Below are 144,179 nucleotides of genomic sequence, written 5' to 3'. Positions count from 1 at the left end.
CGTTGACGCACTCTGCTGCTGCCGCGTCTCACCAAGCTGCTGCTGGAGGAGGAAGGCTCGCCAGTTCTACCCCTGCTTCTTGTTCCTAAAATCTGACAAGAACGCCACTGCCCTGCTGGAGTTGCTGTTGAACCGTTAGAACCGCTACTGTTTTGTGGTTACCGTAAGTTACATTGCCGCTGCCGTTACTGGAGGTAGTTGTTGGCCCTGTTTGGAGATTACTGCTACCACTGGAATCCCAAACTGGAAAGGAAAGGAGGCTGTTTAACCTTGTCACTGTCGCTGCCATGGTGGAAACAGGTGCTGAAAACTGCTAACAGAGCAGCTGCATTTAGTGATTTATGCGAGTTTCAACACTGAGGTAGGGGATTTATTTTTAAAGTTAAAACGTTTTTAATTTTAGAATGCCTATAAAGTTATTCGGATTATATCAAATAGTTAATAATGATTAAGGGTTGAGTAATTGACGTGAATTGTTTGAAGTATGTTTGAGAATAGTTAGTTGGAGTGATTATTCTGATTTATTATTAGAATTAGATGTGGTTGTGAATCGTATTTCGAATTATTCATTTTGGCGATGAATTGGCTGAGATTTTGATCCTGAATGAGTTACTTTGAATTGTTTGATATTGAATTAGAAATTCAATATATTGGAATGGCTGTAAAATGGATTTGTGACAGGTTGGAATTGGTTGAAATGTAGTTGTAAATGGTGATTCATTTAATGTTACTTATTAAATTAAAATATGATGAGTTAATTATTGAATGAAATGTATTTGAGAGAAGTTAGTTGTGCTGATTATTCTGAGTTATGTTTGAAGTTGGATGCATATGTGAATTGAATTTGGGTTATGGTTGTGATATTGACTGGCTTCGTTATCGCGGGTAATTAACTGATGAGATTTACTTTGGTTTGAGGCTATGATTGTTATTGGTTTTTTGATTATTTTAGAATTGCTGGAAATTCCGATTTTAGTCGATTATGTCAAGTTGGTTATTATTGTTGATTTAAGTTTAACTAGAGTTGATTTTGAGGACGGTTAAAGGATTGAAGGTTGACTACTGAACTATTTTCTTGAAATAAAATTTTTAAAATAAAATGGTAACTTTGCTAATATCTAAATAACTTTAAAAATAACAAGAAATATGAAGAGTTGATGTTTGGGGTATTTGTTATGAATTCTTGAAGTTGGACTGGTTTACTTTTAAAGAATGGTTTATGGAAACTCTGATTTTAATTAATGTTAGGATGTTGGTTGTTAAACTGTTTTATGATGAGATGATTGTGGAGATTTTGTTGTTGTGATAACTGCTGATAAAAAGATGGAGAATCAATTGAGTTAATTTGAAAGGATTCTATGACTTATGAATTTAGTTATGAATTGATAAGATGAAAATTGGATTATTGGATTATGTGAGAATTGCGAGTTGTGGATTTTCTGATTGCTTGAGAATATTGTATTTGATAATTGTTGAGAAAAGATTGTTGAATTGTTGAGAAAGAGGGAACCCGTAAGGGTGGCTAAGTCCGAGTTTTAGGGGAGGTGCTTGGTGCACGAATTGTGAATCACACTTTTCACACTCGTACCACTAACCAGCAAGTGCATTGGGTCGTCCAAGTAATACCTTACGTGAGTAAGGGTCGAATCCCACGGAAATTGTTGGTTTGAAGCAATCTATGGTTATCTTGCAATTCTTAGTCAAGAATTCAATTATATTTATCAGTTGAATTGCGAATAAACAAGAGAGCATGGATTAAAGGTTACTTGTTATGCAGTAATGGAGAATATGTTGGAGTTTTGGAGATGCTTTGTCTTCAGAATCTCTGCTTTCCTCTGTCTTCTGATTCACGCACGCACGTCCTCCTATGGCAAGCTGTGTGTAGGTGGATCACCGTTGTCAATGGCTACCATCCATCCTTCCAGTGAAAAGGGTCCAGGTGCGCTGTCACCGCACGGCTAATCATCTGCAGGTTCTCAGTCGTACCGGAATAGGATTTACTATCCTTTTGCGTCTGTCACTACGCCCAGCACTCGCGAGTTTGAAGTTCGCAGCCATCCAATCCCAGAATCCTACTCGGAATACCACAGACAAGGTTTAGACCTTCCGGATTCTCATGAATGCCGCCATCAATCTAGCTTATACCACGGAGATTCTGATTAAGGAATCTAAGAGATATTTATTCAATCTGATGTAGAACAGAGTTGATTGTCAGACACACGTTCATGGATTGAGGAAGGTGATGAGTGTCACTGATCATCACCTTCTCCATAGTTAGGCGCGAATGGATATCTTAGGTAGGAACACGCATGTTTGAATGGAAAACATTAATACTTGCATTAATTCATCGAGACACAGCAGAGCTCCTCACCCCCAACAATGGAGTTTAGAGACTCATGCCGTCAAAGAGTATAAAGTTCAGATCTAAAATGTCATGAGGTCCAAAATGAATCTCTAAAAGTTGTTTAAATACTAAACTAGTAGCCTAGGTTTACAGAAAATGAGTAAACTATAACAGATAGTGCAGAAATCTACTTCTGGGGCCCACTTGGTGTGTGCTGGGGCTGAGACTAAAGCTTCTCACGTGCCTGGGGCTGTTTTCGGCGTTCAACGCCAGCTTTGGATCCTTTTCTGGCGTTGAACTCCAACTTGCAACTTGTTTCTGGCGCTGGATGCCAGAATTGGGCAGAGAGCTGGCGTTGAACGCCAGTTTACGTCATCTATCTTTGAGCAAAGAATGGACTATTATATATTTCTGGAAAGCCCTGAATGTCTACTTTCCAACGCAATTAGAATCACGCCATTTGGAGTCCTGTAGCTCCAAAAAATCCATTTTGAGTGCAGGGAGGTCAGAATCCAACAGCATCAGCAGTCCTTTTTCAGCCTGAATCAGATTTTTGCTCAGCTCCCTCAATTTCAGCCAGAAAATACCTGAAATTACAGAAAAACACACAACTCATAGTAAAGTCCAGAAATGTGGATTTTGCCTAGAAACTAATGAAAATAAACTAAAAACCAACTAAAACATACTAAAATCTATGTGAAATTAACCCCAAAAAGCATATAAAATATCCGCTCATCACAACACCAAACTTGAACTGTTGCTTGTCCTCAAGCAACTAGACAAATAAAATAGAAGACTAATAAGTCAAGAAGCAATAATATCTCAGAGTTTTTGGAGTGAAGCTCAGATTCTAATTAGATGAGCGGGACTAGTAGCTTTTTGCTTCCGAACAGTTTTGGCATCTCATTTTATCCATTGAAGCTCAGAGTGATTGGCATCTATAGGAACTTAGAATTCAGATAGTGTTATTGATTCTCCTATTTCAGTATGATGATTCTTGAACACAGCTACTTTATGAGTCTTGGCCGTGGCCCTAAGCATTTTGTTTTCCAGTATTACCACCGGATACATAAATGCCACAGACACATAATTGGGTGACCCCTTTTAGATTGTGACTCAGCTTTGTTAAAGTCCCCAATTAGAGGTGTCCAGGGTTCTTAAGCACACTCTTCTTTTTGCTTTGGACCTTGACTTTAACCGCTCAGTCTCAAGTTTTCACTTGACACCTTCACGCCACAAGCACATGGCTAGGGACAGCTTGGTTTAGCCGCTTAGGCCAGGATTTTATTCCTTTAGGCCCTCCTATCCACTGATGCTCAAAGCCTTGGGATCCTTTTTATTACCCTTGCCTTTTGGTTTTAAGAGCTTTGGCTTTTTCTGCTTGCTTTTTCTTTCTCTCTCTCTTTTTTTTCTGCAAGCTTTGTTCTTTGCTGCTTTTTCTTGCTTCAAGAATCATTTTTATGATTTTTCAGATTATCAATAACATGTCTCATGTTCATCATTCTTTCAAGAGCCAACATATTTAATAGTCTTAAACAACAAATTCAAAAGACATATGCACTGTTCAAGCATTCATTCAGAAGACAGAAAGCATTGCCACCACATGTTACTACTTAGAATTTTTCTTATTAAAAACTCGAATTTTATTGCCTCTTATTCAAAAGATCTACTATTTTATTCATGTTTGCTGATGATGAGAAAAATAGACTATAACTTAATTGGAGGTAAAATCAAAATAGACATTAATTACTACTATATGACTCCTAAGGTAAACTCCTATAACGACAACTATCACAGAGTTAAAGCAGAAATTGGAATTTAACAACCTTTGTTCTGGGAAGTGGATGTTCCTCGGATCTGTGGGGTGCTTGGTCCTTCAAGAGATAACTTCTGGCGCTTCAATTCCCTCAAGTCACGCCCTTGCTCTTCCTGTTCTTTAATCAAATAGCAAAGAATTTGACTTTGTTCCTTCTGTTCCTTTATTATTTGTTCCATAGCTTCTTGCATATTGGTAACTGATGTTTCAAGATACTCCCAGTATTCAGATTGAGGGATTTCTGGGAGAAATTCCTGTGTTTTCTTCTTGATGGGGTCATCCTGTGCTTGTTGTTTTTCCATTGATGCTTTGGTGATTGGTTTCTCAATTGAGATATACTCAGTTATTCCCATCCTTACTCCAGCGTCCTTGCAGAGCAGAGAAATCAAGCTTGGGTAAGCCAACCTGGCCTCTTTAGAATTTTTATTAGCAATTTTGTAGAATTCAGTTGAAATTAGTTGATGAACTTCCACTTCTTTTCCCATCATGATGCAATGGATCATCACTGCTCTTTTAACAGTGACTTCAGAACGGTTGCTAGTGGGCAGCAGAGAATACCCAATGAAGTCCAGCCATCCTCTGGCGACTGGTTTGAGATCTTCCCTTTTGAGTTGATTTGGGACACCCTTCGTGCTAGTGGTCCACCTTGCTCCAGGGATACATATATCCTCTAGAATCTTATCCAGGCCCTTGTCTGTTCTCATCATTCTCCTGTTGAAAGAGTCTGGATCATCTTTCAGCTGAGGTAGCTTTAAGATCTCTCTGATCTTGTCAGGGATGGTATGAACAATCTTTCCTCTGACCACGGTCCGATATTCATAGAAAGCAGTTCCAGATAGTTTTTGCTTGTCTGTCTGCCACATATTAGCATAGAACTCCTGGACCATATTTCTTCCCACTTTCATCTCAGGATTAGCTAGGACCTCCCAGTTCCTGATTCGAATTTGCTCCTGGATCTCCGGATATTCGTCTTCTTTCAGATCGAATCTAACTTCCGGGATCACTGATCTTAGACCCATTATTTTGTAATAATGGTCTGAATGTTCTTTAGATAAGAAATTCCCTTGATTCTAAAGTGGTTTTGGAACGCTCTCTTTCTTGCCTCTTGAAGTGGGTTGTTTTCCCTTAGGAGCCATGATCTTAGTGATCACGGATAAACACACCAAACTTAGAGGTTTTCTTGTCCTCAAGCAAAAGAAAAGAAAGGAGAGGGATAGAAGGAGAGCTAGGTGCAATTGTTGATGGAGGAGGGTGGAGGCTGAACCCATATTTAAAGGGAGGGGTGGGTTCAAAAATTTTGAAAAGATATGATAAAAAAGATTGATTTGGAAAAGATAAGATAGAAGATATGATAAGAGAGGATATAGTTTAAAATTGAAAAGATATGAAAAATTTTTTTGAAAAAGATAAATCTAGATTTTAAAAAAGATAATGTGGAGATTTGAAAAAGATATTAGTTGAAAAGATAGATTTGTTTTGAAAATTTGAAAAAGATTTGAATTGAATTGAAAAAGAGGGTTTGTGCTTATGGATTAAGATACATTTGATATTTTTTTTTTAAGGTAGGGTTTTTAGAAATTAGGGATTTTAGAAATCAGGGTTTTTAACATGTTTATGCAAGAAATCATGAATTGAAGCATGAAAATTAAGATTAAATGAAAAATATGAAGAAAAAATGAATTTACCTCCTCCCCACCATCCTAGCGTTTGAACGCCCAAACGCTGCATGTTTTGGGCGTTCAACGCCCAAATGCTGCCTCTCCTGGGCATTCAACGCCCAGCTGCTGCTTCTTTCTGGCGTTGAACGCCAGGAAGTCCTTTGTTACTGGGCGTTTTTCTGAACGCCCAGAATGCTGTAAATCTGGCGTTAAACGCCCAGAAAGAGCTTCTTTCTGGCGTTTAACGCCCAGATGGCTATCCTCACTGGCGTTCAACGCCCAGTGGATGCTTCTGTTAGGCGTTGAACGCCCAAAACAGATTTTTACTGGCATTTTCTTGCCAGTGAGCTCTTTTTCTCTGTTTTGTGTGCAAAATCCTTCTGTAACCCTATGAACTTATACAATTGACTCTTTACCTTAGGATCAGTGAACTTTATATAAACAAATAAAAATAAAAATAGGGCAAAATGCTTAGAGGATTGATACCCCATGGCTGGGTTGCCTCCCAGCAAGCGCTTCTTTATTGTCTTTAGCTGGACCTTGCTGAGCTTTTAGTCTAGCTTCAGCCTTGAGCACTCTTGCTCAACATTGCCTTCAAGATAGTGCTTGATTCTCTGTCCATTGACAATGAACTTCTTATCAGAATCAATATCTTGAATCCATATGGTGATACACTTGTAATCACATATGGTCCCCTCCACCGGGACTTCAGTTTCCCGGGGAATAACCTGAGCCTGGAGTTGAACAACAGAACCTTTTATCCTGGTTCAAAGATTCTAGATGACAGCTTTCTGTCATGCCACTTTTTTTATTTTTCTTTATAAAGCTTGGCATTTTCGAAAGCAGTGAATCTGAATTCCTCTAGCTCATTTAGCTGGAGCAATCTTTTTTCTCCAGCTAATTTGGCATCAAAGTTCAGGAATCTGGTTGCCCAGTAGGCTTTATGTTCCAGTTCCACGGGCAGGTGACATGCCTTACCATAGACCAGTTGGTATGGAGAGGTCCCTATAGGAGTCTTGAATGCTGTTCTGTATGCCCACAGAGCATCATCCAAGCTTCTTGCCCAATCCTTTCTACGGGTATTTACAGTTCGTTCTAGGATTCTTTTTAGCTCTCTGTTAGAGACTTCAGCTTGTCCATTAGTCTGTGGATGATATGGAGTCGCCACCTTGTGGCGAATCCCATACCATACCATGGCAGAGTAAAGCTGTTTGTTGCAGAAGTGAGTGCCCCCATCACTGATTAGTACTCTAGGGACCCCAAACCTGCTGAAGATATATTTCTGGAGGAACTTTAGCACTGTTTTAGTATCATTGGTGGGTGTGGCAATGGCCTCAACCCATTTTGATACATAGTCAACTGCCACCAGAATATAAGTGTTTGAGAATGATGGTGGGAAAGGTCCCATGAAGTCAATTCCCCATACGTTAAACAACTCAATCTCCAAGATTCCTTGTTGAGGCATGGCGTAACCATGAGGCAGATTACCAGCTCTTTGGCAACTGTCACAGTTACGTACAAACTCTCGGGAATCTTTATAGAGTGTGGGCCAATAGAAGCCACATTGGAGGACCTTGGTGGCTGTTCACTCACCTCCGAAATGGCCTCCATATTGAGATCCATGGCAATGCCATAGGATCCTCTGTGCTTCTTCTCTAGGAACACACCTACGGATTATTCCGTCTGCACATCTCTTAAAGAGATAGGGTTCATCCCACAGGTAGTACTTTGCATCAGTGATTAATTTTTTCTTTTTTTGCCTGCTGTACTCTTTGGGTATGAACCTTGCAGCTTTATAGTTTGCAATATCGGCAAACCATGGTGTTTCCTGAATGGCAAATAAATGCTCATCCGGAAAAGTCTCAGAGATCTCAAGAAAGGGGAGGGACGTCCCTTCTACTGGCTCTATCCGGGACAGATGATCAGCCACTTGGTTCTCTGTCCCTTTTCTGTCTCTTATTTCTATATCAAACTCTTGTAGAAGCAACACCCATCTGATGAGCCTGGGTTTTGAATCCTGCTTTGTGAGTAGATATTTAAGAGCAGCATGGTCAGTATACACAATCACTTTTGATCCTACTAAGTATGATCTGAACTTGTCAATGGCATAAACCACTGCAAGTAATTCTTTTTCTGTGGTTGTGTAATTTTTCTGGGCATCATTTAAAACGCGACTAGCATAATAAATGACGTGCAGAAGCTTGTCATGCCTCTGTCCCAATACTGCACCAATGGCATGATCACTGGCATCACACATTAGCTCAAATGGTAATGTCCAGTCTAGTGCAGAAATGACTGGTGCTGTGACCAGCTTAGCTTTCAGCGTTTCAAACGCCTGCAGGCACTTTGTGTCAAACACAAATGGCGTGTCAGCAGCTAGCAGATTGCTTAGAGGTTTTACGATTTTTGAAAAATCCTTTATAAACCTCCTATAGAATCCTGCATGCCCCAGAAAGCTTCTGATTGCCTTAACATTGGCAGGTGGTGGTAATTTTTCAATTACCTCTATTTTTGCTTGATCCACCTCTATCCCCTTGTTTGAGATTTTATGCCCAAGGACAATCCCTTCAGTCACCATGAAGTGACATTTTTCCCAGTTTAAAACTAGGTTGGTCTCTTGGCATCTCTTCAGAACAAGTTTCAGGTGATCAAGACAGGAGCTGAATGAGTCTCCATATACTGAGAAGTCATCCATGAAGACTTCCAGAAATTTTTCCACCATATCAGAGAAAATAGAGAGCATGCATCTCTGGAAGGTTGCAGGCGCATTACACAGCCCAAATGGCATCCTTCTATAAGCAAACACTCCAGATGGACATGTGAATGCTGTTTTCTCTTGATCCTGGGGATCTACTGCAATCTGGTTATAGCCTGAGTAGCCATCCAGAAAGCAGTAATAACCATGACCTGCCAGTCTTTCTAGCATCTGGTCTATGAATGGTAAAGGAAAATGATCCTTTCTGGTGGCTATACTGAGCCTTCTGTAGTCAATACACATGCGCCACCCTGTAACTGTTCTTGTAGGAACTAGTTCATTTTTTTCATTATGAATCACTGTCATGCCTCCCTTTTTTGGGACAACTTGGACAAGGCTCACCCAGGGGCTGTCAGAAATAGGATAAATAATCCCAGCCTCTCGTAATTTGGTGACCTCTTTCTGCACCACTTCCTTCATGGCTGGATTTAGCCGCCTCTGTGGTTGAACCACTGGTTTAGCATTATCCTCCAATAAGATTTTGTGCATGCATCTAGCTGGGCTTATGTCCTTAAGGTCACCTATGGACCACCCAAGAGCTGTCTTGTGTGTCCTTAGCACTTGAATAAGTGCTTCCTCTTCCTGTGGGTTTAAAGCAGAGCTTATGATCACTGGAAAAGTGTCACCTTCTCCCAGAAATACATATTTCAGGGATGGTGGTAATGGTTTGAGCTCGGGTTTAGGAGGTTTTTCCTCTTCCAGAGAAAATTTCAGAGGCTCTTTAATCTCCTCTGAATCCTCCAAATCAGGCTGAACATCTTTAAAGATGTCTTCCAACTCTGATTCGAGACTCTCAGCCATGTTGATCTCTCTACCAAAGAGTCGATAAGATCAACTTTCATGCAGTCTTTTGGTGTGTTTGGATGCTGCATGGCTCTGACAGCATTCAACTTAAACTCATCATCATTGACTCTCAGGGTTATTTCCCCTTGTTGGACATCAATGAGGGTTCGTCCAGTTGCTAGGAAGGGTCTTCCTAGAATGAGAGTAGCACTCTTCTGCTCTTCCATTTCCAGCACTACAAAGTTAGTGGGAAAGGCGAATGGCCCAACTCTGACAATCATGTCTTCAATCACGCCTGATGGGTATTTAATGGAGTCATCAGCAAGTTGGAGACATATCCGGGTTGGTTTAACTTCTTCAGTTAAGCCAAGCTTTCTGATAGTGGATGCGGGTATTAGGTTGATACTTGCCCCAAGATTGCATAAAGCTGTCTTGGTGCAATTACCTCCTAATATACATGGTATCAGAAAACTCCCAGGGTCTTTAAGCTTTTCAGGAAAGCTTTTTAGAATGACTGCACTGCATTCTTCAGTGAGGAGAACTCTTTCTGTTTCTCTCCAATCCTTTTTATGACTCAAGATCTCTTTCATGAACTTGGCATAAGAAGGTATTTGCTCAAGTGCCTCTGCAAATGGAATCTTTATTTCAAGAGTCCTGAGATAATCTGCAAAGCGAGCAAATTGCTTATCCTGCTCCTCTTTCCGGAGTTTTTGAGGATAAGGTATCTTGGCTTTATATTCCTCAACCTTAGTTGCTGTAGGTTTAATGCCTACAGAAGTGGTTGAAGAAGCCTTTTTAGAGGGGTTGTCATCAGCACTTGTGTGTGTCTGATCCCTCACTGGCAATTGAGTGCCAGAGTTAGAAGCTGGAGTGACGTGAGACACCAACTCCTTGTCTGTTCCTGGCGTCTGAACGCCAGAACTGTGCCTATTTTGGGCGTTCAGCGCCAGATCTTGCCCATTTTGGGCGTTCAACGCCAGATCCTTGCTTGTTTCTGGCGTTGAACGCCAGTCCTTGCTTGTTACTGGCGTTGAACGCCAGTCTTGGGCATGGTCTGGGCGTTCAGCCCCAGCCTTCCACCAGATTGCTGGCGTTTTAACGCCAGAATTACTTTTCCCTGGGCTCTTACTGTCCTCAGGTAAATTTTGGGTGGTTTGCTCATTCCTTAGCTCTTTTCTGCCTTGAGGTAGGGTATTTAATGTTTTTCCACTTCTTAATTGAACTGCTTGGCATTCTTCTGTTATTTGTCTTGACAGCTGCTGCTTTGTTTGCTTCAATTGTTCTTCCATATTTATATTAGTCATCCTTGTTTCTTGTAGTTTATCCTTGAATTCGGCTAACTGCTTTGTTAGAAAGTCCAATTGCTGATTGAATTCAGCAGCTTGTTGTACAGGGCTGAGTTCAGCAGTTACTATTTTAACCTCTTCTTTCATGGAAGGGTCACTGCTTAGGTACAGATGCTGATTCCTGGAAACTATATCAATGAGCTCTTGAGCCTCTTCAATTGTCTTTCTCATGTGGATAGATCCACTAGCTGAGTAATCTAGAGACATCTGAGCTCCTTCTGCAAGCCCATAATAGAAGATGTCTAACTGAACCCACTCTGAAAATATTTCAGAGGGGCATTTTCGTAGCATCTCTCTATATCTCTCCCAGGCATCATAAAGAGATTCCTTATCTCCTTGTTTAAAGCCTTGGATGTCCAGCCTTAGCTGTGTCATCCGTTTTGGGGGAAAGTATTGATTCAGGAATTTTTCTGTCAGCTGTTTCCATGTCCTTATGCTGGCCTTAGGTTGGTTATTTAACCACCTCTTAGCTTGATCTTTTACAGCAAATGGAAACAGTAATAGTCTGTAGACATCCTGATCTATTTCCTTATCATGTACTGTGTCAACAATTTGTAAAAATTGTGCCAGAAACTCTGTAGGTTCTTCCTGTGGAAGACCGGAATACTGACAACTTTGCTGCACCATGATAATGAGCTGAGGATTTAACTCGAAGCTACTGACTCCAATGGAGGGTATGCAGATATTACTCCTATATGAAGCAGTAGAGGGGTTAGCATATGACCCCAGAGTCCTCCTGGACTGTTCATTTCCACTTAGATCCATGATGGAGAAAGGGAGATGATGTAAAATAAAAAAATTTTATTTTTATTTATTTATTTATTTAATTAATTATTTATTTCAAAAATAAAATAAATTAAAATAAAATAAATAAAAATAGGTGAAGATTTTCGAAATAATGAGGGGAGAGAAAGTGGTAAGGAAGTTTTGAAAAAGATATGATTTGAAAAAGATTTTAAATTTTAAAAAAAATCTGAATTTTTTTTTTAAAAATAATTTTTGAAAATTTGTTTTAAAATTAGAGAGAAAAGATATTTTTGAATTTAGTGAGGAAAGAGAAAAACAATAAAATAGCACAAGATTTAAAATTTTTAGATCTAATGCTCCTTGTTTTCGAAAATTTTGGAGGGAAAACACCAAGGAACACCAAACTTAAAATTTTAAGATCAAGACACAAGGAAAACTCAAGAACACTTTGAAGACTCACAAGAACACAAGAACATGAAGAAAGAACACCAAACTTAAAAATTTTTAGAAAACCAAACTAAAATTTTTGAAAAACAAAGGAAAATCAACAAGAAAACACCAAACTTAGAGTTTGGCACAAGATTTATTCAAAGAAAAATTATTTTTGAAAAAGATTTTAAAAATAGGATAGCCAATTACTAAGAACATAAGCACCACGCTCTAACTAATTGAGCTATAAATTTAAAGTGTTTTAACAATGTATAAATAATAAAAGACTCTAAACCAAAAAGAAAATTTTTTCCTAATCTAAGCAACAAAATAAGCCGTCAGTTGTCCAAACTCAAACAATCCCCGGCAATGGCGCCAAAAACTTGGTGCACAAATTGTGAATCACACTTTTCACACTCGTACCACTAACCAGCAAGTGCACTGGGTCGTCCAAGTAATACCTTACGTGAGTAAGGGTCGAATCCCACAGAGATTGTTGGTTTGAAGCAATCTATGGTTATCTTGCAATTCTTAGTCAGGAAGTCAATTATATTTATCAGTTGAATTGCGAATAAACAAGAGAGCATGGATTAAAGGTTACTTGTTATGCAGTAATGGAGAATATGTTGGAGTTTTGGAGATGCTTTGTCTTCAGAATCTCTGCTTTCCTCTGTCTTCTGATTCACGCACGCACGTCGTCCTATGGCAAGCTGCGTGTAGGTGGATCACCATTGTCAATGGCTACCATCCATCCTTCCAGTGAAAAGGGTCCAGGTGCGCTGTCACCGCACGGCTAATCATCTGCAGGTTCTCAGTCGTACCGGAATAGGATTTACTATCCTTTTGCGTCTGTCACTACGCCCAGCACTCGCGAGTTTGAAGTTCGTCACAGCCATCCAATCCCAGAATCCTATTCGGAATACCACAGACAAGGTTTAGACCTTCCGGATTCTCATGAATGCCGCCATCAATCTAGCTTATACCACGGAGATTCTGATTAAGGAATCTAAGAGATATTCATTCAATCTGATGTAGAACGGAGGTGATTGTCAGACACACGTTCATGGATTGAGGAAGGTGATGAGTGTCACTGATCATCACCTTCTCCATAGTTAGGCGCGAATGGATATCTTAGGTAGGAACACACATGTTTGAATGGAAAACAGAAATACTTGCATTAATTCATCGAGACACAGCAGAGCTCCTCACCCCCAACAATGGAGTTTAGAGACTCATGCCATCAAAGAGTATAAAGTTCAGATCTAAAATGTCATGAGGTCCAAAATGAATCTCTTAAAGTTGTTTAAATACTAAACTAGTAGTCTAGGTTTACAGAAAATGAGTAAACTATAACAGATAGTGCAGAAATCCACTTCTGGGGCCCACTTGGTGTGTGCTGGGGCTAAGACTAAAGCTTCTCACGTGCCTGGGGCTGTTTTGGGCGTTCAACGCCAGCTTTGGATCCTTTTCTGGCGTTGAACTCCAACTTGCAACTTGTTTCTGGCGCTGGACGCCAGAATTGGGCAGAGAGCTGGCGTTGAACGCCAGTTTACATCGTCTATCTTTGAGCAAAGTATGGACTATTATATATTGCTGGAAATCCCTGGATGTCTAATTTCCAACGCAATTGGAAGCACGCCATTTGGAGTTCTGTAGCTCCAGAAAATCCATTTTGGGTGCAGGGAGGTCAGAATCCAACAGCATCAGCAGTCCTTTTTCAGCCCGAATCAGATTTTTGCTCAGCTCCCTCAATTTCAGCCAGAAAATACCTGAAATTACAGAAAAATACACAACTCATAGTAAAGTCCAGAAATGTGGATTTTGCCTAGAAACTAATGAAAATAAACTAAAAACCAACTAAAACATACTAAAATCTATATGAAATTAACCCCAAAAAGCGTATAAAATATCCGCTCATCAGTGCTGCCGAAATTTTATAAAAATCTGAGGTTTCATTTGAAAAGTTATTTTAGAAGCTTTGAATTTGGAAAATTATATTACTTGAGCTTTATTTAGTTTAGAAAAGAATTAAAATATTTTGAATTCAATTTACCAAGGAAAGGAATTATGTTTCGAACTTGAATTATTTAATAAAGAAATTATGTTTTGAATTTGATTCAATATAGAAAGAGTTATGTCTTGGGCTTGAAATAAAGGATTACCTTTTTGGAAATTTGGTGAAATAATAATATTTGAATTTGAATAGTAAGAGAGATGATTTTTGAATCTTTGTGGAGTTAGTAAACTTGAGAAAGTTTTATTTGATTATTTCTAAAGAGATGTTATGTTTTGAAAAGTGTTTAATGAATTTAAAATAAATGATTTTCTTGAGTCTTTCGATAGAGAACCAAACTGAAAAATAGTTTTAAAGTTGGCTTGAGTCAAGATTACTAAAGTAGAGATTATGACTGACTTGATGGTTAAGATTTTTTTATGGATAAATACCTGAGAAAGTTAAGAAAGGTTTAAAGAAAAATGTTAAGAACTCAAAGGTAAAGAGAGAATGACGAATTAATATCTGGATTGTTGCGTTTTAGAAAGGATAATGAAAAGTGATAAAAGGCGGAAAAATCCCACAAACTGTTAGTTGTTGAACTACGGGGAAAAGCCCACAAAATGATAATTGGTTAAAATCACGAAGTACCCATGAACTGAAGGAACATTGATCTCAGGGAAACCTATAGATTGTTATTTGTTTTATATGCGGGAAAAACCCACAAACTGATAATCATTGATTACGGGAATAACCCACTAACAGTTATATGTTGATCTCGGGTATATCCCACGAACTGAAGATCGTTGTTTGCTGTGTATTGGTCTCGGGTATAACCCACGAACTGAGGATCATTATTTTGTTTGTGAATTGATCTCGGGAACGCCCACGAACTGAGGATCAATGTTTCCCCTTGTGCGTATATTATGGGGTCGAGCTTTGCGCCGACTGTTGGTAGTCACGAAGGAGTGGTATTATTACCACCGACACATATGCACTAAGGACACAAAGGAAAGCCATATCTGGGACTTGTTCCTAGGTAATGTCGGGCTGCAGGGTGTAAACCGACACGTGATCTCATGGCCTGCTTAGGACAGACCTGCATCATAGTGGTTGTGCATTTGCATTTGGTTGTGTTTGCTTGTATTACTTCTCTGTGATTGTGTTGTTTGTTTTATTGTGATTTGTTTGTGTGTTGAATTGAGTTTTCTTACTTGTGCTAGTAGTCTGTAAAGGTATAGAGATGATTAATAACTGTTTGTTGTGACTGAGAATCAATTATGTGGCTGAAAGATATTTAATGAGACAAATTTTGTGATTGAGATCTGTTTTGGGTTTAGGAATTCAAAGAAATAATTATTGATCTAAAGTAAGATTAAAAAGTATTTCAAAGGGTTTGACAAAGATGATTTATTAAGCAAAGTTAATTATTTGCATGTTAATCATTACTTTTACGGCATTCTCATTCCCTACTGAGAACGTGTGGTTTGTTCTCACCCCAAAATCTTCCACCCTTTCAGTGACACAGGTTCGAAGACTCAGTTTGAAGTTGCGGGCGATTGTTATACTATATTTATAAGTTAAGTTGTTTTCATGGAGTTCCCTCGCTTTTGTAGCTTTAGTTTTTATTTTATGCAGAGGGATAGGAGTTGTACTTGAGTTTTACTTAAATTCTTTTGTATAATATTTATTATTAATAATAATTATGTGATTATTATTACTTGGTGATATTTGCTATATGATTTTGATTAATAAAAACAAATTTTTTCTGGAATTTTCTATAAAACTGAATCGCGATATCGAACTAAAGGCTCAATAGTAAATAGTTAATAAAGGAAAACAAGTTAGTAATGCCTTACTTTCGGTACGATCATGACGTACTGGATGTTGGGTCGTTACATCCTCTCACAATCGGAGCTTTAGTCAGGGCAATCTTCAGCTTATCAAACGCTTGCATGCAATCCTCACTGAACTCGAACTCAATATCTTTCTGCAGCAGTCTGGATAAAGGTAATGCTATCTTACTAAAGTCCTTAATGAATCTCCTGTAAAAACCTGCATGGCCAAGGAACGAACGGACTTTCCTCATGGAGGAAGGGTAATGTAAACTAGAAATGACATCTACCTTTGCTGGATCTACTGAAATACCAGTTTTAGAGACAACATGTCCTAGAACAATCCCTTGTTTTACCATGAAGTGACATTTTTCAAAATTCAATACAAGGTTTGAACTAACACATCTGTCTAATACTCTAGCTAAACTATCCAAGCAAAGGCTGAATGAATCACCATAAATGCTAAAATCATCCATAAATACTTCCATACAGTTCTCAATAAGATCTGAAAAAATACTCATCATGCATCTTTGGAAAGTAGCCGGTGCATTACATAAGCCAAAAGGCATCCTTTTATATGCATACGTTCCAAAGGGACATGTAAAAGTGGTCTTCTTCTGACCTTCAGGACCTATATGAATTTGAAAGTAGCCTGTATAACCATCTAAAAAGCGATAATGGGATTTACCTGACAGGCGATCGAGCATCTGATCAATAAATGGCAAGGGGTAATGATCCTTGCGAGTAGCTTGGTTGAGACGCCTATAGTCAATGCAAACTCTCCATAAATTCTGCACTCTAGTTGTCAGGAGCTCTCCATGCTCATTTTTTACTGTTGTGACTCCAGACTTCTTGGGCACCACTTGTACTGGACTGACCCATTCACTGTCTGAGATGGGGTAAATGGTATCTGCTTCAAGTAGCCTTGTCACTTCTTTCTTGACAACTTCTAAGATGGTGGGATTCAATCTTCTTTGGGGTTGACAGACAGGTTTTGATTCCTCTTTTAAATATATTCTGTGCTCACAAACTTGAGGACTGATGCCTACTATATCCGCCAAGCTCCATCCAATTGCTCTCTTATGTTTTCTCAGCATACTGAGCAGTTGCTCCTCCTGTTGAGAAGTGATTTCCCTTGCAATGATAACTGGAAACTTCTGATTATCCTCAAGGTAAGCATACTTGAGGTGTGGAGGAAGGTGCTTCAATTCTAATTTATGCTCTTGGCTAGGCTCTGGATCATCCAGGACTAGTGATAATGGTAAAGTGTCTTTATTATGTTCAGAGGGTGTCCCCACACTTGGACCTTGCTCCATGTGCTTCTCTTCTAATTCTTCTTGGTGAAGTTCAGCTACAATTTCATCAATGATGTCGCACTGGAAGATAGAATGATCTTCCGGAGGGTGCTTCATAGCTTCATTTAAACTGAAACTCACTGTTCTGCCATCTATCTCAAAGGAGTAAGTTCCTGAGAATGCATCCAGCTTGAATTTTGAAGTTTTCAGGAATGGTCTTGCAAGCAGGATTGATGATGATCTTCCTGAGTCATCAGGGGACATTTCCAGGATATAGAAGTCAATGGGAAATGTGAGCCCCTTAATGCTCACTAATACATCTTCAGCAATTCCAACTACTGTAATATTGCTTTTATCTGCTAACACAAAATGAGCTACTGATCTTTTTAAGGGAGGGAGCCTTAAAGTATCATATATAGACAATGGAATTATACTAACACACGCTCCTAAGTCACACATGCAATCAGAAAATATTACACCTCCAATGGTACAGTTTACCATACATGGACCTGGATCACTACATTTTTCAGGTATACCTCCCATTAAAGTAGATATAGAACTACCTAAAGGAATAGTTTCTAACTCATTAATTTTATCTTTGTGTATGCATAAATCCTTCAGAAACTTTGCATATTTAGGTACTTGCTGAATAACATCAAAAAGGGGAACAGTTACCTCAACCTTTTTGAAAATTTCTACCATTTTGGGATCAAGTTCCATCTGCTTTCTGGACTTCCTTGCAAGATGTGGGAATAGGATAGGGATGGCGCCACTTGTAGCCTCTACATTCTTTGGTGCTCTATTCCTTGGCTGAGCTGTTTCTTCTTCAACCTTGTCTTGTACTTCATCTTCCTCTTCAACATCTTCCACTTCCACTGAGTCTTCAATTTGGGTGTGTTCTATTGGGCTTGGCTCCTCCTGATTCTTCTCTGGTAGTGTGGTTCTGGACCTTAAAGTGATGGTATTGATGCCACCCTTGGGATTAGGTAAGGGTTGAGAAGGAATTCCACTGGAGCTTAAAGGTTGGTTAGTGGAAGTAGGTAATGAATCTATCCGGGCGGCGAGAGCTTGTAAAGTGGCATTCAGACCATTTAGAGTAGAGTTCGGTGTAGTCTGCATGTCTTGTTGTCCTTGTGCAAGAGAACGAAGCATCTCGTCATTTGATGAGGAAGTGGGATAAGTGATCTGAGGTACTTGTTGTTGGTTTAGCTGGGGTCCTTGTGATTGCCTTAAGTGAGGAGCTCTGTAAGGTTGGTTCTGATTCTGCTGTCTGTTATTGTTATTCCACCTCTGGTTTCTTTTGTTGTCTCTGCCTCCTCTGTTATATTTGTCCCTCCAGCCATGGTTGGAATTATCCATCCAACCTTGGTTGGAGTTGTCTTGCCATCCTTGGTTATAGTTCCCACCTTGGTTGTAGTTGCCACCTTGTTGATTGTATCCTTGATTCGAGCGGTCATAGAAGTTATAAGTTGCTGCCACCGTATTGTCTTCTTGTTGGAGTTGCGGGCATTCATCAGTATAATGACTATAATCAGCACATATTCCGCATACTCTTTGGGGAACTAACTGTTGGCTTTGTTGTGGTGGGGAAGGCTGAGCTTGTTGTTGTTGATTCAACTGTAATTGCTTCAGTAAGTTGGTCATTTCACATATACTCTGTGTAAGAGCAGTAGTCTCAGTACTAGAAGAAATTTCTGCAATAGCTTTTGAGTGGCTATTCTGTACCTGTGATTCCTGGTGGACTCAGCTAAGTCGCTAATTAGTTGCCATGCTTCATCTGCAGTCTTATACTTTTTCAGAGAACCATTACTAGCACCATCTAGTGTAGTTTTATCCCGAGGCTTCATGCCTTGAGTGAAATAGCTGATCAATACTAGCCTGTCAATCATGTGATGGGGGCATGCATCCAGAAGGTTCTTAAAATGCTCCCAGTACTCATAGAGAATTTCTGATTCACCTGAACAATGCATGAGATCTCTTTCCTTAGTCTGTCTATAACTTCAGCTGGAAAGTATTTTTCCAGAAATTCTCTTCTGAGCGTATCCCAGTTAGTAACAGTTGCTTCAGGTTGGGAGTAGTACCACTCCCTCGCCTTTCCCTCAAGAGAAAATGGGAAGGCAGTTAATAGAATAGAAGTTTAATTTGCACCCTGACGCCTAACAGTAGAACAGGATGTCTGAAAAATCCCTAAGGTGCTTGATAGGTTCCTGAGTAGGTAAGCCATGAAATTTGGGCATTAAGTTGATTAGTGTAGTCTTCAGCTCAAAATCTGCAGCCAGAGTTGGATGATACACTTGATACGGCTGCATTGTAAAATCTGGGGCTCCAGCTTCCTGGAGAGTAATCCTCCTAGGTGCTGCCATTCTATCTGCACGTGAATTAACTGAATCAGCAGTAAAGGAGCTTGTTTCGCTCTCAGATGGCAGTTCAGATTTGCCCTCAGATGAGACTGGTGAATCGATAACAATCACGTGGTGCGTGGCAGAAGTTAGGCCAATTAAGAGATTATAATATAATAGAACAACGTTGCGAGTATAGCTCTTAACCAGCTAAAATCCGCCTCACCAATTTAGAAGAGTGTCACAAAAATTTAGAATAAAAATACTGGGAGTATGAATCCCAGGTCGTCTCCCAACGAGTTGCGAGAAAGGGTACTAATTTATTAATTAGGAGTTTCCGAGAGAGTTTGAGTTTGGATAATGAGCTATTAAAAATTTATAAATTAAAGCAATAAAAACTAATAATGATTATTAATATTCTAGATAAAAAGCCTTGACTGGGGAATGATTAATTGGAAGTTCTATCCTTGTTGGGGTCTCTTAAGTGTAGTATTAAAAAGGTTGTTGTTTTCACTTAGTTAACCCTTACTAAATAAAGGAAAGTCAAGTGATTGAGCAAACTCTTATTCGCAAATCCTAGTCCTCTCCCTTGGGAAGGTCTAGCGTTAGTAAATACAGAACTAGCCAACAACTTCCAGTTTAATCAGCACTTAAGCCTTCCAACTCAAGTATCTCCTTTTAATCAACTCCCATGTCAAGTATGTAGTCTACTCCATTGACATGAATAAAACACTCATTAAAATATAAGAAGAAGACATAATAATTCAAATAAAATAGGGATTGAAAATTAATTAAAAGTAAAAGTAATCCTTTGCATTAACAATCCATGAAAATAATCCAATTACCACTTTAAATAAGAATTAAGAATATGGAATAAATAAATAAATAAAAGAGTAAGGAAACAAACTAGAATAGTGTCTTCAACGGAGGTAATGACTCTTCAGTATCCGAAAACAAAAGTAATAAACTAGGAATGTAAAAGGAAACTAGAGGGAGAGTGATTCTCTCTAAATTTATATCTAAAACCTAAAAACTATCCTAATGAGAATGTATCTAAAGTTGTGTAAAAAGGTCTTTTTAGTCTCTGCATGTTCCCTAGCTTTATTCTGTGTTTATGGGCCGAAAACTGGGTCAAAACGCGGCCCGAAATTGCCCCCAGCATTTTTTGTCAATTCTGCAGATCGCACAAGTCACGCGTACGCGTCGTCCACGCATACGCGTCAGGCACGCGCACGCGTCGCTGCAATTTTCTCCATTCCGCATGCTCGCGTGAGCCATGCGCGCGCGTCGTACTCGCTGGTCATCTCCTTCGTTTCTTGTGTTCCTTCCATTTTTGCAAGCTTCCTCTCCATTTTCTAAGCCATTCCTGCCCTATAAAGCCTGAAACACTGAACACACAGATCACGGCGTTGAATGGTATACAGGAGAATTAAAATATACTAATTAAAGATCTCTAGGAAGCAAGTTTTCATTCATAAAACAATACTAGGTAGGGATTATAAAATCATGCAAATCATATGAATAAGTGGGTGAAGACTTGATGAAACCACTCAATTAAACACAAGATAAACCATAAAATAGTGGTTTATCAGATAGCATTCGAATATTAATTAAAAAGAAAAGAAAAATATTTTTGTTTTTATTTAATTAATTAAGTTAGAATTCGAAATTTAAGAAAAGAGATAAAATAAAAATTAGAATTTAAAACAATTAGTTAATTAAAAAGAATTTTGAAAAAGGGGGTAGTAGTTTTCGAAAATTAGAGAGAGAGAAAAGTAGTTAGGTGCTTTTGAAAAAGATAAGAAATAGTAAACTTTTTAAAATTAAAACAAACAAGTCAAGTGGTTAATTGAAAAATATTTGAAAATAAATTTTAAAAAGATAAGAAGTTAGAAAAAGATTTTGAATTTAATTTTTGAAAAAGATATGATTGAAATTTATTTTAAAAAAGATTTGAAAAAGAAATTTGAAAAGATTTGATTTTGAAAATCAAAGTTGATGACTTGACTAACAAGAAACTAAAAGATATGATTCTAGAATTTAAAGATTGAACCTTTCTTAACAGGAAAGTAACAAACTTGAAATTTTTGAATCAAAACATTAAATGTTAGCAATAATTTTCGAAGATATGAAATATAATTAAGAAAAATATTTTGACAATTTTATTTAAGAAATTCGAAAATGTTAAAAAGAAAAATGAAAAAGATTTGATTTTTGAAAAAGATTTGAAAAGATAAAGTTTTTAAATTGAAATTTTGACTTGACTAACAAGAAACAACTAAATTTTAAAAAAAATTTGACTAAATCAACCCAAAATTTTGAAATTTATGAGTAAAATAAGGGAAAGATATTATTTTTTATTTTTGAATTAATGAAGAGAGAGAAAAACAACAAAAAGACACAAAACATAAGAAATTAAGATCAAAACAACTAATGCATGCAAGAATACTTTGAATGTCAAGATGAACACCAAGAATAATTTGAAGATCATGATGAACATCAAGAACATATTTTTGAAAATTTTTAAGAAGAAGAAGACATGTAAGACACCAAACTTAAAAATTTTTAATGTTTAGACACTAATAATTCAAAAATGCATGTGAAAAACAAGAAAAGACACAAAACAAGAAAATTACAAGATTAAACAAAGAGAATCATCAAGAACAACTTGAAGATCAAAGAAGAACACAATGCATATATTTTCGAAAATTCAAGAAAAAGTAAAAATATGCAGTTGACACCAAACTTAAAATTTGACATAAGACTCAAACAAGAAACACAAAATTTTTTTGGTTTTATGATTTTATTAAATTTTTTGTATTTTTCGAAAATATTTTGGAAAAAAATAAAGAAATTCAAAATTTTTAATAAGAATTCCAGGATTCGTGCAATGTTAGTCTAAAGCTTTGGTCCAAAAGAATTAGACATGGCCAAATGGCCAGCCAAGCTTTAGCGTAACAATTACAGACATGTCCTTTCTACAATGAAAAGTAGAAACCTCGTTCCAAAAGATTAGACATGGCTTAACAGCCATCCAGGCTTCAATATATCTCATGAAGCTCTAGAATTCATTCTTAAAAATTCTGAAGAACATATTTTTTCAAAATTTTTATGAATTTTTCGAAAACTAAATATTTTTTTTCGAAAATAAAAAATAAAAAGCTTAAACATAAAATAAAATTACCTAATCTAAGCAACAAGATGAACCGTTAGTTGTCCAAACTCGAACAATCCCCGGCAACGGCGCCAAAAACTTGGTGCACGAAATTGTGATCACACTTTTCACAACACTGCACAACTAACCAGCAAGTGCACTAGGTTGTCCAAGTAATACCTTACATGAGTAAGGGTCGATCCCACGGAGATTGTCGGCTTGAAGCAAGCTATGTTCTTCTTGTAAATCTCAGTCAGGCGAATTCAATTGGTTATGAGGTTTAGATAATTAAAAGATAAATAAAACATAAAATAAAATAAAGATACTTATGTAATTCATTGGTGGGAATTTCAGATAAGCGTTTGGAGATGCTTTGTTGCTTTTCAACCTCTGCTTTTCTATTGTCTTCTTCCAATCATGTGTCCTCCTTTCCATGGCAAGCTGTATGATCCTCTCGGATGAAAAATACCAGGTACAGTTTCTGCACGGCTAATCAACTGTCAGATTTCTCGTCTCGGATGAAAAATACCAGGTACAGCTACCACACGGCTAATCATCTGTCAGTTCTCACTAGCGTCGGAATAGGACCCTTATACTTTTGCACACTGTCACTGTGCCCAACATTTGCAAGTTTGAAGCTCGTCACAGTCATCCCTTCCTAGATCCTACTCGGAATACCACAGACAAGGTTTAGACATTTCGGATCTCAGGAATGCTGCCAATTGTTCTAGCCTATACCACGAAGGCTCTAATCACGGATTCGGATGCTCTGTTGTCAGGAGAGATGATGTGAATCGTGGCTTAGAGACCCAAGAGAATATACTCCGGCTGTCATCCAATGACTACGTTGAACATCATGTAGACCGCTTGTGGTTATCAGGCACGCGGATCTTGGCTAAGCGAGTAACGAAGATAGTGGGTGATTGTCATGGGTCACCCCTTCATTCTGACTTAACTGAATTAAGTACGAGAGTATATCTTGGAGAAGAAGTAGGCGTGAATTGAAAAAAAAATAATAGTACTTGCATTAATTCATGAAGAACAGCAGAGCTCCACACCTTAATCTATGAGGTGTAGAAACTCCATCGTAGAAAATACATAAAAGAAAAGAGGTCTAGGCATGGCCATGTGGCCAGCCTCCAATGTGAACAATGGCATAAGCTCATTTTCCAAAACTCATAATCTCATAGTAAAAAGTGCTATTTATACTAAACTAGTTACTAGGGATTACAGAAAATAAGTAACTAAGTGCAGATAGTGCAGAAATCCACTTCCGGGGCCCACTTGGTGTGTGTTTGGGCTGAGCTTTGAAGCTTTCACATGCATAGGCCATTCTTGGCGTTAAACGCCAGCTTGGGTGCCAGTTTGGGCGTTTAACTCCAGTTCTGGTGCCAGTTCTGGTGTTTTACTGCAGAAGAGAGTCTCAGATGGGCGTTTAGACGCCAGTTTGGGCCATCAAATCTAGGGCAAAGTATGGACTATTATACCTTTATGGAAAGCCCAAGATGTCTACTTTCCAACCCAATTGAGAACACGTCAATTGGGCTTCTGTATCTCTAGAAAATCCATTTCGAGTGCAGGAGGGTCAGAATCCAACAGCATCTGTAGTCCTTTCTCAACCTCTGAATCAGATTTTTGCTCAGGTCCCTCAATTTCAGCCAGAAAATATCTGAAATCACAGAAAAATATACAAACTCATAGTAAAGTCCAGAAATGTAATTTTTGCATAAAAACTAATAAAAATATAATAAAAAGTAACTAAAACATACTAAAAACTATGTAAAAACAATGCCAAAAAGGGTATAAATTATCCACTCATCAAATATCCATAGAACCAAGAAGTAGTAAGCAACAAAGACCCAAGGCTCTAAGAATCAACTACTAGGATGGAAGGAAACTCTAAAAAGCTCAAAAGAGTTAGAAATCCTAGTAGATGCTTGTGGTGAAGATGTGTTAAGAAAAGAGACCTGTGCAAGTAAATTCTTGGGGGTGTTTCAACACCTAGTACCCTAAAGCCAACTGGTTTGAGAGTGCTAATTGAAAGCCTAACTAAAGGGTCGTCCTAAGACAAAAACATTTAGAGTCGTGGTCAATAAAAAAGGAGAATTGAAAAAAAAAAGAACAACCAAAAAAAAATGGAATAACTCTTGCTACTTCAAGGTGACAATCAATAAAAAGGGCCCCTGAGGCATATACTTGGAAGGAACCTCAAGGATCTAGGAGTTCATTGTGACATTCAAACAATAATATTCATGCATGTGTTAAACACTTAGCCCTATCCTTGGTAATGTTTACATCCATTCAAGGTCAAGTCTCAATCCATCTAAGAACAATTCACATTGATTTGCTTGGGACAAGCAAAATTTAAGTTTGGTGTTGTGATGACTTCCATCATTTACCCTTTTTTATCTAAAAAAGACCATAAAAGAGCATAATCTCATTTGATCATTGCAATTCATGAATTAATTGATGAATATTATGGTACATTGCTTTGAAATGGGTTTATGCTGAATTTCAGGTGAAAAGAGCAACAAAAAGGGAAGAAAACAACAAAATAAAGCTGGACGTGTGAAGCTGGCGTGCCACTTGGAACAAACGCCATGAAAAATGTGGGCGTGGTACGCCAGTTATGTTTTCCAGAAAGGATCCTCAAAGCTTTTACATGGGCGTGGCACGCTAGGAGCTGGGCATGGCACACCAGTATAGTTTTCCAGAGAGCAATGCTGAAGGCCACAAGAGGGGCGTGGCACGCCAAGTCCATCACACACTATGGGCGTGCCACTTGAACCATTGGGCGTGGCACGCTAGTTCATCAATCCAGAAGGGACAATCACTTAGGCGTGCCACTTGAAGCTCCAAATCATCACTTGGGCGTGCCACTTGAAGACCCAGGCGTGGCACGCCAAGCTTGCAGGAGTCAACTTAAGATGGGTGTGCCACTTGAACGTCAAGGCGTGGCACGCCAGTACAAATTTCCAGAGAAGAAGTTGAAGGTCCAAGCATTTGGGCGTGCCACTTGGTGCCAAAGGCGTGGCACGCCAGCTCTCATCCTCACTTAGGCGTGCCACTTGAAGACCCAGGCGTGGCACGCCAACATTAGAGAAGGTGATTCACTTGAAAACTGTCTCTCAACAATTTCCTATTGGCAAGTGCACCGGATTGTCATCAAGTAAAAATCCACTGTAGAGTGAGGTCGAATCCCACAGGGATTGGTTAGTTGATCAATGTTAATTGGAGAATTGTTCTAGTTGAGCTAAATCAGATTTGAAATTGAGATTGCAGAATGTAAATTTGGCGGAAACTTTAAAGAGCAAAAAATTAAATGACAAAAATTAAATTGCTAAAAATTAAATGACAGAAGCTTAAATTGCAAGAAATTAAATGGGAATGGGGATTAAGCATGAAATTAAAGAGCAGAAAGTAAACAGAATGGGTAGATCAGAAATGGGGATTCATTGGGTTTCAGGAGGTATTGAATTCTCCATATCAAATCATTTTCATCTCTTCCTCAATCAATGCATTCATTGACATTGCTTGGCAATCTTAGATGATTGGATCCCAATATCTTGGCTCACCAATCTCTCTAAGCATGAATAATTACCCAATGTCTTGATTTAATTGCTCATGGGAAGAGTTGATGTTCGATCACTGACTATACCACACAAATTCATAGATCAAAGTATTGGTAGGATTACATGTCACAATATCCATCCAACCCCCAATCTAATCCAATGTGAGAAAGAAATTCTAGCATGAATTCTTCATCCCTCTCTCAAGAATCCAAAGAGTTCCAATTATGGATAGCTTCTCTATCAAGACAACTATCCAATTGAATTAAGATCGAAAGCTTTCTAACAAAAATCAAGAGAAAAGAAAGAAGAAGAAGATGAAAACTACTATTGATCTATTGAATTACAATAGAGCTACCTAACCCAATGAAAGGGGTTAGTTGTTCATAGCTCAATTCAATTTACAGAGAAGAAGAGTGCAGGAAGAATAAAGAAAGTACAAAAGAAACAAAAAAAAAAAAAAGAAAACTACAGAAAAAATTGGAGGGAATTGAACTCTCAAAGCCCCCTCAAGGCCTCCCGAAGAGCTCCCCCTTTTCTTCAACAATTCTTCTATTTATAAAGATCTTCTCATCTTCAATTGGATCAAGTATTTGGATGTGGGCCTTGGCTAAAGCAGTTGGATGAAGAGAGGTGCCAATTGTGCATTCTGGTCTTAAAGTTGGAGTCAATGTTTTTGGTTAAACATTGAGCCAAATGTTCCCTTGAGAAAATCAGTTCTGGTTGCTGTCATCGATGTTTGACTCAACATTGGAGTGCCAACATTCTCGCATTCACACATGCGCATGCCGTACACGTGCGCGTGGTTGGGCTGAAAAAGTATGTCCGCGCGTACGCGTCATTGACGCGTACGCGTCGATGCAAAGTTCCCAACTCCCATTTCTAAAATCTTATCGCGGACATTGGCCTTAGCATTGGACTACAAACGCTTCCTTCAACGTTGGCACATCCACGCGTGCGCGTCACTTACGCGTGCGCGTGGATGCTAAATTCTCAAATTCCAAAACTGAATGTTGCACATCAAGCCTTGGGACGTTACTTTGTCCTCTTGTCAACGTTGCCTCTTTTATGTCCACTATAGACTATTATATATGATTGGAAAGCTCTGAATGTCAGCTTTCTAACCCAACTAGAATCACCTCAATTGGACATCTGCAACTCAAGTTATGCTCCTTTGAAGGGGACAGGATCGTTGGCGTCGGTGTGCAACGTTGGAGGCAACGTTGGCACACCAACATGGTCGAAAACGCCAGATTCTGGAGCTCAAATGCATTGTCCACCCCATACTATTATATATTTTTAGAAATCCCTGAATGTCTACTTTCCAATGCCATTGGGAGCGTGTAGTTTGGAGCTCTACAACTCGAGTTATACTCCATGGAAGATGTCGAGGTCAGCTGGCCTTACTACATGTTGATACTATGTTCATCTTTGCACTTTCGGGGCAAGTTTTCTCCCTCAAATTAAGTACCTATCATGCAGTGCCATATATGCTTGGAAAGCTCTAGATTCATACTTTCCAATGCCTTTAAAATCACTTCATTTGAAGCTCTGTAGCTCAAGTTATTCTTGTTTGAAATATACCCCTTCAGGCTGTGAGGAGCAACGTTTCCAGCAATGTTGGAGCACCAACTTTGGCTCCAACCTTGCTTCTCTTTGCTTCCTTTCATGGCTTTCTTGTTGCTTCTTTTCCTTCCCTTTTCTTAGCTTCTTCTTACCTATCATCAACCAAACAAAATACATCAAAGTATTGCCTTAATCACAAGATAATACATCATTCATAGCATCAAACAATTCTTTGCATAAATCTCATAAAAATGCACAAAATTAACAATGTTTGATTGAATTAAGACAAGCATTAATTTTTCATCCAAATACTTACTTATTGCCTAAGAAATGCATGAAACTACTCTAAAACAAACTAAAAATAGCTTGTGAAACTAGCCAAGATGCCCTAGCATCAGAAGGCCAAGCAAAGCTAGGCGTGCCACTTGAGGTCGAAGGTGTGGCACGCCAACTCTCATTATTCACCTGGGCGTGCCACTTGAATGCTGGGCGTGGCACGCCAGCTACTGGAGCAAGGAAGAATACTGGGTGTGGCACGCCACACACTGGGCATGGCACGCCAGATCTATTTTCCAGAGAAGTAAAGAAGGTTCTCCATGGGCGTGGCACGCCACATGCTGGGCATGGCATGCCAGTGATAAATTCCAGAGAAAAAAGTGAAGAATCACAATGGGTGTGGCACGCCAGACCCTGGGCGTGCCACGCTAGTTCAATTCTCCAGGGAAGAAGAACAAGAAGGGAGAGCCTGGGTGTGCCACTTGAGTTCTGGGCGTGGCACGCCATCAAAGGAACCAAGCACACATAATGGGTGTGGCACGCCAGACCCTGGGCGTGCCACGCTAGTTCAAATGTCCAGAGAGAAGAATGAGAAGGAAAATGCCTGGGCGTGCCACTTGGGCTCGAAGGCGTGGCACGCCAGGCTAACCAAGGCTTAAAAGACCCTGGGCGTGCCACTTGGGTTGGAAGTTGTGGCATGCCAGGACACCAAAACATGAGGCGTGCCACTTGAAGAGCTGGGCGTGGCGCGCTAAGCCAAATTTGAGGCTGGGCGTGGCACGCCACTTCAATGCCAGTCACATGCCAGGCTGGAAGGTCACGTTTATTGAGTTTTCTTTTCCCTCCAAATGTAATTTTCTTTTTATTTTTGTATTTTCTTAATTTTAGTGATAGGAGTAGTATAAATAACCCCTGAAAGTACTGAGAAGGGGTTGTTGAGTAATAATTTTGTTAAAGTATAGTTAGATTTACTTTTCACATTATCTTCTTCCATCTCTTGTACTTTTCTCTTAAGCTATGAGTAGCTAAAAATTTCCTCTCATTGAGAGAGGGAGCTCTGTTGTACTTGATTGATTAATGATAGTGAATTTCTTCTTCTCTTCATCTTCTCTTTGATTTGCTACAAGGAATTTCGTTTTAATGTTAGTGTTCAATCATCTTGGGAAAGAGGTTGAATGCAAAATGGGTTTCATGGAACCTTGGAAAAGGAAACATGAAACCATGCCAGAAATCCCTTCTCACACTTGAGTAGAATCTGGGTCTTGGTGATTGGATATGATGACATATAATCCACCCTCTACTTGGATCTATGCGGATGTGTGGTATAATCAAGGATCAAGCATATCTCTCTTCATGAGTAATTAGACCAAGGAATTGGCTATTGATCAAGATCTGAGAGATTGAATCACCAAGGGATTGGGGTTCAATCAATCATGATTGCCAAGAGGTCAATGAGTTGCATGATTGAAGATGAGATGGGTTAGATTTAATCCAAAGAGAACAACATCTCCTGATCTCAATGATTCCTCTATTCTTATCTTTCACATTCTTTATAGCTTTCTTTACATTCTGTTATTCCCCATTCCCATTTACAATTAAGTCATTTATGTTTCTACACTTTACATTTTTGCCATTTCCTTTCCTGCACTTTATTCCTTCTCTTTACTTTTGAGTCATTTACATTTCTGCTCATTTACAATTCTGCAATCACAATCTATTTTGTTCCGCTTGACTAATTCACCCATTGATTAAAATTACTCAAATCTACCAATCTCTATGGATACAATCCCACTCCTAGTGGGTTATTACTTGATGATATCTTTAGTACGCTTGCCAAAAGAACAAATTCATTATTTTTATATGGGGAGTGAATTATGGTCATCAGTACACCACAAAAATTAGTCATGACTTAAACTAGGTAATATGTTGCTGAAATTTCTCAAGTTTATTGTTTACTTTCTCCCATCATTTTTCCACTGTGACATTGTTTGAGCTTCATAACTCTATCTTACTAAGAATAAGTTACTCAAACCATGACTAGATTTTATTATTGTGACTACTAATTTGAGATATGTAATTTAGTTATGCAATTATTAATTTGTCATCTTTCAAGTTCTATTTATCTCAATCTTTTATTTATCTATAACTTTTGAATCAATGAGTTTGTGTTAATTGTCTGGTCATTTTCATGTTAAATTTCTTGCAATACAGAAATATTTAGTTTTTTAAGAATCCAACCCACTAAAGTTTATAGTGAGTTGTTCTTATTAATGCACTATGTGGATATCTAAGCTCAAAATGACTATCGAAACTGCCTTTTATTGAAAACCTATTTTTGAATCAAGAATAAGTATCACTGCTAGAATGGCATCATATATGAGAATCATTGTATGACTTTGATGGAATCAGTTGATCTTTTAGCTTAGTTTTCTTGAAAGCACTTGGTTTCTTTGAAATGGTGTGTTATATTTATTCAACAAATAATATAATTTGCAGATTGACTAGCTAAACTGTAACTATTTTTGTTTGGATTGTTTGGGTGAATCTATTTTGATGGATGAGATTGATGATTTGATATGTGAATATGCATTGTAACTATTTTTGTTTGGATTGTTTGGGTGAATCTATTTTGATGGATGAGATTGATGATTGGTATTCTTTCACTAGGGCTTTTGGCATAGCATTTGTGATTTTTTTTTTCTATATTTGATGCTCCTTTCTTCTAGCCAATCTTGCTCTGTTACTGGAGTCTTCTCTTTGTCTTTACAATGAGACGCCAAATTATACATATGATAAAGTACAAATATATTCGTTAACATTGGAAATCAAAATTATTGCTTACTGCACTCTATTACTTTTGCAAGTTTTTAAAATGCAATTTATGCATGATTTGAGATACAATGTTGCTAATTAATGATGTGTGATTTTTCCTCAGTGATTCAATCTTTCTTTTTTATTTGTGAATAATATCTTATTTCAACAGATATGATGAGGAGGCAATACTCCTTGATGAAGATATTAGAAATGAAAAACGAAAGCAATTGGAGTCCAAGGCATTGGATGTAAGTCTTTCTGCTACCTTCTATTTGCTTTATTGATTTATTTTTATTCATTTAGAGTAAATTTAAATACTAGCTACTAGTGTTATTTGAATGATTTTGTAATTCAGTATTCTAAAATTTTAAGCTAAACAAATGAATTCAATCATATAAAAGTAACAATGCAGCAATATTCTTTAATCTAAAAAAGTATTATTACGCTTACTCTTTTGTTACTACTTTCTATAATTTAGCATTCTATCTAAACACATGATAATTAGTTTAATTACGTGTTCTTCTTTCAGTTATACTTATCAAATAAAGAAATACATGGAAAATTTTATGAATGAAGCTCATGAGAAGTTGAAGGTTAGTTTATTTGCTTTTGTATTAATAAGTATCTTTTTAAAGGAATAGGTTATATTGGTTAGTGGTTACTTTAGGTGGAGAGGGCTGAGGTGCTAGTATAATTTAAACTTATTATTCTTATTATAGTAGACATTATAATTATGCATTTGGCCTTTTTTTAATTCATATGTTTCTTTACTGATCTATTTGAATTTAATTTTTTTGTTCTATTGATAAGTTTCTTGCGAATTTGCTTTTTTTTTCCTATTGACATTTGATATGGTGAAGTTTTGCACATGGAGTTTCTTGTAAAGCATGTTAATGGAAAGAATAAGAAAAATTCTAAAGAAGAGTGTAGCTACCAATTGAGAAGGAAGAAATTGCATGAGCCGAGAGGGTTCATTGATATCTCGGTTTGTGTTTCTAGGGGGGAAAAGAGCCAATTTCCCATATCAAATGTATTAAATGTTTTAAAGAATAGTTACAATAACCAAATACTACAACTACCCGCACGTATGCGCGAGGACTTCTGCTAATCTATATCTATAGCTTAGTACATGTATGTGATAAAAATCAGTGATGAATTTTGCATTATTGTATTATGTATATGCAGAGTATAATGGAGGATCCTAATAGCTTTCTCCAGTAGTAGGGTATAATTATGTGACCATTTAATAATAAAATTAATCTATGCCGAGGATAAACAAGAAAAACAAATATTAGGTAAGAAAAATTGTACTTTAAAATCATATTCAGTGATCTTTAATTTTTATGAAGTATTTTTTTCAAATGTTTTCTATAACCAAATTTAAACGTGCCATTATCACACCTTTAAGAAGTAGTTGCAAGCTGATGAACGGATATTTTATACGCTTTTTGGCATCATTTTCATATAGTTTTTAGCATGTTTTGTTTAATTTTTATTAAGTTTTCATAGGTTTTAGTGCAAAATTTATATTTTTGGATTCTACTTTGAGTTTGTGTGTTTTTATGCAATTTTAGGTATTTTTTGGCTGAAATTGAGGAGTTGGAGCAAAAGTCTGATTCAGAGGCAGAGAAAGCACTGCAGATGCTGTCCGAATCTGACCTCCTTGCACTTGAAAGAGATTTGCTGGAGCTACAGATATCCAAATAGAGCGTTCTCAACGGCTATGGAAAGCTAACATCTAGAGCTTTCCAGCAATGTATAATAGTCCATACTTTTCTTCCGATTTGAATGCCCAAAACTGGCGTCCAATGCCAGCCTACTGCCCTATTCTGGCGTCCAGCGCCCAAAGGAGAAGAGACCAGCGTCCAACGCCCATAAAGGACCCCCTAGCCAGCGTTCAATGCCCTAGAGGCCTCCTAGCACGTGGATCTCATCAAAGCTCAGCCCAAACACTCACCAAGTGGGCCCCGGAAGTGGATTTTAGCACTAAAAGACTGTTTTACCCTTTTTTATGTAATCCTTAGTCATTAGTTTAGTATTTAAAGATTTTTACACCTCTCATCAAAGGGAGGACGTACACTTTACACCTTTATCATTGTATTTTCTATCAATATGAGTTTCTAAACCTCCTAGGTTGAGGGGAGGAGCCCTGCTGAGTTTTATGGATTAATAAAAGTATTACTGCTCTATTTCAATCCGTGTTTGATTCTCTATTCTAAGATGTGTCTTCGTTCTTCATTCTAAGACCGCGTGCCTAACAACCACTCGTGTTCTTCTTGGGTTCAGAATGAGTCTTTCATTGGACAATGATGAACCACCAGCTTGATTATACATCTCTTAGATGACTAATCCACGACTTCGTTGAGGACTTCTCGAGACACCAGTTCAGCCGAGGTATGGGGAGATTAGAGTCTTTGTGGTAGAGGCTAGAACCCAAGAGCGCAGCATTCTCTGATCCGAAAGATCCGACCTTGTCTGTGGCATTTTGAGTAGGATCATTAAGGAGAATGGACTACAGGAGCTTCACCTTCAATCAGAATGGATCCACACTAACCCTGGGGTTCAGATCTGGAGGAGCATTGGCGACCTCTCAACCAGCGTTGATCACATATAGCCTGCCATAGAAGAAATCATTCACTGTTGAGGAAAAGAGTAAGACCAGAGTTAATCCAGAAGAAATAAACATATCCAAGCCTTAACCACCTTCTTATCATAGTTTACACAACTTCTGAGTTCTGAGTAATGTTTTCTCTTTATTTTCTTTTATGTAATTAAACAACAAACCTACATCTCCTACTCGCCTGACTAAGATCTACAAAATAACCATAGCTTGCATCAAATCACAATCCTTGTGGGATTGACCTTGACTCACTCAGGTATTACTTGGACGACCTAGTGCACTTGCTGGTTCAGTTGTGTGGAAGTGTGGGATTCTGCGCACCATAAGCTCCACAAACATTTAACTAGTTTTGCGTCTTCGTGTGACGTCCATTGACGCTTAGCTTGTTTTGAATTAGGCCGATAATTCTCTTCCATTACTCTTCAAATGGGATTATAAGTTAACAAATACTATATTAAAGATTAAATAAAATTAGATTTCCATTGCTTTTGATTTCTATAATCATGGTAAAACTAACAACTTATCTAATCCACATATGGTAATTAGGTTCATTTAACATAACAGTTCATATATAATTAGGTGGATTAATCTCTAGCATGTTGTTATCTAAACATGAGCCATGAATATATGTAAGACACTAAACTTTGTAAATCAATTCAGTTATGCCATACAAAATACATAACATACAATTCAGTTTTATCTTCAAATTCTAAGTGTAGAAAACTACATCCAATTCAATAACATCTTTACATCAAAAGTAAGTATGTGGTCTTGGCAACATTAAGAATAGAATGGAAGGCAACCAAACAAAAAGTAGCTAATCAAAATTCTAGATTTGTTTTAATATACAATTCAACCAAATAGAAAGCAACTAATCAAAATTGATCCCCTACAATTCAACCACAATCAAAGGCTTTTTTTCTTGTAGTGATAAATTAATACTCATTAATAAATACCATTCTCAATCTGGTCAAAAAACCTTTCACCTGTATCGAAAACTGACGAATACAAGACAAAAGAAACACCTTTAAATTTTACTACTAACTAAACATGTAAAACTTGAAAACATGAAAAGGATTTAGCAACTTAAATAACATCAAATCTAGAATCATCAAATTAATACCAACACTCTACAAAATTGTGCTTTTCTGACTATGATAAATAAATTATTGCATCTATCTTCACAAATCAAATTTCATTAACAATAGTAATAAATAAATCAATACCATAAACTACATCATATGTCATATTTCATTGCTGTCAATAAAAATCATCAACATATATTTGCAAGTAACTTTATAAAAATTAGTCACCATTTTCATCATTTACCAAATATGACAAAATTATTTGACATAATTTTACAAACCTAACACAAACCCTCATGCCAATAACTCACAGCACACAAAGCTTAAAAAAAAACAAAAATATAAAAAAAAGTATCAAAGAAAAATATAGATGAATACCTAGATTTCTACAATAGAGATGTCAAACAATCATAGATACATAAACACTTCATGAAAATACTTGAGGCATCCTTAACCCAAATCCTTACCTAAAGAAGATCTTGTACTTGAAAAAGATGGACAGGGTTGCAGAAGAAAAATTAAACTCTCTTTGATTGTTATTAATGAGACACAAGGAGGGAGAGAGGAAAGGGAGGTGCGGTGACGACACAAGCAGGAAGCACAGCTCGAGAAGACGTGGAGGCGAGAGATGCACAAGTTGCCAGACGTGAGCACACGACGAGAAGGATTCGGCTAGAGGCACGACAATGACAGCAAGCATGCAGTGACGGTGAATCGAGGTGAGCTGTAATGGATGTTGCGAAGCTATGGCGATGAGAACCGGGATGATTGAACACAAAGGCGAACAAAAAAGGATCGAAGTGGATTTTCTTTCTAGAATCAGGTGCACCGTGGTCATGCAAACTCAAAAGGACAGTGAGGTGGCACCGACACTGGCAGAGCCTTCATGAATTTGGAAAAGAGAAAAAGTGCCTCCGCTAGGGTTTAGTTTCAACCTAAAATGAGGAAGACCGAAAAGTGAAAGAGAGAGTTAGGATTAGATTAGGATAGGTAATTTAGTCTTTTTCTTTTATTATATAAATTTCATTCCCATTGAAATTAAAGATAACCAGAAGAAAAGGATTTTTTTAAAAAAAATAAAATAAATATTTTATTTATCAAAATATATAATTTGTAGTTTTTTTTTATCAAAATGTACTTATCCTTCGTCTCATTTACAGTGTAAGTAAAATAAGAATGTACATATCTCGTTTACAGATAAGGCAGAAAACACGAGACATGTTTATTTTATTTATAGTATAAACGAGATACACTACGACAAATTTTCAGCAGCTATAAAGGATGTGCAACCTTTTGTATTTTACACAAATATCTCACTTCTTCTCCCCTTCCATTTTTCTTACGAAAAATAAGCCAAAATATCTAGTGGTGATGGATATGTGATTGTAAGTGTGTATCCTAATTGCCGTATGAGAAATAGTGACACCGAAGTCATATTTGAGTGTGGTAATTCCATTCTGTTGTGTACCCAGTGAGTTAGTTCTTTGTTCGAGTTTAAAAGTCTGATATTAAGTAGCATTGGTGGTAGTAGAAGAAAAGAGATAGGAAGAGTGGATATGTAAACCCCGTAAAATTAGCAAATAATTAGTCAATAAATTAAATTTTAATAAAACAAATTAAAAATGTGAATTTTATATCAAATTAGGATAGAGCTCTGCAAAAAGAGAATTTTGACACCAATTTCAAAAAATTTGGCCCAAAATTGGGCCGAATAGGCCAAACCGGTTGAACCGGGCCGAACCGGACCCATTACTTAAATGAGCTTCAGCTCATCATTTTCCTTCCATTCTTCATTTCGTCCAGCAGCCATGGAAGGAGAAGAAAGGTAATCATCAAAACCTAACTCCCACTTGCAACCACCATAACTTCTCCGTTCGAGCTCCGATTGCCACACCGTTTACGGCCACGCGTCCAGCACGTCGAGCTCTACATTTTCATCGGATCAATTTCACGGGTAAGCCTCAGTTCCATCTCAGATTCTTTACCCCCTTTCTATTTGTGAAATTGAGCCCTTGTAATGAAATCTTGCCAAATTCGGTGTTTAGGTTCGATTTAGCTTCTGGAGCTTATCGGGTTTGAGTTGCTATACGTGTGAGTACGGTAAGGATCACCTAAACCTTAGTCAAATCTTGGATTTATTATGTGAAATCTGAAATTGAAGTGTACATGTGTATTAGGTGTGAATTAAGTATATAATTATGCATTGGAATTGAATTGTGGGCATTTGGAGACTTGGTGGATGATTGGTACTGAGATTTTGGGTGATTCCTCAAGCGTGAGGGGCTGTGTATGTGACTAGTGTGGCTGCCTTGGACTAAATGTAGTGATTGGCCAAGGTATGGTTTAGGTTTCGCGCATTTAATATGTAAAGCTCTATGAAAACTTAGGCTAGGGAACTATAGGATAAGTTAAAATGGTTAAATGCATTAAATGATTAGTTTTGTGATGTTGATGGATAAATTGATGATTGAGCTTGTGTTGGAATTAATAGATATGAGATGTTGGAATTAATGAGAATGAGTTATTGATGTTAATGAATATGTGTTATTGGAATTTATAATGGTGAGTTGATGATGTTGTTGGTATATGTTAATGAAATTTTGTGGTTATGACTTGTTGATTGGTTAATGATGATTTATGGGTTGTTATTGATGAATTGAGGAAGTAAGTTAATGAATTTTAATGTTGTAGCTTGTGATTGGAATGGTGGATTTTGGAGTTATTGTATGAGTTTTATGGGATGGTATGAGCATTAATGTGATAGTGGTTGGTGTTAATGAAAAGGGACTTGTTATGTTGCAAATGTGTAGGTTTTATGAGTAAAAGAATGTTAATTTGGTAAAATGGTGGTTTGGTATTGATGAGCGGATAATTTATACCCTTTTTGCAATTATTTTTACATAGTTTTTAGTATGTTTTAGTTACTTTTTATTATATTTTTAGTAGTTTTTATGCAAAAATCAAATTTTTAGATTTTACTATGAGTTTGTGTGTTTTTCTGTAATTTCAGGTATTTTCTGGTTGAAATTGAGGGACTTGAGCAAAAATCTGATTCAAAGGCTGAGAAAGGACTGCAGATGCTGTTGGATTCTGACCCTCCTGCACGCGAAATAGATTTTCTGAAGCTACAGAAGCACAATTGGCGCGATCTTAATTGCGTTGGAAAGTAGACATCTTGGGCTTTTCAGAAATATATAATAGTCTATACTTTTCCTGAGATTTGATGGCCCAAACTGGCGTCTAAACACCAGCTAGAGACCCTTTTCTGGCGTAAAACGCCAGAACTGGCACCAGAACTGGAGTTAAACGCCCAAACTGGCATCCAAGCTGGCGTTTAACTCCAACAATGGCCTATGCACGTGTAAAGCTTAATGCTCAGCCCAATCACACACCAAGTGGGCCCCGGAAGTGGATTTCTGAACTATCTGCACTTAGTTACTTATTTTCTGTAATCCCTAGTAACTAGTTTAGTATAAATAGCACTTTTTACTATTGTAATCGAATCTTTTTAGTTTTGGAACAATCTTATGCCATTTAGGAGGCTGGCCATTTGGCCATGCCTAGACCTTTTTTTCTTATGTATTTTCTACGGTGGAGTTTCTACACCTCATAGATTAAGGTGCGGAGCTCTGCTGTTCTTCATGAATTAATGCAAGTACTATTATTTTTCTTTCAACTCACGCTTACTTCTTCTCCAAGATATACTCTCGTATTTAATTCAGTTAAGTCAGAATGAAGGGATGACCCGTGACAATCACCCACTATCTTCATTACTCGCTTAGCCAAGATCCGCGTGCCTGACAACCACAAGCGGTCTACATGATGTTCAACATAGTCATTGGACGACAGCTGGAGTATATTCTCTTGGGTCTCTAATTCACGGACCGAGTCCGTGAGATTAGGATCTTCGTGGTATAGGCTAGAACCAATTGGCAGCATTCCTAAGATCCGAAAAGTCTAAACCTTATCTGTGGTATTCCGAGTAGGATCTGGGAAGGGATGACTGTGACGAGCTTCAAACTCGCGAATGTTGGGTGCAGTGATAGTGTGCAAAAGGATAGAGAGATCCTATTCCAATGCTAGTGAGAACCGACAGATGATTAGTCGTGCGGTAGCTATACCTGGTATTTTTCATCCGATATGAGAAATCCGACAGTTAATTAGCCGTGCAGAAACCGTACCTAGTATTTTTCATCCGAGAAGATCATACAACTTGCCATGGAAGGGAGCATGCATGATTGGAAGAAGACAATAGGAAAGCAAAGGTTCAGAAGCAACAAAGCATCTCCAAACGCTTATCTAAAATTCCCACCAATGATTTACATAAGTATCTTTATTTTATTTTATGTTTTATTTATCTGTTAATTATTAAAACCTCATAACCATTTGAATCCGCCTGACTAAGATTTACAAGATGACCATAGCTTGCTTCAAGCCAACAATCTCCGTGGGATCGACCCTTACTCACGTAAGGTATTACTTGGACGACCCAGTGCACTTGCTGGTTAGTTGTACCGGAGTTGTCAAAAGTGTGATCACAATTCCACTACAAGAAAATACATCTATTGCCACGCATTTTGAGCTACCGCCACGTTTTTGAAAGGGTGACCTATGAAAGGGTGGCGGTTGCTCTATCGCCACGCTTTTTTCAATCTATCGCCACGCTTTTTTTGCCACGTTTTTTTACAAATTAGCACTTTTAAAAGCGTGGCGGTAGGTGGGAGATATGGCCACGCTTTTAAAGCGTGGCGATAGGGCAGATCTGGCCACCTTTTATAAGCGTGGCCAAAGGGGAGGTATGGCCACGCTTTTAAAACGTGACGATAGGAAGAGATACGGCCACACTTTTAAAGCGTGGCCATAGTAAGATATACAGCCACGCTTTTAAAATGTGGCGAAATCCTTGTTAAATTAAAAAAAAATCTTTTCGTTACTTGATCTTCATTGCTACACAATATAAATTTTCAATCCATTTTTATTACCAAACCTACAAATATAGTATGCAATTTTTATTACAAGACATATCAAATAATAATTAGTGACATATATAATTTACTATAATTGTTTTATACATTAAAAAATTAATATTCAAATACAAAATAAATCTCGAGTTCAAATTCCAAAACTAAAAACCGAAGAAAAATACAGAAACAATACAAGTTAGAACTGCTCATAATATATCAAAATTACACTAATAGAGATGCTCATCAGCCTAAATACTTAGTAAAAGATCAAAATCAACCTAAAACTTCTCCACTTTGTACATTAAGCGTTCAAGTTATCCATTCCAATACTAGCCTGCAGCAAAATATCAAGAACAATAAAGCAACAGAAACTAAACTATGCTTAATGATTGGTAAATGCAAATCTAAAAGTACAATAACACGAAACTAAACTATGCTCAAAATACCAAATTAAAAGCAACAGACCTTCTGCAAATTTGATTTAACAAATGTTTCCCCAGATGGAGTTTTGTTCACTGATTCTGGAGGGAGATTAAGTTTCCGAACATCTTCAGGAGTCACCTTAAAACAGTAAACAAGAAGTGCTCAAAAGTCAAAACTGTTACCCAAAAAAAAAATCAATGAACCCTAATGAATAAAAATAAATACAACAGGGGATAAAAAAACACTAAGTTGCTCATGGTAGCAGCTAGAAACATGAAGAGTTAAGATTTACCAGGGTACAATAACATAAATTATAGGCCATCATAATAGATGGATATAGTGATGCAAAATCTATTGTAGCAATTGGCTTTTCATAGAACCCAGCTCTTGCCTCCAATACCTGCAAGTTGCAGAAGTTAAAAGAATCATGATCTTGTGCTTGACAAGCAAAAGTTGGATAAATAAACATCCAAACGGAAAATAAGGAAAAGGCTGCCAAGAATATATACACTTAAAATCATGCTTTTACACCTAAAATAAGGAAAAGGTTGCCAAGGTCCTGCATATTAATATATATCAAAATCAGATTAAATCAAACACTATACTTTGAGCTGTTTATATAATTTGGGGGGGAATAGAGGAGACCATTACCAAGAATTGCCATCACAGTTCTGGAATATGGAAGAAGAAAAATGGGAACAGTAAATTAACGCAGATATCATAAAAAGTAGAAAATGGAACAAATGAATAAAGAAAATCCAGATAAATTTAGCTATGCATTCTATCTAATATTGAGCATGAAGATAGAGTTACAGATAGTCCAAAGGATTAGATTCAGCATCTCTTCTGCTAGAATGTACGCATGATCATGCAATTTCAAGCATGAATTAAACTTCAAGATAATAGCTAAGCGAAAAAGGGGGCAATAAGTACACTAACTACACTAAATTGTTCAAAAACACAAACTACACTAACTCTATACAATCAATACACACACAAATTCTACCAAAAATAAAACAGTAAAAACAAATTGAAAATTTGTTTGTCAGGACTTAAATTAGAATTTTGCCTTCCAGTTGAAAAGAACTTATTCAATTTAGGTCATTTCAGTGGATCTACCTACCAATCTGATATTTAATTCAGCAACAAGGTAACAATTTGAGGGAAAATCTTTACGTTCACAATATACCAGCAGAATCAGTGACTTTTGGAGCAGAGAAGACTGACCAGTCATAAACCAGTGCGAAAGAAGTACGGAAGGAACATAGGAGCAAAGCAGCACAGGTTGTTTCTAGTTTCCCCAAAATTATGGAAAATCAATAAGCTATTCCTATAAGATAAATTATGGAAAATGCTTATGCTTGTTACTTCCTATGCAAGCACTTGCTTACAATCTTCGATTGATTATTTACTGAAAACACAGATCTACAAAAAACTACAGCATAATGTTATAATACAATCCTAGTATACTTCATAAAAACCTTTGAAAATTGAGCTGAATAATTAACAGCATCTGTGGATCAATGTATCTCTGGTACTAACATTACTTAATAAACTAAACAAAAAGCTAATTTTCCCCTGATTCAATGCTGGTTGTAACTTCCTTCAGCAGCAGAAATTGAATAAAACCAAGGACAAACAAATATAATATATCCAAGAGTAACGTAAAAGAAACAGATAAATAATTAGAGTAATTGTAAAATTTATCAGCAAACTTTTGAACACGTCAAGAGTATTTATTCTCATTCTACAGCATATTATGTATTCAGCATCCCTGTTAGCATGGAATTAATTTCACGAAAATGAGCAACTGAGAATATGCTCACCATCCATGTTTAAAATAGTATTAAAACATAGAAACTGCAGTACACCTTGAAACTAACCAATAAAATGAGAGCTGTTCGACTTGAAACAAAAAGGTTAATTGCTTTGCCCCCCTCAAAATTTATAAATAAAAATAAGTATTTACAAACTGTTGAGGGCATGGATATAAAACTAAAATTTGCTCTGCCACTATGAATAAACCCTCTATCAAGGTTAGTTATGCCTTTTACTAGTTAATTGCTACTCTATCTTCTTGAACTCAATAACATGAACCATTTATTTAGCAATAGGAATTTACAGAGACACAGTCTATTGAATAATGAGCATAACACTAGAGAAATGCTACACAGCCAGAAACACATAAGCAAACCATATCATAGTTGATTAGTATTTTCCTTATCACAATCCAAATGGTTGAAAAAACAACCTGAAATTCGAGAAGCATAACCTAACATCTCAACAGCACTAGGGAACTTCCTTCAAAGTTCAAAATCGTCTCTTGTTATTTACTTACATGGAACGGAGGTTAAGTTATTAATTAATAAGAGTTAGCCAGCAAAATCAATTGACCTTACCCCGAATATATTGTAGGTAGGTCCTACTGTTTCTCCTCTTATAACATCTCCTTCATACTTCTAACTTCTCAGTACTAAACTTCACGCGTGCTACTATTTACAAAAATGAAAGAAAAAATATTAAAAAAGGGTTTAGCAGTGATTAACTAATAATTAATTAATTAATTCAAGTTCGAAACTGAAATATACAAATAAAATAAAATTTGAAACTAAAAGAAAAACAAAACAAGTTCAGCTACTTGAGGTCCAAAATTTCAAAACTTCCTTTAGCTAGAAACAAAGCAGAAAATGTATTGAAGACTTTGAAAATAGAGTGAACAGTTCAATTTTAACGTTCTAACAACTGCATTACCTTAATCACCATTATCGTTAATTCATCATCAAAAAAGTCAAAATTTCAAAGAAAAAAGAACAATAGTTTTCCGGTACTCCGCCACCATGCGTTTGACCTCATGAAAGTGGCTGCCCTGGAGTGAATCCGCTGCTAGGCCCCAGCTCAGGGGGTCAGAGGAAACACTTTGCTTGCCCACCATCTTCCTTCCTAAACAATTCAGCTTAGTTATGAAATGTTTAAATAGGGAAACATTATTTGGTTGGTGAGTAAGTAGTGACTGCAGGGCACGAGGAGCAAGCTAAAACGAAACGAGTAGGTGGGAGATTACTTTCACAAATTTGCTGTTGAACAAGTCAGATAGAGTTGGAAATTATTCCTCACTCTATATTTGATCATTTAAGTTTTTTTTATAGTTACTCTACCTCAGAGACTAAGTCAATAAACTAGCTTGAAAAAGGTATGTAAATAACCTGAGAGATCATTTTAAAATTTGACAAATCGATAAAGAATAAACTGCAGGATAGCAAACCACAAGTTCTTCGTCATATATTCAGTGGTGTGTCGGGCCAAAGCATGACCAACCTAATTAAGAAGAAAAAACAGACAAATAAGCATAGATATCTTTCAGACGAATTAATAAACCAAGAACCTCCTACAAATCTTAAACTGAAAAAACAATTAGTTAAACAAAGCACAATTATACCTCATGTCTAATTATAGTGGCAATCTCAGCATCACTTTTAAAATGCTCTAAAAATCCGGTGTATACAACAATCTCACCACCAGGTAGCCAAAAGGCATTGACATCCGACTCATTGACAACAAGCACCTCCCAATTCAATCCATCGAGATGTGAGGTAGCTGGCCCTTTCTTTCTACTTTGCTGAACCCAACTGTCATCAAGGATTTCATCTTCCTTGTGCCAACCACTCTCTGCCTTACAATAAGCACTAGCATTAGGTCAAAGATTTCAAGTCCTTGTCTAGTACCAATAATATAATAGCATCAATTTGAAGCAAAATATATTTTAATATAATAAATATCTCAAAAAGACTAAAGATCTTTCTGGCTTCTTGTATTTGTGTCTGATTACAAAGTCCATATTTACAACAAACAAAACCAAAACAGCACAATAAACGAAACCAGCCAGTCCTAAACCAGGCAACTCAGACTATACACTCAACATTAAGAAAGATAAAAACAATCCTAAATCAGGCAGCTCAGAAAATTCTAATCATAACCAAAACCAAAACCAGCCCTTCTTTCGTATCACATATGTACAAGTACAATTTACAACTTCAAGCAGATGAACACGAAGAGTGAGATTCCCACAAAATTTAAAACGATCACAGCAAAACAATACTTAAAATCTCGATTTAAGAAACATAATAAAAATAGTAACAAGTTATCATGGAAATGATCTAACCTTACCTTCAGCTTTGACATCCATATTCGGCATAGCAGGGCTCCCCAACCGGACCATTTCACCACAAAGAAATCACTCATTTAGATTTTTGAAGATTAAAAAAAATGCAAATACTCATTGAAACCAAACCGTACCATCACTCCGATTGTTCACAACAGGTGATTCAGCAGCTAGGGTTCCTGAATTCACCCCATCGGAGGTTTATCTGAACTCTTCATCACACTGCGCTGCGACTCAGTTTCACAAGGTGATTCGCTAGCTCGTTCTTCTCCCTTTGACGCCTTCCCTTGTTGTCCTTGTTCGTTTCCACCTTCGCCGCCTTCTGAATCCTTCTCTTTCGGGAGAAGCTCCGGCGCTCCCTCCATGCTTTCAACTCTCTCATTCCCCCTAAACTTCCACTTGAGGCGCTTTATTTGCAGCACCCTGTCACCGTCGACGGAGAAAGAGAGCTTGGAGGAGGCAGAGTCGTTATCCTTGGAGGAGCCACAGTCGATTTGAATACGTCGGGTCTTTCCGCCGAAAATGGCGGTGGTGGAGTAAACGGTGTCGGCAAAGACATGTTCCTTCTTGAGGAGTAGGGAGTTGGGGTTGTTAGCGTGGAGAGCCTTGGACTTGGAGTAGGCGTCTTTGGGGGAATCGCCGAGGAGGAGAACGATGCGGTTGTGGACGACGAGAGCGAGGTAGAAGGAGGAGTGGGGTTCGGGGGAGAAGGAGGAAGAGAACATGGCCTTGGAGAGGTTCCAAAAGAGTCGCGTGGTGGAAGAGAGGGTTTTGGATCCGTGCTTCTTCCAGAATATGAAGGGCTTTATAAGGAGGAGGGGAATCGACGGGGTTGTGGTTGTGGACGTGGACGTCGAGGGAGCGGCCTAAGATAGAGCGTGACCATGTTAGAGTCACGAGGCCCGTGTCGGTGTGGTACAAGTACGTGGTCAGGTTGGGGATGGAGCGGCCTGGTGGCACCGGTGGTGGAGGACAATTACGGCAGGTGTGGGATGGCCGAAAGCAGGAAAGGAATGGCGATGACATCAAAATGGCACAGCGAGGGCGGGGATCTGAGCTCTCCTCCTCAAATCCTCAAAATGGCGCAAGGAGGGGAGATTGCCATAAATCGATGAGAGTAACGGTGTAAGAGTTGAGAGTGAGAGAGTCTCGATGAGGGGTTATTGGGTTTGGGGCGGGTTACTAGTTTTTTTTTTTTAAAAACCTTTTGGCCACGCTTTTAAAGCGTGCCAAAAGAGCATCAGGATATGGCCACGCTTTAAAAGCGTGGCAAAAGAGCACCAGGATATGGCCACGCTTTATAAATGTTACTGTAGTGAAACCCTGTTGCTACGCTTTCAAAACGTCCCTGTTTTTGTCTATGGCCACGCTTTTGAAGTGTGGCAGAAAAAAAACGTGGCCGTATCTCTATTCAACTGCCACCCTTACAAAAGCGTGGCCATTGACCCTTTTCGCCACGCTTTTGAAGCGTGGCAAAAAAAATGTGGCTGAATCTATATTCAATCGCCACCCTCACAAAAGCGTGGCCATTGACCACTTTTGGCCACGCTTTTAAAGCGTGGCAAAAAAAAGCGTGGCCATAGGCCTTTTTTCTTGTAGTGTTCCATGCACCAAGTTTTTGGCGCCGTTGCCAGGGATTGTTCGAGTTTGGACAACTGACGGTTCATCTTGTTGCTTAGATTGGGTAATTTTATTTTATGTTTAAGCTTTTTATTTTTATTTTCGAAAAAAAAATTACAAAAAATATTTAGTTTTCAAAAAAATTCATAAAAATTTTTAAGAATGAATTCTAGAGTTTCATGAGATATGTTGAAGCCTGGCTGGCTGTTAAGCCATGTCTAATCTTTTGGACTGAGGTTTCCACTTTCCATTGTAGAAAGGACATGTCTGTATTTGTTATGCTAAAGCTTGGCTAGCCATTTGGCCATGTCTAATTCTTTTGGACCGAAACTTTAGACTAACATTACACGAATCCTGGAATTCTTATTAAAAAATTTGAATTTCTTTATTTTCTTTTTCCAAAATATATTTTCTAAAAATATACAAAAAATTAATAAAATCATAAAACCAAAAAAATTTTGTGTTTCTTGTTTGAGTCTTGTGTCAAATTTTAAGTTTGGTGTCAACTGCATGTTTTTTATTTTTCTTAAATTTTCGAAAATATATGCAATGTGTTCTTCTTTGATCCTCAAGTTGTTCTTGATGATTTTCTTTGTTTAATCTTGTGATTTTCTTGTTTTGTGCTTTTTATTATTTTTCATATGCATTTTTGAATTCAGAGTGTCTAAACATTAAAAATTTTTAAGTTTGGTGTCTTGCATGTATTTCTTTTCTTAAAAAATTTTCAAAAATATGTTCTTGATGTTCATCATGATCTTCAAAGTGTTCTTGGTGTTCATCTTGACATTCAAAGTGTTCTTGCATGCCTTATTTGCTTTGATCTTAAATTTTTATGTCTTGTGTCATTTTGTTGTTTTTCTCTTTCTTCATTAATTCAAAAAAATCAAAAATAATATCTTTCCCTTATTCTACTCATAAATTTCGAAATTTTGGGTTGAGTTAGTCAAAAATTTTCAAAATTTAGTTGTTTCTTGTTAGTCAAGTCAAAATTTCAATTTAAAAATTCTATCTTTTCAAATCTTTTTCAAAATCAAATCTTTTTCATTTTTCTTTCATGGTTTACGAAAATTCTTCAAAATAAATTTTTCAAAATCTTTTTCTTAATTTTATTTCATAATTTTCGAAATTATTGCTAACATTTAATGTTTTGATTCAAAAATTTCAAGTTTGTTACTTTCCTGTTAAGAAATGTTCAATCTTTAAATTCTAGAATCATATCTTTTAGTTTCTTGTTAGTCAAGTCATCAACTTTAATTTTTAAAATCAAATCTTTTTAAATTTCTTTTTCAAATCTTTTTCAAAATAAATGTCAATCATATCTTTTTCAAAACTTAATTTCAAAGTCTTTTTCTAACTTCTTATCTTTTCAAAATTTATTTTCAAATCTTTTTCAATTAACCACTTGACTTGTTTGTTTTAATTTAAAAAAAAAGTTTACTATTTCTTATCTTTTTCAAAACCACCTAATTACTTTTCCATTTCTAATTTTCGAAAATCACTAACCACGTTTTCAAAATTCTTTCTAATTAACTAATCGTTTTAATTTCTAATTTTATTTTATTTCTTTTCTTAAATTTCGAATTCTAACTAATAATTAAAATAAAAACAAAAATATTTTTCTTTTATTTTAATTAATATTCGAATATTCTCTCTCTCTCTCATCTCTTTCTATTTATTTTATTTATTTACTAACACTTCTCTTCTACTCATAATTCGAACGCTCTCCTTCTCTCTGTGTTCGAATTCCTCTTATTCCCTTTCTACCTCATTCTTCTATTCTTCCATTCTTCTACTCATATAAAGGAATCTCTATACTGTGACATAGAGGATTTCTCTTCTCTCTCTGTTCTCTTCTTTTTCATATGAGCAAAAACACGAATAAAGACATTCTTGTTGAAGCTGATCCTGAACCTGAATGGACTCTGAAGAGGAAGCTAAGAGAAGCTAAAGCACAACACTCTGGAGAGGACCTTACAGAAACTTTCGAAAAAGAAGAAGACATGGCAGCCGAACCCAACAACAATGGTGGAGATGCTAGGAAGGTGCTTGGTGACTTTACTGCACCAACTTCCGACTTCTATGAAAGAAGCATCTCAATTCCTGCAATTGGAGCAAACAACTTTGAGCTTAAGCCTCAATTAGTTTCTCTAATGCAGTAGAATTGCAAGTTTCATGGACTTTCATTGGAAGATCCTCATCAATTCTTAGCTGAATTCTTGCAAATTTATGACACTGTTAAGACCAATGGATTAATCCCGATGTCTACAGACTTCTGCTTTTCCCTTTTGCTGTAAGAGACAGAGCTAGGATATGGTTGGACTCACAACCTAAAGAAAGCCTGAACTCTTGGGAAAATTTGGTCAATGCTTTCTTGGCCAAATTCTTTCCACCTCAAAAGTTGAGCAAGCTTAGAGTGAAAGTCTAAACCTTCAGACAGAAGGAAGGTGAATCCCTCTATGAAGCTTGGAAAAGATACAAGCAATTGATCAGAAGGTGTCCTTCTGATATGCTTTCAGAATGGAACATCTTATGTATATTCTATGATGGTCTGTTTGAATTGTCCAAGATGTCATTGGACCACTATGCTGGTGGATCTCTTCATCTGAAGAAAACCCCTACAGAAGCCTAGGAACTCATTGAAATGGTTGCAAATAACCAGTTCATGTATACTTCTGAAAAAAAATCCAGTGAATAATGGGATGACTCAGAAGAAAGGAGTTCTTGAGATTGATACTCTGAATGCCATATTGGCTCAGAATAAAATATTGGCTCAGCAAGTCAATATGATTTCTCAGAATCTGACTGGATTGCAAGCTGTATCCGGCAGTACTAAAGAAGCCTCCTCTGAAGGAGAAGCTTATGACCCTGAGAATCCTGCAATGGAAGAGGTGAATTACATGGGAGAATCCTATGAAAACACTGATAAACCACTATTTCATGGTTTATCTTGTGCTCAATTGAGTGATTTTTATCAACTCTTTACCCACTTATTCATACTATTTGCATGTTTTGCGTTTTCCTTCCTGATTTTGTGCTATGATTGAAAACATGCTTCTTTGATCTTATATTTGCTAATAGTAATCCTCTCTTATTACCATTCAATGCCATGATATGTGTGCTAAGTGTTTTCAGAGATTACAGGGCAAGAATGGCTCAGAGGATGGAAAGGAAGCATGCAAAAGTGGAAGGAATACAAGAAGTTGAAGGAACTGCAAAGCTGTCCAGCCTGACCTCTTCGCACTCAAACAGTCATAACTTGAGCTACAGATGTCCAAATGATGCGGTTCCAGTTGCGTTAGAAAGCTAATGTCCGGGGCTTCAATTTGATATATAATTTGCCATAGTGGCCATAGAGATAGGCGATGCGAACGCGTGCTCCACGCGGACGCGTCGCAGTGACGAAAATCAGCGTGTTTGAATTCGCAACCAGCGAATTCTGGGTTGTTTCTAACCCAGTTATCGGCCCAGAAAACACAGATTAGAGGCTATAAAGTGGGAGAATGCATTCAAACAACAGAATCAAGCTCATAATTCATAATTTAGGATTAAATATAGTTTTAGTGAGAGAGGTTCTCTCCTCTCTCTTAGGATTTAGGATTAGGATTTCTCTTAATTTTAGGATTACTTCTCTTCAAGTACAGGTTCATTATTCCTTTAATTTATTTTCTATTTTAATTTTATTACTTTAATTATTATTTATCTTTTCAACTTGACTTATGCTACATTCATATTATGATTTTCTTATTTAATATACATTATTGAGGTATTTCAGATTTAAGATTATTTTATTTATGTTATGAATGCTTTCAATTTATCCAAATTATTTTTATTCAAATAGATTTTCCTCTTTTGGTTGTGGTTAAGTAATTGGTAACACTTGAGTTATCAAACTCAGCTGTTGATTGAAATTGGAATTCTCTACTGGTTAATTTGTACTCCAATAACTCTAGTCTTTCCATAGGAGTTGACTAGGACTTGAGGATTAAATTAATTAGTCCACTTGACTTAACTAAGTGGGGGCAGAATCCAATTCTCATCACACCTGACAAGGATAACTAGGATAGGATTTCTAGTTCTCATACCTTGCCAAGAGTCTTCTTTATAATTATTAATTTATTTTTCTTGCCATTTAATTTATTTGTTTCCTATTTCAAAAACCCAAAAATATACAATTTTCATAACCAATAATAAATCATACTTCTCTACAATTCCTTGAGAAGATGACCCGAGGTTTAAATACTTTGGTTATAAATTTTATTGGGTTTTGTTACTTGTGACAACCAAACTTTTGTACGAAAGGATTCTCTGTTGGTTTAGAAACTATACTTACAACGTGATTATTTTTATAAAAATTCTTTACCAGCGAGAATCCGTTCGTCAAAATGGCGCCGTTGTCGGGGAATTGCAAACGTGTGCCTTATTATTGGTTATTGTAAATATTTACTTTTAAATTGATTTTTTTGAAAAAAAAAATCAGATTTTTATTTTAAAATTTTTTCTTATCTTATCTTAATTTTAATTTTTAAAATTCAAATCTTTTAAAAAAATCATATCTTTTTCAAAATCTTATCTTATCTTATTTCAAATTCAAATTTCAAATTTCAATTAAATTCCAAAATTCAAACCTTTTCAAAAATTAAATCTTTTTCAAATCTTTATCTTATATTGTTGACTTTTTCAAAATTTAAATTTCAAAACGTTTTAAATTAAAAACTTATCTTCCCTTACCTAACTTATCTTATCTTTTCTAATCTTAAAATCCAATCTTTTTCAAACATTTTCTCTTATTTATTTTATTTTATTTTATTTTCCTTTACTTGTTTATTTGTTTTTGTTTTTAATTTTTATTAGCTACTATGAATTCTCACCCCTCTGCTTTCAAGTTTGGTTCCATTGTTGTTGTAAGGAATGGAAACTATAATGAAAATAGGCATCAAGGTTGGAAAAATCAAAGATGGGAGGAGCCACAAGGATTTGATCAACCCTCTTGGCAACAACCCCCTCTAATGCGCTATAACCAACAAGTCCCACCATATGCTTATATACCACGTCCTCAACACAACTCTGGACCACCATACTCACAAGCACCTTACCACCAAACACCCCCATATGACCCTAATCCTTATCCACCACACCAACCACTATATGAACCACACCCAAAACCACCACCTCAATATTCACCATCTCCATTGGATAACAACACACTCATTTCTAATATCATTGGTCTCACCTCTACACTCCAAAATCTTATATCCCGTATGGACCAACCCTCTACCTCCAATATTCAACCCTCAAGCTTCAGTGCGCTTCCTTTTCAACCACATAATAATCTTCCCATCCCATCACCACCCTCCATGGAAGAGCACCCACATCCATCAATCCAAGAGCAAGATTATCCCAATTATGCTATTGATATGGAACAATAAAAAATGAATCATCTTCGCGAATCCATACTTCATAAGAAGCTAGAGGAGGCCCTACAGATGAAGGTAGTAGAAACCTTTGAAGTCGAAGGAGTGGTTGAAGAATTAGTGAAGAAAGACATCAAGGAGGAGTCTGATCTTGTCTTAGAGCAAGAGGAGGCCCAAAAGGTGAAGGTGGAAGAGACCCTTGTAGATGAAGGAATAGTTGAAAGGAGCTGTCATGGAAAGGAAATCATCAAGGATGAGTACGATTTTATACTAAAATAACTGGACAAAGTAGCAATTATTGAAGAAGAAGAAGAAGAGGTTGAAGACTTGGGAGATGCAGAACCTCCATGGGAAAGTCCAGTCATAGAACCTCCTTCCAAGACGTTTGAATTTGATGCCAAAGAGGGTGTACAACCTCCAAGGCATATCATGGCTAAAGACTTTGAAGAGGTTGATCAAGAGATGGAAATTAAAAAAGAAGAAGCACAACCTCTCATGCCCTTGGTAAGTAATGAAGAAGGGATTGAATTGGAAGAAAGCTACCAAGAGGAAGAGGTTAAAATTGAAGAAGTTTGTAAAGAGGTGGAAGTTGTCAAAGAGCACAAGGGCGTGGAGCTTGAAATTACCCTGCCAAAGTTATTGGAGACCTCTCCGCCTAAGTCACCATCATCCTTCACAACATTCAAGTGGGTAAAATTCATATCCCTTAGCTTTCTCATCCCACTTGAATATGGTTTACTTGAGACAGATGGTCAACTTAGAGCTCTTTGTGGCTATAAGAGTAAGAGGGAGATGGTTAGTGGTAAGAATTGTCATGCAAGGTTCAATATGGTTGCATGCTCCAAACTGAAGTATCATGGTTGGAAGAATACTAAATTGTATGGGTCTAGGAAGCTTTTTGGATGCCTCAATGAGAATTCGGATTGCTTACCACCCAGTTGGAACAAAGATGGTCAGCAAGAAGGCGGGTGCAAAAGCAAGGTTTGGGACCCCGAAATTCATTCCAGCAATCAACACTCATGGAGCCTTGTCACTTGCTTTAACTTGCTTGAAGGCTTTATGCAACTAGTTTGGGATCCCGGAGGCCATTGGAATCACAAACATTGGTGGAGATTCCTGGATGAGTTCAAGCACAAGCCACCATAACAAAGGACTCCCCAAATGTCCAACTTAAGGACTTTAACTAAAAGTGCTAGGTGGGAGACAACCCGCCATGGTATGATCGTTATTTTTTTTCAGTCTTAGTTTTATTTTAATTTGTTTATTGCTTATTTTTATTTTATTTTTATTAGTGTTCATTCATAATTCCTGCATATTCATCTGCATTTTGTATTCTGCATACTGCATTAAAAGAACACGCACACGACGCGTAAACGTCGCTGACGCGTCCACGTCACAAGTGCGTCGAGAAGAAAACAAAACTAAACAGAAAGTCACGCGAGAGCATGGCTGGAGGGGTGCCTTAGGCACAAACATGCCCACACGACCGCATCGCTGACGCGGCCGCGTCATTTTTAAAATATGCCTCCCACGTGTCCGCGTCACCCACGCGAACGCGTGGCCCTGCAAAATCGACGTAAAGAGGTGTTTGGCAGTAAGTTATGATGGAGCTGGGCTGGAATGGTGTTGGAAGCACTAGCCCTACCACGTGACCGCATGCCCCATGCAGCCGCGTCGTTTTCCAAAAATGGCCATTCACGCGATCGCGTCACCCACGCGACCGCATCACCTTAAAATTTGGCAAAATGAGTTTCGAACAGAAAGTCGCGTGAACGCGAGGCTGCTCTCGCGCCAATCGCACCAATCAGGTCACGCGACCACGTGACCCACGCATCCGCGTCGCCTGCGTCACACAACTTATCCAGATTAGTGCCAATTATCTTATCTTTTCTTCTCTAATCCTAATTTCTTCTATCCTTTCTTCTTTCTTCTTTCTTTCCTACTTTCTTTTTCTTCATCATGCTTCTTCACTTCCATTCTATTTTACTTACTTATTTGCATACTTTCTTTCATTGCATTTTCATTTTGTGCATATTTTTATTTTTCTCTATATTTATTATTTTACCATTGGTGATATATGTTCTTTTTCAACTGTTGTATCTTTTCTGGTATTATTTTGATACTTAGTGACTTGACTCACAATGTTAGATGATATTATCTTTTTGTCAATGTCAACCTTTTATGATACCTGTATTCCTTTTGCATTGACATGAACTTACACTATCTTTTATTATCTACTGTCTCTTCCCATTGTTGAAAATTTTACACCACTGGTATGCCATGTGCTTCTATTATTTTCTCACGTACATGTTGAAGCTTCCATGTAAATGAGACCCTCATTATTTGGCATTAACCCATCCATATTTTATTTGTTTTTTATCTTTCTTTCTGGGTTACTTTTCTTCTTTTCCTCTACTTTCAGGATGGCCACCGAGAAAGAGAAAGGGAAAGCTTCTAAATGGGGAGACAAACAAGTCCATCAGCACAATCTTTAGAGAAAAGCATTAGTTGAAGTAACCCTTCCACTTGCACATCTTAGCATGCACCGAGGACGGTGCAACCTTTAAGTGTGGGGAGGTCGATACGGATCTCCATGGGTTAGTTATTCTCTTCTCAACACCAATGTCTTATTTTCTTTATTAGTTCATTGTTGCATTGCATAATAGATTGCATGTGTAGTTGATTGTTTGTATTTACGTACTACTTGGTTGAAAAATAATAAGTCTTTCTAGGACCCTATTTTTGAAAATTTTCACTAATTTAAAATCAAAATTTGTGTTAAACTTGTTTGAAGTTGTATTTGGAACATAGTTTTTGAGCCAAAAGAACACACAACCCATAAGATTTTGAGCTTATTTATATGGTTACATCATTTAACCATAAATTTTTATTCTTGTGTGTTTTCTTCCCTATGATTGCAATCTTTGCTTTGTTCCATTCTATATGTCCACTATTTAGTGTATTTACATGCTTGCATATGATTGAGGCCATTACTTGTTTAGCTCACTTATACTAAATAAGCCTACCCTTTAAATTACCTTTGTTAGCCACTTTGAGCCTTTTATCCCATTTGTTCTATATTACATTGGAAAGCTAACGTCCGGAGCTTCGATTTGATATATAATTTTACATAGTGTACGTACATCTAGATGATGCGAACGCGTGCTCCACACGGACGCGTCGTAGTGACAAAAATCAGCGTGTTTGAATTCGCAACCAGCGAATTCTGGGCTGTTTCTGACCCAGTTCTCGACCCAGAAAACACAGATTAGAGACTATAAAGTAGGGGAATGCATCCAAACAATAGAATCAAGCTCATAATTCATAATTTAGGATTAAATGTAGTTTTAGAGAGAGAGGTTCTCTCCTCTCTCTTAGGATTTAGGATTAGGATTTCTCTTAATTTTAGGATTACTTCTCTTCAAGTACAGGTTCATTATTCCTTTAATTTATTTTCTATTTTTATTTTATTACTTTAATTATTATTTATTTTTTCAACTTGACTTATGCTACATTCATGTTATGATTTTCTTATTTAATACACATTATTGAGGTATTTCAGATTTAAGATTGTTTTATTTATGTTATGAATGCTTTCAATTTATCCAAATTATTTTCATTCAAATAGATTTTCCCCTTTTGGCTGTGGTTAAGTAATTGGTAACACTTGAGTTATCAAACTCAGCTGTTGATTGAAATTGAAATTCTCTACTGGTTAATTTGTACTCCAATAACTCTAGTCTTTCCATAGGAGTTGACTAGGAGTTGAGGATTAAATTAATTAGTCCACTTGACTTAACTAAGTGGGGGTAGAATCCAATTCTCATCACACCTGATAAGGATAACTAGGATAGGATTTCCAGTTCTCATACCTTGCCAAGAGTCTTCTTTATAATTATTAATTTATTTTTCTTGCCATTTAATTTATTTGTTCCCTATTTCAAAAACCCAAAAATATACAATTTTCATAACCAATAATAAATCATACTTCCCTGCAATTCCTTGAGAAGATGACCCGAGGTTTAAATACTTCGGTTATAAATTTTATTGGGTTTTGTTACTTGTGACAACCAAACTTTTGTACGAAAGGATTCTCTGTTGGTTTAGAAACTATACTTACAATGCGATTATTTTTATAAAAATTCTTTACCAGCGAGAATCCGTTCGTCAAACACCTATAATCCTTCATGGAGAAATCATCCTAATTTCTCATGGAAGGATCAGCAGAAGCCTAATCAAGGCTTCAATAATAATAATGGTGGGAGAAATAGGTTTGGCAATAGCAAGCCTTTTCCATCATCTTCTGAGCAATAGACAGAGAATTCTAAGCAGAGCCTCTCTGACTTAACAACCATAGTCTCTGATATATCTAAGACCACTCTTAGTTTCATGACTGAAACAAGGTCCTCCATCAGGAATTTGGAGGCACAAGTGGGTCAGCTAAGTAAAAGAGTTACTAAAACTCCTCCTAGTACTCTCCCAAGCAATACAAAAGAGAATCCCAAAAGAGAGTGCAAGGCCATAACTATAACCAAAGTGGCCGAACCTGGAGAGAGTAAAAAGGCAGTGATTTCCAATAAGGGAGACCTTGTTGGACGTCCACTAACCATTAAGGAGTTCCTTATTGAAGAACCAAAGGAATCTGAGGCTCATACAGAGACCATAGAGATTCCACTGAACTTATTGTTGCCATTCATGAGCTCTGATGAGTATTCTTCCTCTGAAGAAGATGAAGATATTGTTGAAGAGCAAGTTGCTTAGTATCTAGGAGCAATCATGAAGCTGAACGCCAAGTTGTTTGGTAATGAGACTTAAGAGGATAAACCTTCATTGCTCATCAATGAACTGAATGCCTTGGTTCAGCAGATATTACCTCAGAAGAAATCGGATCCCGAAAAGTTCTTAATACCCTGTACCATAGGCACCATGACCTTTGAGAAGGATCTGTGTGACTTGGGGTTAGGTATAAACCTCATGCCACTCTCTGTAATGGAGAAACTAGGGATCTTTGAGGTACAAGCTGCAAGAATCTCATTAGAGATGGCAGACAAATTAATAAAACAGACTTATGGACTTGTAGAGGATGTCTTAGTAAAGGTTGAAGGCCGGTACATCCCTGCTGACTTCATAATCCTAGACACTGGGAAGGATGAAGATGAATCCATTATCCTTGGAAGACCCTTCCTAGCCACAGCAAGGGCTGTGATTAATGTGGACAAAGGAGAGTTACTTCTTCAATTGAATGAGGACTACCTTGTGTTTAAAGCTCAAGGATCTTCTTCTGTAACCATGGAGAGGAAGCATGAAAAGCTTCTCTCAATACAGAGTCAAACAGAGCCCCCACACTAAACTTCTAAGTTTGGTGTTGGGAGGCCACCATTAAGCTCTGAGTCTCTGTGAAGCTCTTTAAGAGCTCACTGTCAAGCTATTGACATTAAAGAAGTGCTTATTGGGAGGCAACCCAATGTTATTTAATTATATTTATTATAGACAATTGTTTTTCATTGTCATGTTACATTTCCTTTAGGTAGATGATCATGTGAAGTCACAAAAATAGCTGCAGAATTAAAGCAGAATCAAAAATAGCATAAAAACATCACACCTTGGAGGACAGGCTTACTGTCGTTTAAACACCAGTAAGGATAGCAGAATGGGCGTTTAACGCCCAGTCTGGCAGTATTATGGGCGTTAAATGCCAGAATTGGCAGACAGACTGGCGTTTAATGCCAGAAAAGGGTGTCTGGTGTCTGGCTGGCGCTAAACGCCAGAATTGGCAGACAGACTGGCATTTAACGCCAGAAAAGAGTGTCTGGTGGGCGTTAAACGCCAGAAAAGGGCATCAGCCTGGTGTTTACCGCCTGGAAAGGTAGCAGAGCTGGCGTTAAACGCCAGAAATGGCACACAGAGGGCGTTTAAATGCCAGAAAGGTGCAGGGAGCAGAATTCCTTGACACCTCAGGATCTGTAGACCCCACAGGATCCCCACCTACCCCAACTCACTCTCTCTCCTCTTCACACCTCTCTATAACACTCTTCCCCAAATACCATTCACCTATCAAGTCCTACCCTCTTCCCCATAATCTCTTCACCACTCACATCCATCCATCATAAAACGCCACCTACCTCACCATTCAAATTTAAAACATTTCCCTCCCAAACCCAACCCCCCTTACACGAATTCCCTCTCCCTCTTACCCTATAAATACTCCTCCTTACCACCTTCAATTTCACACATCATAAACACTTAAACCCCCCTTACCGAATTTAAAACACCCCTCTATCTCCTCCATTTCTTCTTCTTCTACTCCTTTCTTTCTTCTTTTGCTCGAGGACGAGCAAACCTTTTAAGTTTACTATGGAAAAAAGCTCTGCTTTTTGTTTTTCCATAACCATTAATGGCACCTAAGGCCGGAGAAACCTCTAGAAAGAGGAAAGGGAAGGTAATTGCTTCTACCTCTGAGTCATGGGAGATGGAGAGATTCATCTCAAAAGTCCATCAAGACCACTTCTATGAAGTTGTGGCCAAGAAAATGGTGATCCCTGAAGTCCCCTTCATGCTCAAAAAGAGTGAATATCTGAAGATCCGACGTGAGGTTCGAAGAAGAGGTTGGGAAGCTCTCACCAACCCCATCCAACAAGTCAGAATCTTAATGGTTCAAGAGTTCTATGCTAATGCATGGATCACTAAGAACCATGATCAAAGTGTGAACCCGAACCCAAAGAATTGGCTCACAATGGTTTGGGGGAAATACTTGAATTTTAGTCCGGAAACCATGAGGTTAGCATTCAACTTGCCAATGATACAAGGAGATCCTCATCCTTTCACTAGAAGGGAAAGGTTGGACCAAGTCCTCATGGACATCTCCGTGGAAGGAGCTCAATGGAAGAGAGACTCAAAAGGCAAGCTGGTTCAATTGAGAAAGCTTGACCTCAAACCCGTGGCTAGGGGATGGTTGGAGTTCATCCAACGCTCTATCATTCCTACTAGCAACCGGTCTGAAGTTACAATAGACCGGGCTATCATGATCCATAGTATCATGAAAGGAGAGGAAGTAGAAGTTCATGAGATCATACCTCTAGAACTATACAAGGTGGCGGACAAGCCCTCCACTTTGGCAAGGTTAGCCTTCCCTCATCTCATCTGTAACCTATGCAATTCAGCTGGAATTGTCATAGAGGAAGACATCCTCATTGAAGAGGACAAACCCATCACTAAAAAGAGAATGGAGCAAACAAGAGAGCCCACTCATGGACCTCAACAAGATCATGAGGAGATTCCTCATCAAGAGATATGCCTCAAGGGATGCATTTTCCTCCACACAACTATTGGGAGCAACTCAACACCTCTTTAGGAGATTTGAGTTCTAACATGGAGCAACTAAGGATAGAGCACCAAGAGCACTCCATTATCCTCCATGAAATCAGAGAGGACCAAAGAGCCATGAGGGAGGAGCAACAAAGGCAAGGAAGAGACATAGAGGAGCTCAAGCACTCCATAGGATCTTCAAGAGGAAGAACTAGCCGCCGTCACTAAAGTGGACCCGTTCTTTAATTTCCTTGTTCTTATTTTTCTATTTTTCGAATTCTATGCTTTATGTTTTGTCTATGTTTGTGTCTTTATTACATGATCATTAGTGTCTAGTGTCTATGTCTTAAAGCTATGAATGATTCCATGAATCCTTCACCTTTCTTAAATAAAAAATGTTTTCTGAAAAAGAAAAAGAAGTACATGAGTTTCGAATTCTATCTTGAAAATAGTTTAATTATTTTGATGTGGTGGCAATACTTTTTGTTTTCTGAATGAATGCTTGAACAGTGCATATTTTTTATAGTGAAGTTTATGAATGTTAAATTTGTTGGCTCTTGAAAGAATAATGAAAAAAGAGAAATGTTATTAATAATCTGAAAAATCATAAAATTGATTCTTGAAGCAAGAAAAATTAGTAAAAAACACAAAGCTTGCAGAAAAAAATGCAAAAAATAAAGAAAGAAAAAGAAAAAGCAAGCAGAAAAAGCCAATAGCCCTTTAAACTAAAAGGCAATGGTAAAGAGGATCCAAGGCTTTGAGCATTAATGGATAGGAGGGCCCAAAGGAATAAAATCCTGGCCTAAGCGGCTAAATCAAGCTGTCTCTAACCATGTGCTTGTGGCGTGAAGGTGTCAAGTGAAAAGCTTGAGACTGAGCGGTTAAAGTCGTGGTCCAAAGCAAAAAAAGAGTGTGCTTAAGAGCTCTGGGCACCTCTAACTGGGGACTCTAGCAAAGCTGAGTCACAATCTGAAAAGGTTCATCCAGTTATGTGTCGGTGGCATTTATGTATCCGATGGTAATACTGGAAAACAAAATGCTTAGGGTCACGGCCAAGACTCATAAAGTAGCTGTGTTCAAGAATCAACATACTGAACTAGGAGAATTAGTAACACTATCTGAATTCTGAGTTCCTATGGATGCCAATCATTCTGAACTTCAAAGGATAAAGTGAGATGCCAAAACTGTTCAGAAGTAAAAAGCTACTAGCCCCGCTCATCTAATTAAAACTAATCTTCATTGATAATTTTGGAATTTATTGTATTTTCTCTTCTTTTTATCCTATTTTGTTTTTAGTTGCTTGGGGACAAGCAACAATTTAAGTTTGGTATTGTGATGAGCGGATAATTTATACCCTTTTGGCATTGTTTTTACATAATTTTTAGTATGTTTTAGTTACTTTTTATTATATTTTTATTATTTTTATGCAAAAATCACATTTCTGGATTTTACTATGAGTTTGTGTATTTTTCTGTAATTTCAGGTATTTTCTGGCTGAAATTGAGGGACCTGAGCAAAAATTTGATTCAGAGGCTGAGAAAGGACTGCAGATGCTGTTGGATTCTGACCCTCCTGCACGCGAAATGGATTTTCTGGAGCTAAAGAAGCCCAATTGGTGCGCTCTCAATTGCGTTGGAAATTAGACATCTTGGGCTTTCCAGAAATGTATAATAGTCCATAATTTTCTCGAGATTTGATGGCCCAAACTGGCGTCTAAACGCCAGCCAGAGATCCTTTTCTGGCGTAAAACGCCAGAACTGGCCCCAGAACTGGAGTTAAACGCCCAAACTGGCATTCAAGCTGGCGTTTAACTCCAACAATGGCCTATGCACGTGTAAAGCTCAATGCTCAGCCCAAGCACACACCAAGTGGGCCCCAGAAGTGGATTTCTGCACTATCTGCACTTAGTTACTTATTTTCTGTAATCCCTAGTAACTAGTTTAGTATAAATAGCACTTTTTACTATTGTAATCGAATCTTTTTAGTTTTGGAACAATCTTATGCCATTTGGGAGGCTGGCCATTCGGCCATGCCTAGACCTTTTTCTCTTATGTATTTTCTATGATGGAGTTTCTACACCTCATAGATTAAGGTGCGGAGCTCTGCTGTTCTTCATGAATTAATGCAAGTACTATTATTTTTCTTTCAATTCATGCTTACTTCTTCTCCAAGATATACTTTTGTACTTAATTCAGTTAAGTCAGAATGAAGGGGTGACCCGTGACAATCACCCACTATCTTCATTACTCGCTTAGCCAAGATCCGCGTGCCTGACAACCACAAGCGGTCTACATGATGTTCAACGTAGTCATTGGACGACAGCCGGAGTATATTCTCTTAGATCTCTAATCCACGGACCGAGTCCGTGAGATTAGGATTTTCGCGGTATATGCTAGAACCAATTGGCAGCATTCCTAAGATCTGGAAAGTGTAAACCTTGTCTATGGTATTCCGAGTAGGATCTGGGAAGGGATGACTATGACGAGCTTCAAAGTCACGAATGTTGGGCGCAGTGACAGTGTGCAAAAGGATAGAGAGATCCTATTCCGACGCTAGTGAGAATCGACAGATGATTAGTCGTGCGGTAGCTGTACCTGGTATTTTTCTTTCGAGACGAGAAATCTGACATTTGATTAGCCGTGCAGAAACCGTACCTGGTATTTTTCATCCGAGAGGATCATACAGCTTGCCATGGAAGGGAGTACACTTGATTGGAAGAAGACAATAGGAAAGCAGAGCTTCAGAAGCAACAAAGCATCTCTAAACGCTTATCTGAAATTTCCACCAATGATTTACATAAGTATCTTTATTTTATTTTATGTTTTATTATCTGTTAATTATTAAAACCTCATAACCATTTGAATCCGCCTGACTAAGATTTACAAGATGACCATAGCTTGCTTCAAGCCGACAATCTCCGTGGGATCGACTCTTACTCACGTAAGGTATTACTTAGACAACCCAGTGCACTTGCTGGTTAGTTGTATCGGAGTTGTGAAAAGTGTGATCACAATTTCGTTCACCAGGTATAATTTGGTTAAAACAGATTTTTGATGAACTTGAGTAGTCCATAACTTGCTCCTCAAATTTTGGATGGAAATGCGGTTTGTTTCAAATGAAAGATGGTTTTGCAAGCTTTTGAATGAAATAAATTTTGTGAAAAATAAAATTTTGCAGAGAAAGTTATGGATGACGGAAGTTTGGTGTGAAAAATGTGTATGCAGGCGGCCAAATTCTGGTTTTGCAGCTTTCTGGGCAATCTGTTATTTTTTTGGAAAAACATACATCCACGCGTACGCGTGGCCCACACGCACGCGTGGCATGGCATTTTAAACTGCGCATGCGCGAGTAGCCCATGCGTGCGCGCGATGAGCCAACATGCATGACCACGCATACGCTTGACCCACGCGTACGTGTGACATGATGTTCTCACCTACGCATACGCATGGTAAGGGAATGCGTGCGCGTGCTACCTTTCCGTACTACCACGCGCACGCGCAGCCCCTGTTTCTTGCAAAACTGGATTTTTGTGTTTTAAACCAAATTTTTAACTTCTAAACCTCCATTTTCATCCTTTTAAACATAAGGTATAGTACTAAGTCCAGTAGCTAGTTGAAACTAAGAAAATAAGGTAACTTGGGAATGAAGAAAAGGGCAAACATGAGGATTTATAAGAAAAAGAGATGGATATTAAATGAAGTTATGATGCCATGGCTTTTGATGAATGATTAAATAATGATTATGAACATGAAATGGCTTATGAATGATGTTATTTGAGATACGAGTTTTCCTGGGTAACAGAACAGTGGCTTGCCACTACGTGTTCCAGGTTGAATCTCGATACTCTGTTGACCCTACGTCGTAAGGGTGACCAGGCACGTATAAATTTTTGGGTATGAATATCCCCATTGAGTGATATATAAATAAATGTTTGAATGATGAATGAAGGTGGAATCTATGCATAGACTCATGGGGATGCGCGACGGGGGACATTCTAAGGTTTTTGGACTTGTCGGATTGGCTGGATAACCGACAGATGAGCCTCATCATCCATAGGACAGGCATGCATCATGTGCATTTGTTTGTTTTGTCTGCTATGCATTATTTGGGATTGCCTAACTAAATAGATACCCTGCTAACTGCTATATTTGCTATTTGCACTACCTGTTTCCTACTTGTGCGTGAAACTATTTGTTTGTTTGTCTCTGCTGATTCATGGATGATGGAGGATCAGAGGAAGGGTGGAATGGTTTGGTGTTTATGTTAGGTTTAAAAGTGAGTAAGTTTAGGGTACTTAGATCACCTACCCCTTTTTATGTCTTCTGCTTAGAAATTAAGTTTTATAACTGTATGATTGGAGTTCTAGGATTGCCTCTGGCATTCCCAGGACCTTATATATTATATGCGTGGCACCTTTACCATGCTAAGAACCCCTGGTTCTCATCCCATACTGTGTTGTTGTTTTCAAATGCAGGTTGAGAGGCTCCTCGCTAGGCGTCTGGATTTCTTGAAGCAGAGTAGTCCCTGGGATGTTTTGGTTTATCAGTTTATGTATATATGTACTTAATTACTTAGCTTCTCTCCAAGAAACTTGTTTATTTTGTTCCTCCTAGAGGTTAAAGGATAGTTAGGACCCTATTTCTGTATTTTGGGTATTTGGGATACTTATATATATATATATATATATATATATATATATATATATGTAAATATTCTTCGGCCAGCCTTGGTTTCGCAGGCTGAGTCAGGAGCTAGTTTTACTGTATTCTTGACTCTCTTTTTGCTCTTTCGCTTATTCATATCTTTAACCTTTAGGTTCTTTAGCACGCAATTAACTCCGTTTCCTGAGTGTTGCGCTTTTTATTTTGCGATTTTGTTTTACCCGTTTTTCAAGGCTCCTAGTATACTATGTTTTCCACTATTATAAGTAAATATTTTCTGATTAGAGATCCGTAATACCACACTACCTCTGTTCTACGACTTAAGCGTAAAACTCTATGTAGTAAGGTATTACAAGATATAGGTTGCTAGCACCGATGGAAAATGGAGTTTTCCGATTTCGTCTGTTTTGAGTCCATGGTAATGAGCATGTGCGGCTCATGTTTGACATCCATGGGAGAATCATGGCGGCACAAGTTATGAAGCTTTTTGCGAAGGTCGATGATGTTGGTGGCGGTGGATCTGTCCACTCGGATTTCGTGCAGGACGACCCACTTCTCACACTACCACCGATGCACGTTGCGAGTCTAGTGGAAGACATGGACATGGATGGCGAGGAATCCAACGAGGAGTATGTTGCGGATAACCATGATAGTGGTTATTCTGAAGATGATGACGAAGAGGAGTTTGGACCCAAGATGCCGGTGGAGATATTAGTTCGGCATCTTCTTCCTTTCCCGCAACCGATTCCGGCCTTATTAGCTGTACCCAGTCATTATCACACGCTGGATCTGGATGCAATGCATGAGAAAACTCCGTTTTTCAATATGGGTGAAGATTATTACAAACTTAGATGGTGGTGTGGAGTTTCGAGTTGCCATAAATTCAAAAGTAGACATGCAGTGATGTAGGGTGTGATGAACTACAGCATTTGCAAAAGTGTTGAGTACCGAGTAATGGAGTCGGACCGATTAAAGTACCATGTTCATTGCCGGCAATATGCAGCTGGATGCCCGTGGAGTCTCCGTGTTGCCCTCCGACAAAATTTCAGATATTGGTGAGGCATCGGTTAACTGTGGTGTAATTAATATCATTTATCACTATTATACTTTGTGTAAATGTGAACCATGTATGTGTTATTTCGTTAGGGAAGTGCGTAGGGTTGGAGGAGCGCACACGTGTTTAACACCAACTATGTCTCAAGACCATTGATAGCTGGACGGCAGCCTTATCTGCCGTGTCATTTTGTCATTGATACAGTCCAACCCATCCGTTAGTATCCTTGTACTACAAGGTGCAGTTAGGCAAAGCTATCACTTCAAACTTTCGTAGAGAGAGATCTGGATGACGAAGCAAAAGGCAATTGGGCGCAGATATACGATGATAGAGAGAAGTCATACAATAAGGTTTCTAGGTTGCTGCAAGCACTACAGAGTTGTTGTCCCGGAACAATATGTAAGTTCAAAGCCGTACCGTACTATGATGGACACCTTATGGTGCGCGAGTGTAGCATATTTGATGTATTCTGGGCCTTCCCTGCCTGCGGAGGTATTCAAGCATTGCAAGCCATTCGTCTCTGTTGACAGCACGCATCTGTATGGCAAATACAGTGGTGTTTTGCTTATTGCAGTGATACAAGACGGTAACAACAACATTCTTCCTATTGCTTTTGCAATTGTCGAGTCTGATAGTACCAAATCCTGGTCTTTCTTTTTTACTAATTTGAGACGACATGTGACCCAATAGAACGGACTACTGATTATTTTTGACAGATTTCAAGCGATCAAGACTGCACTGAAAGCTAACGGCAGCGGCTGGCGGCCTCCTAGAGCATTATATACTTATTGTGTCTGGCATATAACCACTAATTTTATGTCTCAATTCAAGTCTGCTGAAACGATATCTAATAAATGCTGCTTATAGTCTAAGCAAAGTTGGGTACAAAAACTCTAATATGTACAATTACCACTAACTAAAAACCCCACTCAATCTATCCCATCCATTTTTTTTTTAATCATTTAATGGACGGCTTATAAAGGTGGAATAGCTTAGTTCCAGTAAAGTGTATTGGAACATGTGAAAAGTTTCCACACTTCTTAAATTCTTATGGGAATATTAGTTATAATTGTTAGATGATGGAAGACATGATTAGGTGCAGCAATAAAATCCCGTGATACGCAAGACTTGTTTTTCTTGAACGGCATATGGTAATGAATACAAAAAGAAAAGCAAAGGTTCCCTTTTGGAGTTTCAGTTGCTTTTCAAGTATCACAAGCAAGCTTCTAAACGTTGGTTCACACACACTTATATATATAAAGGGCAACATTGCACACAAGAAGTGAGAGTTCACCATGGCTTCTAAGAATTATAATGTTGTTGCTTTTAAAGTTGTCTTACACTGCATTTGTTTGGCTGTGGCAAATTCCTCTGACTTGAGTTATCCAGCTGTTTTCAACTTCGGTGACTCGAATTCGGATACAGGTGATCTTGCTGCAGGGTTGGGGTTTCAACTTATCCAACCTTATGGACAGAGTTACTTCAATGCTTCTTCAACCGGGAGGTTCTGCAATGGTCGTCTCATTGTTGACTTTCTAAGTAAGTTTCTAACATTGTTACATCTATAGAATTTTCTTGCTTATATTTATTGCAATAATCATAATGTTCCTTTTTAATTTATATTTACAGTTAATGTAGGTTGAACTTTAGTTGATGAAGCCAAGACTATGAATAAATAGTAGTAAAGGTATCATCTGTGGTAATGGCAATAAAAAGAAATCAAGTGACGTGAGTTCAGTTACTTCTGTTGAAAGATAGTTTGATTTGTAATTCAGATAATGAGAGAATAGAACTAGGATCTGATGAAGAGAACTACTCATAAATATTTATGATCAACGAAAATCTACTAGTATTTGGTAGAGTAACTGTATTTTTCAAGTCTTAACCATTTGTCCAAAAGACAAAGAGTCCCTCCACAATTTGAAAATAGGTCCTCAATCATCCAAGTAACATTTAAGTGGCTCTATAAATAGTAATATTTAATAATATGATAATGTGTCAGGAGCCTTGGATGATTAGAGACCGATTAAGAATTTTTAAATTGTAAAAAAATGCTTTGTTCTTCAAGTACATTTACTCCACTGTTTAATCCTAGTAACCAGTAAGTCTCAGTACTCAAATTTAAATTTTAGATAGTTAGGACCTTGAGACATCCTATTTGATATTAATTAAGGTATAAGAGCATCTCCAATGGTGAGTTCCTTCTCCACTTTTTTTTGACACATAAAAACTCTAACCATTGGAGAGAAGAATTAACGGGTCTCTGCACAAGTTCCAAGAAGGAGTTCTTTCTCGAAAGGACTCTATTTTACCAATAATAACTTGCCATGTGACAAGTTATTTTTAAAACAATAATTAATTAAATAATTATAATAAATAATTAAATTATAATTATTTAATTAATTATTATTTAAATAATTATATTAAATTATAGTTAATATTATTAAAATAATTAATTATAATAAATAATTATATTTTTATTTAATTAATAATTTATATTAATTTTTTAAATTTTAATTAAAATAATTATATTAAATTATAATTAATTAAATTTATTTACATAAAAAAATAAATTTAATTTTTTGCACATTATAAAATAATTTTTTAGTGAGTTATTTATTTTTATTTATAAAATTTAGAATGCTAACCACATTACAAAATTATAGAATTTAACTATGTTTTTTTATATTAAGTAATTTTACAAATTAATATAATTTTAAATTATATATTGTGTATTATTTTTATATATGATAATTTTTTTAATATTAATATTTTTAATAGTGAATTATTTTTGAATTTATAAATTTAAAAAATATTATTATAAAAAATAGTAATTATATTAATTTTAATTAATTAATTAAGTGGGACCGCAATAAGGATTAAAGCTAGTTCCTCTTAATGGAGAAGAAAGAGATACTTTGAGTTCCTATTTATTGTTTATGAGGCAAAAGTTGATCTGAAGTTACTTTTTATGACAAGTGGGCCATAAATAAAAACTGAGATAAGTTTCGTAGATGGTTCTTAGGACACAGTATATATATATATAGGGTAATGCTAGGTAGCTAAAAAATAATTACAATATAGAAATATCATGTAAAAATTTCTATTTTCTTGATAAGCAAGTGAGATACACCTTCTTATCACTTATCCTCCTTATCACCTATCATTTTGCTGCATATTTGGAGTCATTAATGTTCTTTCCAAAATCAATTTCAGTTTCTCTCAAATCAAATCTCTAACATCTCTCAATCACATTATTATCCATTAAATGCAATAATTCTCTGCAAAAATTATGAAAGTTAAATAATTAAAAAATTTTAACAACTTCTACTATACAACTTATATTTTATATATAGACTATTAAAAAATAAAAAATAAAATATAAAATATAAACAAAAATTTAAAAATAATTTTTTAAAAATAATTATTAACTCGTGATATTAAAATCAATAAATAATAAGCATACATATGAATATTAAAAAAATATTAAAATAATTAAAATCACGATCTATTAGTGCACATATGAGATAATTTGAAGAATACAATAAGACGTATAGTTTAAAATTTGATAATATTAATTATAAAAATTTATTAATTATAGACATCATAGGTATGAAATTATGAATATTATGAGTATAAATTATGGATGTTATTAATATGAAATTATAGATGTTATGTGGATAAATTTATGGATGTTATAAGTAAATTTATCAATTGAATAAATTAATTTAAGAATTTGACATTTTTTTAAATTCAATTATGATAAAATTTAAAAATATTTGTGTTAACTTAATAGTTACTTATGCAATAACTAAAAAATGATACGTGTATGATTGTAATATTTAATAAACATGAATTTAATTTTTAGATGTTAGTTGTATGTAATTATGGATGTTATGTATACAAACGTATGAATGTTATGTGTATGAATATAATAGTACAATATAATTATAAATACACATAAAAACACAAAAAGAAAATCGATTTATTACCATACCTCATCAAAATTAGTTAAAAACAATTTCTTGTAAAATTTCTTGACTTATACACTATTGTACTTACAATGGTGTTATTCTTGTAATTTTTTAATGAATATGATTGAATTAACATAAAGTATATATTAGGATAGGTTTCATGTTTCATATCTCCAATAATTGATGATAAATATCATAACGGATAAAGAATCAATTGCAATTATTTAATGTAATTGATATTATAACTACTGTTCTTAAATATAATTATTATTAATCTTTATTGTATTTTTATATATAAAAATTAAATTATAAAAAGGAATATTAAATATTGATTATAATAATGCCTAATAAAAAGGAATATGATTTTATAATTAATATCATTAATAAGTAGATTTGATAAGAACGGTGATAAATAGAATAATAAGAGAGTGGAATAAAAAATAAAACTGATATTAAATAATATAAATGAAGTGAATTATGGAAAATTTTGACTAATTATGGCCGTACGCATAACATTTTTTCATGTTGGTTGATTATTGTAGTGGATGCAATGCACATGCCATTCTTGAATGCCTACATGGATTCAATTGGTTTGCCAAACTTCCAGAAAGGTTGCAACTTTGCAGCAGCAGGTTCAACCATACTTGCAGCCACTGCAGCATCTTTATGTCCATTCTCCTTCGGGATTCAAGTATCTCAGTTTATTCGGTTCAAAGCTCGCGTTCTTGAATTGCTTGCAGCAGGTATATGACAATTCCTTTGGGATTCAAGTATCTCAATTTATTAGTTCATTTTCAAATTGTCGACACTACAATGTTACAGGTCAGAAATACAAAAAATATGTCCCGGCTGAAGATTATTTCAACAAGGGGTTGTATATGCTCGACATAGGCCAGAACGATCTTGCTGGCGCATTTTATTCGAAAACACTGGACCAAGTTCTTGCCTCAATTCCAAATATTCTATTGGAATTTGAAACTGGAATCAAGGTTGGTTTAAATGTTTGATGATGCTCCTTTGATTTCTTAATGAAATTAACTTTCACTATGTTTTTGTGTGTGCTAGAAACTATATGACCAAGGGGCTAGGAATTTCTGGATACATAACACTGGTCCTCTTGGATGCTTGGCTCAAAATATTGCCAAATTTGGCGTTGATTCGTCCAAGCTTGATGAACAAGGATGCGTTAGTTCGCACAACCAAGCGGCTAAAACCTTTAATCTACAGCTTCAAGCTTTATGCACTAAATTGCATGGCCAATATCCAGATGCAAATGTTACATATGTTGATATCTTTACCATTAAATCAAATCTCATTTCAAACTACTCCAATTATGGTAATTAAGTATTTAATTGGTGTGTTTGAGCCATAGTTTTAGTACTTTTCTCGAAGTCACCGGTTAAAGTCGCAGAACCAGCCACCAATGTTGTAATTATCAGGCTAGGCTGCGTACATTTCACCTTTTGGGATGTTTGTACACCGGACTGTCCTTTTATTGACTTGCATCTCTTTCCTGGCATCAATTTATGTTATTGTTTGTTTGCAGGGTTTCAACAGCCTATTATGGTTTGTTGCGGATATGGAGGTCCGCCGTTGAACTACGACGAACGAGTGACTTGTGGGTCGACAAAGAGCTTGAATGGGACCATTGTCACAGCAAAGAGCTGCAATGATAGCAGTGTGTATGTGAGTTGGGACGGGACACATTACACTGAGGCTGCAAATCAGTATGTTGCATCACAAATTCTCACTGGAAAATACTCTTACCCTTCTTTCTCTGGCAAAATGTTAATTCCTTCTCTTGCTCAAGTCACAACCACTGAATCCCAATCCATGTAGTGTGATAAACAATTATTTGATTCTTTCTGTACTCGTGTAGTGCAGGGTATCCAGATATTTATATAATTCTACCAAACAAGCTTTGATTCCTTTTTCCTGAATTTATCTCAACAATTCAAAAAGGTTAAAGTATTGTTTTCGTCCTTTGGACTAAGTTTTAATTTTGTTCTTAATAATTAAAACGTTTTATTTTTATCATGGTTCTGAAAACCGAACCGGACCGGCCGGTTCAACCGGAAAAACCGGGAACCGGTCACCTAACCGGTCCGGGTAAGGTCAGAAACCGGCTGGCAAAAAACCGGTGAAAAAACCGGTCGAACCGGCGGTTAACCGGTGAACCGGGAGAACCGTCCGGTTTTTCCACGGTTTATTGATTTGCATATTAAACTTCAAAACGGCGTCGTTTTGAAGAGAAAAAAAAAAAAAAAAAAGAAAAGGGCTATCAGCTATGCACGAACCCTAAAGCCACCACCCTCAGTATCTCAGTATCTCTCAGCTCTCACCCTCTCACCCTCCCACAGCCCCTCATCGCCGTCGCGGAGCTCCTATCCTCCATCGTTGTCGCCCAGCTCGCCACCTCCACCGTCGCACCTCTCCTCCATCGCCGTCGCCCAGCTCGCCACCTCCACCGTCGTCGTCCAGCTCTCCACCTCCACCGTCGTCGCCGAGCTCTCCACCTCCACCGTCGTCGCCGAGCTCTCCACCTCCACCGTCGTCGCCGGTAATACTCTGCCTTCCACCTCGGTTCATGTATGCGGGCATGTTTCTGTTCATGGTTCTGTTCCTATTTGAGTTCATGTTCCTATTTCTGTTCATGTTCCTATTTCTGTTCATGTTTCTGTTCTTCTCTATCACAGAAAACATGCTCTTTGATGTTTATCTGGATTACATGATTTTGAGTTGCTGCTTCATGTTTATCTGGATTACATGATTTTGGTTTCTGCTTGATGAATCTTGAATCTGTTTTTGGCTTTCTATTATGATGCGTTGAAGGCAGCTGGGGATTATTTTTGCTGCTTCAATTTTGCTGCTTCATGAATCTGAGTTCAATTTTTGCTGCTTCAATTTCTGCTGCTTCAATTTTGCTGCTTCAATTTTGCTGCTTCAATTTTGAGTTGCTGTTTCTTCAATTTTGCTGCTTCATGAATCTGAGTTCAATTTTTGCTGCTTCAATTTATGCTGCTTCAATTTTGAGTTGCTGTTTCATGAATTTTGCTGCTTCATGAATCTGAGTTCAATTTTTGCTGCTTCAATTTTTGCTGCTTCAATTTTGCTGCTTCATGAATCTGTTTAGAAATAGGGTTTTGTTGCTTCATGAATCTGTTTGCTTCTGCTTCAATTTTTATTCATGATTCATCCATTGTTTGCTTCTATTTTTTTGCCATTTTGTTCTTATTGCTTCTTGCCTTTGGTGTTTGATTTGGATCTGATGCTTTACTGTAACAAATTATGCAGCATTGCAGCTCATTCAAAATTTTTCAGATTCTGCCGCAACAGATTTTTTTTTTTTTTTTTTTTTGCATTAATTTTCAAAATAATTTGGTTTTGTTCAAGAGTTTACAATTTTTATGGTTGGGGGATATTTTTCTTTGATTCATCATTCATGTGCTTTTGCCTTTCAAGTTTCCCTAGCTGGCTGGCTTTGTGGTATAATAGAATTTGTTCATGATGAATTTGTACTCAGGCCAGTCAGTCACCGGTGGAAATGGAGGAAAATCATAGCTGCCAAAATCAGGAAATGTTGGTGCCAGAAGTTTTCTGCTGCTGCCTTGAACCATTCCAACACTAGAAAGTGACAAAGTAATCAACATAGTTAATAAAAACAAGCTTTGTTTTAGTGCCCATTTTGGTTGTTGAAGTGACACAAAAAAGCCTGAGCTAATTGGGAAGTAGCATTGTGTTAATTAGCATTTTTTGTAGTTATCAATCTTTTTCCTTCTTCTCTCACAATGTCCCTTTGGCACTTAGGTAAGTAGCATTGTGTTAATTAGCATTTTTTGTTAGTTGAGCTAAATTATTCATTATGCTATGTTTAGGTCTTGGTGATGACTTGTGCTTTGAGGTGCATCTATGATTTTCTTATCCATCATCTATGATTTTCTTATCCATCATCAATTCATATGGGTTTGTCATTATGTGCGTTTTTTTTTTTTTTTTTTTAGTTATAAACTTTGATGTTTGAAGTTGTTTGTGAACCTCTAATATTAAGTTATGGATAATTTATTATGTGAAATTTTAAATTTTATTAAGTTAGAAATTATTGAATTTATATATTTAAAATTATTTTTACATTATTTTAATAATTTTATTTAATATTTAATTAAACCGGTTGAACCCCGGTTGAACCCCGGTCGAACCAGTGAACCATTGAACCAGTAACCTTACCGGTTTATTAACCGGTCCGGTTCTCGCAACCTTGATTTTTATCTCAAACAATGTTATTTAGTTCTATTTTAATCATTTAGTCAAAATTAAAAATTTTCGTCCAAAAATGCATTTTCTTCCATTATATTTTTTTTATATAACTGCAAAAATTATAATTATAGTGGTCATTGCAGTGGTTATAGTGATTTGAGAGTCAAAATGGTAGAAAAGTAAGAGAAAAGAAAAAAATAATAACTGAGAAAAAATATATTTTTAAAAAAAAATTTAATTTTGACCAAAGGACAAAAATAGAACGAAATATAATGTTTTAAGACAAAAATATGATGTTTTAAATGTCAAGAACAAAATTAAGACTTAACCATATGTTAAGAACAAAAATAGTAGTACTTTACTCGTTCAAAAAAGATTGACAGCAGAACACTATGTCTATTTTATTGAATGAAAAGCTAAATAGTGAAAGTAAAAGAGGATAAATTTGTTATTTTCAAGCTATTATGTCCTGCAATTTGCTTGGTTAGAAGCTTAGAAAGTAACAAAAAAAAATGTTTAGCATAGAAACCATAATAAGCTGGTTTCAACAGATTTTATTCTACTTGGTTTCTTTTAGCAAGTTCTATACTTGATTAGAGATGCATCCCAGCAAGGTGAAAAAATACCCCTTCTATTATAGTCAATGCACATAATTTAGAATTGCATTTACGAGCCGATAAAAAGATCTTATTCACCAATTTTCTCAATCTAAATTGTAACATGAGAATAGTTACAACTTACAACTACACATTACACATTATGAATTTGACTGTGTGAAAATTTGGAAAGCAGATATAACTATAATTACATAGCTATTTTCTTACTTCTTGGAGACATAAGCATAGTACTGTGCCATCGGAACAACGAAGGCAATTACCAACAAACCTCCAACAACCAGAGAGAACTGTCCACGCTTCTCTTCTGTCTCTTCCCTCGACTTGAAGTTAGACTCGCGCTTGTTGTCCTTAAATGTTGGTCCACCAGGATCTGGAAGGCCATCGATGGCAGCAACTAGCCGTTTCGCAGTGCTATAAATAGCTTCGTTGTACTTCTCATCCGTTGCCAATACTGCATACTCGAAAAATTGGATATTGTTGGTTTTGTATCACATGGAAAAGTAAATGATTACAGCTGCTTCTCGTTGATGAAAATTTCAGAAGATTGACAAGTTCTATAAACGATTCGTTGTGATAAAAAGGAGGTAGACTTTTCGTGGATGAGTTCCATATGTAGTTATACTCATCATATGCATACTGTCATACATGAAAGTTTCCACCTCTTCTTTACCATTTAACCAAACATGTCTAAGAAGTATAAAAGGAATTGGATTCAGACATAACCAAATGTTATAGAATACATAATTCTTTCAAAACTACATGGATCAAACAATGTCATGGTGTCCTGTCACATATCTGTCTTCTATATAAAGAACAATGTATAAGGATTTATAATCAAGAAAATTTTTGCCTAGCATAAACATAAATATATAGGAGTTGTTTGCATGATATGCCTGACAAGCATGGCATCTCAACCGTTCGGACCAAGATGCAACCAGATGCCAAGTTCAAAATTCATCTGCTTTGGTTTTTGCAAAGATGAACATATAAAGCTAGTTTCTGCTAAATCCAACTTAGAAATTGCTCAAAGCTGGCCCACCTAGTAGAAATCAACTATGTCTTATAAAAAATTTAACAACATGCATGCTAGATCTTCTCATTTAATGTGTGATCTTTCACTATCAATTTAGAAAGCAGAGCTCAGACTAGAAATTTAACGAAAGAGAGCTAACAGTGAAAGATCATCATACATGATCGAATCGTGTAAACGCTTCACACGAGTGAATCTATTCCCATCAATAGAAGACATTCAGTTAAGTTAGCCACAATTGTTCATGATGATACTATTAGGTTATAGAGCGGAATTTGGAAGTACCTGGAAGGTTCTCAGAGACAGTAGCATCAAGAACCTTTTCTCCAACAGCTTGGACAAAAGCCGGGCCACCGGTGATTGCTCCTTCCTTCTGGCTTGTGACAAGAACCACAATACCCTTGTTGTTGCCTTCTTCTATGGAAGGATACCAACGCTCCAAAACTTGATCAGCATACTCAAAAGCATCAGCTTTGCTCTGCAACCGCATCACATCATAAAACCAAATTACTCTTATTTCCAGTATCGCATTGCAAGGAACATCGATAAGGTTAGACAAGAACAACAACAATACAGTTTTTCTCTACATGGCGTCTGCTATATGGATCAAACTACGCAATCATGTTCTATGGCTTTAGAAGAAATAAATTACAATTCAGGTTAATGTTGCAGACTACAATTTAAAGCTATCATCGAAAAGGCCTTAACATACATGAGAAATATTTGCATGCTCTTGAAGAACATTTGATACTTGCTTCAAGAGCATCATCAACCACACATTTTCATTTGTAAAGTTTTCAAATTATATAAAACAAAAAAGTGTGTGGCTGTGAATGTTCCTAGAGCATGCATTGAACTTGCTTAATCTTTCACAGCACATCATGATAAGAATTTGTTTAATCTTTCACATTCTGTCAACTTCAAGTAAAATAACATGATATCAAGTGCATTAACATAAATAAATAAAATTAAAAACATATAATTGTTGTAAATTATAACTAACCGTGAGTTTCCTAACAGTGACAAAGTTGATGTGGAAATTCTTCCTTGATTCCAAATCAGATAACAAGCGCTTCAAATCAGACCTTGTTACTCTGCTAAGCACTCCAGCATCATCAACCACATAAGTTTCTTTTGGAGGACCCTCGTTAAGAACATCAAATTCAGATGCAAATGCATTGCCAGTGTACAAAATTGGGTTGAAGTTGAGTGCCAAAGAAATAGCCAAAGCAGCAAGGCCCTGCTGGGCATGATTCAACCAGCTTGCACATGATGAAGGCTTAAAGGACAAAGTTTGATTCTTTTTGAGGCTGGGAATAATGGGTTTGAAGCAAAAGATGGAATTTGAGGGGGATAAGAGAGTTCTTGAGGATGAAGAAGCTTTGATGTTGAATAGTGGAGAGAGAGTGTGAGTGTGAGGAGGGAAAATGGTTCCCATTCTTGTTTGGGATTAGAAGAAGAAGAAGAAGAAGAAGGAAAATGGGGTTTCAGTTTTCAGTTAGAGATGGAGAAGAAGAACAAGTGTTGTTCTGTTTCAACATCATTGAATGTTCACTCTTTGCTTCAAGATTTTGGGTGGTTTCGATTGGTTCGCTGTGTTTGAAAATGGATAATGTCTTCAGAACAAAAAATAAAGAGGAATTAGAATTAGCCACGTGGATCATTTTAGACATCATTATATTACTAGATTTAGACCTAATACTATAAATTTTTTTTAGATAATTAAAAATAATAGATACAATTTATTCTATAATTAGTTATAAAATAACCTATATAACTCTTAAAATAAAAAATTGTATCATAATAAATTCTGATAATAATTATAATAAAACTGATTTAACAATCTATATTTTATGTATATTAAAGTATTTGTTTTAACAAATCTTTAAATTTATAAATTATATTTTTGGCACAGTCATATGAAGAGGTGATCCCTGAATTATTATAAAATCATAATTAAAAATGAATAACAAAGTTCGTCATATTTAATTTTTTAACTATTCTTTTAGTATTATTGTATTTGATTATGTTGTACATATAGCACTAAACAAACTTATAAAATAAATTTAAATATTGGCCTGTTTGTTTAATGATGCTCTATGTTATAATTTTGATCATGTGCCAAAGTTAAAAGTGGTTGAAAATTTTTTGGACAATTCATGTGAGAGATTATGAGATCAATGAAGTCATACTGCAATAGTAGTAAGAATGTTGTTAATTATATATATAAGTAGACCATAACAGTATGCAAATTTATTCCATTATATAAAAATCGGATTTCTGCACTTAATGATGGAGTTGACATGGCATGCTTCTAAGAGTGTTTCCCGATTTATTTCTTTTAACTCATTAAATATAAGTTTTTTTTTTTTTTGAAACAAAGGAAGCTCAACACATTAAAGTGGAGCAAATAAAAGAAAAAAGAAGACACATAACTAGCTACCAACAAATAAGCCAACCCCTACTATCCCCAGTACTCTCATCCTCCCCCAGGATCACCACCACTCCATTCCGTGTAGCTCATCAACGTCCTTGTGTGTATGACCTCCAGGCTTGCTCTTGCATTCTTGAAGATTCGTGCATTCCGTTCCAACCAGATGTTCCAAATCACTGCAAAGAACACTGACATCCACATCTTCTTCCCCTGTTGTCTATTATGCATTCCATGCCAACTCTCAAACATTTCTTTAACAGTTCCGGTAATCACCCACTCCCTTCCTAGTAACCTCAGCCACTTGCACCACACCTGCCATGTTACCTCACACCTAAGGAATAAATGCTCAACAGATTCTAATTCCTTGGTACACAGTACACACATACTATCCCCCAAAATGTTGACTCCTAGTTTAGTCAGCCGCTCCTTGGTGTTAACTCTACCCACTAGCACAAACCACCCAAAGAGCTCAATTCTCGGAGGAACGAAACCTTTCCAAATGGAACTCGTGAAGCTATAACTCGTTATCTCAGCTGATAATGTCTCCGCTTGTATAGCCTGGATCACAGAACTAGTAGAGAAAATACCTTTATTTTCAAACTTCCACACCACATTGTCCTCCCTACCTGATGACAACCTCACTGGCCTTAACCTCTCATGCAGTTGATTGACAAGCTCCAGCTCCCATTGGAACAGTGCCCTCCTCCATTGAAAATTCCAAATCCAATCAAGCCCATCCCAAAAACCACACTCCCCGATGACAAGTCCTTGCTGACTGGAAATAGAGTAGAGTCTCGGATGACTTCCTTTCAGAGTACCACCTTGAACCCAGTTATCTTCCCAAAATCGAGTCTGCATACCATTGCCTACTTCCATTGCCAGTCCACTTACCACTTTATCACGAATCCGCGGTTCTTTTATATTCAGCTGACATATGTCCTTCCAAGGGCCACCCTTTACTGGTAAAGGCTGAGTTGCTAACCTGACATCCGGGTTCAACTTATTACACGAACACACAATCTTCTTCCACAGCGGGCAATCCTCCTTTGAAAACCTCCACCACCACTTAAACAGAAGCGCTGTGTTTCTCAGCACTGCATCACCAACCCCCAATCCCCCAACCTTTTTTGGAGCCTGAACTATCTCCCACTTTACCATAGGTATACCATAGTTCCCGTTCTCCCTGCACCACATAAAGTTCCGTTGTAAAGCAACCAGCTTGTCCGCTACCGCCTTCGGCATCTTGTATAGACTAAGGTAGTAGATGGGGAGACTATTCAGCACCGATTTGATAAGGACCAGCTTACCTGATTTATTCAAAACCTTGGCTTTCCACAAACTCAGCTTCTGTTCCACCTTATCAATGATTGGTTTCCAAGTCTTCACCAAGCGCGGATTCGCACCTAGAGAAACTCCCAAGTATCTAACCGGTAGAGAAGCTTGTTGGCATCCCAGCAGTCCACATGCCTGATCAATCCATCCTTGCTCACAGTTCACCGATATCAGATTCGATTTATCAAAGTTAATGCTCAGCCCAGACATCAACTCAAAGCACCGTAACAGTCTCTTATAGTTTACAATTGTTTCAGTCTCCGGCGGGCAGAATAAAATAGTGTCATCTGCAAATTGTAGGTGTGACAGTTCAATAAGATCTCCCCCTACCAGCAGTGGAGCAATGCGGCCATTCCTCACAGCCTCCCCCAACATCCTATGCAACACATCTACAACTAATACGAATAGCAATGGAGAAAGTGGGTCCCCTTGTCTTAGTCCCCTCTCCATCTTGAATGGCTTGGAAGGTGCCCCGTTTACCAAGACTGCCATGGTGGCCGTAGTAACACACTCCTTCACCCAGCTCCTCCATTTTTGGCCGAAGCCCATTTTCTGTAGCACAATGTCAACAAAATCCCATCTCACTCTGTCATAGGCCTTCTGAAAATCCAGTTTGATAATGACTGCTGACTTTTTCCGAGTCTTCAGCCAATGAACCGTCTCGCAGGCTATGAGTGCACCATCATGAATTTTTCTTCCCTTTACAAATGCAGTCTGAGTCTCTCCAACCAGTCCCGACATCACAGATCGCATCCTGTGCACCAACACTTTCGAAATCACTTTGTACACACACCCCACCATACTAATCGGCCTAAAATCCTTCACCTCCTTTGCACCTTCAAACTTTGGAGCTAGTGTCACCCACGTTACATTGACATCCTTTGGCAATTTTGCACTTTGAAAGAACCCCATTACTGCAGCAGTGAATTCCGGCCCAATGTCATCCCAGCATTTCTTTATGAAGTTCATGTTAAACCCATCACTCCCTGGGGCCTTGGAAGATTCGCAGTCCCACACAGCCTCCTTAATTTCCTCATCCGTCGGCATCACTTCTAAAGCTTCAGCCTCATCCCTATGGATACACTTTACTAACCCATCTCTGATTCCAATCCTCGGAACATATTCCTGTCGATATAAATCCTTGTAGAACCCTCTAATCGCACCTTTTATTCTCGCCTGATTCCGCACAAGTCTTCCATGTAACATCAGAGCATCAATCCTGTTATTCCGTCTTCTGGCCGAAGCAATGTTATGAAAGTATCTGGTATTCCTATCCATGTTTGCAGCATGCTTAGACCGAGACATCTGTTTCCAGTGCATTTCCTTTCTAATATACCATTTTGAACAAAAGCTCACAAGCGCCTTCCTTCTAGCCTCCGTTGTACCATCATAAACTCCATCACTGACTGAATTGTCCAGCTTGGTGAGCTCCTCCTCAAACCTCATGAGTCTCTTATCCATGTCCCGGAAGTTATCCTTGTGCCATTGCCGCAGTTGTATTGCTAGAGCCCTCAGCTTGCACGGGAACTGCGTTTCTCCGAGGCTTCGCCACTCATCCTTCACCATTCTCAGAAATCCCTCATGCGTAAACCAGGCGTCTAAACTTCTGAATGGTCTAGGGGGCCCCGTTACTCTTGTTAGTTCCATGATCACTGGGCAGTGATCAGACAATCCCCTTGGGCCACCCTTAATCCTAATATCCGGAAACACCTCAGTCCATTCAACATTAACCATCACCCTATCAATCCGACTACAGGAACGCCCCCTAAACCATGTATACTTCCTATCAGTAAGAGGCAAATCTATCAACTGCATGTCTCGCACCCATTCCTTAAATTCCTCCGATGACGCCATCAAGCTAGTAGCTCCTTTACGATCCTCTACTTGTAAAATTTCATTAAAGTCTCCGAGAAAACAGAAAGGAATCTGACACAACCCCGCCACATAGCTCAGTTCCTCCCACACCCCCCTCTTTGCCTCCCTCCCATGCGCCCCGTACACCAAACAGAAAGCACATCGGAAGTTGGTCTTTGTTAAAACGCCTTCAACACACAGCCACCTCTCACCTTTATACCTTTGATCTACTTGAAACACTCCTTCATCCCAAATTAATAGCAGACCCCCCGCCATTCCTGCAGATTCCACAAACTCCCAACCAGCAGTACTAGATCCCCAAAGCCTTGCGACCTCATATTTAGTAATCACTTCTTTTTTTGTTTCAAGCAATCCCAACATGTTCAAATTATATTTATTTTTCAAAGATTTCAGCATGCTTAATTTACCGTCCCCCCTCCACCCCCTAATATTCCAACAGCTCACAATCATTTAAATAAAGATTTGCTCACCTTATTTTTATTTTTTGGTCGACTCCTTCTCGCCTTTTCCTTTTGCTTCGCCAGTTTTCTCTTAGCTGCTATTTCTTCATTTTGTGCTTGCAAAATCGCCATAATATCTTCTTCCTCATCGCATAAAACCGCTCCTGATTCCACAGCCAATGCCCAGGTTGCTTGATTCTCCTGGCGCTGCTCTTCCTGTGTCCCCTCGCCTTCTAAATGGCTAACTGTGCCCAGCCTAGCCCCTGCTCCTGCCCCCCGGGCATTGCCACAGGCAGCCACCTCCGGGACGTCCCTCACTGCGTTTCCCTGTGCTCCCGAGGTACCATCCTTCCCCATTAGGCAGCTCAATCCCGCTTGGGATCCCTCATCGTGCAAGCCGGCCTCACTTATCCCATCCTGCGCCCCTTGCTCCTGCCGGTGGACTGCCGCCCTGATTCCCGTCCCCTCCTGCGCAACCCTTCCCCCATCAAGCTCAACTCCCACCCCATCGATCGGTCCTCCGCCCCCCACCATCTCCTCTAGTTCCGGGTTCTTATCCACCGACGGATCCCCGAGTTTAAGCGGCAACCCTCTCGCCTCAGGATCCTTCTCCGCTGGTGAGCACCCCAGCCCTCGCAACCCTTCCATCGGCGCCGCTTCAAACAGCTCCCGTGGATCCCTCCGGATCCTCAGGCCGCCCGACCCGTCGTGGCCTCCAATGGAAAGAAAACCATACGCCGTTTCAGTTAGGAGGCCATCCTGGCCCAGCCCAACAACAGGCTCCTTCTCAATACCCATGTCCCTTACGGTCAGCCTCCCCCCTCCGTTCTTAGTTGGTGTTGGGCTAATTGAATGCGAGCCCATACTGTTACAATACTCCAACCGTGTCCCAGCTTGGTCCCAATCCGGATGGGCAGCCCACTTTGCATGAACTCCTCCCACCCCTCCCCATACTTGCGTGACTGTATTCTCCAACTCCCCCTCATGAACTATCTCACATCCCTTCAAACCCGCTACTTCACCGTCCTTGGTACTAGCTGAATCCGGTACAACCGTATCCTTTTTGAATTTCAAAAAGGCAACGTCCACATCATTCAATAACACATCAGAGATTACTATTCTGTCCTCACCGTGCTCAGCCTCCGTAGGCCTACCAGTAACCAGTTCCGCCGCCGGGTCCCAACTACCCTCCCCCTTCTTCATGGCAGTGCTAGCGGCGCCAGAAACTTCATTCTTCGCATAGACACTTCTGCTTCTCCCCATGCTGACCGCACCGCCCTCCTGTGGTTCTACCTCCTTCACAAAGATCTCAAACACCGTCTTCCCAACAACAATTTGCATCCATTCTCGGATTACATCGAATACCCCCGTCTCAACTTGAATCCTCCCTGCTTCAAACGATGCTCCTTCCCCCGTCATTACATCACACTGGACCACGTTGCCCCACTGCCCTCCTATTCTCTTGAACGTTTCCGGTGCCCATGCATGTAAAGGAATTCCGTAGCACTCCAGCCACGCTCGTCGAGTAATACACCGTTCCGATTCCTCCCAACGCGAGATCCTATGGAATACTTGCAACAAATTATCCATCTTGAATGTAAACACTCCCTCCGCATGCTGCACAGTATCAAATATTACCAGCACTTTGCACGGCCCGATCTCCCTAACATCCACAATGTTGGGCAGATTTTTAGACACCACCGTCTTCACTGATCTGAGGCCCACTGGGTGTAACGTGTGCCCCACTAAACTCCTCGCCAACCATTCCATATTTGCTTCGACTACCGGCACATCAATTCTTTTCACAGGTCCATTCCCCTCTGTGGCATTCTTATGGTCTCGCACTGGATGTTCCTTCATAGCTTTGGCCGCAGCCACCCCATTCCCCTGATAAGAATCCACTGCTTCACCGCCATTGGGACTTGTTATTTCCTTCCGCACTGTGCCACCCATCTGAAACTGTCTTCGATACTTAGCTTCCCCGACGGTAATTACCTTCCCCCGTAATCTCCACTGGTTCATTTCTGCAATCGCCTTGAGAGCGCCCCCTTTTGTCGTGAACCGAACAAAGGCAAATAAATAGATCACACCACTCTTTCGTTTCCGGCCAAGATATATGTCGTTAATTCTTCCCGTCCAACAAAATAAGTGATACAGCTCCCTCCTTGAGATATCAGCCGGTAGATTATCCACAAACACAGAGAATGAATCATTTTCCAAACGATGATATGCCTCCCGATTCCAAATTCTAGGATCCTTTGGTGTTAACTGTACTCCTCTCGTACTACCCCTGGAGTACTCACCTCTCACAGCCTCTCTGCCTCCCATTTCAGTTATTGGCTATCAGCTAGGGTTTCCATATACACATGTTGCTAGAGTCTTAGGGTTTATAATATCAACTAATTATATCAACTAATTGATTTGATTAGATATTTAAATATCATATAATTTATTATAATTTATATCAATTTGATTTGGTAATATTTTCTAATTCATTTATTTTAATATTCTGTTAGTATTTTTTAATTTAATTCTTTTAATTTATTAAACCAATTTTATTGTATGTACTAATTAATTAATTTGATTAATTTATTAGTCATTAAATAATAAATTTATGAATAAAATAGACAACTGAGATATTTTCAACTAATAATTAAATCAAATCAAATCAAATAATATATATTAAGCTAAATTCAAATCATGTGAATTAAAGACTAAATTAAAATAAGATAATTTCTTACTTATTCAAATTGAGTGCAATAAATACAAATTAATTTTGTGAGAAAAGGACAAATAGGTCTCTAACCTTTTGCCCCGCGGACATTTTCGTCCTTAACCATTGAAAAATACTTTTAAGTCTCTGACTTTCACAAAACTTGGACGGATCAGTCCCTCGGTCAATGGAAAATGCTTGTCACGCGTACGCGTGTGTCACGCGTACGCGTGTGTCACGCGTACGCGTCGCCTGGAAAACTTCTCTCTCACGCGTCGTGTGGAAAACTCCATGAATTTAACAATACCTCATTTCTTCATAAATTTTCCACTTTGCATGTTTTTTTTTTTCATTTCTTTCATTCAAAACTTTAAATAACTCAAACAAACATATTAGTAACATTTTTTGAATGAGAGAAAAGTAAGAATGATACAGCCTCTACATGATTAAAGAAAGTTATAATGATGAGACTATTAGTAACATTTTTCGTCATTTTTTTTTCATTTTCTTTTTTATTTTTTGCATCATCATAGCCTTGCATTATACATCAAAATGTTAATTTAGTATTCTTTTATATCATACTCTTATTACAATACTCTCAATAATTTTATTCGTAATATTATTTTGGAATTCAACCTTTATGATTATATTATTACCTATGATTATATTATAAAAAAATTACACTAAAATATAGTACACAAGAATTACAATTATAAAAGAGAGTACTAATAAAAATAAAAATTAAATATTTATCTTGACAATGATGGAAATAAATCTAAAAGTTTTTTATGATATTTTTATATAGATATTTTTAATACTCTTAATATTCTTATTTAGTACGCTATAATTTTACTATTATTATTCCATACAAAAAAAATAATAGGTAAAAAATATATATAAACAAAAAAAATTAAACCTACATTTGATGCTTCAAACGCTAAGTTAAACACACCCTAAATTGCTAAATTTAATTTACTTTTCTATTATTGGATGTCTTGATATATTTGTTTGAGTGATTTAAAGTTTTGAAGGCAAGAATGGCTTGAAAGAAATGAAAAAAAAACATACAAAGTGGAGAATTCATAAAAAATGAGATATTGTTAAATTCATGGCGACGCGTACGCGTGACGCGTGAGAGGGAAGTTTTTCAGGCGACGCGTACGCGTGACAAGCATTTTCCGTTGACCGAGGAACTGATCCGTCTGAGTTTTGCGAAGGTCAGGGACTTAAAAGTATTTTTCAATGGTCAGGGACGAAAATATTCGCAGGGCAAAAGGTCAGGGACCTATTTGTCCTTTTCTCTAATTTTGTTAGATAATCATAGTTGTCTGGTCTACTATATATAGATGGCCACACAAAATTATAAGAATCATAATTTTTATTACTCTTGCTATTTCAACTCTTTTTTTCTTCTTCTTTTTTTCTTTATGTATAATTTCTTTTATATATAAATGTACCCAAAATGAGAAAGTACGGATGAGTATTTTATTGATTGTTTGTTTGATGAATATATCTCAATTTAGGCATTCTACTAATGTGGATGGAAGTTGACCTATAGCAATTCAAAGTGGCCAATGTATTTTTTTATAGTATTAGATAGAAGAATATTTGTTAAAATGAATATACCCATCGTAACGAATTATTTTCAATTGTTATATTTTTATGTTAGTCGTGTAAATTCTTTGAAGGCACAAGATAATAAAATAGGTTGACTTTAATATCATTAGAAGCTAAATTTAATGGTTCAAATAAGCACCACTAACTATGTTAAAAAAGTAATTTGTAATAATAATGTGATTTACATATTAATTTTTTTGAGTAAATTCATTTCAAAATGTAAAAATTAGACTCAATTACGCTAAAATTTTAAAGGTAATATAGAATTTGACAACAAATTTAACACTCATTAAGAAAATAAATTTATTTATGGGTATTTCCTAATTATAAATAATAACAAGACTTATGAAAAAATATTAATGTCATCATTTTTATTAATTAAATCATAATATTAGGTAGTTGATAGTTTCATAGGCGAAAATTATTAAGTAATTACGTAAAAATTAGCAACGAACAAGCAATAAGAATTTAGAAAAAATCTATTATATAATACCAATTTCAATATTTCATAATTAAAATATGTCTCATATCATATTCTCATATATTCTATTTATTATCTATCCTATTATATAAAAATCAGCTTTCTGTACTTAATGATGGAGTTGACGTGACATGCATGCTTATGACAGTATTTAGCGATTTGTTTCTTTTAACTCATTAAATACAATTTATTATGATAAATCAACTATATCAACTCATTGATTTGATTAGATATTTAAATATCACATAATTTATTATAATTTATATCAAATTGATTTGGTAGTATTTTTTAATTTATTTCTTTTAATATTTTGTTAGTATTTTTTAATTTATTTTTTTAATTTATTAAATCAAATTAATTATACTAATTATATGTATTAATTAATTAATTAGATTAATTAATTAATTATTAAAATAACAAATCTATGCATAAAATAGGTTCTCAATATATTTTTTCACTAATAATTAAATCAAATCAAATCATATATATTAGCTAAATTTAAATCATGTGAATTAAGGACTAAAATAAAATAAGATGATTTTTTACTTATTCAAATTGAATTCAATAAATAAAATTAATTTTGTTAGATAATCATAGTCTTCTGGTCTTCTATTTATAGATAGCCACACAAAATTATAAAAATCATCATTTTTTATCACTTTTGCTATTTTAACTTTTTTTATGTATAAATATACTCAAAATGAGAATGTATGGATGCGTGTTTCATTAATTGTTTGTTTCACAAATATTATAGTCTAAAAGTGTCTCAATTTAGACATTCTACCGCTGTCGATGGAAGTTGAATCTGTAGTAATTTAGGGTGACCATGATATTTTTTATAGTATTATATAAAAAAATATTTTTAAAATGAATATATCCATTGTAATTAATTTTCTTTATCAATCTGCTAACTTTTACCTAACAAACAATATCTATGTTGAATATATTATTTTCATCAGAAGCTATACATAATTGATTGATAATTCTATATATAAAAATACTCATGTGGTAACTAAATACCATATTGTTATCTCGCTAAAATTAATTCTCCTATGATTATGCGAATGTGATTCTCTTATGATTATGCGAATGTATAGCACTATCAGATGAAAATTGATTGGATTACATTTATGTCCAACGAGGTAGGTGATTTTTTAGGCCTAATCACGATCAAGAGTTGATGAAGGTTTAAAAAATGCTAACCATACAAATACTTTTTATTTTTAATACCCAATAACAAATATATAAATTAAAATTAATATTGTTCCGTACAAAATCATAAAATGTATAGCATACTCAAAACATATCCAATCAGTATTAACTGTCATTATTTATCAGTTACATTATGACAAATCTGGTTACTAAAAAAGATTAAAATTAATTTAAATATACAAAACATTATTTTATGTTTTTTATTTTTATTTTATTATCATAAAAAGTCATACATATTATAAGAGAACCTCATCTTTTTACTAACGGTTCTTCCATTCAATGGTTTCTATAAAAAAAAAAGGCATAATAATATTGTGTTTGGCAAGAATATATGGAATTTTGAAAGGTTGAAGCATAAGTTTAGTCCTCAACATATTTGTAGATGAAGTGCAGAGTAGATAAAAAGATAGCTATAAATGGTTAAAGCTTTCTCAATACTAACCGTCGTAGTGTATGACAGGTGTTCTATAATTTTTTTATTTGATTGTTTCTTTATTATTATATGTTGTTCTATTTAATTTATGCTAAAAAGACTTGTGATAATCATCTTATCGTAGTAGCGTAAAAGTTGTAAGTATTATATTTACTTTGTATGCTCTTAAATCTCATGTCCTTGATGGATATTTGTGACTGAGTAATTATTAAAAGAAATAATTGATTTAATATCTATTTTATATTCTATTTGTAACACCCTAACTACCAAAGCTCACGCTTCCGGCTGCGCAACTCTGATAGCTCGGATATTACGACGACACTTATACTATTTAATACTAAAATATGAGCCTGTTTAAAACTTTAAACCGCAATACCGCTCCCAAAAATACTTTCATCCGATAACATACATCCATAAATACCATACAACTTACAAAACTCATAAAGAGTACATCCATATATATATACAAATATATATATAAATAATATTACAAACATAAACCAATACAATCCCTATCCCTCTTACAGATTATATCAAGATAAAGGCGAGGGTACAATAAACCATAACTAAAACAAATCAGAGCATCACAACAACAATTAAATAAGCTCTTCGTAACTTCTGCGCCCATATCCTAAAAGGGGAAAAATGTAGGGGGTGAGAACATCATCCTCGAAAGGGTTCTCAGTAGAGGGTTTTTGGGAATTACTGTAATAGGATACATGAAGATAAACCGTACCAATGATTAATAACCATCTTATGCCTCTTTTCAAAAACAACCGTTTACAATAAAAGAGAAATCTGAAATCCTTTTTCTGAAAGAAGAAACTGTTCATTTAAAACAATATTCAAAAGCATTTCAGAAGGTTTATCTATGCTGAACCAAATTAGCCTTTCACGCATTTCCAAACCATAACCACAATACCGAAACCAACCATCGGTCCATCTCAATTCAACCACGGCCCTAGGCCCAAACAATCCAACCAACAACCAATCACCACAATCCAACAGAGTCCCAGATGCAAACACAGGAAGGAAGTTCAAGCACAAACAAACAGTTATTACAAGTAGAACAGTTAGCAATTAATCACATAAGCAAACCAAGTATAATATGCACACCCAACCAATGTCACACAAATACATATGATGCATGCCTGTTCCTAGTGGCTGATGATATCATCTGTCGGTTATAGAGCCAACCCGACAAGTCCTGGTAGCTAACCATTGGACTGTCCCTCTGTCGTGCATCCCCAACTCGAGTTATACTCATCATAAACTTGATCATAATCATGATCCATATCCATCACCCTCACTGGTGAATATTTATCCATCACCATCACTGGTGAATATTTATGGGGGCGAGCTCATCCGGGCCTTTCACAGTGCCCGGCCACACTTACGACATTAGGTTAACAGAGCTTCGAGTCTCAACCTGGAGCACATGGTGGCTAGCCATTGCTACTACCCAGGGAAACCCTCATCTCCAATAGTGGAAGTGCAAAAATCACAATTATCAATAATTCAGCATATACATGCATTCATTCTCATCCATGGATCAACATCCATCTCAGCCATCCGGCTTACGGTTCAGTCCAGAACCAGCCAATATTGATAATCACACACAGCCATTCCGGCTCACAGTTCAATCCAGAACCAGTCAATATTCATAATCATACATAGCCATTCCGGCTCATAATAAAACAGCACTTCCACATTCAAAATCATCAAATTCATGAAATCGGCATTTAAGCCATAAATCATTTTCTCAATTCATTTCACTTTGAAATCAAATTTCAACTCTTTTCAGCCTTGGCTTTAAAGATCTCATTTCTCAAATTATCTCAGGCTCATAAGCCAATTTTACTCAAGGAAAATTCCCTTTTTGAAATAAGCCACTCTTGGCTTCCTCTTTCCAAAACTTCCAAAACTATGGAAAGTTAAAGATTTATTTCAAAGTATTCAAAATCACCCATACAACAATGAAATTTCATAACAAAAGTTTCTCGGCAGAGTCCCAAGTCTTTAGGGGAGAATAACATAACTCATTTCGCCAAATTCATTTAAAATCATTAAAACATTGGCTTTCTGATTTGAGTAAGCAAATAGGATCTAAGCCAAACCGAGTCATGTAATCATTTACTTCTTTCAAAGCCGCTTCCTTTACTTAGGCAAAACCAACTTCAACCCCCATGATAAATTCTAGAACGTTTCAACTGTTCAAAATTGTTTTAGTCTTGCAAGAATTCAGAATTCAAAGAGTACTTAAAACCTTTCTCAAAACATTTCAAAATGAAACTTGTCAATAGACATTCAGGTTCTTTCAAAGTCATTGAAACTTCTTTAATTGAAACCCCCAAGTCAAATTCAAAGGCATAAACCCTTTTCACATCCAAACAGCTTTAAAACACAAGTTTCATCTAAATAACCTTCTCCTGAAAGAGATACAATGCCTTTCTTAAGAAGCAAGACTAAATCACAATTTCCTCTTTATTAATTCATTTCGAAAGCATGAATCATCCTTTTCTCGATAATTCAAATAAAATAGTAGAAGTCTTTAACTCATCATTTTCCAAATAATATTTCAATAAAGACTCGGATTTTATAGAAATTTCGGCAGCATCTCCCCTAAAACTTGGACTTTTGCCACCCGGTTCGGGTCCCAACTAAACCGTTTCTCATTCCTTTTCAACAGTTCAAAACCAGAAATCAATTCAAAAGCAAGCTAAATCCAACAGTCACCTCAATGGCATACCTCAAGGAAACCATTTCAAAATCAACTCAATATCAACCGATTTAACTCATTTATAAAGCTTTAAAGAATCGGTTCAGCAATAAATCATTTATCAAAACCAGAGCAATTAAAGCAACCCAGGCTGGATTTCAAGAGCATTCTATCTTTCACATCATCAAAATAATTGACTCAATTCAAACCAATCCTCAACGGATTAAACTCATTTCAAATATTTAAAGAATCAACTTCAAACATTATATTTCACAAGCCACACAACAATTCAGCCAAGCCAACATCCATAATCATTCGAGTCAATCAAATAATACATAAGGCAGATACAATCACTAATTACACCATATCTCACATCAGTATCCATATGTAATAATTCCAATAATAAACTGTAGTTTTCGGAAAGCGCCCCTACCTCAAAACGCAATTCCATAAACCAAACGTCTCACAGAGTCCTTTCCGCCTCAACCCGAACTGACGGCAACCAAAACCTCAGCTCCCAATCACGTGCGCAATAACCATAGCAACACTAATCGCAACATACAATAATCAGGACTCGACCCCACGTTATCAAAACTCATAATTAACCAAACACAACCGAAAACTAACGTGAGGCTTTTCGAAACATAATTTCTTACCGGAAATGACAACACGAAGCAGTTTCGACTTCGAACCGGCCCCGACAACAGCTCCGGCGGTGGCCAGAAGCTCCGGTGGATCAACTAAAAAAAACCGCGCAGCATTAAAACCTTCTCAGATCCAAAATGACCAAAACCGCAAATTAAAACCCTTACCGGCAGAGTTCTCCGGCGATGGCAATAGGGTTCTCCGATGGCAGAGGCAGCTTCGCCCCCTTTTTACCCATAATCAGCCACGTCGGAGGTAAAGCTAGTAGTGACGGCGGCGGTTCCGACGGAGGCGACGCCGGCGACGTGAATGGCGGCTGGTTGCGGTGGTTGGACCTCCAGCTCGGCCTCAGCTCTCTCTGTCTCCTCTGCTCGGTGTGACTGGACGGCCTTCCTCCCAACGGCACGGAGGTGGCAAACCCTAGCAGTGGCGGCGGTCTTCCCCGGACGACAGTGGCAGTGCGACAGACCGGAGCAACGCGGCGGCAGCGAGCTTCGATCGCGGCAAGGGATGGCGCCGTTCTCCTTCTCCATTTTTGCGCAGCTCCCTTCCTCAAAGCTCGCCTCAATCTCTCTCTCTCTCTGCTCTACCATAAATGACGGCGACTGTCTCGGTGGCAAAGGTAATGGCGGCACGGTGAGGACGACAGCGTTAGCACACGGCGGCGCAACGGGTCGTGCTCCTCGTGTCACTGGCCCGCGCTCTCCTCCCTCAGTGCCGCGCAGTTTCTCTCATCTGGGCTCCCTCGACAGCGACGACTCCTCGGCGACGGCGCGGCTAGGAGTGATGGTGTGACGAACAGAGGTGGCGGCGAGCTAGTCGGCGGCAAGTCCTCCTCCCTCTCTTCCTCTTCTCCCGCCGCAGCCCCCTGCCTCTCATCCCACAGATCCCTTTCTCTCTTTGTTTCTTTCTTTCTTTCAAGCAGCTTGCAGCTGCTGCTGCATTAGGTACCCTGGTGTGTACCGGGTCAGGGGAACCGGGTAGGGTTTTTAGGATTAGGGTTTTCCTTATTTGAAAATTAGGGTTAAGGGTACTTTGGTGATTTCAAATAAAATTGGGAATAATGTAGTAATTGAAACCCAAACTAAATCCAACACTATTTGTATATAGAAAATACTATTTGCTCATCAATTTTACAAATTATTTTCAATAAAATGTCCAAATCTAAAAATTAGAAATAATATAATTAATTTCTCTATTTTCCAAAATAGCAGTATTAATATTTAAAATATTAATTATTTAATCCAAATCATATAGAAATCCTTATTATTTCACAACTACCAGCTTTATAATTTGAATATAGAAAATAATCCAATAATTGTGGGATTGGATAATGATCATAACTTATCTCAAATCCAATAAATCAAAACTTGCTTTAATTATCTTTAATAAAATAATTTCTTAAATTAAGGTTATAAATAACTGTAGGATTTGAGACTTGATCATAATAAGACTTTTCAAAAGTTCTGGGTCTTACACTATTTAAATTATAATAATGAGTAAATATTTTTTTTTCAAAATAAATAATGTGATTTTTCATAAAAACAACGTTTAAATAATTGTAAAATTAGATTAAACCACAGATGATGATAAATATCTTGATATTAGATCTGCTATAAAATAAATTTTTAGGAATATTATGTTGTATTAATAATTTAGTTATATTTTTTTTATCTTCAATCTATATTATTTAGATTGGCATATTTCTAAAAAGGGTTAGTCAATTTTTTTTAAATTATTAAATCAAATCAAGTACAATTTATATTATGGTTAAACTCAAACTTTTATTTATTTTGTCATATTATTATATATATAAATATTAAATTCTTTAATTAAATACTTATTTGATTACGAAATGATATTATTTATATTGGCAATTAAATTTCAATTACTACACAAATATTATATTTTAAGTAATTGTATATTTTATTGTTATTTTGAAAATTATTATATAATTTTAAAATTATTTAATTATGTTTATTTTTTAAAAGCATTGTCATTATTGGAGAGTAACTAATATTTGTGATAGTTTAAAATTAAAAGATAAAAATACAAAATATTAATGTACTGAGTTTTTAAAGTATAAATCTTGAAGTAAATATATGTGATTATAATTAATTATCATAATTAAAAATCTTTATTTTATTTCAATTTGTTCAGGACATGTTTATCTTAAATTTTATTTCTTTATTAATTAGTATTTTTTATATATTTAATTGTCATTAATCTATATAAATTAAAATGTATAACTTAAAAAAATAGATATGTGTCTAAAAAATAAAAAAATATTTTTTTTTGTTAGTAAAAAATTTATGTCGCTTTAGCTTTTTTTTTTTTGGCATCATATCTTACATTTTTACTATAATTAGAAGTTAGAGGTAAATTATTAAATATAAATTAGTAAAAAAATATAATACTTAATGAATTATCATAATCACATTTAAAAGTATTTAAGTTATTTTTATATAATAAAAATGATATACTTCAAAAATATTTGTATATAATTTACTAACAAATATATAAGATATTTATCATAATTTTTATTTTTAATAAAAATATCATTGTATTAAAGTGATGCATTTTAAAGATGTATAAATAAAATTTTTATTAAAAAAAAATTAAGATAGCAAATGCAATTTTATTTTTATTTTATCCTTAACATTTAGTTTTAATTTTACCTTTAGAGTTTCAATATGTTTCAATTAAACCATTAGGGTGAACAACATTAATTATAACTAATTAATTATATTATCTAATTTGACTAAAATTAAATAAACATTAAATTATTTAATAAATAATAAACAAATAAATAAAATAAATAAATTTAATTTGAATTATTTTCTTATTATTTTTTATATCTAAAAATCAGAATGTATTTTTATGTATTTTGATTAATAATTCTTAAAGGAGTTACTATTTTATTTACTAATATTTTAAATTTTTTATAATATTTTCATAAAACTTGATTAATAGGTTCTTCTTCGCAATGTTTTTCTTGAATTTTTTAACAAAAATATATCTTAATTTTTGTCTTTCATCTTTTATGTTCATTAATTATACTAATTTTTTTTACAGTGTATTTTTATCAACTACATGCATATTTTTTTACCTTTTTTTTTACTTTGTTTAATTATTTTATTACCTTATTTTTTAATTATTTATTTTAATTTCACTCCTCATATGTTTATTGTATTTCACTTTATCTTAACTTCAATTTCATAGTTAACTTTTAATTATATAAAATTTAATAATTTCTTTCAAAACATGCTTAAATATATTATCTATTATATACAATCATTAGGATAAATAAATAAATATAAATTGAATATATAATTTAATTTTAATTTAAACTAAAAACTAAATAAATTGTCAGAAAAATAGTAACCAATTTTGTTTTTAATTTCTCTATAATTTATTTAAAGGTAAAAATCTCTCTATAACCACTAAAATCGCCGATAACAAAATTATAAGTCTCTATAAAATAAAAATAAAAATATATATATATAATTTTAAAGTTATTAATCATAAACTATGGACAAATTTTAAAAAAAAATTTATGGATCAACATGTAATTTTTTTATATTTTTATTTTTTTCTAAAATTTTTCAGACTTATCAACATTTAAGTTGTTTATACATCACTTCTCAAAATATTATGATTTCACAAGTTATAATATGTGGAGTAAATCACCTTTATAAACCATTTGCAAACCAATTTTACGTATATCTGCCAAAGTAAAAAAAATTACGTGCATGTCCCAATTTACATATCTATGTAAATCAAATTTATGGAGTTCGAATTATGTGTTTTCGTAGTAAATCGAATCTATAAGATTCAAATTACTTGGATGCTATCTATGCTACTAAATCAAATGAAGGAGATTCGATTTACAATGAGCTGGATTGCTATTAAGTGAGTATAAATCGAACCTTATTGCTTCGATTTTGCATGGACCATATAAATCAAAATTTATAAATTCGATTTACTAGAGGATGACATAATTCGAATTCATTGAATTCAATTTACTTTCGAATCAAAATATCAAGTATTTCGAATCCTATAGATTCGATTTATTACTTATTACCCTAATTTGAATTCATTAAATTCGATTTATATAGAAATGTAAATAGAGATAACTAGGTAACGTTTTTGGGTTTGGGAAATTTAGGTAATTTTGGGGTGGCTTTGATTTATCAACATAAATTAACCTAATATGTGATATTAATTATTGTTATATATATATATGAAAAATGTGACTTATTTATGCATTGTTTGGATTAAAAGAATTTGTAAAAAAATAAAATATTGGAGAAGAAAATAGATGAAAAATTAATTTTTTATTATTTGGATCAACAAAAAAATTGAATAAAAAACATAAAAATATATGTGGAGCTCATGTAAATTTTTTCTCTTCAAAGTTGCGAAAAAAATTATGCAGAAGTGCAGACATGGGTTAAAATACAGAGTTACCATTTGAATTATAATTTATATATAATATATAAAAACATTAATATAATTTTACTCTATTATAATTTTTTTTCTCTTCTTACTTATCCTTCCATCCAACCAAAAGAAATTTTTTCCTCTATTTTTTTTCATTCATTTTTTCTTCATCTAAACACACACAAAAATATACTTTTCTTTCCATTTTATTTTCTCTTATTTTCTTTCTTTCTATTTTCTTTCCTCTTATTTTTTATCTTATATTCAAATAATAGCTTAGTGTTTATCTATTTATCTTCTATTAATATTGTTATAACAAAGATACATGTGACTGTATAAAAGTGATATAACCTAAACTTTGATTATCTGAGAATTTATTGAGTGGCTAGAATAGCTCCACGTCACAAACTAATGAATACTAGCAATAGGGATGATCACAAAAACAGCCAAAAAAGGTATTTGCAGGGAATACTCACATTTTGGGGCTAAATGGGATTCGTAAAATTCTCACGACCTGCCACCCGAAAATGGATGGGGACTTGGGATGGCAAACAGGCCAAAATCTATCGAGCTGACCCGCATAACCCGACAAAAAAAGAGGATTGGATTGAAAATTTGAGACTGTCAAACTTAAAGAGGCTGCCTACCCCGCACCGCCTAATCCATGAGCTTTGGCGGGCTTCAGTGGGATGGTGCAGGTTTTTCCGCTGGGCCAAGCTTTTATTTTTTCAAGATCATTTTTTTACAAATTTCTATGATGTTATTAATCTACAAGAGGATAAAGATGATAATTAAAAATTTTCTAAATTATATTTTGGATTATGTTTTTATGTTTGATTGATTATAAACTTGAAGATGTTTAATTATATATCTTAGACAATATTTATTTTACTTTGGACAATATTAATTTTATTATTTTGTTTTAAAAATTTGGTTTATAATTATGTTTATTACATATTTATAATTATAATTTTTTTATATTTTTAGAAATTATAAATTTATTGAAATTATTGTGAAATTATATATATTATTTAATATTTAATAATTTATAAAAAAAGGAGAGTCCGCCAACCCGCCAGCCTATCATTAGGCTGAGCGGGAGAGAAATTTAAAACCGTCTTACTAGGCGGGGCAGGGGCAGGCTAGCCCACCAAATTGCGGGCTTTTGGCGAGACATGGCAGACTTTCCTGTTTGCCACCTCTAATGGGACACAGACATAAGTACCCGCCCAATGGAATAAAATTATTAATTTATCCTAATTTATATATACATAAATTCATTTCTTGAATTTAGTAACCCTAATTTCTGCCTCCAATTCGAATTCTTTCTTTTTCTTTTAGACTCATTCTCAGCCTCGATCCTCTCTCTCTAACTCACTTTCTCTGCCTCTCAAGTCCGTCACTACGTCGCTCAATATCGTCCCAAAAAATTTTGTTATGTTATTATGTTGGAATATGTTTTTATATTTTATCCTTTTGAAATGTTATTTTTTATAACTAATATGTTATAAATTATGTTGAATTATATTGAACTGATTGTTTTATGATTATTATATTATATCTTTTTGTATTAATTTTTTTCAAAAGTTTACCGAGAAGATCTGCATTCTCTAAGGGGTAATTAAACAAGAACTTGCAATGACAGAGAAGGAACGAGGGTATTTTTTTTTAAAATACGAGTGAGGGATGGGAAGGGGGCTTCTCACGCTCCTCTGAGTACTCATTACCATATTTAACTAGCAACGGAGATCCAATCTGAGTCGATTTAAGAGGGACGCGTGGACTTCGTCTGCATTGGGCCTTTAAGGTAATGAACCTAAGTCAGATTTGGGACCCTAACAATAGATTTTAGTTGATCTTGCTTGCATTAAGGTCTTACTAGGCCCAAATATATTTTGGATTAATATTTTGAGTCATTGTTATAGCAAATACTATACTATTTAATATTATAACACTTAGTATATGTAAAACTTGAATATATTTACAAGATATTTTTTTAATTCAAATTAAAAAAATTAATTATTTTTTTTTAGTTTTAAATATTATTTTTTAATGTAATGAAAAAGTAAAAATAACAATAATAACTCACATAATATAATTAAAATAGATAATTTTAATATATACATGACACTATATATATCAAGAATTATTATATATGATATATAATTTTTTTTTCTGTAATGACTATTTATATAATTTATTAAACAATTTTTTTATCTTAATATTTAATAAATTAACATACAAAATATTATTTAACATATAAAATAAGTAAATTAAGTCATCATCTAGGACAATAAATATAATAGTGTAAATATTTATTTATTTATTTATTTATTAGTAGTAAAAATATGTAAATAGTATAAATTGATATTTTTTTAGTATAAAAGTAATAATAAAGGTTAATAATTAAGTTAATTACCTAATTAAAAAATTATGAAAAATTGTTTAAATAATAATAACAAATAAGATCACTATTTTTACATATTACAAAGTTTATGAAAAAAATTTTGGATAATAAATCAATCCTCAATAGATTATACATTAATTCTGTCAAAAAAAATAAATAATTAATACATTAGATATTATTATTTACGTACTAATATAATATATATATTATCGATTATTAAGGTTATAATTAATTTTTAATCTAATTTTTGGTAAATAAATTTAAATGATTGAAATTATTAAATATTAAATATTTTACATCTAACCAATTTATTTTTTTATTGAAATTAAAAAAAAGTCATTAATCAATTCTAAATTTAAATTTAAATTTAAGTAAGAAATAAAAAATATTTTAAATTTTATCTCACTAATTAGAATTAATTTCAAGACAAGAAATTATTTTGCACATCATATATATATATATATATATATATATATATATATATATATATATATATATATATATATTGTGGGATAATATGGTCATTTGCTATTTTTTAATGGTAAATATTGTCAAATAAAATGGTGTAAGAAATTAAAAGAAAATGTATTTAATATAATAAATTATATATTGAATAACAAAAGTTATTATTGGTTTCTCTTCACACTAACTAATACTCAACGATGGTGTGTAATGGCATGAGTTTATGAATTTGAAAATTTAAAAATCATTTCATAACATGTGAAGTTTTAACAAATAACAATGTTGATCATATTGTTTTGACTTTAAGAATGAATGCGATACCAACAAATAAAATTGTCCTAAGTAAATTTTAACAAAGACAAAAGTCCATAAGTATTGCTATTAATGAAAAATTAATCAATTTTAAAAACAAATACCATTGTTTTCTACGGATTTTCTAACTCGACAAGTTGAGAATTAATCCACCACATATTGATGCTTTATTTATTAAGGGTGAGATTCGAACTCCAAATACTTGTTTAAGCAGACAAATGAGATAACCGTTCAACCAATCCAAATTGATTAAAATAAATATTAATTATGTTTAATATTTTTAAATTATAAAATATTTATAATAATAATTACTATATATATTTTTTATTTAAATTTTAATAAAATTTTTTATATAATTTTATGTATTACCCGTGCAAGACACGGGAACATACACTAGTTGAATATTTATAATTGAAAATTATTATTATTATTATTTGAATATAGATGTTAATTGTGTTTAACTATTATTTTATAATTAAAATGCTTGATGATTCGTAATAAATTCAACTAATTAAGAGTATTGATTAATGAAATACTTTTTTAAGGAAAAACAATTATAATACAAGAGACTTCTTTTCATGAATGGCACCTTTTCAAAATGGGTGACATGATCTAATGGTAAGAGAGCTTTTTTAGTGATAATCATCTATTTAAAATAATTGACATGGCATAATAAAAATAACTAGGATAAATTCATCTCATAATAATTTTGTATTAATTTTATATAATAAAAATAGATAAATAAATTATACAATAGATAATATTATGGAACCAAAAATGCTGATGTGGCATATTTTGGTGTTAGTATGTATACTTTTTTTTTCTCAATTTATTTTAGAAAAATATTTTTTATAATTGCATAAAAATTAGCATTTAATGCATAATTATACTATATGTCAATCATTAATATTTTTAATTATTCTAATTATATTAATTGTCAATAATTTTAATTATCAATTATTCTAATATAATTTATAATTAAACATAATTAGTCATAAATATAATACTAACGTTAATAGTTTTGTTAATATTCTCAATAATGCACATGTGGATTAATTAGAATCAAATTAATATTGATATCAATAAATAATTTCGTGCTATATATAGTATTTTCTTTTGTTCATGAGTCTAAGTTTAAAAATCAAAGCATTTTGTTTAAATTTTTTAATTTGTTATTCTTTCTTGACTACTTCGTAGAATAAGAATGTATTCTTCGTTTTTTATCGAAATTAATTCTTTTAACGTACAAGTTATAATTTTTTATAATATTTTTTGATGTAGTAATGTTATTATTCTTCTTTTGATAATTTGATAATTGTCTTACTCAAACTTATTCTTTTTGTCTAACGTTACAACACGATTGTCCTTTGCTGCAATCGTTTACAATACACCATATCTATCAAATACCACATTGAGTTGTGTTCACTAATTAAAGTTCTAATTACATGGATGTAAGAGTTCAACAAAGGAATAAAAATAATTTTATAACATATTGTGATTCTTTTTTAAAAAATTATTGGCCTTTTGGTGCATCAATGCAATGCTATTAATGTGAATAAAAGTCAATTTAGTTTCTTAATGTGACTATTTCAAGAATAAAAAAATCGAACCGATCATCGAACCACTTTAGCTATTAGTTCACTAATTCAACCGTGGTTTAATCAAAAAACTATTTTATAATAAAATAATAAATAAAATATAAATAAACACACTAAAACATAACTATAGTCTAATATAGAACCACAGAACCATAAGTCCATAAATAACCATAACAAAATCAAAGAAAATTAGTAAATCACTGTAAAAACTAACAACAACAAAAAATTAAAGACAATAGAACCACAGAATATCAGAATCAAGATTCAAAGAACATTATTAACAATCCTAAACCGAAACAAAGTAATGACAACAATAATTGAAGAAGAAAAATAAAAAATTATAGAGGTGAGGGAGCATCGAAAAGTTGGACGCGGCAGAACTGGAGAAGAGGTAGTCCGGACCACCACGAAACTGGAGACGTGGAGGCTGGAGCGTCGCAAAATTGGAGCAAAGAAGGGCTGGAGCGCGGTGGAACAAAACCGACGCGACGGAGGAACAATGTGAGACGAGTTGCAGTGAGAACGATGGCTTCAAGTAGTGGCAGAGACGACCATAATAGAAAGGTGGCTTCAAGTAGTTGCTACGGTGGCGGTGGCACGGTGGATGGAGCAAGTAATAAAGTGAGGGAGGAGCTCGAAGGTGAGATGTTGCTGCCTGATAGTGAGCAAGTGAGTTCTCCAGGAAGGGAATTAGGGTTCTGGGTTGTAGGTTACTGTTTTCTTTCTTTTTTTTTATTAATGAATACAACAGCGTTGTTTTAATCCAAAATGTAAAAATCGGCCGGATTTTGGTTTAATTTGATCGGGCGATTCCCAATCGATTCAGTGGTCTAATCACGGTTTTTTGAATTGGCGGTTATGCCTTCTGACTGGCTTGCTTTCCTCGTCGGTTCACAATTCGATCGGCCAGTTCGAACCGATTTTTAGAACCTTGGGCTATTCTATATCTTGCCACATTACATGAATAGCGAATGATGAAGCTTATTTAACAAGAGAATGGTCTGAATTCGTACAAATTCTAAATGTTCAGACTGATGACATTATTTTAATTGGTTGTCATTACAAAAATGACTTAATCTATATGTGTCTAAGGCCAAGAATATATTAAATATTATTTAAATAATTCACTTCTAATATTAGCATTTGATTATATTAGTTTTAGAAAAATTTGAATTGTCACTTTAATTTATATATTACGACTATTATTTTTAGATATGTTATTTTTAATATAAATTTTTTTTGTTTTTAAATTTATTTTTTTTATTTGCTCCTTGTATAACTAAAAAAAACATAAATTAACTAAGTTAAAAAAATCTGCTAATAATAAATAATACATTTAATATGACAATTATTTTAATTAATTATGTGAAGATATTGTAATGATAAAATAATTAATAGTTAGGTTAAAATTTATCAACAACTGAAATTTTAATTGTCCAATAATATATTTAGTTGGATTAAAATATTTAGTTGTAATAATAAAACTTTGTTTTTATCCCAAAAGTACCTAAAGACAACACAGATCACTTTGATGAGAAAATATTCAGTTTGATCATTGAAGTTATACTCGAGTCTCAATTTAATCATTAACGTTTTAATTGCTTCTATTTAGTCTCTAAACTTTATAAATTTTAATCATCTTAGTCTCTGCGGTAGTTTTTGCCACATAGTCATTACCGGAGAGATGACGTATACAACAGAATGCCACGCTGGACTCCACTAAAACGGCATCGTTTTTGTTTGACGCTCAAACATCCCAAAACGACGTCGTATCATGTTATATGAGATGGCAAATGTTTTAGTTAAACAAGTACTACACCATATTCTCCCCCATAATAGGACTGTTCTTCTTCTTTCTCTTCTCTTCAATGGCGCTGCGAGTCTGACTTATCAGATTCGTTGAAGTCGCGATTCTCTTCTCTTCAACCACTTCATATTGCACCGGTCGTCTTCTCTTCACCTACGTTGACTAAGATTGAGGTAAGCAAAATAGTGAATAAAAAAACTTCTATATCCATGATGACACTTTGTTTTTTTGCTTCACTTTTGGTTCCTCCTCTTTTTTCTTTTTATGCATTCTAGCTAAATGCATTTTGTTTTGCATATTAGTATATGTTAATTTTTGTGTTTATTCTCTGTTAGGGTTTATATTTTCGGTGAATATCATTTAATTTCTTGGCTTATTAGTTAGATGTTTGATCATTCCCTGTTTCTGTACCATTATTTTGATTTTGAATATTTTAGGGGATTTTTTTTGGGTTAGGGTTTCAACATGGGTGTGTTTGTCTGATAATCAATGGATTAAGAAATAAAAAGATGGAATCAGAATGTCATATGCAATATGTTTTATTTAGAAGAGAGGTGCAGTTTTATCAAAGTCTTAATCTCATTAAGTCAATTGCTTATTGCATCTTGTAACATGGAGTAATTGATCTAATTTTCTAAATGAACTCGTTTTAGTCTGTTGTTCTCATAACAACAATGCAATTTATGTTTTAGCAAGTCTAACTGAGGAGAGAAAAAAATATTTTTAGGGTAACCTTATGTCTTATGTACTCGTTATGTACTCTATATGTACTCCTATTATAATTAATTATCATCAATATTAAACTAATAAAAAAATAATCTAAGTAACATAAAGCTTGTCAAGATATGGTAAAGAGTAGTCAAATTACATGATTTTGCCTTATTACATCTCTTTTTCTTCAATTCAATTAAATCATTGAATAAACATTGAGGTGAATTTTGTTAGTTTCTTATATTTACAATTGAAATTGTAGTGGTGGAATGAACTGAGAATCTACTTAGTTACACTAACATAAGAACTTATATATATATATATATATCAACCATACTAGTTCTAGTTGTTGTTATTGATGATATTTTTTAATTTTTCTGTGTGCAAATGGGAGATCAATTCATTAAAATTATATATCACCATAGAGGATTATTTGTCAAAAATGAAGATAGAAACTTGATAAGGTCAACTAAAATTACCTGAGTTAGATACAGACACATTGGATGTTTTTTCAATCAGCGACCTTGGCTATGATAAGGTTGAGCAATGCAGGTGGTTGGTTCCTAACATGCCCTTGACAACTGGTTTGAGGACCTTGACTAATGACGATGAGATGCTAAAAATGTGCTTTTATGCTGGGACAAAACAATGGAGTTGCTCATGTCTATTATGAGCATGGAGTCTCTGAATCGAATTATGTTGAGGAACAACAACCATCTAAGGAAAAATAATTGATGTATTCGGATGAGTCGAACCCTCCACCGAAATATCCACCGCTGCCACAAGTACCCACCCCTGCCCCAAATCTAACTCCCACACAAATACTCACCTCTACTCCAAACCAACTCTCATCCTAATACCCACCCCTGCCCCAAGTCCAACACCTACCTCTTCTCCAAAATGAATTCCTATCCCAATATTCACCTCTACCCAAATCGAAACTCCAAACACAGCAACTGAAGTTAGGCCCAAATCCAAGCCTAATTGCAACCCAAAGTTACAATCCAAGAAATCAAATGAGGCAAAAAAATCAACCCAACCCAATAAATCAACCCAACTCAACAAATCAAACCATCCCAACAAATTAACTGAATTCAAAGATAGTAGAGCAAAAAAGAATTTGACCAAGGGTGGAAGATATGTTAGAAGGCTTGTGACAAGGTAAGCAAGCAAGGGACCTCCAACAAGATCATCATCTAAAGGGAAGCCAATTCATATAGAGATAGATTTCTCATTAGACAGCCATGAGGACAATTGCTATGAATAAGGTGAAACTTAGGAGCCACATTAGAATTTTACCCCCAATACAGCGTAGTAGGTTGGAGAAGATAAGGAAGGAATCAAAGAGTTGGAATCCTATATGGTCTGGAGACAAAAAATATGAAAAGTTTGAAGTCATTGGCCATCCAACCAATATGGTAGTTGACTTGGGAGAGAGGCTATGTTCATATGGTTTTTGGCAACTAAGTGGTAGTTAATGAATTCTTTTTTGTTACATGATCAAGATTCATCTTATATGATACTATGTTTTGGTTTTCTGATGCAAATATATTTAATTATTGTTGGTTGTATCTATTGTAATTCTGTTTGCAGGGATGCCTTGTGTCCATGCTTGTGCTGCGTTGGCTAGGGCCGGAAAACGTCTTGATGAATTTTGTCACAAGTGGTTGACAATGGATACATATAATGACACATATGCATTCTATTTAAATCCTATTCCTGGCCAAGCAATGTGAAAGAAGTCTCCATACAATAGACCACAAGCTCCAAAATTCAAAACGATGCCAGGGGCACCCAAGAAAAAACGTAGAAAGATGCTAACGAGGACCCTGATGGAAGCAACAAGCAAAAGACCAAGATGAAGAGGATTTATAAAGAATGTTCATGTCATTATTGTGGGAAAAAAGCCCACACCAAGAGAAACTACCTAAAAAGAAAGGCTGAAGAAATGGCAGCTGCTGCTGCTAAAAGTGGTAATTCCAACCCTACTGTTCCTACCATTGCTGCTCCAATTGTGAACCCTACCCATGCTATTCCACCTGCTGATGTACCATCTCAAGTTGGTGCACACAAAGAAATTCAGCATCAAGGTCAGGATGAGGTTGAACTTGGCATAAGCCAACTAATTATGTCTCAGAATGAAGATTCTCTACAGGTAATGGTATATTTTAAATTATACCTTAAATTTAACCACTATGCCAATTTATTTTTTTTTCAAATTTCACTAACTTCACACTTTTTATAGCTAGAGACTAGTGTAGTGCAATATAATGCAAGGCCCCCAAAGCTTGCAACCAAAAGAACGGTGTCCCAACCATCTAGTACTCCACCAGCAACCAATGTACCAGTTGATCCAATGCAAGGTGCATCTTCAGGGACAGCCACACAACTATCTAGTTTCATAAAATTTGTCCCTACTCCCGGATTCAAACCTCCAAGAAAAAGAATTGAATTGTTGATCATTCTATCTTTGGGAGCTTTATATGTATTAGGGCATTATACTTTTGGATTAGTTACCTTTTGGATTAGTTATCTTATTTTTCTAAGTTTGGATAACTCTATAATGGTGGCTTTTAGTTAGTTATACTTGGAATAGTTCCTTTTGGATAATTTACTTTGTTTTGTTTGTGTGTTGCATCACACTAAATTTTTTAGTTGTGTTTGAATTCAGTATCGATGTGGATCTTTTATTAATGAATATAAAGAAATTGGATGATATTTCTTATCTGAAATTGTTATATTTTATTTTTTGTTGTTTGATTCATACTAACGCAGGTCTAATTTTTATTCATTGAGACTTAAAATAAAAATAGATATAACAATACATATAACAACATATGTTAATTTTTCTTCAAAATATTCCTTCAATTTGAATCAACACCATCAAAATTTGGCTATTTACCAAAAAACATCAGGCCAATCTTCACCATTTTCATAATAACATAACAACTACAAGCAAATTTATTGCAACCAACAAAGCTCCTCCCAATTTCAAAGCCTTAATATCAGATTCCAAACTTCCAATTTTTCAAGCAAAGTTCATCTTCCATTCTTCATCATTTTCATTTTTCGGTACTACTCTGCCTCTTAATTCTCCTTCTTTATGGAATTCATTAGCCCAAACAAACAACCCATACCACCTCTTGCCAACACTCTACAAACAGATTCAGCGGAGATGGAGAAGAATCAGATACTACAAGCTTTAGAAAAAGTTAAGAATAATCTTGCACTTACATTGTAGTTTGGAAACCCAAAAAAGGGTCTTCTTGGATTTGCATCTATTCCTGACCATCTCAGAATGGGTCTACACCCACACTCACACCACTCTGAAAATAATTCTTCTCTGCTTCGAGTGGTTCTCCAACCTCCATTAGAGCGTTGATTGCTGAAACTCCCAACGGATTTACTGCCATTACCCATCATGGACTTCATAAAAACGTCTCCCAAAATAGGAGTAAGAATCCACGAAGAAGTTAAGGGGCTTCAAATGGATTTGGGGATTAGGGATTTAAATAGTTCCTAAGGACTAAATTGATGCAAAAGTTTCAAATGCCACATAATATATCTGTTAGACGTCCAGCGTGGCATTCTGTTGTGCACGTCATCTCTCCGGTTATGACTCTGTGGCGGAAACCACCACAAGGACTAAGGTGATTAAAATTTATAAAGTTTGGAAACTAAATAGAGGCAATTGAAACGTCAAGGACTAAATTGAGGCTCGAGTGTAACTTCAGGGACCAACACTACAAGAAAAAAGGTCTGTCGGCACACTTTTTTCTTGCCACGCTTTGAAAGCGTGCCAAAAGTGGTCAATGGCCACGCTTTTCCGAGGGTGGCCACTGATTTGAGATTTGTCCACGCTTTTTTTTCCATGCTTTTTAGAGGAAAATCGACACGCTATTACGAGCGTGGCCACTTATTTGAAATTTGGCCACGCTTTTTTACTACCACGCTTGAAAAGCATGGCCATAAAGGGAAATCGGCACGCTTTTACGAGGGTGGCCACTGATTAAAAATTTGGCCACTCTTTTTTTTATTACGCTAAAAAGCGTGGCCATAGAGGGAAACCGGCACGCTTGAAAAGCGTGGCTATCCCGTGTTTATTTTGGCATCGTAAAAAAACGTGCCGATAGAGTTTCCTTCCCTAAAATTTAGTTTCCCACCTATTTTTTCTCACATTTAACCTTTTGTTTTCTAAGTTATCAAATTTAACCCTAAAATTCACTTTTAACCCTAAATTTCACTTTCAAACCCTAAAAGGCGCCATCAGCTTCATCTTCTCGAACCCAGCCTTCGTCGTTCATCCATCTTCATCGTTCAGCTTCATCGCACCTAGCCCATCGCCTTCATCGTCATCTTTATCACCGCCCTTCATCGCACCCAGCCTTCATCACCTTCATCATCACCTTCATCGTTCATTACGGTGGTTTTCCTCGAGCTTCCCGTCGCCATCACCGTCAATAGTCGTTGTCTTCCTCGACGTTGCTTTGAAAGGGTTTTGAGTGGCTTTTCCTTGAAAGGTTTAGAAAACCCTAACCTCCATCATGCCGCCATCTATCTCACTGTTGCCAGCCTTCGTGCTCAAGATCGCAACCAGGTTCATCGTTGTGTTAGCCAACTCACCATTCCTCTTGCTGTTTTGCTTGTCGTCCCTCTCGCTGTTTTGGTCGTCGTGCTGCTCGCCTCTCTCTTGCGATTCTGCTCACCTCTCTCTCGTGGTTCTGCTCGCCGTGCTACTCAAAGGTTAGTGCTCAGTTGTGCTCCATCTTTGTTTTTTCAAAATGCTCCATTTAGAAATCAATCAAGAAAATTGAATGATCAATGGAATGTTTTCTGCTGTTAACTTTTTATTGAATTGATTAGTGATTAGCTCTTGCTATGCTGTTGTGTTAATTTGTAAAATAGATGATTATTGGATGATTATTGAATGTTTTCTGCTGTTTTATTTATTAGTGATGAGCTCTTGCTGTGCTGCTGTTTTAATTTGTAATCAAGAAAATTGGATGATTATTGAATGTTTTCTACTGTTTTATTGAATTGATTAGTGGTTAGCTCTTGCTTTTTATTGGATGGTTTCTGCTGTTTTCTGCTATTTTAACTAATGTGCAATATTAGAAAATAGCAAAATAGCAACTCTGATTCCATTCTTAAACGAAGCACAAGATATTATTCCACTGCAACTCCAACCTAAAACACCACTTAGGCTTGGGGTTTTAATCTCTATCTCTTTTTTTTAATAATGGAAAGATGTGTAAAATACTATATAATGTTTCTTCTACTGAGTCAATTCCTATGTTCAGGTAATTTTCCTTCTTCTTCTTTTTTTTTCTTTTTTTTATTTAGCTTCTTCAGTTAAGTTCAGTTCTGTTCCGTTCTATTCTGTTCTGACATTTGTTGCTTAAGTTTGAAGATACTGTTTGTTTGTTTCTTGATCCTCACTTCTGTTTCCCTTCTGTTTTTGGTTTAATGTATTCAGTTGCTTTTGTTTGCATACTTTATCTTTTGAATATATTCTCTGCTCTCTCTTTAACTGAATGGTTCTATTTTAAGTTTTTTGAAACCACAAATTGCTTTGTTCTTCTTTGTTATTTTGTGTTCTTTCTAATTGGAATTTAGTTAACTAACTAAGCACTTTTTTCTCTTCTTGTTTAGTTTAAAATGTTGTCTCTTCTATTGTTTAGTTAATCATTACTTTTACTATGCCTTGTTTGGATGATTAATTAGTTTCTTAAAGCAATCATAGAACAAATTTTCACAACAGAAATTTGAACAAGGTTCTTTTGTTGCTCATGTTTTCTAAGGTTTCATTCACATAGGTCTGTAACTTGTAACAACACCTTTCTATGGTTCCACCAATTCTTGAAAAGATACAATAACAAGGGGCCCAACCCAACTACTCTGACTCATTACATATGCCCTCTCTTCATAGGGTACCCTTCTTCTCCATCTACATACCTTTAATTACTAAAAATTATTAAGAAAAAAAGAGATAGAGATTGATACCCCAAGCCTAAGGGGTGTTTTGGGTTGGAGTTGTGGTGGAATAATATGTTGTGCTTCGTCTAAGAGTAGAATCAGAGATTCTGCAGCTTCATTTATTCCTTTTTATACTATTTTAATATTTTTTTTTTAATTTACCTTTCATAAATCACTTGTCACAGTAAATTATATATAATGTAGGGACTTATAGGTTTAATTCTATTTGAATTAACTGCCATCTTTATTTTTGTTACAGCTTCTAATGATATTTCATTAACAAGTTCAGGTCAATGCAACTCTCAAGGGGTTTTTAGCCGAGATAATTCAAGCGGAAGAAAATTGAGGGATCTCCTCGACAGCTCGAAATACGTGCTTACCTTTGGGATTAAGTTCATCTTTTCTGGTTTGATTTTTATTATTTGAACGAGCATGTGGCTGCTCATTTTTGTTGAAGCCTTTTCGCTAGTTAACTACTTTATTTTTTGGGTTACACTCATTATCTAACCATAAAGCCAAAATTAGTGATTATAAAATAATAGAATACACCCATCCAATATGATTTCAGTCTTGTTATCACAGATCATAGTCTTTTGTAGCTCAGATGTGTGCAGATTTCAGAACTTTTTTTTTTAATCTGATTATGATGATCAAGATCATCAACACTGCTCCACGCTAATGCTACCTCTTCATTTCCAACTTTTTTTAACCCCTTTAATTTGTTCGTTTCTGTTTTGTTTTTTGATTCGTTCTCTTTGGCTAACTAGTGTAATTAACGAGTCAAATTAGGTTTGATTTTGGTTAATAACTACTAATTAGGGTTACTACTGCTTCTGCATGTACCACCGAGAAGGATCATATCTTTCTGATATTTCATTTCATTCCTTTTCAAAAAAATTTTACCTGTATTCGATTTAATTTTTAATATCATGTCAATTGTGTTTGTTCTAGTATTCTTACAGTGTGCAGAGTTTTTTTAGGCATATTTAAGTTACAACCTCGATTTAAAAGAAGGGTAGAGTTCGATGAATAAGGATCCAACCTCATGTTATCTGCTCTAAGCTTCTCATTTTCCACTCTAACTGTGAGTTCTCACTTATTTTAGTTTGAGACTACAACAAAATTTAACTTATTCAAACACATACACTTTGTTTTTAGTTTGCTTTATCAACACTACGCCCAATTGTATTAAAATTTACCTTCACTTGAGTGCATTTGCCACTTTAAATATTGAGGACTCTGTATACTAGTACTACAGTTTGCTGGTTTGCAAATTGCAAAGAATACCTTATCTTTATTTGTATTTTACTTTGTAAAGTAAGTACTATATACTATGTAGGGTTTGATCTCTGTGTTAAGCATAGCAACTCAGTTAAATGCAATTACTACTACATGTGTTTGTATGTAATGCACTAATGCAGTCATATTAAAATTGAGTGAGTCACAATTTTAATTTAATTGAAATTTAAATGTGTGCATAACAGGAATAATGTATCTTAGCGGTTTATTTTGAACTACTTAAAATTTTTTAATAACTTTTTTTTATTCCTCTTTGTCTCGCTACAAATAATCATCATAAACACTCTGTGTTTGTTTGCTTGAACTGAATCTTGTGTTTGCTTGGTTGCTACTGAATCTTATTAGTATTGATTTAAGTCTATTTTTTTATTACAAGCTTTTAATAATTGTCTTTTCGCTGCTGTTGCCACTGCCACCTCTCTTGGTTTGCTTCTGCTGTGGTACTGCTGTTGCTGCTAGGATACGGATTTAGTTTCTGCGGTGGTAGTTGACTATCTTTATTTTAGTTTAATTTTAAAAATTCTGATAGCTTCTGTAGAGGCAACTACGCTAATGAATGTTAAGTTGTTATAACTTATTTGTTTTGTAATAGAACCTCTATCATTAGAGGTCATGTGATCGTGGTTCTCTATGTCCTAACCTCGTATAAACTACACTCATTAGTTATCATTAACCCATTTTTGGTTGATTCCTTCAATTGCTTTTATCAATAACAATTTTTGTTATCAATTTGCTAAACTTCAAAACAACATCCATTAATTTATTATTCATGTTATGTATACTACTTAAGTGCTTTCTTGAGTCAGTCACTTCAAGACTTTCTTTAAGAATTGCAAAAACTCAATTTTCTTTCATATTTTTTGTTAGTTATCTTCAAAGTATTTTGGAGGTTTGGAAAACATTGTCTCTCCTTAGTTACATAGGAAGCTAGATTCGCAGTTAGTGACACTAACATTAATTAAGGACTTTAGAATAGGAACTTAGCTATCTATTTGAAATACATAGGTTTTCGATGGATGTCTCCAAGGATTGGATGGATACGCCCCGTCATTTGAAAGAATATAAACTCGGTGTAGAAAGGTTTTTTACATTTTGCTTTTTCATCAGCGGGAATTCCTCAAGGGGAAGAAATTCAATGCCCATGTAAAAAGTGTTCTAATAGTTTTTGGTTAAAGAGAGAGGACGTGTATAACTATTTAATATGCCACAGATTTGTAGAAGGTTATAGGCGGTGGTTTAATCATGGAGAATCACTTGCTGCTATGGATGTTGACAGTGACACAGACGGTGAATATAACTGTAATGATAACATTGATGAGCTGTTACGTGATAGATTCAGAGATACTACACAATTTGATGGAAAAAATACAGGGCCCAACGAATGTGCAAAGAAATTTTATAAATTGGTGGATGAGGCAAGCCAAGAACTATACCTCAGGTGTAAAGGATTCACAAGATTATCTTTTACTATCCGTCTTTACCTGTTAAAATGCTTGTATGGTTGGTAACATAACTTATTTTTTTTGTGATTTCTCCTTTATATCTATGTTATATTGTCTAGTTAGTATGCTTCATGTAAATTTTTCTCTTCATACTCTAGCGTGACTCTAAAGAGAACAATAAAGAGCCATCAAGGGCTGAAGTTTTCATAACAACTCGGACAAGTAAAAATGAAAAAGAAATTGTTGCTAAAACATAAACAACAATTGTGAGTTGTTTTGTATTTGTATTTAGATTTGTACAATATAAATGCTAGATAGATTTGTATCTATATTAAGTTAATGTGACTTTGTATTTTTGTTGTTGTTACTTTTGGTAGAATGAACTTCAAAGCCGCATAGAGGCAGGGGAAAATCATGAGGATGCATTTGTAGTAGTGCTAGGAAAGGACTAACCAGGTCGAGTTCGTTGTTATGGGACGTCAGTTACAAGAAGCTCTCTTAGAAAGGATGAGGAGATTCGCCAAGTGAAGGTTGAATACAATGATAAGGTCTTATCATTAGAAAAGAAGATGGACGGTGTTTGTGGTCTATTAGAGGTGATGTTGCACCAACTCAATCCTGGAATGAGTGTCGAAGAGGTAGCAGCCTTAGTGCAAGCGGCCCAAAATTCTCCTTTGGATGCCTCAAGTAGTAGACCAAGAAATACTCCCCACTACTCCGAAGCAACTCACATTCCACCAACCAATGATGTAAGTAACTATCCTAACCTCGTATTATTGTCATTACTTTGATTTAGATTATAGAATTTCATTTTTCATGTTAAATTTATGTTGCGGGCTAAATATGTACTATTGATTTATGTCCTAATCTCGTATTATTGGTTGTTGAATTTTCTTGTAGTGTACTGTTGGTTGAATATGTACTGTTGATTGCTTAACTATAATTTTTTCTATGCTTTATCTTCTCATCTATTTGTTGGCCTTGGCAAGTTTCCTACCTTATTTCTACTTTTAAGCTGAATATGTGACGTTAGGATTTTTGCTAGTAAAGAATTTTATAAAAATAGTCGCGTTGTAGATATAGTTTCTAAACCAACAGAAATTCCTTCGTGCAAACGTTTTAGTTGTCACAAGTAACAAACCCCTAAATAAATTGATAACCGAAGTATTTAAACCTCGGGTCGTCTTCTCAAGGAACTGCAAGGAAGTATGTTCTTATTATTGGTTATGAGTTTTGTAAATTGGGGGTTTTAAAAGTAAGGAACAAGTAAATTAAATGACAAGTAAAATAAATAAATAACTATAAAATAAACTCTTGGCAAGGTATGAGAAATTGGAAGTCCTATCCTAGTTATCCTTATCAATGGTGATGAGAATTGAGTTTAATCCCACTTAGTTAACCTTTACTAAACAAAGGAAATTCAAGTGGACTAATCAGTTTGATCCTCAGGTCCTAGTCAATTCCTAAAGAAAGACTAAAGTTATTGGAATTCGATTTGATTAGCAAAAATAACAATTATCAATCACGATGAGTTTGATAACTCCAGAGTTACCAATTACTTAACCAAAGCCAAAAGGGGAAAAATAAACTTACTCGAATAAAAATATCTTCAGATTGGAAGCAATAGTAACATAAATAAAAGAAAGCAATCATGAACTAAAATAGCTCAAATAACATTAATTAAGAGAATCATATGTAACATGGAAGAATTCATAAATTAAATTGAGAAAATAATAAAAGGGAATATTGAACCTGATAAAGAGTTGGAATACTTAACTTGAAATAATAAGAAATCCTAATCCTAAAACCTAAGAGAGAAGAGAGAACCTCTCTCTCTAAAAACTACATCTAAACCATAAAAGTGAATAATTCAATACATCCTCATGAATGGACGCATTCCCCCACTTTATAACCTCTAATCTGTGCTTTTTGGACTTGGATCTGGGCCAAAAAGGCTTCAGAAATCGCTGGGAGCGTTTTCTATAATTTCTGGTGCGTGGCGTCTGTCACGCGTCTGCGTGGGTCACGCGGTCGCGTCATCTGGAGTTTTCCTTGTCACGCGTTCGCTTCAGTCATGCGTCCGCATCATCTGTGTTTTGCTTAAGGCGCGCGTCCGCGTCAGTCACGCCTTCGCGTCGTTGCCTTTTCGCGCTGAGCATGCGGCCGCGTCGTCCTTGCGTTCGCGTTGCTGCCAGTTTCTTCAAAACCTCCATTTTGTGCTTTCCTTCTATTTTTGTATGTTTCCTTTCCATCCTTTAACTCATTCCTGCCTTAAAGGATCTGAAACTTCTCAACACACAAATCACGGTATCGAATGGTAATAAAGGGTAATTAATAATTTCAAAGCATAGGAAACACGTATTTTACCTATATCACCTAATAAGGAAGGAAAAGTAAAACCATGCAATTTATATGAATAAGTGGGTGAAGGATTGAATAAATCTCTTGAATTGAGCATAATATATGTCATAAAATATGGGTTTATCAACCTCCCCACACTTAAACAATAGCATGTCCTCATGCTAAGTCCAAGATAAAGAGTAAGGTAAGGTTAAAGTGGTGGAATTTCATGCAATGCAATCTATCCTAAATGCAACTACCTAAATGGATCATGCAATTCTAATTGTCATTTACTTGTATATAAAACTTACATGTAATTAAATTAATTCACATTCTCAAGGAATCATATATGCATAGCCAACCTTAGATAATGTTAAAGCGCTTTTACAATTGAGATGGGTAAAATATTTTACAAACTTACAAGACAATTAACAATTTAAGCAGAGATATATGGTGATGAGCTATCGAACCCTCACTGGATTATATGTTTACTCTCTGGTCACTCAGTGTTTATTGGGTTAATCACTCTATTCTTCTTTTTATCCTTACTTTCTATAACTTTGTTCTTCATCTAACCAATCAACAATTATAGAATATAGGCATACAAAAATCATGAGGTCTTTTCCAAAGTTGTAATGGGGCCAAGGTAAAGGTAAGGGTATATGTATAAGGCTAAGTGAGCTAATAAGTGAATCTTTGATTAGTCTAAGATCTCACCTAATATACACATTTTGCAATTCAAAGTTTCTTAACCTTTTTGCCAAACTTTTCTCACTGTGTTGCAAGCTCATGCATTAACTTTAATTTTATCCCATGTGCATTTATTTTGCAATTGGAGAATTTTTTTTTTGTATCCCCTTAATTAAATACCGAAAATAAAAACTTTTTTTTCTGTACATGGTAATTCAATTGATTTCACATGAGCATGCTTCCCAAAATTTTTATTTTGAATATTTTTATTCTTTTTAACTTTCTACCTTTGTTTCTATCATCCATGTTTCCATAAAGTTCCCCACACTTAAATTATACACAATATCTTATCTTAAGCTAACCAAGGATTCAACTTGGGATTTATTTGTTTTTCTGCTTAAGGCTAGTAATGTGGTTTACAGAAAAAGAGGAGATTAAAAAGCTCAAGGGAGCTAACAAAGGTGATGTAAAAGGTAGGCTAATTTGGGATAAGTGAGGAAAATTTTAAATGATGGCCTCAATCACTTTCTTGGTATGTATCTATATTCTACAATCGGACATATAGATTAAAACAAAGTAAAGAATATCAGAATAAAAAGAAGGGCAAAACACACAGGAATAAAATTTATGGTTTAAATGTAACCATACAATTAAGCTCAAATTTCACAGGCTGTGTGTTCTCTAGCTCAAAACTTATATATCAGTTACACATGTCATGTAAGTAAAAATCAAGAGTTCCCATTATTCTCAATGTAAAATTTTGGGTGGCTTTAAAGTTTTAGTGTTCCTCCTTGATGAAATGTTGTTAACTAACTAACATGTAATGCTATATATACAAGGTGTGTGGATTGTTTTTATTATGTTAAAGTATCTAGTTTACTTCCTTTTTATTTTCAATTTAAACCAAACTATCATATGCTAAAGGGGTAAACTATATTAATTAATCCACATATTCTATAACTACTAAGTTAGAATTGCAACTAAACTAAATGGCTAAAATATGAACTGAAGTGCAAAATGTAGAAAATAGAGTAAAAACACATGAAAAGAACAATGTATAAGTACTGAAAGATAAAAATAAAAATAAAGATAAAAATACAGAAAAATAAGCAAAATAAAATAAAAGAGTCTGTAGTGGTTCACCAAAAAAATACGCCAGAGATGGCGACCTCCCTACACTTAAAATAAAGCATCGCCCCCGATGCTCACTCAAGCTGGGTGTGAAGGAGTGTCATCACTGGAAGGATGGGCTGCTGGAGTCTCGTTAGTGGTCTGAGGATCTGCAGACTGGATGAGGGTAGGAGGACCTGTCTGCTGTAGTGGAGGCTCTGACTGGATAGGAATCTCTGTATCGGCGGCCTGAAGCTGCTGTGGCTCCTTCTGCTGTGGCGCAGCCTGCTGTGGTCCTGCCTGCTCTGCCTGGGCCTGTGTCTCCTCCTCATGAGTGCTTGCCTCTGCCTCAGATGTGTCAGAAGAGGTGCAGGCTCGGAGGGAATGTCGCCGCCGGACCGGATCATCAACTTGAGGTGCTCATAGCATCGCTTGTGGCGACGCTCCATACAGTCCAATCGGGCGAAGAGGCGATGCACCAAATGGTAAATAGGCTCAGGAGCAGGTCGGGGTGCAGTGGGTGGGGCAGGTGTAGCAGTGGAAGAAGAGGGGCCAGCTGAAGGTGTGGCTTTCTCATCGGAAGCAGTAAGGAATGAAGGTCTGTGGCCTAAAGCCAGAAAGTTCCTGCTGTGAGGAATGATCTTCTTGCAGTCCGCAGCAGGTGGCTTCTCATCAGCATCCTCCCAAGGCACGTCAGCTCGACGGCCTAGCTGGGTGACCAGATAAGGGAAGGGGAGGGTGCCTCTGACATGTACCCTGGCCATATAGTGCCGGATGAATCGTGGCAGGTACAGGTCCTTACCCTCCAGCACACACCAGAGGAGGGTGATCATAGTAGCAGGCAGCTCCGTCTCACGAGTGCTTGGCATAATAAAGTTACTCAGGATCTGGTGCCAGAGCCGAGCCTCATCATTCAAGTATATCCGCTTGATTCCTTTAGGCATGGTGGTGTTCTTACCCGTGACCCATGGGACAGTAGGGTCAAGGGCTATCCTCTCCTTGACAGCATCCTAGTCAAATCTCAGAAACCTCATATCCTCTTCAGCCTTTTGGTAACCGTCAAGCTGATCTGACTTAGGCTGAAGGCGCAGAATATCCTCAATGGCCTCTTCAGTGACTAGTAATTGTTTCCCTCTGAGGTGTACTGCATCCAGGGAAGTCTTGAAATAATTGCAGTAGAATTCTCTTACCCAGGAAGCATTGACCTCAGTCAAATTCCTCTCCAAGAAGAACTAGCCTCTTTGTTTGATCTGATCGGAGGTGTACTGCTGTAGTTCTTCTGGAATTTTCAGAGTCCTCTCCAGGTATAGATTTCTGGAGGTAGCAAACATCGGATACTTGAGCTCACAGTATCGGTTTGCAAACTTAATTGGATCATTGGCAGGGAGGAGCTGGTCAGCCTTCTCCTGCAGGGTGAAGTGCTTCTCCCGCCAGGATTCATCATGCATAAGCTCCAGGAGAGACATAGAGGATTTACCTCTTTACCGTTTGCCAGTTGTTGCCTTTCCTTTTCCCTTTCTTTGAGGGTCAGACATCCTGAAAAAAAACAGAAATCTAGGATATAATAAAAGTAGGAAAACAAGTAGGCAAATAACAAGATAAGCACAAAGTGGCAAAGGAGCAGTAGACTATGAAATGAGTTGAATAATTGTGCATTTTGGATTGTTTCGGAGTGAAAAAGCTGAGATGAGAAAGTTCAATTCAAAATGTAATATAGAATTCATGTTAATTAGGAAAAACCATAATTATGCCAAAAGTAAAAGTAAAGAGTGAGTCAAGTCAGTGGCATGATGATTGGTTTCTAAGTAACAAGAATTTCACAAATTGAAGCAGCAGACAACTCATATTCAAGTAAGGAAATCAAGTTGTTGATGATTCATATAGATATACCAATAGCGAAAATGGAAATCTAATCAACAATAATGTGATTTATTAACTGGGAAAACAAAAGGAATACGAATGCTGGTCCGTACATTCATGAATTGGTTTGGTGAAAGCTAAGGAAAGCAAAATTGAAAATGCCAAAACCAATACATGAATGAGAATCAAAATGATTTACATAAAATTGGGCAGCATTTCGGCTAAAATTGGATTTTCCCAGAAAATAAACAGCAAGCAGAATAGGTCATATGAATTTAAAAAAAAAACTGCAAATAGATATAAATAATATGAACATGAAAGAGCAGTCGCAATAGCAGCATGAACAGTAAGATCATCATATGAACAAAACTAATATCATAGCAACAGCAGAATTGCGAAAATTATAAAGCAAGTAGCAAGAACAGCGCAATGAATCAGGCCTAAATCCACTAACCACATCCTAGTCTACCTAACCACCTAGAATCCACTACAACATACATCTCTAACTAGCATAATGTTAAACATAAACTGAAAAATATGCAAATAACTAGGAATGAAAGAAGGGTGGCGTTCGACGGAACCTGGTGGGCATATGAATGAAGCTAGGGAACAGAGAGATGGCGGGGGTGTCATTGCGGTGGTGCTGGGAGAGGCACGACGGTGCAGTGGCAGAATAGGGCTGCGCGGTGGTGGTGGTGGCTATTTGTGGTGGCAGGGGGGTTTCGGTTCGGGTTATCGGTGGGTGGGTTTAAGAAGAATGGGGGTGAGGGTGGTGGTGGTGGGAGTCGCGGCGGTGACGGCGCAGTGGTGGTGGTTGTCGCAGAGGGGCAGCGGTGGTAGAGGGGAGAAGAGAAGAGAGAGAGAAGAAGGAGAGGGAAGGAAGAAGGAGTGGGGGATGGTCGGCGCAGTGGGTCTGGGTGGTCGGTGCTGGGGCGGCGGTCCGGTGTGGGTGGTGGTGATGGGTGCAGAGGGAGGAGGGAGGGAGAGCAGAGGGGGTTTGGGGGAGAAGAATAGGGACGTGGGGGGGATAGGGTTTCGCGTCACTGGGGTTAGTGAATTTGAATCCACGCAATCGCGTGGGGCACGCGGTCGCGTGGCCAGGGTGGATTGTGGTTGACGCAATCGCGTGAGGGACGCGATCGCATGGAATGGGTAAAAGGACGAATGACGCGGTCGCGTGAGACACGCGATCGCGTCGCAGGAAATTGTGCTAAACGCACAATTCCAGCGTCGTTTCAGCGCAACTCTCTGTCTCCTTTGGGGTGTTGTGCAATCCACGCGACGCGAACGCGTCGCTCACGCTTTCGCGTGGGATGGGTGTTTTGCTAGTGACGTGTTCACGTGATGGACGCGAACGCGTGAGCCGTTTTGTGCTAAACGAACGACAGCCGCACGATTCCAGCCCAGATTTTTGGGCGTTGGATTTTTACGCCGATTTCCAGATCACGCGGCCGCCTGAGTGACGCGGACGCATGGGGGGTGTTTTTCGTAATTGACGCGAATGCTTTAGCGATGCGATCGCGTCGCACGCCTTCTTCTCTTTTCTTCTTCTTTTTTTTTATTTTTTTATTTTTTTTATGCAGGTATGCAATGGTGCAGTATGCAGTGCTAAATGCAAATGTTATGAATAGCATCCAAGTTCAATAAAAATAAAACAATATAAAAATAAACAAAATGAAATAAAATGGAAACAGGAACGATCATACCATGGTGGGTTGTCTCCCACCTAGCACTTTTAGTTAAAGTCCTTAAGTTGGACATTGGATGAGCTTCTTGTTATGGTGGCTTATGCTTAAATTCATCCAGAAATTTCCACCAATATTTGGAATGCCAACAGCCTCCGGGGTCCCAAACTTGGCATGTAAATCTTCTGAGCAGCTTCAGACAGATTTTTAGGCTCCCGGGGTGACGAATATCAGAATATTTTCTAGGATCCCAAACCTTGCTTTTAAATCCGTCTTTGTTTTGATCTATATTTTTCCATCCGAGCGGTTTAGAAATTGTATTCTCACCAAGATGATCAAACGTCTTCCGAGATCCATTCGATTGAACATGATACCAATCCGTGCACTTCGAGTTGAAGCGTGGAACCTTATTGAACCTTGTGCATCAGCTCTGAGTACGAGCCATTTCCCTCTTACTCTTAAAGCCACAGAGAGCTCTAAGCTGGCCATCTGTTTCAAGCAAACCATATTCAAGTGGAAAAGTAAAGTTAAAGGTTAAGGATTGTACCCACTTGAAGCTTGTATTGGGTGGTAATGGCCTTGGGATAGGTGTTTCTAGTGGTTCTGTAAGTTCTACTCCCTTGTAATCTTCTGCGAATTCCTCCACTTCTTTGCAAAATTCTTCAAATGCATCTGTGTCCTGATCAAAGTCTCCTATGTCTTCCTCATCACTTAAGTCATAAGCTGGAGGTTGAGAGAAATCTACCTCCGCATCATCTTCGTATTCACTTAGGGAAGATTCTTCGATCTCAGAGAATTCACTTGCGGATGCAAGTTCATTACTTGGAGAACTTGACTTGTGATTATCATCATCAAGGAAACTTGCATCTTGGGTTATTCCGTCTAGTTCTTCATAAAATATCTGCCTTGGGGGTTGTGCACTATCCTCCTTGGCATCGATTGTAACGTCCTTGACAGAATTTTTCACAACTCTGGATTCCCATGAAGGTTCAGCATCTCCTAAATTTTTGACCAGTACTTCATCCTCTTGGATAACTTGAGCTTCCTCCAATTGTTCCAGAACAAAGTTGTGCTCATTACTGCCCTCGGGGGTTTCTAGTGTCTCCTTCATGCTACGTTCGTCATTAGATTATCTACATAAAGCTATTGGAGTTCCTTGAGGGTTTGAACGTCTGGAAGATAATTGATGTATTGCTTGCTCCAGCTGATGAAGGGTTGTATGAAGTTGATCTACTGTTTCCTTGAGGCGAGATTATGATTCTCGAGGTGATGGATTTGGACATGGTACATAGGGAAGTGGTGGTGTTTGGGAGTAATTGGATTGGAATTGGGGTAAATAAGGATCATACGGTGTTGAATGGTGAAAAGGATCTTGTGAGTGTGGTGGTTCAAAGTTATGTTGAGAGGGTGGTCTATAGGCACAGGGCGGGGCTTGTTGGTAGTTACAAGGTTGTCCACCATATCTATTAGCTTGGTTTGCATTGTAGAATGGTCTTTGTCCATGATATCTTGGAGGGTGTTGTTGCCTGAAGGGTTGATCAAATCCTCTTGACTCCATCCATCTTTGATTGCTTAGACCTTGATGCATATTCCTATTATAGCTTTCACTCCTTTCAACAATATTAGAACCAAACTCAAAGCGAGAGGGGTGAGAATTCATAGTGGCTAAATAAAAAGGGAAAAACAAAAACAATTAAACAAATAAAAGAAAAATATTTACAATAACTAATAATAAGGCACACGATTGCAATTTCCCAGCAACGGCGCCATTTTGACGTTTGGATTTTTGCTAGTAATGAATTTTATAAAAATAGTCGCGTTGTAGATATAGTTTCTAAACCAACAGAAATTCCTTCGTGCAAACGTTTTGGTTGTCACAAGTAACAAACCCCGAAATAAATTGATAACAGAAGTATTTAAACCTCGGGTCGTCTTCTCAAGGAACTGCAAGGAAGTATGTTCTTATTATTGGTTATGAGTTTTGTAAATTGGGGGTTTTAAAAGTAAGGAACAAGTAAATTAAATGACAAGTAAAATAAATAAATAACTATAAAATAAATTCTTGGCAAGGTATGAGAAATTGGAAGTCCTATCCTAGTTATCCTTATCAATGGTGATGAGAATTGAGTTTAATCCCACTTAGTTAACCTTTACTAAACAAAGGAAAGTCAAGTGGACTAATCAATTTGATCCTCAGGTCCTAGTCAATTCCAAAGGAAAGACTAGAGTTATTGGAATTCGATTTGATTAGCAAAAATAACAATTATCAATCACGATGAGTTTGATAACTCCAGAGTTACCAATTACTTAACCAAAGCCAAAAGGGGAAAAATAAACTTACTCAAAAAAAAATATCTTCATATTGGAAGCAATAGTAACATAAATAAAAGAAAGCAATCATAAACTGAAATACCTCAAATAACATTAATTAAGAGAATCATATGTAACATGGAAGAATTCATAAATTAAATTGTGAAAATAATAAAAGAGAATATTGAACCTGATAAAGAGTTGGAATACTTAACTTGAAATAATAAGAAATCCTAATCCTAAAACCTAAGAGGGAGGAGAGAACCTCTCTCTCTAAAAACTACATCTAAACCATAAAAAGTGAATAATTCAATACATCCTCATGAATGGACGCATTCCCCCACTTTATAACCTCTAATTTGTGCTTTCTGGACTTTGATCTGGGCCAAAAAGGCTTCAGAAATCGCTGGGAGCGTTTTCTGTAATTTCTGGTGCGTGGCGTCTATCACGCGTCCGCGTGGGTCACGCGGTCGCGTCATCTGGAGTTTTCCTTGTCACGCGTTCGCTTCGGTCATGCGTCCGCGTCATCTGTGTTTTGCATAAGGCGCGCGTCCGCGTCAGTCACGCGTTCGCGTCGCTGCCTTTTCGCGCTGGGCATGCGGCCGCGTCGTCCATGCGTTCGCGTCACTGCCAGTTTCTTCAAAAACTCCATTTTGTGCTTTCCTTCCATTTTTGTATGTTTCCTTTCCATCCTTTAACTCATTCCTGCCTTAAAGGATCTGAAACTTCTCAACACACAAATCACGGCATCGAATGATAATAAAGGGTAATTAATAATTTTAAAGTATAGGAAACACGTATTTTACCTATATCACCTAATAAGGAAGGGAAAGTAAAACCATGCAATTTACATGAATAAGTAGGTGAAGGATTGAATAAATCTCTTGAATTGAGCACAATATATGTCATAAAATATGGGTTTATCAATATGTACTGTTGATTGCTTAATTTGCTGCATCGTCATGAGTTTTTCTTTCAATTTTCGTAGATAAATAGAATGAAATAAGTATATGTGTTCAATTCAATTTATTGCAGGAGCTGACCTTTTATTTTTCTTAGTTTTTATTCAAATAAAGTATCTGTTGAATTAGGATATAGGTATGTTATCAATAGTGCTAGATAAAAAAAGTGCCAAGGGGAGCATATATGGTTGTGACCTTGTATAGGGACTATTTTTTGTGTGTTTAATATGTGTTTTTTGTTCTAATGACTGAATATGCAATATTGCGGGACCTAATTAAAGTTTCCTTGACATTTTCATGTTTAATTAATTTGGATTTAGAATTGGATTTGTTGGAGTTAATTGAAGTCGCCTTTATAACATGCACTAAGACAAGATTATTTAAAATTCTGTAGGGCAGTGATAAAAACAATGGAGCTCATAATGGATGATCACACTACTCATGAAATTTGATATTTTGTAACTAAGTATATAAAAGAAGTAGATATGTGACACTTGTTGGAATTGTAATTCTTATTTACTTGTTATGACTTTACTTTTTGGTACTTTGTCATCAAAGCCTACTTTTGTGATGACAAGTTTTATATGTATGTCTTTTTTTATGGGGAAGTTTATATATTTGTTGGATTAGTTCAATATATATAATTTTATTTTGGTCTATGATTTTAAAATTATATATGAATTTTGCATGAAATATTAAGAAGTAAAATGAAAAAAAAATTCTGACCAAACTTATGGGCACGCTTAAAAAGGGTGGCTATATCTTAATTTTGGGCTTAACAAGCACGCTTAATAAGTGTGGCCATAACTTGGCAACCGGCATGCTTTAAAAGCGTACCCATATCCTCATCTATTGGCACGTTTTCTAAGTGTAGCCGTATCTTTTCGTATTTATAAATAGCCACGCTTTTGGAGCATAGCCATATGTTTACCCTATTGGCACGTTTAAAAAGTGTAGCCATATCTTTCCCTATCGTCACACTTTTAAAGAGTACCCAAAGCAAATATTCTGGAACGTTTCAAAAGCATGGCGATATGTACACTTTTCGGTAGGTTAAGACCTATGGCCACGCTTTTTAAGCGTGGCAAGAGATGAAAGCGTGCCAACAAAAAAAGCGTGCCGATAAATCCACAAAAGCGTGGCGATATAGCAACCGGCACGCTGGCGGATGTGACCCTTTCAAAAGCGTGCCGATAGCTCAAAAAGCATGGCAAAAAGCTATCGACACGTTTTTTTGCACGTTTCGACACGCTTTTAAAGCGTGGCAGAAAACTTATTTTCTTGTAGTGCAAACTGAGTATTTTCTCCACTTTAATTTAATTTACATCATATGCAACATGTGCTCTGAATCTATTACTTTTTTTTCACACAAATAAGACAAATACATGCAATACTTAAAAAGAAAATTTTAATATAAAAAAAATTATTATATATCGAAATATTTTTCATATAAATTTTAATAATGTTATTATTATTATTTTTAAAGTAAATTCTATCCAACCTCCTCTAAAATAAAGAATAAATTATTTTTTATGACATGTTTAATTATTATTAGATAAAATTATTTGGTTTATCATAGTTAATTTATCTCTGTTAACCTAAATTTTGATAATCTAACTAATTAATTATAATATAATTTTTGTGCAATTTATAAAAATCATTAAAAATAATTCCATTTAGCATTTATCATCTTTTCTCAAACCACACCTATTAATAAACAAAAAAATCCCAATGAACGGCTCAGGATATGCACGCCGATTGACTGGCAAGACCCATCCTAAGCAAATTCTAATACTCAGGAGACTGTCCTTTCTTCTCCTTCAATGGGTGGCTCAGGTTACACGCACCAATTTTGTATACTTTTGCTTTTGGCCGAAACTTGTATTTTGTAATATATAGCTTTGCATCACAATGTAAGAGTAGAAATTCACAGTCTTTTTTCTATTATCTGCATACCAAATTTACAACAAGAATAGTAGCTATCTTTTGAGACTTTTCTTTAGTTAATTGGTTAAGTTATCATGACATAAGTTAAATTAAGAGTTAATGTTAATTATGATAAGTTAATTTATTTTATTTTTTAAAGAATTATTCTTTACATTTAAGCAATTTTAACATCTAAGTTTATTCAATTAATTTAGAGGCATGTGCTTCTTCTTTTTTTTCTTCTTCTTCTTTTTCGATGCTTATTCTTCTTCTTCTTCTCCTTCTCCTTCTCCTTCTCCTTCTCCTCCTTCTTCTTCTTTGCTTTCTTTTTTGCATTCCTCCTCCTCCTCCTCATTCTCCTCCTTTTTTGCGTTACTTCTTTTTCACATATTTTTTTCTTATCGTCATTCTTTTGTTGTTGTTGCTGCTGTATTTTTTTTTTCCTCCTTCTCTCTCTGGTGAAAAAGCAGTAGAAAGTGAGGAGGAAGAGTTTCAAATTGTGCGGAACAGAAATGAACCGAAATTATATTCAGAAATGAACTGAAATTATATTTAGAATGAACCGAAATCATTAAGTAATTTCAATTCATTCTAAATATAATTTCAGTTCATTTCTGAATATAATTTCTGTAACACCGTAACTATCAATATGTCACGCTTTTGGCTGCGTCACTCTGATAGCTCGAGTATTACAACGACTCTTATAATATTTAATACTAAAATATGAGTCTGTTTAAAACTTAAATCGAACATTACAAAAACATACATTAATACTTACAAAAATAAATTACAATACTCATAGGAATTACATATATATATATATATATATATATATATATATATATACATATTACTTTACAAGCATCTCATATCAAAATCCTATCCCTCTTACAAAACTTGCAAAGTTAAAGACAAGGAAAACATAAATACTAAAATAACACAGAAATATCGTCTAACAGAAAAAAAATAAGCTTTTCCAAACTTCGTCGTCCATAACCTGAAAAAGAAAAGACCTGTAGGGAAGTGAGAACATCATCCTCGAAAGGGTTCGCACTATAGGTTGCAGAATTACTATAATAGGATACACGAGATAAAATCGTTACAGCGATTAATAACCGCCTTATGCGTCTTTTCAAAAGCAAAGGTTTACTATAAAAGAAAAATCTGAAATCTTTTCTGAAATATCAACTGTTCTTTTCTTAAAAATTCAAAAGGCTTTCAAAAGGTTTATCTATGCTTAACCAAATTAGTTTTCCATACTTTCCAAACTAGAAACATCAACCAGACATGGCCTTCGGCCCACCTCATGATCAACCATGGCTCTAGGCCCAGACAACCCAAACAACAACCAATCACCACAGTCCAACAGAGTCTCAGTCGCAAACACAAATAGGAAAGTTCAAGTACAAACAAACAGTTACTGCAAGTAGAACAATTAGCAGTTAATTACAAGTAATCACAAAGGAAAACCAAGTACAATGTGCACACCCAAACAATGTCACATAGATGCATATGATGAATGCTTGTCCTAGTGGCTGATGATATCATCTGTCGGTTATAGAGCCAACCCACAAGTCCTGGTAGCTAACCATTGGACTGTCCCTCTGTCGTGCATCCCCAACTCGAGTTATTCACAATCATAGTCATAATTCACATCCAACACCCTCACTGGTGTATATTCACGGGGGCGAGCTCATCCGGAACTTTCACAGTGTCCAGCCATACTTACGACATAGGGTCAGCAGAGTATCGAGTCTCAACCTGGAGCACGTGGTGGCTAGCCACTGCTTCTACCAGGAAAACTCGTATCTCAGATAATTGGAAGTGCAACAATTACAATATCAATAACTCAGCATATATGCATTTATTCTCAGCCATAAATCAACATTCATCTCAGCCATCCGGCTTAAATTCGTGATTCATAGTCAGCCATCCGGCTCATAACATATTCCGCAATCAGCCATAATTCATTATCATACACAGCCAGTCTGGCTCATAACAAAATAGCACTTCCACCATCCAACATCATCAAATTCATAAAATAATCATTCAAGCCATAAATCACTTTTTCTCAATTCACTTCACTTTGAAATCAAAATCAATTCTTTTCAGCCTTGGCTTTAAAGTTCCCATTCCTCAAATTTTCTCAGGCTCATAAGCCACTTTTACTCAAAGTAGGTTCCCCTTTTAAAACAAAGCCACACTCGGAATCCTCTTTCCAAAACTTCCAAAACTATGGCAATTTAAATATTTCGTTCGAAATATTTAAAATCATCCATTCAACAACGGGATTTTATAACAAAAGTTCCTCGGCAGAGTCTCAAGTCTTTAGGGGAGAATAACATAACCCATTTCCTCAATTTCGTTCAAAATCTTAAAAACCTTGGCTTCCTTATTTGAGTAATAAAAATAGAATCTAACCCAAACCGAGTCGTGAAATCAATTACTCCTTTCAAAATCGTTTCCTTTACTTAAGCAAAACCAGCTTCAATTCCATGATTAAATCTAAAGCATTTCAAACTGCTCAAAGAAATTGTTTTAGTCTTGCAAAAATTCATAATTCAAGGAGTACTTAAAACTTTTCCCCAAAATATTGAAAAATGAAACTTGTCAATAGACATTCAGGTTCTTTCAAAGTCACTGAAACTCCTCCAATTGAAATCCTCAAGTCAAATTCAAAGATATTAACTCTTTTCACATTTAAAACAACCTTAAAACATAAGTCTCATCTAAATAACTTGCTCCCAAAAGGGATACAATACTTTTCTTGAGAAACAAGACTAAATCACAATTTTCTTTTTAATAATTTATTTCGAAAGCATAAGTCATCCCTTTCTTAAATAATCCAAATAAAATAGTAGAAGTCTTTAACTCATAATTTTTCAAATAACATTTCAATGGAGTCCCGAATTCTATCGGAATTTTGACAGCACCTCCCCTAAAACTTGGACTCTGCCACGCTTTCTGGGTCCCATCCAAACCAATCTACAACCCTCTTTATAGGGTTCAAAACCAAATCAGCTCAAATTCCAACTGAACCCAAAGGTACATTCCATTTTCATATTTCAAAAAAACCAAATCAAACTCAAGTAAATTTTCAACGGATTAAACTTGATTTCAAAGTTGTAAAGAAGCGACTTTAAAGAAACACTTCAAAACCGTCCGTTTTACAAAACCAAATAATAATCGAATCAACCAAGCATTCATATTCATCCAAAATAACCAACATTACATAAGACTTATACAATCACTCAATTATACATTTTTACCACATAATATCCATATATAATAATTCCAATTTATAAAATATACTTTTCTAAAAAGGCCCCTACCTCGATTGTTGAAAATCGAAAACTCAAAAACGCGCCACAAACACATTCTCCCTCGGCCCGCAACTGCGGCAGCCGCAACCTCCTCTCCAAACCACTTTCTCAGCAACCACACGACTCTAATCGCAACATATAATAATCAGGTCTCGACCCCACGTTACCAAAACTCATATTCATTAACCATACACAACAGAATACTAACACGAGACTTTTCGAAACATAATTATTTACCGAAATAACAAAATAAAGCAGCTGCGATTCCGAATCGACCCGGCAATAGCTCCAACAATAACCCTAAGTGACAGTCGCGAGCAAAAACCCCGGTGATGGTGACTGTAACAACCACGCGGTGTTAAAACCTTTCCGGAATTCCAAAAGAACAGAAACTAAACTTAAAACTCTTACCGGCGGTGGAACTCTGTTGCAGCAGAGGCGTTCCTAGCAGTAGAGGCTCGGCCCGAAGCTTCGGCGGTGGTCCCGGAAGTCACAAAACCCCTCCCGGCGGTCAGAAACACCGAGACGCGGCTTCCTTCTCCAGCAGCGACACCTGCGGCGGCCTGAACCCTTTTTTTTACAGCGGTTTGGCTTACCATCATCAGCAGCGGCGAGCTCAGATGGTGGCAGTGGCGAGCCCTAGCGTCGACGACCACCACGGTGACAGCGGCGATGGCAGCATCGCTATTTGTCTCTGTGGCTGTTGCATTCTCTCAGCGGACTCCCTCTCACTCTTCGGGTTCTTCTCAAGCGACGACGGTGACTTCCTTCGGTGACGCCAGGAAGCGACGGCGATGCACGAAGCTCCTCCAGCAACGGTGACGCGTTGTTGACAGCTCCTCCAGCGGCGGCGACACAATCTCTCTCTCCTCTGGGCTCCTTCCTTCGCGACAATAATGGCGGCGACGGCTGGGCATCAACGACGACAACCCATGATTGCAGCGGCGCAGCTTGCTCGCTCGATCCCCAACTCTCGTTTCTACCATTGGATGTGCGACGGCGGCGAGCAGCTCGGTGGCGACAGCGAGGCCAACCGGTGCTAACTCGTCCCTCTCTCCCTCTCTTTCTTCTCCTGTTCTCCCTTCCCTCTGTTCCCCCTTTCTTTCTTTCTTTCTTTCTTTTTTTTTGTTTTATCTGATGTGTTTACCGAAGGAAAGCAAGTGTAGCGACTAGGTCTCATTTGGAATAAAGGAAAATGTGTGTTAATTAGGGTTAGGGGTATTTTAGTAATTTTAAATAAAAATAGGGATAATATAGTAATTAGAAATAAATTTTAATCCAACAATAATAGTGTATAAAAATACTATTTGTTCATTAATTTTACAAATTATTTTCAATAAAATGTTCAAACCCAAGAATTAGAAATAATATAATTAATTTCTTTATTTTTCAAAACAGTAAAATTAATATTTTAAAATATTAATTATTTAGTCCAAATCATATAAAATTCTTATTATCTCATAACTACTAACGTTATAATTTAAATATAGAAAATAATTGAAATATCATGAAATTAAGCAAAATCTTTATTTTAATTATCAAAACTTGATTTAATTATTCTCAGTTAAATAATTTCTAAAAATAAAATCTCTAATAATAAATAAATTTAAAATCAGCTCAGAATAAGATTTTTCAAAAGTTCTAGTTCTTACAATTTCGGTTCATTTCTGAGTGAATTATTTTGTTATGATTCTTCTTGTTTCACTATCTTGAGAGAAATAAAACCAAGTAAAAGTGAAGAAAAATCAAACAAAAAAAAAAGAAATAAGAAGAAAAAATTCCTCAAACTTCTCATCATGTTCTTCTTTTCTTGTTTTGTTCATCTAATCAAATAAAAAAGAAAAAACACATAATGTTACAAAATCACTTGATGGATTTGGATGTGTTTTTGTTCATGATTCAATTTTATTTGTGTGTTTGTTTTCGAATTAAGTTTGTGTGTCGCAATCATTAAGTAATTCTGATTTATTCTGGATTTAAATAAGGTGCATTTAATCTGTACTTGTTTTGAAACGAGTTTACATTTTGAATTTAATTTTTGGTTCATTCTAAATATAATTTCGGTTCATTTCTATTCTGTACAATTCAAAACTCTTCCTCCTCACCTTCTACTGCTTTTTCACCAGGGAGAGAAGGAAGAAAAGAAAAAAAAATGCAGCAACAACAACAACAAAAAAATGACGATAAGGAGAAAACACGTGAAGAAAAAGGAACGCGAAAAAGAAGAAGGAGGAAGAAGAGGAGGAACGCGAAAAAGAAGGCGAAGAAGAAGAAACTCCGTGCGTAAACGAGCGTAAGAAGAAGAAGGGTTTGTAATCACGCTCTTTTAATGATAGTGGCTTTTGTTGGTGTTGAACCTATTTGGATGAATTTGAATGAAAAAAAATATTTAAATGTATAGGAAACATATTCTTTAATTGAGAAAGAATGGATAGAATTTACCTATTTTTAAACTATGTCACTATTTTGTTTTTTTTTTTTTTAATTATGCAGCTTGACATTTTTACTAATAAGAAAGATTTTGTTATAAATATATTATGTTATAGATACTTTAGATATAGCTGTATTTTAATATTTGATAGGATAGAATTAATTATAATATAACCTAGTTAAATCAGTGAAGAGTTGGGTTTTTGATTATGAATGATTTATTTTTGTATTATCTGATTAATATATTTAATTAAAATTATTTTTTTTTATTTTAATATTTGATAGGATAGAATCTACTTAATATATTAAAATTGGGTTTTTCCAAAATTTATGATGGTGAGGTGTCACTTTTTCGTTAATCCATTTTTTCTCCAAAATGATTACACTATTCGCTCTTCTAAATTTATTTTAGAAAAATATCTTTAATTAATATAATTATATTATAATTAATATTTAATGAATGATATATAATTATACTAATTTAAGAAACTGTCTTTATTATAATTATATCAAATCAATATGATATGATATGATATGATAATAATATGCTAATGGCATGAGTTATTCTAATCATAATAAAATTCTTTTCAATGCACAGTCGGTTATTCTGTACTTATAAGTCTTTTTAATAATAATAATAATAATAATAATAATAATAATGATAATAATCTACTTAATCTATTAAAATTAAATTTTTTTTCTAACTAATGAAAATGAGGTGTCATTTTCTAATGAATTTTTTTTCTCCAAAATAAAAATATTATTCTTTAATATATTTACATTTATTACTTATCAATTTCTTTTATTTTTCTTTCTCACATTTGTTAAAGATTTTTTTTAATTATTATTTAATTTACTTATTTTAGATATTAATTATTAATAAGTCTTCACAATTATTTTTCAACTATTAGTATTATTAGTATATTAGTATATTTTTAGAAATATTGGAAGTGAGATGTCAATTTTTTATAAGCTTTTTTCTTTCCAAAATAAAAAAGCGCTACTTTCAATATATTTAAATTTACTATCTTCTCAATCTATTTTAAGAAAATATCTTTTTTATAATTATATAAAAATTAATATTTAATACATTATTATACTAATTGTCATTCATTAAATATTTTTAATCATTTTAATCATTCTAATTATTATATTAATTTATATAATTCTAATTCTCCATCATTATGCAAGTTGATATACACGTTGATACAAGTTGATATTAATTATTATATTAATTATATAATACTAATTGTCGATTATTAATATTTTTAATTTTTATTTTTCAATTATTATTTTTAATCAAACATAATTAGTAACAAATTGATACATACATTAATGGTGACAAATTGATATTAATTAATTAATTAATTAATTAATAATAATAATAATAATAATAATAATAATAATAGAAAAGGTCTAAACAGCACATGCACACGTTATATTTTAAAAAAACAAAACATATTTTTAAAAAGATTAAGATATTAATAATTAAAAATAAAAAAAATAAACATAATTCTATAATTTTAATTCCCATAAATATGATACTAATGTTGATAGTGGTAAATTGATATTGATATCAATAATTAATTTCTATAGTTATTTTTGCACTACTAATTGCCATAAATATGATACTAATGTTAATAGTGGTAAGTTGATATTGATATTAATAATTAATTTCTATAATTATTTTTGTCCTACTAACCTAGGTTATATATATATAGTGTTTCTTTTGCGATTTGTGAGTCTAAATCTAACAAGCAAAGCATTCTTTTTTTCTAATTTGTTATTCTTTTTTGATTGAGCAATTGTTTCCAAGGAGTTTTGTAGGTCAAGTTTAAGTCTCATTCTCTCCACGCTTTCTATATTTATCCGAAAATATTCGAAGTGGAGCATCTAATAAGATTGAATTTTCTCAATTTAGGTTCATTTTTGAAAAATTCGTTCAAATTTGAAGATGCAATTTCAAAGATTGGTACTATATTTAAATTTTCTTCTCTTAAACTTTTGTATTAAAATAATTTTATAACATACTGTGATTTTTTCAGAAACTACCTGCCTTTTGGTGCATCAATGCAATGTCATTGAGGAAAATAAAGGTCAATTTAGTTTGGTAATTTTAACCAAAAAATGGTCTGAATTTGTACGGATTCTAAATATTTGATCTTATGATGTTATTTCAATTGGTTGTCATTACTAGAATGACTCTAATCTATACGTATCTAAGGATTAGAATAGCTTAAATATTATTTAAATAATTTAGTTCTAATATTAGTATTTGATTAAATTAGTTTTAGAGAAATTTAAATTGTTGCCTCAATTTATATATTATGACTGTTCTTTTTGGATATGTTATTTTTTAATTTTTCAATATAAAATTTCTTTATTTTTTCAATTTTTAAGTTTTTTTTTTTCTTGGATATATGCATCATTTTTTTTTATTTTTTGTATTTCAGATTAGGAATACAATTATTAAGAGAAATGTAATTCATCAATATACTGAAGTGATTAAAAATTTAATTATATTGTGTGGACACAAAATTGATTAATTAAGATTAAAGTATGAAAAAAGAAAAAGAGTCACAATACGTGATTTTGCTTTTCTTGTCCATGTATAAAAATATGCGAAAGAAAAGAAAAATTAAAACATCACCATTTAAAATAAAAATAGTTAATCATCATGCGTATGAAAGGGGATTAAGAAATATACATGGATAGAAAAAATAAAAAATTATTACACGGTTGTAGAATAAAAAATAATCATATATATAAAAAAATAATCATAACAAAAAAAATTAATATATGTGATTTAAATATTTTTATGTACAATTAATATATATGTATACATAAATAAGAAAATATTTAAAATTATTTAACAAAATTAAAATATACGTATACATAAATAAAAAAATTACTATAAAAAAATTACTATAATTTATGAAGATTACACATACATGACATTAATAATAAATAATAAAAAAACTTATCAACTGATTGTAGGCTAAAAAAAATTATGATAAAAAATAACTTATATATGCGATTTAAATATATCTACATACAATTAATATATATGTATAAACTAAATAAGAAAATATTTAGAATTATTTAATAAAATAAATATATTATGAGAATAAAAAAATTATTAACTAAATAATTAATATAGACATATAAATAAATAAGAAAACTATTATTATTTATGAAGATTATTATGCGTATGATGGTATTAATGGAATAACAAAATCATTGAATGATTGTAGGCTCAAAATAAAATATTCATAATCAGAAAATCAAAAAATAATTAGCATAGGTGACTTAATATATATGTATACTTAAATAATGAAAAATTTAAAATTATTTAAACAAAATAAATAAATATATCCTACTAATAAAAAAAACTATTGACTAAACGATTAATATATACCGGTAGCATAAATAAAAAAATCCTTAAATAAAAAAGAAATAGTACGTTTTTTATTTTGGGAATAAAACATAAATAATTATAATATAATGATTTATTTAATTATTAATATTTATAATTATTATTTTAATCATAAATTTAGAAAAAAAAAAAGAAGATTAACAAAAATGATTAATGATTATATTAGAGTTGTTACACTTAACACCAAATTAAGAAAAACCGAACGCATAACATATTACTTTTTTATTAATTAAATTATTACAATTCAAAGTAATTTTAATAAAATAATTTAAAATTATAATTTCAACCTTATAAGACTATGCCATTTGAGTTATTACTCATTGGCAAATTTGGAAAGATAGGAGACTCGAACCTGCAACCTCTTAATTAAGTATGGGGAGTCTATGCCATTTGAGCTATTACTCATTGGCGTGCATGGTACAAGTTATTGAACAATTTATTATCATGTGCATAGCACGAGTTATTAAATAATTTCTCATATATTTTTTTCCTCCAAAATAAATACACTATTTTTACCTATAATTATTATTCTTTATCAATTCTTTTATTTAAACATTGTTATTATTTATTAATTATTTTTTTTATTTTTCACATTTATTAAAAATTCCTTTTCAATATTTTAAGTATTAATTATTGTTATTTAATTAACTTATTTTTGGTATTTAATTATTAAAATTTTAGGTATTAATTATACTCCAATTGCCATATTAAGACTTTGAACATGAGATCAATTTAATTTTGGGTAATACCGGAAGCATATATATATATATATATATATATATATATATATATATATGATATTTTAAGTATTAATTATTGTTATTTATTAATTTATTTTAGGTATTTAATTATTAAAATATTAGATATTAATTATACCCTGTTTACAGTGTTAAGACTTTAGAGATAATTCCAATTTAATTTTGGGTAACATCGGGAGCAAATATTTATATAATATTAAGTTAGGAGAGTAGATTTTAATTTTACATAAAATAATACAATAGATATAGTGTATAAATAAATTTACTTAACAAATATAATTATTCATAGAGTGATATTTTACTATGATAATACATCTTTTTGTATATATTCTCTCTCTTTATATATATATATATATATATATATATATATATATATAAATAATATCCCCTTTTAATTCATTATTTTTCTGTCACATGACATATTCATAATTATTATATTTTAAATTTAGAATTTTCTTAATCTAATATTACATGTAAAAATGACAAGCAAAAAAAAATAAGAAAAAACATAAAAACATTTCAAATATAATTACTACTAATTCTTTTTTTTTTAGTTTTTAAATATATTATTTATTTTATTTATTTAAAGTAATAACTAAATTTATTATAAATGTAATACAATTATATTTAAACTATTAGTATTGTTAGTATATTTTTTAAAATATTGACATATTATTAATATATATAATAAGTAATAGTAAATTTTCTTTCACATATTTATCATTTAAAAATTTTATAATTTTGACATAGTCTTTTTTTTTATCATATCTAATGATTACTGTCTACTATCCTATCAATAGTATCACCTATAGTAAATTATACGAAGAAAAAGTATAGAAAATAAAGACCAGAATTATAAGGCTATAAAAAGTCCCATCCAAGTTTGGCAAGAATAAAATGGCTTACATAGAAATAATTATTTTACTGAATTAGTTGATTCTTTTACTAAATTTTTTTAAGTAATGCTAAGTTCAATTTGTAAATAGAGTTTAATTTTGATATACTGACAGTGTAAAATATTTTACACAGTCGTGCAATCACATCCGTTCTTTTGGATGACTATTCACGTATTCAATGTAAAAAGTAGTTATTTTTACTGATATGTCAGTATATAATTGGATGCATGTGTAAAACTACTTTACATTGTCAGTGCATCAAAATTAAATTTTTAAAAATATTTGTAATTCATATTTTAAGTTAATTTTATAAGTACGTCATTCTACAAGTTAAAGACAATTCTTTTTAATAGCTTTGTAGAAGCTAATAGCTCTTATATTGAATTTATTTTGTAGTACGATAAAATTTATTGTTCAATCAAAAACTATTTGACAAAAATATTTGAAAATGAATGGGTATAAAGGAAGGTCTATGTCTTCTCAAATTTTGAGATTGAAAAATCAAGCGGAATTTAATTTCTTATATTATTCACTCATTTATTCTTAATTTGGTACTTTTAATTTAATTTTTTTTGTTCAATTAGATGTTATTAGACTCTTGAGTGGATAAAAAAAACTTATATCATGATAAAAAAATAAGGAGAAGTGACCAGTACATTGTAATTGATCTTCATCATTTATGGTACGTATGTAAAATTTTAATATTTTAATGTGAATATTTTTTTTGGTAATAATTATGTGTTGTAGTGCAAAATCTTTTTTTTTTCTTTATATATTTCTACTTATTTCTCTTAATTCTTGCTTTCATTTAGAAAGGAGAAAAAAAACAAGATGTACACTGTGATGTCAATTTACAATCTAATTAATTGATCATCTATGTGATCACTAAACAACCGAATACATAATTATTCTCTAATTTACAAAATTTAACAAAGACATTGGTAAGCATATTGGTTTAGCATTTATTTATATATTTTATTTATTTATATTATATTTGTAATCATATTATATATATTTTTATCAATATATATTTTTTAAAAAATATCATTAGTGTTAGCACATGGTGTATTAAATAAATAGAATAATAGAAACACGTAACTATTTTATTTTCAGTCAAGATTCAGAAAAATATTGTAATATAGACTTGCAATATCAGCATATTAATAGTGAAGTGGAGAAAAAAAATGTAATATTATATCAATTTTTTTAAAATCATAATTGTAATTTATGATTGAAATCATAATTTAAATATTTTAAATAAATAATTTTATTTAAAAATTTATAATTCAAACATAATTCTTATACACTTAATAGTTATATTTTAGTTAATACACTTAATATCATATTTAAAAAAAATGAACAATACACATCATATTATTTATTTATTAATTAAATTATTATAATTTAAATTAATTTTAATAGAATAATTTAAAATTATAATTTCAATCTTATCAGGTGTACGGATTATTACACTTGTTGGTTATAATATAACCTAGTTAAATCGGTGAAGAGTTGGGTCCTTGATTATGAATAGTCTATTTTTGTGTTATTTGATTAATAAATTTAATTAAAATTATCTTTTTTTTCGTACTCTAATTCTTATTTTCATAACACCTTATAGATACGAAATTGATCTTTTTGACTAAGTTTTATTTATATTTTTACGTTCTTGTTATTTTATTTATTTGTTTATTCATTGTTCTATTAACTTTATATTTTTTTATATTTTTTGTTGTATAATTTGTTGAATTATAATATCATCCTTTGATGTGAATGATGATTTCGGATATAGTCATTAAATGACAAATTTTTTTTGAAAGAGAATAAAAATTATATATGAAAATAAATAAAAAATAATGAAACGAATAGCATCTATCTTTGACTATGGGATTTTGCATTACTTTACCCACGTCATTGATGGTCAAAGTAGTCAGAATATAATTTTATGGAGAGTGTTACGCTAAAAATTTAAATTATACATATTTACAAATATTTTAATTTGTGATTTTTTAAAATACTACGTGTAGAGATTAATGTGTCTCTATGAATAAATTATTAATTTTATTTTATTAGACAATAACTTTATAACTGTTATTAGTCTTAAATTATGGACAATTTTATAATTAATATTTTTATTTATTTTATATTTAAATTAATATTAATTATTTTTTATTTTTTATTAAAAATATTGATTTTTTATTTCACCATAAAAAGACTAAAAAAATAAATGGAATTAACTTAAGAAATATATAAAAACAAAATAATATTATTATTCTTATAGAAAATACTTTTGATATTTATGTTAAAATAGAATTATTATTATTAATTAATTATGATTTAGCAAAATAAAAAGAGTTCATTTAATAATTATCACAAAATATTAATATCAAAATAATGTATATTATAAAAAATACATACACGTTAAAATTTAGAATGTTTTATATAAATAAAATAAATATTTATTTATCAATATATATAATTCTTGAATACATCAATTATGTGTAATAAATATACAAATTTCAGACGATGTACTTTTGAAATAAGTAAGATTTGAAATTGTCCAGATTTTGATTTCACCTGTAATGTATAATTAGGATTATGAAAATATGGAGACATCAATTAATTAAAACACATCATCGAGATATTGAATTTTTGGGATTAGTGTTATATATTTTTGAGTTTATTTTAGAAAAAAAATTTTTATTATTATTTAGATTGTTTAGTTATATTACGATAATTTTAAGTTAATAGATCAGAATAAAAACAAAAAAATTTTAAGGCATTTTAGGTTAGTTAGTGTTTTGAGATGTTACCTAAAAACAAAATCAATTTCGACCTAGACGTGAGGTTCAAATGTTTTAGAGTGAGAGTTTCGACTTATTCGTCGAAAAGGCGGTTTATCCGACATCCTCGCCTAGACAGTAGTGGAGAATGCCTGCAAGAGATTTTGGTGCCTAAGTCAGCAAAAGTTTATGTAGGTTTTAAGGGACTCACATAAAATACGAGTAGTATGCCACAACTTGCTGTTCCTTGACTTAAAACCTACATAAACTTTTGTTGACTTAGGCATCAAAATTCTTTACAAGCATTCTTCACTATCATCCAGGCGGATAAACCGCCTTTTCGGTGACCAAGTCGAAACTCTCACTCCAAAGTATTTGGACTCCACGTCTTGGTCCAAATTAATTTTGTTTTTAGGTAACTCCTCGGAACACTAACTAACCTAGCTAAAATGCCTTAAAATTATTTTGTTTTTATTCGAATCTATTTAATTTAAAATTATTATAATATAACTAAACAATAAAAAATATTTTTTTCTAAAATAAACTCAAAAAATATAACATCAATCCTAAAAATTTAGTACCTTAATGATGTGTTATACCTTGTTTAGTTAGTTGATGTCTTCGTATTTTATAATCCTAATTATACATTACAGATGAAATTGAAATCTAGTCAATTTTAAATTTTACTTATTTTAAATCCACATTGTCTAAAAATTGTGCATTTATTATACATAACCAATGTATTCAAGAATTATATATATATTGATAAATAAATATTTATTTTATTTATATAAAACATTTTAAATTTTAACGTGTATGCATTTTCTATAATATATATTATTTTAATATTAATATTTTGTGATAATCATTACATGAACACTTTATTTTACCAAAACATAATTATTTAATAATAATAATAATTTTATTTTAACATAAATATCAAAAGTATTTAGTATAAGAATAATATTATTATTTTGTTTTCATATTTTTCTTAAGTTACTTCTATTTATTTTTTCAGGCTTTTTAGGGCGAAATGAAAAATCAACTTTTTTAATAAAAAAATAAAAATTAATTAATACTAATTTAAATATAAAATAAATAAAAATATTAGTTTTAAAAATAGACCATAGTTTAAGAAAGACTAATGATAATTATAAAGTCATGATCTAAAAAAAAGAATTTAGTAACTTGCTAATAGGAACCCACACACTAGTTTTCACGTGGTATTCTAAAGAATCATAAATTAAAATATTTGTAAATATGTATCATTTGTATCTTTACCGTAACATTCTCTTAAATTAAAATATTTGTAAATATGTATGATTTGTATCTTTACCTAAATTAAAATATTTGTAAATATGTATCATTTGTATTTTTATTGTAACATTCTCCTAATTTTATTCCCAATTATTTCTCTATAAATAGTCTTATTTTGCTTTTTCAATACGGAGAAATAGTTATTGTAACACCCTACCATACAGAGTCTTATGCTTAAGTCATAATTCAGAGATGGCAAGGTATTACGACCTCTAAAACAAAAATTTAGTACGTATAGTAGTATGAATAATTGATTATAACTAGGAGCCTTTGTAGAAAAAGGGGTAAACAAAAACCGTAACTCGAACGCGCAACACTCCGATCGATAACGTAACGAGCAAAGGATAAGCTAACGCAAGATCATATATATAAAGAGTGTCAAAAACGGGAATATCAAGACTCGAAATCCGGCTGCGAAGATAACCGGTCCGAGCATAATAATATATACATATAATAAAATAAGGAAACCCCAAAGGAAACCCAAAGGGACACAAATACATACAACCTATTCTCCAAAATCCCCTCTAGAAGGAGTCATCACAGTTTGTATTATTTAATGGAGATAAAAGTATCTAAACAAGATATATAAACCAAAACAGAGTCCCAAGAACAAAGGATCTTCGCTAATCCAGAAGTCTCCAGCATGCCTCAACGAGAAGCCTCGCGTCCTGCATCTGAAAACCACAAAATCCGCATGGGTGAGAACCAGAGGTCCCCAGCACGGTAACAGCTTCCACATATATAATACATAATAATAGAGGAAAGCCAAAGGCAATTCTAGAACTTCCTCCAGATAATATCAAAGCTTATAAACAAGCTAAACCATATAAGGGTATCTGACTAAAGATTCTTCAGTCTAACTAATACTTCCCTTTCCAATTCCTTCAAACCTCCCAACCACCAGCAGGAGTATTTTATAGCAAACACAGTTATATCAGACAAAGAATATACAAATAGGAGCAGTTAAGACATTTAGACAATTAGCAAGTAATATGCAGTCAAATAGGCAATCTCAAACAATTCACATAGTATGCATATGATGAATGCCTGTCCCTAGTGGCTGATGATATCATCTGTCGGTTATAGAGCCAACCCGACAAGTCCTGGTAGCTAACCATTGGACTGTCCCTCTGTCGTGCATCCCCAACTCGAGTTATACTCATCATAAACTTGATCATAATCATGATCCATATCCATCACCCTCACTGGTGAATATTTATCCATCACCATCACTGGTGAATATTTATGGGGGCGAGCTCATCCGGGCCTTTCACAGTGCCCGGCCACACTTACGACATAGGGTCAAAAGAGCTTCGAGTCTCAACCTGGAGCACATGGTGGCTAGCCATTGCTACTACCCAGGGAAACCCTCATCTCCAATGGTGGAAGTGCAAACCTTCACAATTCAATCAACATCATATATGCATTTATACTTGGCCATAAACATGGCTCCGCCGTAACACGGCAATAATCTAGCCATCCGGCTCACGGTTAAATCCATAACCAGCCAATTCATTAACAATTACGGCCCTTCGGCCCATGGCACAACAAGCACTTCCACCGCCATTCTCCGCATCTCACATAATCATCTTTGATCCTCAATGATCATTCATTTTTTCCCTTGCTTCACTCGCAAGTTACCACATTCACTAGCCCTTTTTCTCATGCTAGGCATATCATAATGATTTAAGACATAAGTGGTGAGATCGGAGGCTTAGAAGTATGAAATTTGGCTTTTAAAACTCAAAAATCAACTTTGGGATGAAAACAGGTCCACGCGTACGCGCACTCCACGCGCACGCGTGGATGGCGCTTTCTCGAAGAACGGCGCGTACGCACCAAGTGCGCCTATGCGCGAGGGGTCATTCTGCTAAAAATTTTCTAAGTTAAAAGCTGCAGAATTTACAGATTCAAACCCCAATCTTGCGACGGACATAACTTCCTCATTTTAAATCGTTTTTCACTCGTTCTTCGAACGGCATGGACATCCTGGATCCAATTTTATTTCTAAACAGATTTGGCACAAATCAGAGATCCGTAGTCCAAGTTATGTCCCGTCAAAGTATGCCCAAAAACCATGTTTTCATACAAAACCACAAGGTGCCATTTTCAAAACAAGCCACTTTCAACTCTTTTCAAAATCAATCAAACATGCCAATTTCAATCCTTCTCTTTGAAATCATTCAAAATGTACCAAAATCAACAACAAGCCATCCTCAACTCACACATTGACACTTTACCAAGGTTTCCAAAACCACATCCAACCATTTTAACACTTCTCAATCAAATGGCTAAAGGACAAACACAATATCATGTCATACATCCTTCCTCATCCCAATTTCCAATAATACCATTTCCAATTAACCATCATTATACATAATCAACATCATACTCACCATCAACATGGTACCACCCATCAATTCAACCTCAATCATCCATCAAGCATATATCACAACATGCATTTCTCATATTTCACACAATCAAGGCATCAATATTCATAATCACATATATGAACACATCATATATTTCAACCATTCAACAACACCAACAATTCAATGCCTATCTTAGGGCCTCTAGCCTAAGTATTTCCTACCACATTACATATTAGATACGGGAAACTAAAACCATACCTTAGCCGATTCCCCAAGCTCAACCGGAGCACTTCCAAACCACTTGTCCACAAGCTCTCAAGGTATCAACACCTCCAAGAACAGATTTTATCACACAAAACCCTCTTCCAAGCTTTCCAAAATCACCAATCAAGCTCCAATATTCACATATACACAACCTAAGCCACAATCATCATACCCATACACAACATCTCAAAACCCAAACATCATAGAACAACAAAATCACACTAGGGTTGAGAATCTTACCACACCCAAGGTCCAAGGAGACAACATTAACCTTCTCCTTCAAGAGAGTTGGGTCCTATAACATCAAAGAACCCAAAATCTCAACATTTTACCCATGAAACTCGAAAATAAGGGCTGGAATTTCGAACAGAAACACGTGGCTTACCTCAAGATTAGTTGTATGGGTTTTGTAGAGCTCTCCGCGGTGAACGCGTGGCCGCAAACGGAGCGGCAATCGGAGCTCTAGATCAAAAGTTATGGTGGTTTGAAGATCAAGTGAGGGAAAGAACTTGAGAGTGTTCTTCCTCCCCTCTCTTCAATTTCAGCGTGTTTGAGTGTGTTGTGAGGAGAGAGAGTGCTGAAAACTAGGGTTTTGGTTTAGTTATGTTGGGCCAAGGGCCCACTTTGGGTCCGGTTGGCCCGGTTTGGCCCGTTCGGTCCAATCTTGGTCCGAATTCTATAAAATTGGTACCGAAATTCTCGTCTCAATTTCCTCTATCATATTAAGCCATAAAAATATCATTTTTGGCTTTCTAGAATAAATTCTCATATATGGGTTAATTAGCCGTTAATTAACCGGGTCTTACATTCTACCCACCTAATTGGGAATTTTGCCCACAAAATTCAAATTCAAATTCAATTACCTGAGAATAAGTGCGGATAATCCGTTCGCATCTCCGACTCAAGTTCCCAAGTGTGTTCCTCAACACCGCCTCGACTCCAAGCCACTTTGACTAATGAAACCTCTTTTCCACGCAACCGTTTGATACTAGTATCATCAATTCTGACTGGAGCCACTGGAAGCGTCAAATCTTCTCTTAACTGAACCGATTCAGGTTCTAACACATGGCTAGCATCAGGAGTGTACTTTCGAAGCTGCGACACGTGAAATACGTCGTGCAGGTTTGAAAGATGGGGTGGTAAAGCCACCCGATACGCCACTGGCCCAATCCTCTCCAAGGTCTGAAATGGACCAATGTATCGAGGATTCAACTTCTTTTCTTTAATCGCTCTACCTACTCCTGTGGTCGGAGTAACTTTCAGGAAAACATGATCTCCTTCCTCAAATTCCAAGGGCTTCCGCCTCTGATCGGCGTAACTCTTTTGGCGACTTTGCGCCGTAAGCATCCTGTCTCGGATTTTCTTGACTTGTTCAGTGATTTCAGCTATCATTTCTGGCCCCAACAAGCCTTTCTCTCCAGCTTCATACCAACATAGTGGAGATTGACATTTTCTCCCATACAAAGCCTCATACGGAGCCATTCCGATGCTCGCATGGTAACTATTATTGTATGCAAACTCTACTAACGGCATATACCGATCCCAACTCGCTGGTTGGTCCAAAACACAAGCTCTCAACATATCCTCTAGTGTTTGGATCGTCCTCTCGGATTGACCATCTGTTTGAGGATGGTACGCTGTACTCAAGCTTAATCGAGTTCCAAAAGCTTTCTGAAATGCACCCCAGAACCTCGAAGTGAAACGAGGATCTCTATCAGAGATTATAGTAGCAGGTACACCATGGAGTCTCACAATCTCCTTTATGTATAACCGAGCTAGCTCCTCAAGGGTGTAAGTCATCCGAACGGGTAAAAAGTGAGCTGACTTCGTCAGTCGGTCCAGATCACCCAGATAGCATCAAAACCAGTCCTAGTCCTTGGCAATCCCGACACAAAGTCCATTGCAATACTTTCCCACTTCCATTGCGGAACCTCTAAGGGTTGCAACATCCCGGAAGGTCTTTGATGTTCAATCTTTACCTTTTGACAAGTTAAGCACTTTGAAACATATTCCGCCACATCATTCTTCATACCCGGCCACCAAAACATCGCCTTTAAATCATGGTACATCTTAGTACTTCCCGGGTGAATGGAGAATCCGCTTTTATGTGCCTCCTTTAAGATATCTTGCCTCAAAGTGCCAACATCCGGCACCATGATCCTACCCTTGAATCTCCATAACCCATCTTTCTCTTCCGACACTCTCCACTGTTTTCCTTGCTCGATAGCCGGTAACACCTTCCATAACGCTTCATCATTTTCATGAGCCTTTAGGAGTTCGGACTTAAAGTCGCTCGAGATTTCTAATCGGCTCAAACACAAGGTTCCAGATACTTCTCGAGCACCAATTTTTAGACTCTCGAATCCCTTGAGCAACTTCTCCTCTTGAAGCATCATCCAAGACGCATATAACGACTTTCGACTTAACGCATCCGCCACTATATTCGCCTTTCCAGGATGGTAATTTAACTCAAAGTCGTAGTCCTTCAACAATTCCATCCACCTTCTCTGCCTCATATTAAGCTCTTTCTGATCAAAGAGATACTTCAAGCTCTTATGATCAGAGAAAACTTGGAACTTAACCCCATAGAGATAATGCCTCCACACCTTCAAGGCAAACACAACCGCAGCGAGTTCCAAATCGTGCGTAGGGTAACTAACTTCATGAGGTCTCAACTGTCGTGAGGCATACGCCACCACATTATGGTGCTGCATCAGCACGCACCCTAGGCCCTTTAACGATGCATCACAGTACACCTCAAAAGGCTCGTTCGGCTCAGGTAACACTAACACAGGTGCAGTGGTCAACTTTTTCTTCAATGTCTGAAAGCTCTCCTCGCACTCAGGAGTCCAAACAAACGGAGTGTCTTTGCGAGTTAACTTTGTCAACGGCAAAGCTAATTGCGAAAAGCCTTTGATGAACCTTCGGTAATAGCCAGCTAAACCCAGAAAACTCCTTATCTCAGTTACTGTGGTTGGTTGCTTCCAATCCATCACAGCTTCTACCTTGGTTGGATCTACGGCTATTCCCTTCTTACTCACCACGTGACCCAAAAACTTCACCTTATCCTTCCAAAACTCACACTTAGACAGTTTCGCATAGAGTTTCTTCTCCTTTAGAATCTGCAACACGGTCCTCAGGTGTTCCGCATGCTCTTCTTCAGTCTTGGAGTAAATCAGTATGTCGTCAATGAAGACAACAACGAATTTATCCAAAAACGGACGGAATACTCTATTCATGTAATCCATGAATACTGCAGGAGCGTTCGTCAACCCAAAGGACATTACAGTGTACTCGTAATGACCATAACGAGTCCTGAAAGCGGTCTTAGGGATATCCTCACCCCTCACCCTTATCTGGTGATAACCGGATCGCAAATCAATCTTAGAGAAAACCCCAGCTCCTTGTAACTGATCCATGAGATCATCAATCCTCGGCAATGGGTACTTATTCTTTATGGTGA

At 35.2% G+C, this 144,179-nt stretch overlaps 3 protein-coding genes, 1 long non-coding RNA gene, 2 other non-coding genes and 1 pseudogene across 8 annotated transcripts; 3 read left to right on the top strand and 4 right to left on the bottom strand.

Moving 5' to 3' along the window:
• Nucleotides 1–18,884: 18,884 nt before the first annotated feature.
• On the top strand, nucleotides 18,885–18,991 carry LOC148544571 (small nucleolar RNA R71). The gene has a single exon (XR_015900817.1). It is a non-coding gene; the product is annotated as a small nucleolar RNA R71 (small nucleolar RNA).
• Nucleotides 18,992–44,155: 25,164 nt separating this feature from the next.
• Nucleotides 44,156–44,996, bottom strand: LOC110266836 (uncharacterized; annotated as a pseudogene).
• A 2,998-nt stretch (nucleotides 44,997–47,994) lies between these two features.
• Nucleotides 47,995–48,102, bottom strand: LOC148544570 (small nucleolar RNA R71). The gene has a single exon (XR_015900503.1). It is a non-coding gene; the product is annotated as a small nucleolar RNA R71 (small nucleolar RNA).
• A 15,844-nt stretch (nucleotides 48,103–63,946) lies between these two features.
• On the top strand, nucleotides 63,947–64,711 carry LOC148544569 (uncharacterized). Its single transcript, XM_088498960.1, has 2 exons — nucleotides 63,947–64,033; nucleotides 64,298–64,711. Exons 1-2 carry the CDS (start codon nucleotides 63,947–63,949, stop codon nucleotides 64,709–64,711), a joined length of 501 nt encoding a protein of 166 aa, XP_088355086.1.
• Nucleotides 64,712–65,311: 600 nt separating this feature from the next.
• Nucleotides 65,312–69,939, top strand: LOC107616761 (GDSL-like Lipase/Acylhydrolase superfamily protein). Its single transcript, XM_016318691.3, has 5 exons — nucleotides 65,312–65,560; nucleotides 68,538–68,738; nucleotides 68,818–68,984; nucleotides 69,061–69,331; nucleotides 69,542–69,939. The coding sequence occupies exons 1-5, from the start codon at nucleotides 65,317–65,319 to the stop codon at nucleotides 69,832–69,834; spliced, it is 1,176 nt and encodes a 391-aa protein (XP_016174177.1). The 5' UTR covers nucleotides 65,312–65,316; the 3' UTR covers nucleotides 69,835–69,939.
• A 2,975-nt stretch (nucleotides 69,940–72,914) lies between these two features.
• TLP18.3 (thylakoid lumen 18.3 kDa protein) lies at nucleotides 72,915–75,545 on the bottom strand. The gene is made up of 3 exons (XM_016321353.3): nucleotides 74,900–75,545; nucleotides 74,182–74,374; nucleotides 72,915–73,317 (listed from the first exon to the last, which is right to left on the bottom strand). The coding sequence occupies exons 1-3, from the start codon at nucleotides 75,332–75,334 to the stop codon at nucleotides 73,070–73,072; spliced, it is 876 nt and encodes a 291-aa protein (XP_016176839.1). The 5' UTR covers nucleotides 75,335–75,545; the 3' UTR covers nucleotides 72,915–73,069.
• A 48,460-nt stretch (nucleotides 75,546–124,005) lies between these two features.
• On the bottom strand, nucleotides 124,006–127,600 carry LOC107616680 (uncharacterized). Of its 3 annotated transcripts, XR_015899208.1 has the most exons (4): nucleotides 126,872–127,600; nucleotides 126,698–126,799; nucleotides 126,470–126,585; nucleotides 124,006–124,150 (listed from the first exon to the last, which is right to left on the bottom strand). It is a non-coding gene; the product is annotated as an uncharacterized LOC107616680 (long non-coding RNA). The 3 variants fall into 3 exon arrangements; XR_015899207.1 differs by having other exon boundaries at nucleotides 126,470–126,799; XR_015899206.1 differs by lacking the exon at nucleotides 124,006–124,150 and having other exon boundaries at nucleotides 126,309–126,799.
• Nucleotides 127,601–144,179: the final 16,579 nt, after the last annotated feature.

This window comes from Arachis ipaensis, chromosome B9, assembly GCF_059453495.1.
Source record: "Arachis ipaensis isolate K30076 ecotype BB chromosome B9, ASM5945349v1, whole genome shotgun sequence".
NCBI classification, from domain to species: Eukaryota; Viridiplantae; Streptophyta; class Magnoliopsida; order Fabales; family Fabaceae; genus Arachis; species Arachis ipaensis.
The sequence above is the reverse complement of the archived record's forward strand: the minus strand, read 5'-3'. Positions and strand labels throughout refer to the sequence as shown.

Coding starts and splice junctions, on each gene's coding strand:
- LOC148544569 (XM_088498960.1), top strand. CDS start 63,947: ATGTTCATTGCCGGCAATATGCAGCTGGATGCCCGTGGAGTCTCCGTG. Junction 64,034..64,297: donor CAGATATTGGTGAGGCATCG/GTTAACTGTGGT, acceptor AAACTTTCGTAG/AGAGAGATCTGGATGACGAA.
- LOC107616761 (XM_016318691.3), top strand. CDS start 65,317: ATGGCTTCTAAGAATTATAATGTTGTTGCTTTTAAAGTTGTCTTACAC. Junction 68,739..68,817: donor TCTTGAATTGCTTGCAGCAG/GTATATGACAAT, acceptor ACAATGTTACAG/GTCAGAAATACAAAAAATAT. Junction 69,332..69,541: donor TTCAAACTACTCCAATTATG/GTAATTAAGTAT, acceptor GTTTGTTTGCAG/GGTTTCAACAGCCTATTATG.
- TLP18.3 (XM_016321353.3), bottom strand. CDS start 75,334: ATGGGAACCATTTTCCCTCCTCACACTCACACTCTCTCTCCACTATTC. Junction 74,375..74,899: donor TCACTGTTAGGAAACTCACG/GTTAGTTATAAT, acceptor ATGCGGTTGCAG/AGCAAAGCTGATGCTTTTGA. Junction 73,318..74,181: donor TGTCTCTGAGAACCTTCCAG/GTACTTCCAAAT, acceptor TCGAGTATGCAG/TATTGGCAACGGATGAGAAG.